This window comes from Schistocerca piceifrons, chromosome 9, assembly GCF_021461385.2.
Source record: "Schistocerca piceifrons isolate TAMUIC-IGC-003096 chromosome 9, iqSchPice1.1, whole genome shotgun sequence".
Lineage (NCBI taxonomy): Eukaryota > Metazoa > Arthropoda > Insecta > Orthoptera > Acrididae > Schistocerca > Schistocerca piceifrons.
This window is the reverse complement of record NC_060146.1, coordinates 105962459-106106637: the sequence shown is the minus strand read 5'-3', so window position 1 is coordinate 106106637 and position 144179 is coordinate 105962459. Positions and strand designations below refer to the sequence as shown.

Here is a 144179-nt window from a genome sequence, read left to right as displayed (position 1 = left end):
ACATTTCAACGCTGGGTGCCACGGTTCTGACCTCCATTGCAGAGGCGTCAAAATTGGGGGTGAAATACTGGTGAAAGGGAAGTAACGATTTTCCCATGTGACGTGTCCACTCTGGTGTTGGCCAGAATCGTGATGAAATTTGGTGCCAATCTAACGTCGTTAACACGCGCTACACCTCATATGGACTTCTAAATTGTGGCCTTTATTTCGTGTCTGCTGGCATCTCGCTGTCTCGAGTCGTAGGACGATACGCTTTTTCTTTCTTTTTTTCTTTTTTTTAACAAAAAGAAATAAAGCACCGTTACTGAGGGAGGTTATAGGTAACTTTGTAACTTTCAGCCAAATTTCATACTTACTCCTTTAATTGTGTTGCACAGTATGTATACTTCCTTCCTTGACATTCCGAATATCCCTAGAAAACGATTTCAGTGACATAACGTTCTTGCCACAACCATCTATTATGAACGTATGTAAAGCACGTAGTGAGAAACAGGGAATTCAGCGGCCCTTGTTTGAAAAAGCGTCGATCTGGGACACCATGGCGAAAACAGCCACACTTGGTGTAACCGGCAGAGTTTCTAAAACGAGGCAGGTGAGGCAGGACACCACAAACATTGAGAGAGACTCGGTTTCCGCTACATCTACATTTACATTTGTACTCTGCAAGCCACTGAACGGTGTGTGGCGGAGGGCACTTTACGTGCCACTGTCATTACCTCCCTTTCCTGTTCCAATCGCTTATGGTTCGCGGGAAGAACGACTGCCGGAAAACCTCCGTGCGCAGTCGAATCTCTCTAATTTTACATTCGTGATCTCCTCGGGAGGCATAAGTAGGGGCAAGCAATATATTTTATACCTCATCCAGAAACGCAGCCTCTCGAAACCTGGACAGCAAGCTACACCGCGATGCAGAGCGCCTGTCTTGCAGAGTCTGCCACTTGAGTTTGCTAAACATCTCCGTAACGCTATCACGCGACGAAACACGCCACTCTTCTTTGGATCTTCTCTATCTCCTCCGTCAACCCGACCTTGTACCGATCCCACACTGATGACCAATACTCAAGCATAGGTCGAACGAGTGTTTTGTAAGCCACCTCATTTTGTTGATGGACTACATTTTCTAAGGACTCTCCCAATGAATCTCAACCTGGTACCCGCCTTACCAACAATTAATTTTATATGTTCACTCCACTTCAGATAGTTCCGCACGCATACTCACAGATATTTTACAGAAGTAACTGCTACCAGTGTTTGTTCCGCTATCATATAATCATACAATAAAGGATCCTTCTTTCTATGTATTCGCAATATATTACACTTGTCTATGTTAAGGGTTAGTTGCCACTCCCTGCACCAAGTGCCTATCCGCTGCAGATCTTCCTGCCTTTCGCTACAATTTTCTAATGCTGCAACTTCTCTGTATAGTACAGCATCATCCGCGAAAAGCCGCATGGAACTTCCGACACTATGTACTACGTCATTTATATATATTGGGAAAAGCACTGGTCCCAGAACACTACCCTGTGGCACGCCAGAGGTTACTTTAACGTCTGTAGACGTCTCTCCATTGAGAACAACATGTTGTGATCCGTTTGCTAAAAAATCTTCAATCCAGCCACACAGCTGGTCTGATGATACTTTGTATATCAGGCGACAGTGCCGAACTGTACCGAACGCCTTCCGGAAGTCAAGGAAAATGACATCTACCTGGGAGCCTGTATCTAATAGTTTCTGGGTCTCATGAACAAATAAAGAGAGTTGGATCTCACACGATCGCTGTTTCCGGAATCCATGTTGATTCCTACAGAGTAGATTCTGGGTTTCCGGAAATGACATGATACGCGATCAAAAAACATGTTCTAAAATTCTACAACAGATCGACGTCAGAGATATAGGTCTATAGTTTTGCGCATCTGCTCGACCACCCTTCTTGAAGACTGGGATTACCTGTGCTGTTTTCCAATCATTTGGAACCTTCCGTTCCTCTAGAGACTTGCGGTACACGGCTGTTAGAAGGGGGGCAAGTTCATTCGCGTACTCTGTGTAGAATTGAATTGGTATCCCGTCAGGTCCAGTGGATTTTCCTCTGTTGAGTGATTCCAGTTCCTTTTCTATTCCTTTTCGCTACATTATGGCGGGCCAGTGCGCGAATTTGCTGGCTTATTTTTAACGTTTATAGCTGCAGAACTAAAGCATTGTAGCCACTTTTTCATATATTAGGCTACGAAATATTTCCCGTGGAATTGTAAAGAGCTCTCGGAGAGAACTTCAATACCAGAACACAATAGCGAACTTGATCAAACAGTAGCAAGATACGAACACCGCATATCCTCGTCCCGCCGCCGGGAGAAGAGGTGAGGTCTCAGAAAACGTTTGCTCCACGGTGCACCAAACGTAAGGTCAGACACGTGCCTCAAGTAAGGACAGTGCGTTTAGCAGCGCGCTTGTAGTCCATCAGCCTGTTGCTGTAGCGATCAGATAGCTTGCCTGTGAAGCTACCCAGACTTTCACAACGTACACAATAGAAAAAGTGACATGCTCTCCATTTATGGCGAATGTCGCGACACACTTAGAATTACAGTGTTGTTGTACATACAAAGATACCTCACTTTTGAACCTTTCATTTAATTAGGGTGTGTACATTGAGCAGTATGGGCGACAGACCGGATCCCTGTCTTCAACCGGCTTTATTCCGGCACTCTCTGTTTGATCTTCCTCTGAAATAACTCCTTTGGTTCAAATGGCTCTGAGCACTATGGGACTTAACTTCTGAGGTCACCAGTCCCCTAGCACATAGAACTACTTATACCTAACTGACCTGACATCACACACACCCATGCCCGAGGCAGGATTCGAACCTGCGACCGTAGCGGTCGCGCGGGTCCAGACTGTAGCGCCTAGAACCGCTCGGCCACCCCGGCCGGCAATAATTCCTTCTCGGTTTGTGTATGTATTATATATTAGGCCTAACCATCCTACCCTATAGCTTAGGCTTATTGTTCCCAGGATTTCGATCTTGCTCCGTTTTGCGTTGTTGATCGCTTTTTTTTTGGTTGACGAATCATACGATCCTCAGTTTTATTCCATTTTTGTTATGAATCATTAATATACCATTATCATTGAGGAAAGCAATTGTAGTCCCCTAAGCAAGGAAGAATAAACATCGTGTCGCACATAGAGGGCAATGGAGATGGAGCTAAACCTAGGACTATGGAAGGATGAAAAGTATACTGGTCGTTCCCTTTAAAATGAACCTTACCGACAAAGTTGTTCTTCAAATCTCTGCTTCTCCTCTTTTCTTTCCTTCTTTTTCTTCTCTCTCTCTCTCTCACTCTCTCTCTCTCTCTCTCTCTCTCTCTCTCTCTCTATATATATATATATATATATAATGTGTGTGTGTGACGGGGGGGTGGGGAGGGGGGTTAGGCTTTATGGGACCAAACTGCTGAGGTCATCGTTTCCCGAGCCTACACACTACTTAAACTATCTAAACTAGCTTACGCTATGGACAACACACACACCATGCCCGAGAGAGGACTCGAACCTCCGACGAGGGAAGCCGCATGGACCATGACAACGTGCCCCTGACCGCGCGGCTTGTGTTTGTGTGTGTGTGTGTGTGTATGTGTGTGTGTGTGTGTGTGTGTGTATGTGTGTCTGTGTGTGTGTGTGTTTGTGTTTTCTCTGCATCTTTCCCACAAACACATTATATACTTTACGACCTGATGTTTTCCGCATGGTTATAACTTCGTCACTAAATGGGCTACTCCTGTCAGTATAGACTAGCCATTTTGCCTCTACATGTTCACACTTCAACGACTTGCTGCCTGAGGAAAAGTAAGCATTAATATATGAAGACAGTATCTGTTCTTTCGGACATGTTCGAAAGCACGGATACCATCTTCTTATAGTTAAGGCTAGCCGGCCATTGACCTTCTTCTTCTCTGCTGGATGCACACGCATTGTCCGAACTCTTACGGGACTCGGTAAGATTGTCTGCCGCGAGTAATGAGTGTAATGAACAGGGGCACTTCGAATGTACTGTGTGGACATTAAGTTGGGAATGTGGGTCTCACGGGAACTGTGCAAGGGATAAATCCCTGCAGTCGCATTAGCCTCTGTGTCCTCGGTGACTCAGATGGATAGAGCATCTATCATATAAGCAGAAGGTTCCGGGTTCGAGTCCCGGTCGGTGCACACATTTTCTTCTGTTCAAATGGCTCTGAGCACTATGGGGCTTAACATCTATGGTCATCAGTCCCCTAGAACTTAGAACTACTTAAACCTAACTAACCTAAGGACAGCACACAACACCCAGCCATCACGAGGCAGAGAAAATCCCTGACCCGCTGGGAATCGAACCCGGGAACCCGGGCGTGGGAAGCGAGAACGCTACCACACGACCACGAGATGCGGGCTTTTCTTCTGTCCCCGTTGATATATATCAACGCCTGTCGACAGCTTAGGTCCTCAGCGTCTTGATTTAATCTCCATAAGCATTAATGGCTTGTTGTTGACACATGTACTTGGAAGTTCTAACAAAACTAAAAACATACTCTTTTTAGTCAAATAGCTCAGCAGTTAGCTGAGTGCAGCCCGCTTGCCAACAGCGCTTGGCAGCCCCAGACGGTGACCCATCCAAGTGCTAGCCAAGCCCGACTGTGGTTAACTTTGGCGATCTGATGGGAACCGGTGTCACTGCTGCGGGAAGACCAATGGCATGCTACTTTCTGTGTATACGGTGCAATCTCAGGAGCTACTGTGATGGTTTTGATTCAGATTTGACTGTGAGTTTGAATGATTAATGAGAAACGTTCGTGTACAAAATTTCTAAATATGTTGTGGCGAATGAGTGACCTCGGAGGCCCGTCACCTTTGATGCACGTCTCGCATATTTAGCGGGTGGCGGTCGAGCTGTCCGCTCATGCCTTTAGCGCTGCAGTACGCCGACAAGCGACGTTTAATTTATAGGGAAGTGATAATATTTACTTACCTAGCGCCCTTATCTGATTTTAATCATGTTTTTGTGCAGTTCACCGTTAACAAAATTAGCGCTACGCCAGACAAGTAGAACGGCCGTAGATACTTCGCGTTAGCCGCGCAAAGCCGTATAAATCTGCCAATATTCGCCCGCGCTGTCCACCTAGCGGCGGCCAGTGGAACTGATAGAGCTGCTGGTTCAGACTTGAGCCGACAGGTGGCAGAGGTGTAAGCCCCGAGCGCTGTGTCTTAAATCTGCTGGCGAAGTGTCGATACCAATACACCGCTGCGAAGTTTGCTTCGAGCAAGGTGCGTGTCTACAAACGTCGTGTAAGGAAGTGACCTTACATTTTTCACATAAAAAAAGATACTGTCATATAACAGTGACATACACACCACACAGGAGTTCTTTATCACACCATAAATTAAAAGGAAGAGCTGAAACAGAAATTTGTCTAAAGTTGTCCGTCAGTGCAAAAGAAGTAAAAGATTTCTCCGAGCGAATTCTAAAAATCTCTCATTCTTCGATAAGATATTTGGTAATGGACAACATTTTGTTGCGACTGAGAACCTCAAACTGATATTTAACTTGATCTTTAGTGTCAACCAGTGTAATGTAGAGTGCTGGTGTGATTTCAGATCTCTAGCTGAGATGACGACTAAGTATTTAAGCAAAATTTTTTGACTAGTGATACGGTCTTATTGAGGTCGCCCGAACGCTGTGCCAACTTCCTACACCACGGACAGTCTTCCAAGGGCGCTAGTGTAATACAGAACTAAATCTGTTATTGAATTCGTAAATTGTACTTAAGTAATTTGCGACACTTAAAACAGCTCTTTTGTGCGAAACATAGGGTACCTACCAGCAAGAGTGAGATCTAGTAGAGAATAGGATGAATTATGACAACATCTTAGTTATATAATTTGTGCAGCTGTTCTATTAAGTGCTCGAAATGTTGACCTGGAGCACTGACATCTGTATTAGCAAGCTTCACCGGCACCAAATCCCACTTACACGTGGCCTACATAGGGTGTTAATGGTATATGTACAGATTCTGGGATAACTGGTACCTCAATACGTAGCCACTTTAGTGTGTTAGTTGTTTTCCTCTGCATATAACTGTCTTCCCGCAAATGCGTCACATAATTTACTACCTAATGTTTCTTGCATAGTCGTAGCTGCACCACGACGTGGACTGTGACTGTCAGTATAGACTACTGTTTTGCGTCCATACGTCCACACTTGAATGCCTGGCCCATTGCTCAGGGAAAAATAAACATTAACGTCTTACTCGTGTACTTGAAGGTTGTACTGTGCCTGTGTGGGTGACACGAACTTAGCGAGAGACCCACGGTTCCGCAAACAACCAATCCACTGTTTAAGTCATGACTATTATATCATGCATGTACTGGGATCGGTAAAAGCACCACTGATTTAAGGGTTAACGTAATCGTTATTATTTAAGAATCCAAACCAGATTAGGTATCTTAAGCAGTACGACTTGCGCATATTAATATCACTTAATGGTATCAGCTACCGCTCATCAAGTCTTCGTTCTGGGTTTTCCAAAACGTCAGTTTGGACTGGGTAGTTAGACATTACTACTTCCTCTTCACTATACCAATGGTAGGACGATGTTGCTGATAGCCCATAGGTTACATTGATGTATGAGCTAGTAATACTGACTGTCAGTCGTCGACTAAATTAGATACTGAACAGGCAACACGGGAACAAATATCAAATAAACTTTTGAACCCTGTAGTAAAGAGCACTTTGGTCACCCTACACAACACACTACACACATACAGAACGGAGCTACATCACTATCATTAAACATAACCTGTCCACGAAGAGCTAATTCCTTCCACAAAGACAAGGGTCGGATAATGTACTGAAGTTACCCATTATCTACTCGTTAGGGGTAAAACACTTTATTACTATTACTTGGCATTATTTTTTATGGGATTACTATATACTTATAAGGCTCCATTGAGTGACCAAAACTAGCAAGACGTAAAGTTCAATATGTCACCCCACACAATGGCTTCCTTAACAGCTGTTCTCCTAAGTTCGCCGCACGTGATCGTATAACTAATAAGTTAGAATAATCTTCATCAATCAAGCTAAACTATTATTATTTCACTGGACAAAGTAATATTTCTTAGCACTCGACAGTGATTTCGTTCATCGCTCACAGTCAAGTTCAAACAAACAAATCTTTCTTTACCTTACTCGAAATCCATAGTAACAAGCAAGATATAATCTACATGTCATCAGTTAGTTATCAGTAGACCTGAAAAATCAGTTTATGATTGTTTGCTTTCGAGTTCTTTAAAAATTTTACGCCGCGAAATGGTTGTAGAAACTTTATTCTTGTGTCTCGTTTACAAAGTTACATATAATCAAAGACCATTACCAGCAACCGTCAGCGATACTACACTGGTAGTCAAAATAATGTCAATATCCATATGTCAATGTTTACAAGCGTACGACACTTACTAAAGTAATGTTTATCTAACGACTTTTTATATTGCAAAACCTGTCTCTATAACTAATGGTCCTTTATAAGACTACCATTCACCAATAATTGTTATCTTTTACTTTATCTCAAAGTCAGGAACTTTAACTGTAGTGATTCGCCGGTCTTACTTTCTACTTTTTTTTATTTTTATCTCGTTGCTGAGACTTGCCTCTATATCCAAGTCTGAGCACGTTCATGAACACTAATTAGTGATTACTGTCTTTAATATCCTTACTTTTCAATCTGCCTACAGCTTCTTTATTTATCTGTATAAATCTTCCGTGTTCTCTTTCCTTGTACCTTCTCTGTTAGTAGCACTTTCGACGGTGTTTCCTTCTTTCACTTACTACGCAACTACCCAATGAACCATATTACAGGAATTAAGTTTTAACATATCCGCCTTCCCAACAATTTATTAATTCTTTAAGGTTACACTCAACGGTATGCAGCTAGCAACGAGTGGCTCGTAAACTCCCCCCCCCCCCCCCCACCCCACCCTCCACCCAAAAAATAAAATAAAATAAAATAAAAAACTACACAGAAATCAGACCAAATTCAATCAAAGAAAGGAAATCACTGTCACCCCGCCATTTTATGCCTTAACCTAAATTAGTGATGGCACAAAGCAGGACCTCTTCAGACATTGACTTCTATGTACGATGACTCTTTCCCTCAAATTAATGCCAATGGTCACTTATTGAACATTTACTGTAAGTAGTCACTAGCTTTGTTCACGTGTAGTCGCAATGGTTCCAAATTATCAGTTCCTGCGTAGGAAATGACCTCATTACAAAATGGATCTGTGTTACAATTCCGATAATTATGAACAAAATTAGAAGTCCGGTGTCAATCACTCCGACTCCATTATATCAAATAATGAACCCTGTGTGTAACCTAGTACCCCAGACAATGAACTCTGTGTGTGACCTAGTACCCCAGACAATCTCTCACCACATCTCTAATACCAAACGACGCCGCTATCCTCACGAGTGTGTCAAACATTAATCAGTTGCAATCCGGGCCCAATCTGACTATTCTCGACAATACTTCAATGAACCTCAACAATATGCTTCACTCGAGGGCGTTCATAATTACCCATTTTCTTAAACAAATACTTTTCTACTTCTACCGACAGAGTACCAGTTTCTTCTTCTCTAAGCTGAATGAAATCAGCTACTCAGTAGCTTCCAACCAACGCTTAGACAACATTTGCAACAGTCAATCAGGGATTCTATACCCCAACAGTAGCCCTATTCACGGTAACAGTCGTTCTATTCGTACCTTAGTTAAAATCTTAATACTATGTTAATACCATTTGGAACCATTTGAACTAGCAAACGAACAGCGTTAACCACACTTTTAAGAATTAGTGCATCTTCGCTCGTGGCTGGGTAGCCAGCTTGCTGACTATCAGTCACCATCTTTCCCGTAAGGGAGGGCGGAGTGTGATCGTCTTCCGTCCAGCCCACAGTCGCGACGTAATCACTCACAACATTCTACAACGTCATAAATACAACAGAGCTATAACACCTTCACGCTAAGAATAACCAATCCACATAGTAATAAAACATTATAAACGCTGCTTTGTCACACTAGAATGGGTTGGAGGGAAATAACCCCGTAATAGGCCGTACATTAAAAACTGCACGTTACAAGGTACTAACCTACGTAAAGACATGTTGCTCGCAATAACTATAATTATTAGTATGTTGTAGAACAGATTTGATGATGGTCATTACTGACTGAAACCGGTCATCGTCAAAGAAAGTGACATTGTGATCAAAGCCTGGAATAAGAAACATTTGAAATATTAATTAAATGTTGTCCATTACATTGTCTTCAGTCATCGACAGAAGTAACTGCACTTATATCCGAAATAACCTGTATAACAACAAGGGCAGCAAAAATTTTATTTTCGATGTCTCAAAAAATTATTGACCAAATTTAAAAACCTTAAATGCTGCCGTAATCTAGTTATTAAGAGATATAATCTTATGTTAAAGGTTTAACTGTGTATATTTCTTGAGGAGCGTAACTCACAACACACAGTTAACGCAAGCTATATTCATCCTTTATTTGAGAAAAAGAGAACTTATCAACTTCCAAACAAACTTTCCACGCAATTTCAAAGGTTAGTGAAACTGTTTTCCGCGTACATGCCCACAAAGTAACGAAAGGAAACAGTTTTTCAGTACTATATTTTCACTTAAGACTTCAGCGTAAGATATAACGTTCTTGTATATTACTTCTGTACTGCTGTATCTAGGCGTAAAACATTTTGCAGACCGAATACCCATATACCACTAAAAGTTCCTGCGAAACTGTAACACAGTGCAACATATAGTTCAGGAAGTATGGCACGGTCAAAAAACTTGCATTTCTTAAAACGGGGCGGTTTCATATAAGGGTATTCTGTGGTTTAAATAATCGGGTGTGGTGGGCCTCCAGATCGCTATATAGGATAAATCAGGGAGAGGAGTCAAATGCGGTGTAGATTGCGCACCCCTCGTAATTTCTGCGAACACAGATTGAGTGTGCGTGTCTCGAAACTACAGTCGCTGAATGGACGCCAAGCAATAACGAAAGTGTTAAAGTTTCGGTGGAATACGTATTACGTAATCTGCGGGAGAATAACTGAGGCAAGTCTATACATATTCCCTCAAAATCTTTTCAGGTCACAATTACTTCTCAGCCTATGCTAAATAGTCAAATATTTGCAAATGTTTGAGTATTTGCAATAACAGTAAGTTCTATTGGGCGGTTTTTTATTTTAGTACGGACATCTTGACTATTAAGAGCATGCATTTATAAGCTGGGCCAGCGATCTTAATTTGTAATGTAAACGTCCTTTGTCTAGACTGCGAGTTTATAAAATGACATTACCGGTCTCATTTCATAGCACAATCATTTTATGAATTCTCAGTCTAGAGAAATTAAGTTTACATTTATTTTGAAAGAAATTACGACGAAACTGCAGCGAAATGTGAAAGTGATGCAATGCTTATGTGGTACTCGCACATCACTTCCTTGGCTTGCGCTAATCGCAAATTAAAGCTGCTTGTTTATCTTTTACTCCCACTAAAATGTTGCTTGCGTTTCTGTCATCAGGAGCTTTTCTTTTAAGATAGAGTGTTTTATTCTGCACTCTTCCAATATCTTAAATATTTTTTTATAATGTTTGCAAAGACAGATCGTGAAAACTTGGCAAGGTCTGGTTGCGTTTCACCACACAACAGCACCGGTGAGCTAACAGTTTAGTGACGTTCTGCAGAAAAGAGAGCCATTCCCACCTTTTGCACTGCTGTACTTCGTGTAAGTGTCAACAGCGTCAAACTCTTGTTGCCTGACCGCTAAAACAGCAGATGACACCGATCGGCTTCATCTTCTTAATTTTTTCATTTATTTCTTTTGGTTTTAGGCAAGATAGACCTTACAGCCGGGAAAGACTGTACAGAAATGACATAAGACATTGAGTTAAGTAAACATGACAGAATGAGCTCCGACTTGTGAAAAGTGCTCTGTCTCACGTAGTGAGATGTGTAAGAGGCAACACGTTCCAGATCAACAAGGAAATGGTTTATTAACCAAAACAACAGGATACTGACAAAACAAAGACTTCTTCTCGCAAAAATTAATACAAAACTCTCTCTGGCTTCTCTCAGACATGTTCTTGGAAAACTACGAAGTGAATTAAGAGGCCTGGATGTAGAGACTAATGTAACGAAGTTGGCCACTGGAAGAAATTAGAGTACACTCGGCGGGAAACTGCACGACTATATTTCTCGCGAGCGACGTTCTAGAGGTCCTAAATCCCAATGCGGTGGCTCCTACCGGGATTTGACTTCGATTAGCCGGTACTGGCATATGCCTTGGCCCACAGCGTCAACGGAGAACTGCCGATTCCCGCATCTCGTGGTTGTGCGGTAGCGTTCTCGCTTCCCACGCCAGGGTTCCCGGGTTCGATTCCCGGCGGGGTCAGGGATTTTCTCTGCCTCGTGATGGCTGGGTGTTGTGTGATGTCCTTAGGTTAGTTAGGTTTAAGTAGTTCTAAGTTCTAGGGGACTGATGACCTAAGATGTTAAGTCCCATAGTGCTCAGAGCCATTTTTAGAACTGCCGATAAGTTTTTGTTTTCTTCTTTTTTTCATTTCTTTTCAGTTCGAATTACAGCGTCACCGGTGGACCGCGGTCTTATTATCTTTATGGATGGTAGAAGTGTTCTATTCTACAATGATGTCATTCCAAAGACATCGCTGGAGAGCATGTTGAAGTTGTGGCGGTGGGAGTTGAAGTCTAGGCCAGAGGAGGGAGTGTTATGGCGTGGGAAATGTTTTTGTGAAATTTCCTTTGTGATCTATTCGTTCTGGGGGCACTTTGTATCAACGCAAGTACGCGTCTACCCTTTAGGACCATTTCCACCCGTAGATGCAATTTGTTGTTCCTCGGCATGACAGCATGTACCAGGAGGACAACTCAATGTGTCGGACAGTTCGCAGTGCACGTGCGTGGTTCTAAGAGCAACAGAAGAAGTTTACTGCACTTCCCTGGCCACCAAACTCCATGGCTCTAAAACCAGTCTAGGAATCTATGGAACCACCTCGAGCAAGCTGTTCGCGCTGTTGAACCTCAGCTGGGGAACCTAGCGCAGCCCTGGAATCGCACTGCAGTCGGCACGTCACCACATTCCTGTCGGTACCTTCCAGAACATCACTGACTTTCTCACTGGACGTCTCTTACTGGTCCGCGATACGAAGAGTGGTCACATTATGGTAACTGGACTGTCATGTCGGAGGCTCTCGCGTAGTAGATCGGGAACCCTTCGCGCAACTGCATATTGCGAGCAGCCAGCACTGCCCCTGAGTGCCCCAGAACCGCAAGTGCGACACGACGCCGTCAAAGGCAGCCTCGAAGAGGAGCAGTCGGCGCCTGGAGAGGGCGCCGCCAACACGGAGCCTACTTCCGCCCAGCGTCACATGACACGGGAATAGCTCCTACATTATCCCGACTCATGCATCTGGATAAGCTGATGACAGGACAGCGCCAGTCAGTCAGGCTTCGAGAGGCCTCCTCGCTTTTGGTGACGAGTTGATGAGTACTACTGACCCCATCAAACACGATTTCTCTCGAAGTGCACAGTTAGGGACAACACATACTGCCAGAACTCATAGTACTTTTTTTCCAGCTATTCACGCCAGCTGATATCCAGAAGCGTTGGCTTCTGCAGCAGCATACTGTGTTCATTATTTATAACGCTATTCTGAACAGGACGTTACGACTAAGTGCTATGGCATTGTACTTGAATCCGGACAGTCGTCACCATCGGACTCGGACTTACCAACCACAAACTTTGCATCCAGGCAGTGATTTTGGTGTCACATATCCATAACGCCTCTCAGGCACCGCCAAGTTGGCAACGCAATTGAAGTTTCCGTGGACCCAATGGTGCAGGCCAGCTGAGGCATGCCTGTGCCTCTGGAATACGAGCGTCCTCAGCCGCCGCGTTGCTTCAGAGCCACTATACTGTAACTAGACTTAAAACCAAAGAAGGGGATGCTGTCCAAAATCTTCTTTGAGATTTCTTCCACTTTTCCTCGACACTCAGCTACAGAGTTAACGCAGCTGTTCTATGCGCTTCCATTTTCGTAAAGAAACTGTGTTATTTATGTGCCAAACGCAACCAACTGAAGCTGAAGAGCGCTAATATCGATGAGGAGTATGTTATGTTCATCTACATCTACATCACACTCCACAAGCCACCTAATGCTGTGTGCTGGAGGGTACTTTCGGTACCACTATCTGGTGCCTCCAACCCTGTTCCGCTGCGTGGGAAGAACGAATGTCGGTAATCCTCTGTATTGGCTCTAATTTTTCGACTTTTCTCCTCGTGGTCAATACGTAGAGGTATGTAATGGAGAAGTAATATGTTCTCCGACTCCTCCTGAAAAGTGCTGTCCCGAAATTTCAATAGTAAATCTCTCCATGATGCACAATGCCTCTCTTGTAACGTCTGTCAATGGAGTTTATTTAGCATCTCCGTAACGTCCTCCCGCCGACTAAACGAACCCGTGACGAAAAGTGCAGCTCTTCGTTGGATCTTTACTATTTCCTCTACCAATTCTACCTGATAGGGATCCCAGATAGATGGACAATACTCAAGAATCGGATGAACAAGCGCCTTATAAGCCACTTCTTTCGTGGATGAGTTACATATCCTTAATATTCTTCCAGTGAATCTGAGTCTGGTATCTGGTTTTCGCACTATCCATTCGATGTGGCCATTCCACTTAAGCTCGCTCTGGATAGTTACGCCTGGATATTTTACGGCAGAGGTTGTCTCCAGCTGTTTGTCATCGATAGTGTAGCGGTACAGTAGTTGATTTCCTTTCCCATGTATGCGCAATATGTTGCATTTATTTACGTTCAGGGTCAACTGCCAGAGCCGGCACCGTTCTTCAATTCTCTGGAGGTCGTTCTGCAAATTCTTACTATGTTCCGTGAGCTGTAGCGTGCAGCAACCACGATGGATGCCACGTCTGGTAGGCTTTGCGGTGGGTAACGTGTCCCGTATGAGGACGGATTAAGCCTCTGTATTGGCTCTAGTTTCTCGAATTTTCTAGTTGTTTTCATTTCGCGAGACGTATATGGGAGGAAGAAGTAATTTGTTCCTCTCTTCCGAGGAAGTACTCTGTCGAAATTACAATAGTTAATCTCTGTGTGGTGCACAACGCCTCTCCTTCAGCGTCTGCCACTGGATTTTGTTGAGCGTCTCCATAACACTCTTGCACCTACTAAACGCTTCCGTGACGAACCTTGCCGCTCTTCATTGATTATTCACCTCACCGAACACTCGTAGTGCGTAATGATCGCAGATTAATGAACAGTACTTTAGAATCGGTCGAACAAGTGTCTTCTAAGACACTTCTTTATTGGTTGAATTATATTACCTTGAGAATCTTCCTTTGAATCTTAGTCTCGCATCTGCTTCCCCTACTATTTGTATTATACGGCCACTCTACTTACGGTGGATCGGGATAGATACTCCTAGATGTTAAACGATGCTTGCTGTTTCTGGTAGTTTCTCATCAACCACGTGATCTATGCGAATGTTTTGCACTGTTTCTTTGCTTTTAAAAATGACAGTCTTTGAAACAGTGAACTCGATGATATAGGGTAGTTGTGTGAATGAAGGTAAAACGTCATTAAAATTGAATCGAAGGACGTGAAATATTATTTTTGAATTTACGACACATCTTCATACATAAATTTCCATGCATTAATGCTTGTTACTTATGCTATTTAAGTAGTGTTATCGATGGATATCAGTTTCGAACGGACGGCAGGTTAATCATTTAATGCTCATTATGTGGTGAACTTCGCCAAAAAATTCCGTAAATATCGCCTTTCAATTCCGTCAACGTATAATCTTGCAAAAAAAAGTGTAGATGGAGACATTCCATCAACCAAAAGTGCATGAATACTCTCAGTATTATGAGATTCTGTTTGTCAGACACAGTGGAAATTGTTTCGAATAACTTCGTATAGTGCACCTAGTCACACATTCGCAAGCGTCCAGGTTTATTTGTTTACATGTTGCAAATCACGAGTGGAGAATAAATAGCTCGTTTGTTGTCCTGCCAGTGCTGGAACGCTAGGTTGGTGTCCGGATTGAGTTCCAAAATTACCAGACCCCAGCTACCAGCACAGCAGTGAAAGCACAGCGGAACAAATATAGCACTAAACACTGTAGTTGTTATTACAGCTTATCTCACATGAACAGTTAAGCCACACGACAGACAAGGAATGTTTACAGGTCTAATGTTTGCATAACCTGTTACAATCTGTTCGCGTAAATGTGGGAACAGTGTGTCTCTGTTTTCTGTTTTCCTGTAAGTTTCTGCCACAGAGCAGGTCGCACATAGGCAACCTGATATTATTTCAAACCCACTTGCAAGACCTGTAAACTTCCCGTCCGGTATTCTTAAGAGGGACATCAATTAACAGTATTGTAGCACATTGTATTTACTGAAGTGCATACACTCTGTACGGCATTGGGATTAGAGCAGATAGTCGTCATCATGTTATTGAGTCTTTTGACGTTGGACTCAGAAATATTGTAGCCCAGCAACATAATTGCCTGTACATCCGATGTACACAATGTTTTCTCTAGCTCTGTGTACGGTTTGTTGTATTTTATAACAAAGAATCTGGTTTGTATAAACAAACTAATTGAATACACAACACTGGCTGGTTATTTATTTATTCTAGTCTTTGATTAGTCCATATCCTAAGGGACCCTCTCTGTGTATCTTCTGCTGCAACTTCCAATTGTCCATGTCCTCCTCTCCCTTCCAGAGTGCATCTCCTCCTCCCCCTCTGTCCATTTTGTACAACCACATCTACCTTCTCATCTCTACCCTAGCTCTGCACATTTTGTCTCCCTCCACTTTCACCATGCATTTCTTCCTCAACATCTCTGTCCTTCTCCCTCCTCTCGGTCCTCTTCTCCAGTATGTGCACGTTATCCTAACGTCCTAGCCATTCCTCTTTCCCACTCTCTATCCGTTCCTACTGCCCCTGTCTCTGTCCATGCCTTCCTCCTTCTCCTCTTTCTGTCTTCCCCTCCCCTCTCTCTGTAAATCTCCTCCTCTATCTGTTTAGTCGTTCAAACCGACACATATACCCCTAGAACGCATACTGATACTGCCCACACAACATGCCTGTCATACAGGGCAGTCTAGATGTCAGGCATTACCAACTCTTTCACCCTCACACCCACACCTAGTGTGAGCTAGTTCTTTTTGGGCCCTGCAGTACTTCTTTACAGCTGACAAGTAGCAGGTGTATCAAATTTGGTAGAAATTGACCAAGTGGCTTAGGTAGAGAAGTGTGGAACACACACACACACACACACACACACACACACACACACACACACATGTATGTATTTTGTATCAGGTGGACAATGTCAGAAAGCAACATGTATTGCAGATTTTTTGTGTGGAGAGTTTGACATGTGCTAGGGGGTGATGTGATAACTAATACTCCAAGGAACCGATATTTTGTGTACTTGATCACATTGCGCCATATTTTATGGCTCATACATCAGGTGGGTTTTTAGTTTCACTTGTGTAAATGGCTCCAAATCCGAAATTTTAGTAGTGGCCATAATTGTCATGGCTACATTACAATAACGAAAAAGTAATTTATAAGCTGCGTGAGGCTGTTGGCAGATGATTCATTTGTCTGTAGGGAGGTATGAATGGCAGGAGACATAACGAAACTGGCTCTGACGAAATTAAACTCCTGGCCTTGTTACTGGACGGCCTCATGGAACGAAAAGGTATTATCTTTTCAATGTATATGATAAACAATATCCCTAGTAGGATTAAGAGCTAGAAAAAAGCCTTTTGGATGCCAAAATTACTATAAAAGACGTTCGCAAGTGATAAAGAAAAGCATTAAAACTGTAATTTACAAAAATTCATAGACAAACTTTATACTCGTAAAATATGCCAAACAATGCTTGATACTGGCCACAGGTAATTTAAAAGGCAAATAAGCTCACTCATAGCTTCGGAAATGATGAAATATTATTAATTTCACATTGCAAACCCCATCCAATTGACATCCAATGGCCGACCGTTGTTGTCTACAAAAAGAATGTGGCTCAACGATTTCAATGAACTTTTTAACATCACACCATACTACCATTGTAGGATTAACATGGACCTTTTCATGAATGAGTTACACGTTTGTGTTCGAGTAATGTCGGTATTTGTCTGCAGCTATGTGGTGACGTCGAAGTTCTAATAGGTCCGTTAACAATGAAGTATAGCTGATACGTCGTCTTGAAGTTTGCGTAGTCTATTTAGTTGGCTCTGTCGATTCCTGCAAGATATCGCACTGCGATAACATACTGTTAATGGTGTCCACAGTTCTTACAGTTTGCGAAATCACGTCAACTTACGGAATACGAAATAGCAGTTATTTGTTGCCATACGCGTCAATCATCGACCTCGCTATCTGGCGATTAATATTTACGCATGGAAAACTGTTCCACTGCATTTATAACCATATCACCCGTCTTAACGAGTGCTAAGCCATATTAACTTGAAAATATAAGTGGTAAACTTGATCAGTCTTTGCCAGCCCCACAACGCCAGCGAATTCAGTCCAGCCAACTTAGAATGGAGTCTTTCCTGTGTGTTCGTTGACAGCATTTCACGTTGCTAACTCTATTTAAATAAGTGTCATACTTTCTTCCCACATTGTTCATGGCAATACTGAGCTCGTAAAGTACTCGAGATCTAAATATTTGGTAGTTCAGCTCACGACCCGGACCCGCTACTATCTCTCCGTACACGCGAACTTACCCGCAAACAAACTCTGTCTGACTCTTTGGCTGCCAGTCCATCACTCTGCTTCAGACATTACATTTAGTAAAGTTACCAAAAATTGTACATGACATTAGAATATCGTGCACCCAAAAATTAATATGTTAAAAATTACAAATAACCTGAACTGGAACGATCACATAGATAATGTTGTGGATAGAGCAAAGCAAAAAGTGCGATTCGTTGGCAGAACAGAAGTTGCAACAGGTCTACTAAAGAGACTGCTTAGACCACGCTTGTCTGACCTATTCTGGAGTATTTCTGTGCGATGTGGAATCCGAATCAGGTGGAACTGAAGGATGACATCGGAAAAGTTCAAACGAGGTCGGCTCGTTCTGTACTATCGCGATATAAGGGAGGTAGTGCAACAGGCATGATACGTGAATTGGATTGGCAATCATTACAACAAAGGTGTTTTTCGTTGACGTGGGATCTTCTCATGAAATTTCAGTCACCAGTTTTCTCCTCCGATTGCGAAAACCTTCTGTTGGCACCCACCTACATAGGGAGAAATGATCGTCACTATAAAATAAGAGGAAACCGTAGAGAGACAGCTTGAAGATGGTTCATTGAACCCTCTGCCATGCACTTTATTGTGAATAGCAGAGTAATCACGTAGATGTAGATGAATAAATACGTAGATTAACATACAAAAATCAAGATACTGAAATTAAGCTATGCACAATGTTCCGGCTTTTTATGAACATCGATGCGTAAAAAGGAGATTTACTCTGATGGTGTCTACTTGCACTCACGCGTCACGCACAACATCATCCGATCTTCGCCATCTATTTATTGATATCTGAGAGACAGTAGCTTAGTATAAAGTTGATCTCCAGTAGGTGTTGTCCGTTAGGAGATACTGACTAAATGCAATTTTATACTTAAATAGATAGTCTGTTATTCGCCTAAAGAACATTAGTATAGGAGTTAGTGTATTAGGTAAAAAAGTCATTAAAGATTTCACATCCAGTTCTTGCAATTGCATAATAGAAAATATATGTGAATCGATGAGATGGGAGCGGGGTCATGTCTAACTTTTTTTTTTTCTTTCAAATTTCGTTTACCGGAGACAGCTGATCTTTTCATGTGTATGCATCGTTTGGTGTAACGCGGATCACAGCCCATCAACAGAAAAGATGGTTAAAAGTGTTGTGCAGAACTTTTTACACAGCGGTAAGGAGAGGTGGGCTATGGATTGTTGTGGCAAATCTCGTCGTAGGAAAGCAGGACAGCAAACGTAAGATTTACTTAACTTGTATTTCTCCAAACGTATAAAGTCTCCTTACAAGTGAGGCAACGAGAAATAAACTATCATTGTCCACAAGGAATATTCTCTCTGACTACAGCAAGGATGAGGAGGAGAGAGGACAACTAGGTGTTGATTGCATGGTATAGTACTGCGAAATAGATATGGATGCGAATGGCTGAGTCACTGTCACTGGCCGTCCTGTAGTGTGAAAACAGAGGGCGCCCATGGTATGGCTCAGCGGGCGTGCTCCATTGGCTCCACCAGATCCCGCACAACTGCTATCGGCGATTCTAGGAAATTTGCAGTTCCATTGCTATGATGCCTCTGATATGGTATCGATATGTGACACCATAGAAAGAGTATTGAGTTAGAGAAGGGCCTTGTGAATGTAGACAGGCGTATAGTGTACCTGTTTTAGTAAAATAAGAAAAAACTAGACAATGAAAAGAAACTGCTGCATCACATAACTGACTAGTTCAAACAGTTTTATAATAGCGTCTGCCAGTGCCCAGCTAAGAATAGACAAGATAGCGATGAAGCATGCCCTCCATTGTCTGCTTTGCTGTATTTTTCTTGTGGCTGTATCTTGAGTGTATTATGGCTAACTCACCCTTTCATTCCTGTAACGAATATGAATAATACAGACATATTTAACACAACCCTTCCACTGCAAACAGAGAGCTACTTGCCCCATAAACGGTATCAGGTTATAAAAGGGGTCATCTCCAGCACTTTCAAACTCAATTACTGGCCACACTCATCGGTAAGAGTGCACTGTAATAGTGTATCTTGTTTCATCCTGGGGACAACGCGTACATGGCATCTCCACGAAACCACGCTTTAGTCCGCTGTGTTGTAAAACAGTTTTTTATTTCTGGAGCATGGCCCTCTTTGCAGCTCACCAATTCATGTGACGATAACATTTCCAGTAAATATCTCAGTTTCGAACGAAAAAAAAAAAAAACTTAATGTTACAATGTTCCTCCCATTTCTCTATTTCGTAATTTCGCAATAGAATTAATAACAAAATTAAAAGATTGTTTTGAATCGTGTGTTAGTTAATCTCTTGAGTGCTGCCTCACAGGTTTCAGATACTTCTTCCTGTAAAAGTTACACTACAACAAATTTTGTTAGCACATTTTGTGCTAATTTTTCTCCTGCTCATTATTAGAATACCTACAACAATTATACACACATAGCAGATGGAAACAGAATTTGGACGATATTATTACACCGAGGTCACAAAAGTCATGGGATAGCTCCTAAAATCGCATAGGACCTCCTTTATCTCGACATAGTGCAGCATATCGACATGATAATGACTCGAGAAGGCGTTGGAAGACCAGTGGAGAGGTATTGAGCCAGACTGCCCCTACCGCCCATATCTGCGAGAATGTCGCGAGTGCAGGATTTTGTGCACGAACTGACCTCTCGATTACGTCCCACAAACGTTCCATAGGATCGACGTCCGGCGATCTGATTGGAAAAATAATACGCTCGAATTGTCCAGAATGTTCTCCTAGCCAATAGCGAACAACTGTGGAACAGTGACGTTGCTCATTGTCATCTCTAAAAATTAAGTTGCTGTTTGAGAACATGAAGTCTACGAATGGCTGCAAATGGTCTCCAGGTAGCTGAAAGCAACCATTTCCGGTCAATGTTCATTTCCATTGGACCAGAGGGCTCAGTCCATTCAGTATAAACACGGCCTACACCTTTATGGAGCCACAATGAGTTTGAACAGTGCCTTGTTGACAACTTGTGTCCATGCCTTTGTCGGGTCTGCGCCACACTCGATTCTTACCATCAGCTGTTACCAACTGAAATCGGGGATCTTCTGACTAGGTTACGGTTCTGCAGTCGTCAAGGGTCCAACCGATATGTTCACGAGCCAAAGAGAGACGCTGCCTGTTAGCAAAGGCATTTGCGTTGGTCGTCTGCCGCCAATGGCCATTAACGCCAAATTTTGCCTCTCTGTCCTAACGGATACTTTAGTCCCACATTGATTTCTTCGGTTATTTCCGCCAGTTTTGCTTGTCTGCTAGAACTTACAACTCTACGGAAACTTTTGTATGTCCATACTTTTAGTAGGAAGTCTCTGGGACGATGGCCATTTACTATCATGACAAAAAATAAAAACACCTACAACCGTTCTTATGATTTTAGTTTATTTTGTCACTTCCAGTTTCAACGCTTCATTGGGTCATCTTCAGGCTGTTTTTGATGCGGTACATGCTGATATGATTCCCATGCGTAACCCATTAGTTGCCAGAATTACTGGATACACAGATAATGTGTCAGCACTCCAACCTTCTCACACAAATCATCTGAATACAAGTGAGTCAGAGTGCTGACACATTATCTACGTATCCAGTAATGCTGGCAACTAATGGGTTATGCATGGCCGCATCAGAAACGGCCTGAAGATAACTCATTGAAGCGTTGAAACTGGCAGCGGCAAAATAAAATCATAAGGACGGCTGTAGGTGTTTTAATTTTTTTTCACTCTACGCAAGCGCCGCTGCTCACCGTCGTTAAGTGAAAGCCGTTGGCCATTACGTTGTCCGTGGTGAGAAGTAATGCCTCATAAAATTGTGGTAGTCTCGGCACACTCTTGACTCTGTGAATTCGCAAAATATTTCCGGGATGAAATGTACCATGGGTCTAGCTCTAACTATCATTAAACGTTCAAAGTCTATTAATTCCTGTCGTGCGGTCGTAATCACGTCGAAAACATTCTCACACGAATCATCGGAGTACAAGTGATAGCTCAGCTAATACACTGACCTATACCTTGTGTACGCGATACTACTGCCATCTGTACGAGTGCATATCGCTATCCTATGATTTTTGTCAAACCAATGTATATTTTTATTATTATTTAGCTGTACAAGTTCTCGCAAATATCGAAAGTTTCTTGCAACATGGTAGGAAAAGTAGAAATTTGAGAGTATGTAAGACTTAAAGTTCTACTTACTTACTTGCATTTCTGTAGCATGTACAAAATACAATCTCGATCGGTTGGTTAATATTGTTAACTAGGGATGACGCTGTTTAGAAACTGCCAATTACAAGAGGAGCATGTCGTTTCTTGAGCTAAGCTCTTTTAATCTGATATACATGTCTGTAGGTTAGTCAGTGAAGTTCACTGTTTTGAGTGTTGATTCAGCCTCGAGTTTCTAGGAAGAAGTCTGAAGAGGAATATGGCGTAGTTTAATCTGCCTGAAAATGTAAATATTATTTTAATCTTACTTGCTGTTGTTTCAATGGTATACACTAGTGGCCATTAAAATTGCTACACCTAGAATAAATGCAGATGATAAACCGGTATTCTATAACAAATATATTATACTACAACTGACATGTGATTACATTTTCACGCATTCTGGGTGCATAGATCCTGAGAAATCAGTACCCAGAACAACCACCTCTGCCCGTAGTAATGGCCTTGATACTCCTGGGCATTGAGTGAAACAGAGCTTGGATGGCGTGTACAGGTAAGGCTGCCCATGCAGCATCAATACGATACCACAGTTCATCAAGAGTAGTGACTGGCGTATTGTGACAAGACACTTTCTCGGTCACCACTGACCAGACGTTTTCAGTTGGTGAGAGATCTGGAGAATGTGCTGGTCGGGGCAGCAGTCCAACATTTTCCATTTTCTGTATCCAGAAAGGCCCGTACAGCACTTTCAACATGCGGTCGTGCATTATCCTGCTGAAATGTAGGGTTTCGCAGAGGTCGAAAGAAGGGTAGAGCCACGGTGTAACGCCCACTGTTCAAAGTGCCGCCAATGCGAACAAGAGGTGACCAAGACGTGTAACCAACGGCACACCATACCATCACGCCGGGTGATACGCCATTATGGTGACGACGAATACACGCTTCTGGAGCATGGCCCTCTTTGCAGCTCACCGATTCATGTGACGATAACCTTCCCAGTAAATATCTCAGTTTCGAACGAAAAAAACTTAATGTTACAATGTTCCATTTGTGTATTTCGTAATGTCCCACCGCGATGTCGCCAAACATGGATGCGGCCATCATGATGCTGTAAACAGAAAAGATCCATCCGAAAATATGACGTTTTGCCATTCGTGCACCCAGGTTCGTCGTTGAGCACACCATCGCAGGCGCTCCTGTCTGTGATGCAGCGTCAAGGGTAACCTCACCCATGGTCGCCGAGCTGATAGTCCATGCTGCTGCAAACGTAGTCGAACTGTTCGTGCAGATGGTTGTTGTCTTCAAAACGTCCCCACCTGTTAACTCATGCATCGAGACGTGGTTGCATGATCCGTTACAGCCATGCGGATTAAGATGCCTGTCATCTCGACTGCTAGTGATACGAGGCCGTTGGGATCCAGCACGGCGTTCCGTATTACCCTCCTGAACCCGCCGATTCCATATTCTGCTAACAGTCATTGGATCTCGACCAACGCGAGCAGCAATGTCGCGATACGATAAACCGCAATCGCGATAGGCTACAATCCGACCTTTATCAAAGTCGGAAAAGTGATGGTACGCATTTCTCCTCCTTACATCAGGCATCACAACAACGTTTCACCAGGCAACGCCGATCAACTGCTGTTTGTGTATGAGAAATCGGTTGGAAACTTTCCTCATGTCAGCACGTTGTAGATGTCGCCACCGGCGCCAGCCTTGTGTGAATGCTCTGAAAAGCTAATCACTTGTATATCGCAGCATCTTCTTCCTGTCGGTTAAATTTCGCGTCTGTGGCACATCATCTTCGTGGTGTAGCAATTTTAATGGCCAGTAGAGTATTACTAATATTTGCACTTCATAAAATGCCAGTAGCAGTAGTTAGAATTAAGAGGTTTCGTAATTGCTTGAGTTATTAATCTTTGCTACGTGTGCGTGCAAAGTGTTTCTTCAACAGGTACCCTAGTGACATGGCGGAGCTCAACAGTGGGATCTGGCAACTATGGCGGCGCGCAGGATGTCAGCCGCCGCTCTGACGGACTTTCTGTGACGGTTGTGTTGCAGTGTAAGCAGGAGACGCGTCACTGCTTTCTGTTTCAGCCGCAGGGGCCTAGCTTCCACCTCTTCCACAACTACTCCCCCCGCGTACACCCCCCGCGCCCCGCCTGACATCTAGCGGAGAATTCGAGAATGAGCAATGGCGCTCCCATCTCCCCGCCTTCGTCACTACAGGTGTACCAACAGACACACTCGTTCACACCGAGTGGATAGAGATGTTACTTACTTTTTCCATTTTTAAAATTTTGTGACAAGCCTAGTCTCACATTTTCACGTATTTTGGAAATACATAGGCCACTGAACGACTGTTTTGGAGTCGATGATTTTTCACTGACGAAACTGTGAGTACCGTGCAAATGGGTCATTAAATACACAAGTAAGTGTTTTGATGTCTCTTGTGATCCAAAATTAAATGAATTTCTATTCTAAGTGAATTTCGTTACCTAAAACTCTTTACAGTCACGATACTAATGTTCAAAGCACTAGTACTATCGGTATTGAAAGCAAAACTGATAACATACTATCAAATGGTATGGGAAAGTAACCAATATTTCAATCTAATTGTTAAAAACAGGTGAGCGAAAGCCTTCTATTTATTCAATTTCTATAAAGTTGTAAAGTCTCATGCTGAGGGAAACCACGTTTTCTCAAATGTCATACATTTGACATTTCATTTCCACTACCACAAAAAAAAGTTTCTTTCTGCTCCAGCAGTGTCTCATAATTTCGCATTCACATCATCCAAATATGTTGCGTCAGTGGCCATTTTGTTTGTGGCAATTTCTTGATCACCAGCAAAGTAGGATATTGCGTATTCTAGCTTCTTTATATATACATCAAATTTTATTTAAACTCTTTCATATCGAAAGTCAAACTTTTTCAAAATTATTGGCTGCAAATAATTATTGTAATTTGTCAGTGGTGGAGCACATAAATTATTTCATCAGCCTGCTTTTCAAACCACAGAAATATTTTTATCGAAATTGTTTTTGATTTGATACCTATGGCACAAAATAGCTTTTGGAATGCGCATCTAAGCAACAAATACATTTTTATTGTTTCAATAAACACACTGTTCACTTAAAGGACAGGTGCATGGCATTTTTGGAACGCATTACTCACAGATAGATGATCTATTTTTCTACGTTACGCTACACGCATCGCACCTGCTTGCTAAGATTAGCAACGCATGTCACAGTTGCTAGACACTTGTGCTCTATTTCAAAAATGTTATGTTCCTCTTAGGATTACATCTAGTAGAAACATGTGTGATGAATTGATACCAATTACCTTGACACCAGTACACATTTAGACTTTACATATCCTTATGATACCCTTTTTGTAGCATGAGTGTGTTCTTTCTGAAATGAGTTTCTTTATGTTTCGTTCTTATGTATAGAAATGCAGTTTTACTTTTAACTTATGGATTTCAGTATTTTAACTACAATTTCATAAGTGTCAAAATTTTTAACAAATATAAAAAAGTAAATATGATGGTGTAAAGAATTATGTCATTTGACTGCTCATTAAAGAAAATTTAAATTTTGATCATAAATTAATTGAAAGTTAAATTACTACTATAAAACTATTGTAATACTCCCATTTATAAAGATAAATTCATTGGGACCTGTCTAAATAAATCATGCAATCAAGTAATACTTCTGTTACAACTTTTGTATTGTTTGTTCAGTACTGAGTTTTTATGTTGAATCCTAATACCTGCTTTTCCTTTTGTTTTGATATTACTCATACATTCGGTATCTTAAAGGATTTAACATTTTTGAAATAGACGTTGCTTAAAAGTTATAGTGAGGACACCAAATCTTAATTAAAATGAAGTTGCCGCAAATATAAAAGAAATTTTTGATTTTTCACTAGCCCACATTCCACATATTGATTAATGAACTGAAGTTGGTTTCTAAATACATGCCAGTGCTGACTTTCTCTGCTCTATTTCTCTTTCAGCAGCGCATTTGAGGCTGTAGCTTTAGGAGCCATCTGCATCTCCATGAGAGCGCAGAATGTATAACGCTGTTTTCAGATACTAACGCTAAGGCATCGTCAACTAACTGCTACTTGCTAAATTAAAATTTCAAAGTTATTGGCTTCTCGATTTCTTTTCCAATGCACTGGTTGGGAATGTCTAAAGCGAACTTTATTCAATAGTACCTAGTATTTTAAATTTACATTACTTCTTTATTTTAATTTTAGTGAAGTTTCAGGTAAGTTTAATCTGCTTATGCACTCCATCTCTTGGTTCTAAGATGATAATTTTCCTTTATTTCTTAAAATAACTGTAAATAATTATTTCATAGTGAAGCTCTACAAAGCCTAATATTGTCCTGTCCTAGCTGAAAATATGCGGTAGTGTTTTTCTCATTCATCAATATCATAAATGGCTTACTCGACAGCAATAATTGCTGTTCTCTGTGAAACAAACACATTTGATTACACTAATGTAGTAAACAGCAGTCAAAATGTGCTCACCACAACTTCTAAAATTCTGATATCAGAGTAACATGTTCTTAATTTCGTGGTAGGGACCGTCTGAAGGTAAATAACCTGTCCATCACACATGCATTTATGGGACATATCCGTACATTTTATAGGAGATGGATTTTTCCTTGCTTCTCTTGAGATCTGTAATTCTAATCATGATGGAAATATTCGGCACTCTCTTTCTACTTTGATTAACTCCTTAACTTAGAATTGAGTATTAGGAGTAATAGAGTCAAATATTATTCAGTTACTGGCCATTTCACAAACTATACATACATTTTGCAACATGATTGTCTGACACTCCAAACTATTAGTCACAATCCAAGCACACCGGACATAAATATGATCACTCTCAAGAGGCATCACGTTAAACTCTGTAGCCTTGATTTTGCCTCAGTTTGGTGAGGAAGAAAGTCTTTCTCAGGCATGGCTAATCCAGCTGAAGACACTCGATGGAATTAAGCTCAGGTGATATAGATTGGCCACTCAAAGGCAGATAGCATGACCGAATACATATAAACCTAGAAATGTACACGTGCAGCCCTAAGAACACGGCTTTTTCAATCTCGTAAAGCGAGAGTTTCTGCAGTATAGTCATCAAGAAGCTGTAGAAGGATGTGCAACAGTTGGTCAAGAGAAATTTGAAATAAAAAATCCGTGTCGTTCACGGTAACCGGAATTCTCAGCCCACGTCGTGCATCGAAAAATATCTCCAAAATATCACAGAATCATCTCTGGCTTCAACAACACGCTCGACGCCCTGTGGGTCCAACGCCTCATTCTGCCTCGGTGCACTCATTGACTTCTCTCATTTAAAAACTGCCTTCACACCACACTTTCAGTCATCTACTGTCCAGTATGTTTTGTTTGGCCCACTGAAGACATGCAACTTTCTGTGACGGTGTGAGACATGGACTTCTGCAAGGTATTCAACCCCAAATTATTCATTCCATGTACTACATTCAAGTTTTCGTTCGCAAACTGGTTGATATGAACATTCAGTCACTGACTGTAGCAATTTACTACCATGAACGGCTGTTGTCGGTTTCCAGCCTGTAAGTGCTACATAATTCCTTGATGAGACAACGGACAGTCCGTGTGGATACACCAAGAAGTCTGGTAATTTCACTTACCGCGTAATTTAGGAGAAGTCCAAACGTTATTGCTCCTTTCTTCCATTGCGTCACGTCTGCACGTCGACCAACTGACTCTGTGGTTGTTACATAAAACAAACAGTTAGACACATATTACCGCCGTCAGTGGTGGAGAGTTAGATGACCGTCTGAAACTTCTACAGCACATGCAGCACTCGAACACAAACAGTGTGTTTTATTAAGGGGGTGAATAACGTTTTCTCTGGTAAGCCCGTTTTCTTACCGCTTCTCACTCTGTCAGTCCTGTAGCCAAGGCCTTCATATAGTTAATCAGCAAAGCACCTTCCACCATGAACTGGTCGGGTGACATCGTGGCTTTGGGGTGCCCACAGGACGATGACAGCCATCTGCTTCGTCTGCAACCTGCCCATCCTGAGCCACCAGGTGGGGCTCGTCTGGCAGGGTGGCAATGGCTGGGACGACCTCGTCCGGGAGCAGGTATGTGTTTTGTCGAGCTTAGCATACTCCCCCATGCCCAATATGTAAATACTGCCCTTCCCTAACATAACCTATCCTAATTCAACGAAATATAATCTAATCTAACGTAACAGAACCTAACATAATCTAATGTAACCTAACTTAAACCACCCTAATCCAACATAATCTAACATAACCTAACAGATCCAAATCTAACATAAACTATCCCAACCTAACTTAAACTATTTAATATACTGGGTGATCAAAAAGTCAGTATAAATTTGAAAAATTAATAAACCACGGAATAATGTAGATAGAGAGATAAAAATTGACGGAATGACATGGGGTTTTATTAGAACCAAAATGCAGGATGGCGCACCACCCCATATTGCTAGAGGCGTGAAAGATCTCTTGCGCGTGTCGTTTGGTGATGATCGTGTGCTCAGCAGCCACATTCGTCATGCTTGGCTTCCCAGGTCCCCAGACCTCAGTCTGTGCGATTATTGTCTTTGGGGTTACCTGAAGTCGCAAATGTATCGTGATCGACCGACATCTCTAGGGATGCTGAAAGACAACATCCGACGCCAATGCCTCACCATCGCTCCTGACTCGCTTTACAGTGCTGTTCACAACATTATTCCTCGACTACAGCTATTGCTTAGGAATGATGGTGGACATATTGAGCATTTCCTATAAAGAACGTCATCTTTGCTTTGTCTTACTTTGTTATGCTAATTATTGCTATTCTGATCAGATGAAGCACCATCTGTCGGACATTTTTTGAACTTTTGTATTTTTTAGGTTCTAATAAAACCCCATGTCATTCCAAGCATGTGTGTCAATTTGTACCTCTGTCTACATTATTCCGTGATTTATTCAGTTTTCAAATTTATACTGACTTTTGGTCACCAGGTATTTTGAAGCATACTCAACGTGAATATCGCTTCTAAGAGCAAATGGTTAACTGTGATCAGCAGCTGTTGAGAACTAGATGTTGCATCAATATGGCTAACAATTTAACTTTGGATAGTGATTCCTAAGTGACAGGAAATTTCCAAATTTCAGATTATATTAATGATTTTCAAACACAATTTTCATTAATAGCGTCTGCTGTCAGCAAAATATATTTGTAAATGAGCTTAAACTCATGTGGAACGACCATTTAACTGGTTGAATTATTTAATTAATAAACATGTTCAATGACTCTCCAATATTTTGGAGTCAGTGCCATGTAGCATATAGTAAATGGTAACATTTTGCCCTTTAAATGTCCGTTTATTATCTTTGTGAAATTGTTGTACGAAATGCCAAAAGTGTTATTATTTAGTAAAAATATTGAGATTTATATTAATTATTTTTGGTATATTGGAATGGTAGAGGTTTGTGACTAACTTAAAAACTTATAAAGTAATACCTGTGTTCCGTTTCAATCACTTTCACTCCTGAGTAACTATTTACCTAGAATTGATAAGTTATCTGAATCTTATTTTGCACACGAAATTAATCAAATGTTTATTCCCACCTATTTAAAAATATAAGAACATCATACATATATCGAAGCAAAGTCTTTTACAAATTCACTATTATTAATTTAAGAATAAATTATTTTCAGTTTTATGAACAAAAGCAAGAATAAATAAATTATTAAGGAGGAAAGTGGTGCATTTGTGTGTGTGTGTGTGTGTGTGTGTGTGTTTGTGTGTGATCCTACATTACTCTGAAGTTTCTGTATCATTGTGGACATAAAGATGAATCGTTTGACATAACATAAATGTATAGAGGATTCTTTGTGAGACATTCCATATGGTTGTGGAGATATCTGTTTGACTGGCGTGAAAATAAATGACACTTGCTCCCTCCCCAATGAGGACATCTGGGAGGGTCTTACCCCAACAGTAGATTTCTGCATTTAGTTAGTCGTGTGTCTAATTTCTATAGACGATACGCAACAGGTCTTGAACAGAGACTCAAATACCGGCATTCATCTACGTGCAGATGCTCGTGAAAAAATTAGAGCAGTATTCATAACAAATGTACAGGTTTTGAAGCAGGTTATTACATGCGTACAGTGATGAGCCAAAACGTAGTGACCACTGTTCACCGCGAGATCTATGCCTCCTGCTGGCGTTGCAGCCACATTACACAGTAACAAAAGTGAACAAGGTGGAGAAGGGACGAATGTGGAATGATTGTAGATACCAAAACATACGAAAAGAGGGAAATCCAATGACATTACCGACTTGACTTCATCTTAGGAATCAAGTCGAAGTCACAACTGCTTAACCATCCGATGACTTAAGCCGAGGAATCTGCACCCTACAGGGTAACATAACTGTCGGAGCCTCTGATCCAGACCCTCCACTCTACTTTGTGCCAAAGGACCACCGCCTAGTCTAACAATGATGCTACAGATGGTTAGTCCCACCTTCATCTCGTAAGCAAGGCGGCAGTCTCTACCACTTGAGTAGCTGCTTGAAACCAGAAAGAATCTCTTCTAATTCAAAGTGACACATATCGTTAGTACTGACATAAGCTACCACCTGAAATTGGCTGCATCCTATGCTCTTCATGGCATCTGGAACAACCTTTACACATCTGGAATGACTCCTCTCAGTATGCACCCAGACTACACATGGATTCCTGCATCTGGCACAACGATATTGTCAGAGACAGATAGTGTCAGAAACCTATACGTGGACGTCCTCCAACCAATTGCCCCCCCCCCCCTCCAACACTGTCCCCAGAAAATCTTTCGCTGCCAGCCACACCTTAGCGTAATCTCCCGCTCCCCAACATGTTAGTTGTTAATCACACTGCAACCAGTATCTGGGGTGGCGGCTGTAGTCGACCGACCTGAGGTCACGTGGGAAGTGTTGGACATCCATTGGATCCCAATGTCCGGCTTCCCAGACTGATCCCCATTAGCAGCAGCCTCAAGCCGTGTGAGTGACACCACCTGGAGCTGCGACCACAGCATTACCAACCCACAGTTTCAATCCATACTAGGTACAACGGAACTATACTCTAGACACTACCTGTTTGAAAGTTAAAATATATGAACGAACTGTGTACTCGCATTATCTGCTGCAGGACGCAAGGTGCTGAGTCACCGACGGTCTAACCAACACTCAGTTGCTCTAACCAAAACAAACAAACGCCTGTACGATACAAGGGTGGACAATACAAGCGGAGCTACTTCACACTACACTGCTTCTGAAATGCAAGACTGTCTCTAGCAAGCGCTCAAACGTGGAAGAAATTTGAAAAGTGAACTAGTAACCACACAGATAACAGGAAATTAGCCGCTCGTATCTGAAGCTCGTGAAAATGTAATAAACGCTTTATCTACAAGACACTACATCACTGGCGAGATAACCAACACAAGCTCGGAATAGGAAAGGATGGGGAAAGAAATAGATTGTAATATTCAAAGGGACCGTCCCAGCATTTGCCTGGAGCGATACAGAAAAGTGACGGAAAACCTAATTCCGGCCGACCGGATGGGGATTTGAACTGATGTCCTCGAATGTGCTAACCACTGTGTCAGCTGACTGGGTATAAGGAGGCCCAGATATTACACTGATAGAAGTGGCCAATGTCGCACTGTGAACACCTTGGCAACCAGCTAACAAATCCATCTCCAGTATTTCCATGCATGTGGGATATGTTGAATAAAATTTCATCATTACCTGAGCTTATTCTAAGTATTTTCATTGGAGAGAAAAGTCATTTCTACAGGTGAAGAAAGACGTAAGTTCATGATGGCTGTTGGCTGTGTTTAACATTAATGTAGCCCTTCAGATCACAACGTAGCATAGCTAAATTACGCTATGTGATCAAAAGTATCCGGACACCTGGCTGAAAATGACTTACAAGTTCGTAGCGTCCTCCATCGGTAATGCCGGAACTCAGTATGGTGTTGGTCCACCTTTAGCCTTGATGACAGCTTCCACTCTCGCAGGCATACCTACGAATAGGTGCTGGAAGGTTTCTTGGGGAATAGCAGCCCATTCCTCACGGAGTGCTGCACTGAGGAGAGGTATTGATGTCGATCGGGGAGGCCAAGGTGTTCTATAGGTTTCAGGTCAGGACTCCGTGCAGGCCAGTTCATTACAGGGATGTTATTGTCGTGTAACCACTCCGTCACAGGCCGTGCATTATGAAAAGCTGCTCGGTCGTGTCGAAAGATGCAGTCGCCATCCCCGAATTGCCCTTTAACAGTGGGAAGCAAAAAGGTGCTTAAAACATCAATGGAGGCCGGTGCTGTAATAGTGAAACGCAAAACAACAGGGGGTGCAAGCCCTTTGCATGAAAAACACGACCACACCATAACACAACAGTCTCCGAAATTTAATGTTGACACTACACACGTTCACTGGGCATTCGCCATACCCACACCCTGTCATCGGATCGCCATATTGCGTACCGTGATTCGTCACTCCACGCGACGTTTTTCCACTGTTCAATCGCCCAGTGTTAATCTCCTTACACCAAGTGAGGCGTTATTTGACATTTACTGGCGTGATGTGTGGCTTATGAGCAGCTGCTCGACCATGAAATCCAAGTTCTCTCATCTCCAGTCTGTCATAGTACTTGCAATTCATACTGATGCAGTTTCGAGTTCCTGTGTGATGGTCTGGATAAATATATGCCTATTACACTTTACGACCCTCTTCAACTGTCGGCGCTCTCTGTCAGTCAACAGACGAGGTCGGCCTGTACGCTTTTGTGCTGTACGTGTCCCTTCACGTTTCCATTTCACAATCACATCGGAAACACTGTACCTAGGGATGTTTAGGAGTGTGTAAATCTGGCGTACGATGTGTGACACAATGACACCCAGTCATCTGACCAAGTTCGAAGTACCTCAAATCTGCGGAGCGCCCCATTCTGTTCTCTCACGATGTGTAATGCCTGCTGAGGTCACTGATATGGAGTACCTGGTTGTAGGAGGCAGCAAAAGGCACCTAATATGAAAAACGTATGTTTTTGGGATGTCCGGATACTTTGGATCACACAGTGTACATTCACATGCAGTCTGCCTCCATCTCTCTGTCTTTGGAAAGGTCGAATCATTGGCATGAGGAACATATCGACAGGTCACACAGACGAATGGTGACGAAATGGAATCAGGACTACAGTGTGACAAGAAGGGTAGGCACAGGCCTTCCAGAAGGACTACATGATGATCGGCTTGCTGGGAGGAATACTCGGATGACAACGTTTAATCCGGGCAGAGGTTACAGGCTGGATGCCACCGCGAACTTTTGCACATTCAGTTACGGTCTAGGGCAGTCTTGCTACCTTTATCGCTGACATCACTACACAAGACTAATGTAAAATATGGGGCCAGAGAGAGCTGGCCCGTTGATGGGTATTCTTTGGTTCACAGTGATGAGTATCTTTTCTGATTATGGATGCCTGATCGACGTCAGCGTGGTTACAGATGACCTGATGAAAGATCAAAGCCAGCAGCGATTATCGAGACCCATAACTCTCCATCCTCGAACACTGATTTGGTATATCTTTAAGGAGAGCCGAATACTCGCTAGTACAACAAACTTGCAGTCTTCATGAATTGACACGAGCTTATCAAAATATTGCTCAACGTGTCATTCGGAAGTCGTTTGCTTCTGTGCTACCATGGCTATACCATTGTATTGCTTCCAATAGGGGTCACACTTCATACTGATGTTGGTTAAAGACAACAGTTCCGAACGTTTAACAATTTAACACCTCTTACGTGAAGAATATTTCGACAATGTTTGATAAATACAGGACTTACGGGTCATGGTGTGACACTTTCCATTTCTCTCAGTGCACAGCTTCATCAAAACAATTTTTTTGGGAACGATCAGTTTGTCTGACTGCTTTGATGTCGTCTGCCATGAATCTCTCTCCTGTGCTAACCTCTTCATCTAGTAGTAGCACTTACACCCTACATCTTCAATTATTTGTAGTGTGTATTCCAGTCTTGTACTACACTTTTTGACCTCTACAGCTACCGAAAGCACCACGAAATTTATTTACTGCTTCGTGTATCAAAACATGTTCTGTCATCCTTCTTGCTTTCAGTGGTTTTCGTATGTTACTTTCTAGGCGATTTCGCAAAGAACCTACTTATCTCTTAATTTACATGTCCATCTACTTTTCAACGTTCTTCTGCAGCACCATATCTAAAATGCTTCAATTTTTTCCGTAGTGGTTTTCCCACTTCCCATGATTCGCTACTATACACTGCTGTGCGTACATTCTCACTTATTTTTTTCCCAAATTAAGGCCTATGTTTGAAACTAGTAGACTTCTCTTTGCCAGGAATGTCCTCTTTGCACAAACTAGTCTGCTTTCTTTGTCGTCCTATCTTCGTCCCTCAAGATTTATTTTGCCTCCAATACAGAAGAATTCCTTAACTTCGACTACTTCGTGATTACCAATTTTGATGTTAAGTTTCTCTCTATTCTCATTTGTGCTACTTCTCATTTCGTTGGTGTTTTTCCGGTTTACTCTCAGCCTCTGTTCTGTACTCATTAGACTGTTCATTACATTCAACTCGTCCGGTAATACTTCTCTACTTTCACTGAAGAGAGCCATGTTATCAGCGTATCATACCATTTATATCCTTTCATTCTGAATTTTAATCTCACTCTTGAACCTTTATTTAATTTACATTATTGCTTTATCAATGTGTAGATATGACAGTAGGGGTGAAAAATTACGTCCCTCTCTTATACCCTTTTTATGCGAGCACTTCGTATTTGGTCTTCAACTCCTATTGTTCGTTCTAGGTTCGTGTATACTTGTATATTATTCGTTATTCCCTACAGTTTACCGCCATTTGTCTTAGAAATTTGAACATATTTCACCCTTTTACATTGGAAAAATTTTTTTTTTTAAATCGACAAATCGTATGAACGCCTCTTGGGTTTTGGTAAGACTTACGTGCACACAAAAGGTGTGTACGACTTTGCACTAGGAGTTTGATTCCGTCAGTTGATTATCCGACGTGCTGGAGGTCGTGGTGTTTTGTTGTTCACTAATGAGACCCCTTTCAACTCTGACGGTAATTTCATGAGCTGAAATAGCAGTATATGGAGTGCTCTAATTCATAAGACGAGATTGTGTCAGATAACCGGCCACGATTACCTCACAAGTTGTGGACTGGAATAATTGTACAGTCCTAGAAAATTGGAGCTTATTTGCTTCCATCCTGTTTGAATGATGGACCTCATGTGGTATTTATTCGGGATATTCTGGCATGTTATTGGTGACGGTATCATGGTGCCGTATACCATTTGGATGTTAATGCCTGTGAGCATCAGAACGACTCATACGTATGACGTTGGAATGAAAAAAGGTGGAGGAGAGGAAGCCCTGTTCCATATCGCTACGGAAAACCCCTGAAAAATAGCCGGTATACAGATACGAAGTTTGACACATTGGATGGAAATAGAGCTTATATCACTTTCCTTGAATACGAAAAATAAGCTAGAAATCTCACTGGTGTGTACCGCAAGTTAAGATACAAATAGCTCTTGCTACTGTAGTGTATACGCACAATAAGTGAAATGTGGTTCTTGCTATCCGTGTTACAAATTTTAACCCTTAGATTTGGTAAACGCAGAGTGCCTGTTGGGTAAAATACCGTATTATTCACACGTGATTTTGGAGTTGTAGCGATTGTTATGCAGAACAAAGATGAAAAAGTGATTCTAAAGAAAGTTATGTTCCAGTTTCTTTCCCATGTAAGCCCTGTATAAGGTTGTGTACAATTTCTTATGACCTCATCAAAGACTGGGTTTTGAAACATTAGTATCCCCTGGAGTGAAGCTCTTGTGGTGTCCTGCGTGTAGGGTATGTGTAGGCCCCGTTTCCTTCCCTATCTCGAACCAACCACGGCATGTGCTAAGTCTTGTATGTAGTTGGAGAAGAAACCTCAGCTTTTCTCGCTGCTTGTAGTACGTTGTACGCGTGTTTCTGGTGGCGGCAGGTGGAGGAGTCGACGCTGCGTCAGCGGCTTGGCGCGGGGCGGCGCGACTCGGCGGCGCAGATCACGTCGGTGTCGCCGCCCACCGAGACGCAGGAGACGTCGCCGCCCACGACGGCGGGCCGGCGCCGGCGCTCCTCACTGGCCCAGCTGACCGACATCTTGCGCGAGTGGGGCGGCGGCAGCTCGCACGGATCCCGCTCGCTGAGAGGCTCCAGCCACAAGGACCCACTCACCAGGTGGCCGGCCCCCACTCTGACTGTCCAACTGCTCAACTTGCCACCACCCTCCACATTCCTCTTGTCTTATTCCCTGAATGAGAAGGATGGTTCCAACTAGCGCAGCATCACGACTCCATCCACCACGACCCGCTCACCAGGTTCCCACCCAGTTTGCCTGCCCAATCCCTCAACTCAATGCTGATCCTACCACATTCGTCTTGTGTTACACTCACCCTGGGTAAGTGGGATGGTTACAGTCAGCTCAGCTACGTGGCTCCAGTCACAAGGACCTACTCACCATGACGCCCCCCCCCCCCCCCACTCTGAGTGCACAACTCCTCAACTCACCACCAGTCTTATCACATTCCTCCTGTCTTACTCCCATCCTGAATGACGGGGGTGGTTACAGCGGGTGCAGCTGTATGACTATATCCACAACAACACACCCACCTGGTTCCCACGCAGTCTGCCTGCCCAACACCTCCACTCACCACTAGTCTTATCACATTCCTCTCGTCTTACACCCATCCTGAGAGACTGGGGTGGTTACAGCTAGTAAAGCTGTATGACTCCATCCACAACAACCCACCCACCAGGTTCCCACCCACTCTGCCTACTCAAAACATCACCGATCCTATCACATTCCTCTTGGATAAGTGGGGTGGCTACACCCAGCTCAGCTACATGGCTCCTGTCACAAGGTGCTGTTCACCAGGTGGCCCCTACTCTGACTGCAAAAAAATGTTCAAATATGTGTGAAATCTTGTGGGACTTAACTGCTAATGTCATCAGTCCCTACGCTTACACACTACTTAACCTAAATTATCCTAAGGACAAACACACACACTCATGCCTGAGGGAGGACTCGAACCTCCGCTGGGACCAGCTGCACAGTCCATGACCGCACCGCCTTAGACTGCTCGGCTAATCCTGCGCGGCCTCTGGCTGCAGTACTCCTCAACTCACCACCAGCCCTATAACATTCGCCTTACACTCATCCTGAATGAGAGGGGTGGCTGCAGTTAGCACACCTGCACAGCACCAGCCAATAGGACCCTCGCTCTGACTGCCAAACTCCTCTACTCTCCTTCACTCTCACCACATTCCCCTCCTCTTACACTAATTATTTGTGTGTAGGACGGTGGTATCCCACACAGCGAGGAATTCATCTCTCTATTATATTAACTCAGCTCCCATTTATGTCTTCTTCAGGAGTATCGGGTGCACATTCAGTTGCTCACTCTCTGGGCTCCAACCAAACCCTTTGAGTTCACAGGCTGCAACTTCTCCACTGTCGTCTCTTGTGCCCAGCTGGCGGGTCGAAAATTAATTTTCCACTTGTATCGAACACCATTTAATGGTGTAAATGTTTGATCTTAGAAGAGCTTGCTGATTTGTGATAATTTGTTTGAGTCTCAGTACAGAGTCAGGCATGCATCTGTCCTATGGTTGGAACTATTTCAAGAAGCGACGTTCCTGAATCCATGTAAAAATGTTTTTCTTTTTATAACTTCAGGAATGTTACGGATTTGCATCGGAATGTATGTAATTGTGCTACACTAGCAATGTGACAAAAATTTGCTTTGAATTAATTCCATTGACTTTACATTCCTGTATATGTTAATACCGGAATTCACGTAATTCTATAGCGCTTTTGTTCACATCTAATATAAAACCGATATTCAGGCTCAATGTGTGCTGTGTGATCTGAAGAATGAATATAGTCAAAAGTTTTAATTTTTGTATAAAATAGCTTTATCTTCTTAGCATATACATATGTTGTATCAGATCTGTTCCTTTGCAGCCTTTGAAATCAATGTGTTTCAATTTTTATAGCCCATTTCCTAACTTTTATCATCACTTTTGGGGAGTAAGCTATTGTCAGTATGTTTGTCTAACTCTTTTCTTCTGTTTGCATTTACCAAAGCATATTTTGCCGCGTCAACCCAGCAAAATCTGTCCCAAAATGTCGAACATGAAAAGTTTACTAAACTTCATTCTTGTCCCCGCAAACTCTGTTGACTATTGCTTCCAGGTGATCTGTCAATGTCATTGACGCCCATGTCAATACGAAATATTATGTCATAAGTCCTCAGCTAATGCACCATATTTTCTTGCGGTGTATACTTCCATGATATTGTCCAGATTCTGCTCAAATGCTCTGTTGTCACAAGTTCGGCTGTTCACACATAACATGGCCTTGATTCTTATGTGGACACTTCTCCTGTGGTTCACTGGTCCTGGGAATTTGAAACCTAGGAGTAGTTTTCTCTCACTGTATCCTTCTGCCTCCACTTATTCTTCTGTATCAACGTAATCTTGTACCTCGCCATGTCCTTCTGGCATGGCATATCCTTCTGTATCCTTTTTGCTTAACATATTCTTTCAGTTCCAGCTACACTTACACCCATCTCCACATCCCTGCAGCTAAAACGTAACCTTTCTGCTCGGTGTACGGTTCTCCAAAGGCATATCCTGCTGTATCCTTCTGCCTTAATATATCCTTCCAGCATGATGTATACATCAAGCTCTTCATTACCTCTCCAGTCCGATATTGCTCAAAGTATCCTTCCAGTTTGAAGTAGCTTTGTGGCTTTCAGGTCCTTCCAGCTAACAGAATCCTTTGGACACAAAGTATCTTTCTGGCTACAAGTGACTTCCTACCTCGAAATACCCTACAGCTCACATATCTTACTGTGTCAACGAAATTTTCCTGTGTAGTAGTAAGCTTCACGTACTGCATGTGGTTCATTAGCTCCTTGTGACTATGTGGTTCGACTCAAATGCACAACTCATTCAGTGGGGCTTGCAGTAGCTCTTAGCCTCGAAGGAAATGTTTATGTTATTTAAGATTAATTCCATACTGTGTACGTAACGCGATGTGACGTGGTGTTGGCACAGTCGGCGGGAGACGCTGGCGGACCTGGCCAAGTCGCTGCCCTGGGGGCGCTCCTCCACGACGACGTCGGCGCCGCCCCCGGAGACGCACACATCGTCAGGCTTCGGCTTCCGCAAGAGGCGAGAGTCCTCGGCGGACGCCACGCTCACTGGCCGCAAGCGCAGGGATTCCTCCGCCATCTCTGACCTCAGGTGAGACACACCGACTCATTCACCACTAAACCTCTCGTCAGAGTTCTTTTCTTTTAATCCATAATTTAGCTTCATACTTTCCCAAACACTCCTCCATCTGTTAACTATCCCGTTTCTTTCTCCTGCTATCCATTTTCTTCCCTACTTTTTGGAACTTTATGTTTTCGAAACCTTCCCATTCTTAATCTTGTTTTGTCTTCAATTCCTTGCTTATCTATACCACTTTCTTATAAGCATTCATGCAATTCCCTAAGCCAGTTGAGCTTTCCTTTTAATTTTACAAAATACTGTACAATTTTTCCTGTCAGTCTGCTATGGCATATTCTTCGGATGTGCCTACGGAACATTACAGGTCTTTCCCTAATCACACATGTAACTTTTTACACGACTGTACACCTCTGTGTTACTTCCCTATTTCAAGATTCTGTCCAGTTTACTAATATCCTCCTCAGAACCTACATTTAGTTTTTCCTCAGTCCTTCATTTTCTTTTCTTCGTATGAAAATTAAGGGTTCTGAGGCAGACAGAGCAATCTGGCGAATTTCTCTCTTATAACGATCAATACTTTTCCATTTCTTGACAATGAGTTTTATTGTAATATTTCGTTACGTGAAATGCTACGTCCATCTTTCGTAAACTTGCTGCGACAGCTTCTTTATTGCCTCAAATACATACCTGAATTTCTCTGCCCTTACATTTACATAGTTTTCGCTTAAGTACTATGATGCAGTAGTTTTCTAGTTACCTCCGTTTCCTTCGATGCAAGAAGCTGCCAAATAGCAGCAGACTTGCAAATCCAGTCTGGCAGGCCATTATCAAGAAAAGTGAATTCTTTTAATTGAGGATGCTGCTACATTTTCCTCTTTATGTTCCTTCCTCTCTGCTGCAATATTCTTCAGCGATCTTTTACCTCCCAATAATGGACATTCTACACAATATCCTTCATTTTTACGAGTAAAATCGTATAAATTCATAGTACAAATGGTTCTTCACTTTTTTTACCAAGTTGGATTCTGTTTCATCTACATCTGTCTTTTGTTTACACTTGACTAGGACATCCACCAATATCCATAACATGTAATTCATGTCATATTTTGGGTCTTCTAAGATTACGATATCCATAGTAAATTTAATACAATGTAACTTTTTGTCATTCATTTACATTTGTTTAGTGTCGTCTGTATTATGCTTTCTTACCAACAAATTAAATATGTATGGAAAAAGGAACAATCATTGAATGCAAAAGTCACATTTTCCATTAGAAAATTATTGAACTTGTAATCTCTGCTCTTTTTTGAGCCATATTGCTGTGATGTCCTTTTAGTTTAGATAATCACATAGTATAGTTTCCCAGAAATGAATATTGTTCGTTTCAATCAGCATGTCACTCATAGATGGGGATTAAAGTATGAATAAACCTTAAAAGAAAAACAGAAAATAACTTGATGATGAATTACCATAAATGTCTACATCTACATCTTAATCTCTCTCTTCATTAAATGATGGCTCATCTGACTGGATATACTTAACTGAAGGTGTCAGAATATTTCTTACAACGAATCAAATTCACGATTTTTAAAATTCGTTTACAAAATTTTCTGTTCAAAGGTTGTTAGAGAATATTAACAGTATTTTATTCTTCAGACTTACTTTTTTTAAATTTCCAAAATATATCTATTCTGTTCAGCAAATTCAGCAACGTGTTTTTCTTTGTTTTCAACAGCTGTTGATATTGCTTCAGCGCCACCCACTATAAATAGTTGTGCTCCTAAAATGTGGGAAACAGTAAAGAACATAACTCTTCAGTTTTATTTAACCCAGAACCTTCTTTTTTTTATATTTCTTTTATTCAGTTACCTTTTTCTAAATAATATTATGTAAGGTTACGATCAATGACATATAATTCCTTAAATGATTTTATTTTATATCAGCTTCCATATCGTTTTACCTATAGGAGTAATATTATGTTTAAACTAAGTGTGCTCCTTAATGTGGTACTATTCCTCACTTTATCTCCCAGGTCTAATTTCCAATTTCCTTACATAATTTCTCTGCCAGCTGTTGCAGCTATGTTCTCACCAACTGAAACTGTTAACTGTACATTCATCCTTTTCAGTTAAATCTGAAATTTTACTTTCTTCAAACCCATATTCCAAATATTTATGACCTCTTTAAGCAGTATATGCTGTTTTTATTCACCATAGAATGACTTAATGCCTTTAGCCTCTTACCTAAACTCTCCCTAATTTAGTACCTGGAAAACAATAAATGTTGCAAAGATGATGAATGTAAAAAGAAAATTTTTGTTCATCCAGTCACCTATTTCTTTACCATGTTTCTCTGATTCCCATAAAGTATATGGAAGTTTAATGTGCAAGTTTAATCAAAAACCATATTAAAAATGAAATACCTTTCAGATTGATGATGATGAAAGAGCTGAATTCATTTGTCAATATTTTCGTGCATCCCACATTTTCATTCTGACTATTGTTATGACCAGTCAGTTAGTCAACATCAGTACTCATCCATCTATAAAAATATCAAATTCAGTTCAACTTTTTTTAATACAACTTTTTGTTTTATTTTCATTTCTTCCCAGGTAATATTAATATATTTATCTAGTTTAAAGCATTACAGCACCTGAATATATTACTATTTGCATCATCATCATGATATATTTAACATATATTCAATGCAGTTCCTTTATGACATTTCTGTTCTTCTGCATCGGAATTTAAACATTAACTCGCATTTGCTCTGAGACTTTACTGAACCATTTGTAACTAAACAACCTTTATCTTCAACAAAAAGTATTTCATTTTAATTTAAATTGTGCATGAACAATATAAGGTTTTCATACATTCCTTTCTTAATGCAAATGTGTAATCTTCAAATGATTCAAGTATTCTGATACCTAGGACTTACACATGCAGTTTTTTCTCCCAAGTCAAAAGTTGACTTTGTAGTTTCTACTAGTTATGAGCCGAAGCCTCCTCAATCAGTACCAACACATGACTAAGTTCAAGATTTTATAGTGCTTGTGATTGCTGGGAATGATAAAACTACCAATTGTAATAGAACTAAAGAAACTGCAATGTAAGAGGTCAGGCAAAGTGATTTTATATCTGTATCAATGTTTAAAATCGAAACCTACTGATTTAAGTCACATGCAATACGGCTGATACAAATGAAGATGGGGAAATTATTTTCTCTGTAAAATAGAACATCTTTTTATTTAATTGCCTGTTTTAATACAGTTAGCCTTGCCATGTCATTAACAGAATACAGCATAAATAATGATAAGATACATAAAAAGAATCAAGTTAGAATTGCCTAGAGGATCCTTGAAAGATTGTAGGGAAATGATGTGGGAAATTGTTTTAGTTGTACCTTAGGTATGCAGCTGGCTACTTTCTTCAGCGATGGTCAGATGTTAATGATATTTGAGTTGGAATAAAATACAGTCTTTGAGAACAAGGAAAAATGTTGCAGGTGTTCCAATTGTGAGATATGAAAATGAATACGAAATTAAATTGGAGAAAGAAACACTTAATAATTCGACGATGGCAATCATCACACAAGTGTTGGAATGAGTGGTAAACAAAAGAATTTCAAAATTAATATTATGAATCACTAATTTCAATGCAATCAATTTGGTGCAGCTTACTTTACATTTGAAATGTCCCAAACAAACTGGAAGCATCATCAAATTGCTGACTGAACACTATCTCACCATGTTAAACTTCATAATATACTGTGCACATTGTGCACTTAAGGGTATAAATGGGAAGCAGGGTCTTTTTGACATATAACCTTAATTGAAAATGACTGATATCAGTGTCTTACAGACAGATTTTTGGTCTCTATGGTCATTACTGACACATGTGATAACATATAATTTCAAATCTATCACAACAGAGAACAATGTTTGCAATTATCTCATTGCCAATTGGACATTAAATCCATGTACCACATTGTGAAAATTATTGTAATTTAATGGCGTTCTTTGTATTTCTATTTCCATCTATGTTGCATGTCATATTTACATACTTTCAGTATATAACATGTTTTCGCATCTGATACACTGCTCAGTATGTTGTTTCAAGTCAAATTACATGTTTGCAACAAAGGTACTGCAGTTCATACTTGAGACTATGTACTTATTTACTGAATTAAAATGGATGTATTCGATGTAGATGCAATCAGTTAAGATGTAACGGCATGAAATATCAGTGAAAGCCATTCAGAAACGCTGAAATTGCAATGTTATGAGTGCATTGTGACAAATGAAAATCAATGTGAGACAAGGACTCGAGCCACCTTTTCCTGCTCTTCTTCAGCAGTCGCCTTAAGCATTAGGCTGCCCAAGCACTCCTCCAGGCCTGATTAAACCGTCTTTATCACTGATAATCCCATCTACACTTTCAAACACAACAGCCATAGGTACTATCACATGGTGGTGGGAGTAGTTCCACTGTGGAAATCTAAAATATGGGAATATCAATAGAAAGGAAAGTGTTTAGTGGAATGTATTAACTTGTCATTTCACACAGAGATCACTGAAATGGTGGAGGTGACAAATAATGTAAGGGAGGCTATCAGGGTTTAAATTATGGTCTTGCTCAAATCTTGATTTAGAACAACATAATCATTACAATGAATATTGTCTTCTATTTATCTCTGGTGACCACTGGATGACAAAACATCTCATGTAATTGTGATTAAAAGGATTATTCAGCGTCCTAAATGGAATACGAAATAAAGAGATCTAATACAAACAGGAAATACAGGGGAACTAGAGAGAATTTTTAAATGAGCTCATGTGATCCCTGCGTGATTGTCTTGTTATATCTATTATCAATCTAATGACATTATTTGAAGATGACGAAAAAAACTAGGTATTCTTGAGACTATGTCATTAAATTTTTTGTGTATTATACATAGACATATGTATGTGTAAGTAACCCTTACTCAGCATCATCTCACTCACTAATAGGTGAAAAAAGCCTTCATGGCTGTCACTAATCAATCAACAGACCCAGAATGTTTTTAGATATGAGATTAAAACAAATCATTTTCAGCTACTTTTGATGTCACACCCTTTCCATCACCACAATTACGAGTGCTAGGCATATGTGGCCCCCAGTGGTTTTTCAGGCACTAAGTGATACATGTGCCATATTTGGTTGAAACTGCTCTGCACACTAAAGACTTACATGTTCTGTGTCACCCATCTTGACATCTGCACTTCTGTATCTAACACTATGGGTGAATTGTCATCTTTCAACAATGGGTAGCAATATTTCTTGAAACTGATCCATGTGTTCCACAATTGAGTGTACATATCGCTTCTTTATAATCCCCACCCCAAAAAATTGTGATGCCAAGAGTGACATACTCATACAACACATTTTCCTAAGCAGTAAACCATATGTGTGCTGAGTTTGGTGGAATTTTCTCTATGGATTCCTCAGTTATATCACATATCACCCCCTTTCTTCTCCTACCCCGACCTTACTTCCTAGAAATACTAGTGGTGTGCTAGTCCCATAGTACTTCTTTACCATATAATAACTTCTATATGTAAAGAGTTTGGTTGAAATCACTCCCAGCATTCTGTAATTACCTACACTCCTATGGGTAAAAGCCACCAGAACTGTCATGATTCAGCCCAGCACTAAAAAAACTATGTAAATACACTAGTATATTTTTGATTTACTTTTAAACTCCGCTTTATCCATACATGCATATCTCTAGGAGTAAGCCAGTCAATAATAGAAAATTAGGGAGGAAAATTGAAGAGTTGCAAACTTTTGTATAGTGGCAGGAGATACTGATGTGAACACCATAATTAAAGTCCCCTCCCCTGTGGTATGAGTATGTATCTAGCGGGGGAGTGGGGCAAGGCGTTTAAAAGTCACTTTTTTATGTTTTTCTTGAATAACTCGTAAGCTGTTGCTTCACGCAAAAATGTTTCCCAGTACAAAATTAAACTACTGTACATCAAATTTCCTTCAAAGAAGTTTCTATTAATTTTTTCTGAAGGACTAACAGCATCCACACTACAGGGGATGGAAAAAACTGCACATTATTAATAAACAGTATTTTACTGGTGTAAAATTAATGTTTGTTTATTTACAAATCTGATAATTGTGTACCACGTCTAAGTGTAATAGGGCCTATTAAGGGTTAAATTTTTTTCTGGAGGTGTGAGTGAGTGGAGGGGGGCTGGTCGAGTGTAGAGGTGTGACTGTCCGTAGGTCGCTGGATTTTGTTTGTGCAATTCCCTGCTTTATAGGTCTACAAATTGAAATACAAGTGGGTGATTTCCCACTTTATTTGTTCAATTTGTCACAAAAAGCAAGTGGAGAATGTTTCACAAAGTTATGCCGACCTTCTGTAGCACCCCTTATCAATCACTGGCGTCGCAGTGCGCTGACGTACGTGTTAACATTACATGGAATATAGATACGAGTTATTAATAATAGTAGCGCCAAAACCCATGTGGGCAGGATCTTCGTCAATCTCTACACGCTGTTGTACACTGTTAGGGGGGAACCTGGTTCTTGGCCATCCTGTGCGGCAACTGTAGCGTGAAAGACAACATTCTTCGCCGCGAGCGCAGTCCACTTCTCATTTTGCAGACAGGCTGAACCTACCCAACGTTTTTTAAACAACTCTGTTAAATGAGTAGACAAGATAACTTGACTGAGTTAATCTTTACATAGTTGAATTATGTTCATTTTATTAAATGAGCACTTATATGCAGTTGTTAAGTGAGCTTTTGTGTAAAATATGTTCCTATAAACAAAAGCTGAGAAGCGTGTAATATGTAAATGTAATGATGTCAGCGAGCTTTCTAGTGTTGGTGGATGAGGTACTGGACTGGTAAACGTGGCACCTTGCTGCTGTCTGTCTTTGACAGTGCACTGTAAAGCTTTGTAATTGTAAAAAAGTGGCTTTTAAATGTCAAACATCTCACACTACGCTGACACGCCACTGGCGGAGGTTTTTAACATATTGTCCATGACACTCCACCCTACCATTCTACAATAATCAGCGATTTTTCGTCTGTTCGACTTTTTTGTTCTTCGTTGACTGGGCTAGAGTGCTACAGTTATTTTACCCCATAATAAAAGTATCAAGCGTGACTGAAATTGCTCCAGGAATTCCACAGTTATGCTTACAGGTCATAACTCTCCCCCTCATACCCCCAGACAGGGTTGTTAGGGGTGTCTTACCCCATTGGTAACCGCTTGCTGGCACTCGGCCATATGTGCACCAAGATTTGTTGGAATTATACCAGGCATTACAGAGCTAAGCTTGCATGTCACTATTTTCCCATTACCATGCGTGCCCCACAGGTAGGGGCGCTAGGGGTTATTACACCTACAGTAACCGTCTGCTGGTACCACGTCATATGGGAATAAGTTTAGTTGTAATTTCTGAAGGTGCTATGTGAAACATACATCTGTGTTAGTAAGATAATTCGAAAATGGATCGTAACAGAGCTGTTGGATGCCTGAGTAATAACTTACTTTCATCACTTGTCAGTGGGATGCTGTGGTAATGTTATCCTGGCCCACTCACGCACTACTCGACTTACTGCAGGTCTGACCTGGCGCGGCTGTGGTCCTCGCGGCGGGACTCGAGCGCGACATCCGGAGCAACCATCATCACTGCCAGGGACCCAGCTCAGCGGCGCGGCTCTGGGGAGTCGTCCAGGAGCGGTGGGCGCCGGGACTCTACCACTGTGATCGCCTCCTCTGGCTCGAGGAGGGGCTCTGGGGAGTCTGCGCGCTCAGGCATGTGGCTGTCCGTGTCCAGGAGAGGCTGCTGCATGAACCGTTGTCCGTCTCCTCTTTAATCTACTTTCACTATTGCGTGTTAAATTTCAACACAAAGCTCTGCCGAAGCTCCTATCCAGGCAAGTGACTCCCTCTCCATCCTCAGGCGAGCAGCTCTGCACCTCCCTTGGGGCGTTTTCACAGGAGTATTCTGAAGAAAATAGTTCCCTCCTCCTTTTCTGATCCTCATTCTCAATTTAACATATTCCCGTTCTATTTATCGTATTTTTCTATCAATTGTTTGCATCCCTATCTTTCTACTTGTCTTTCTCTTTCAACACCTTTGTCGTCCTTCCTATCCACATCGTTCTTCTTTTGCTACAGATGTTTCACAGTTTCACTGTATTGTTTTTCTTTCATTCATTTACTTTTCATTATTTGTGACTAGTTCGAGAGTCTCAGCTCAACCTCAGTTGTTCCTAATACTAAAAGCTTTTCATGATCTGCCCCATTTTCATTCAAGCAGGAGTTCACTTGTGGGTCCAAAGCTAATACAGATATTTTTTTTTAATTTAATGCAGTATCTGCTACAGGTCCACCGATAATATTGTGCTCGGAAAATAATGGAGACCTAGACACATCCTTCATCCACTCCATCCCTATGTAGTTCTGTTTCCTCTTTCATCTATCTCCTCCTACTCTTCCTGTCTCTTTTCAACTTTTTGTACTTTTCTTCTGCCTTCTGCTTCTGATTTTCCTACTTCATGGTCTTCTTCTTTGTAGTTGTCCGTCTTTTGACTGGTCTGATGCTTTCCTCTCTCTTTCCCTGTCCTCTGCTCATGTCGATGCAACCACGTCACCTGACACTTTGTCTACTGTCTTTGGAAAATTTCAGTCTTTGTCTGCTCCTGCATTTCTCCCAGTTACTACACCTTCTAGTGCCAAGCAAACAATTCCTGGACTCTGTATAAAATGTCCCACAAACGTATCCTTTTATCTCACATGGATTCTTCTCTAGACTTCTCTCTTCATCTATTCTTGTTAGCACTTGTGATTATGTACCTTACCTGTCAACTTATTTTTCAGCATTGAGTGATACCATCATTTTCTTCAAACACTTTTACTTCCCCAGTTAATCCTCACACCTCCTCTACTCCATATTCATCTATTGTGCTTCCCACTATTCAAGTGATTCTTCTTATGTTTTGTTAACTTTTGCGAGAACATAACTGCCTGCCCATGATTCACGCATTTCTGTTTATTGACTTGAAACTCCAATTGTTGCAATCAAAACACTGAATGATATTCTTACTGAGCGTTTTGACCATTATATGTGCATTAGTTGGAGTTATTTAAGCTGAGTCGAAGTGAATGATTTGCACTTATGACTTTTGTGTGTCACCAGTGACACTGTCTTTCACTTGTCACAGGCTGATTTTCGATTACATTTTAATAAAACTGTGTACACTTTGTAAATCAATCCACTTATAGTATTCTAATATATTAAGTATAAAGGTCAATAACTCTGGTTTCATTTGTTGTGTATTTCAACTGATGTTCGTAATAGCTATCGTAAATCTTAACTGAAAATATTCATACTGTATTCATTGAATTTATTTTTATTTGTGTCTTCTAGTCCGTTTTTGCTAAATCTAATGTTTTCAATAACCTGTTTTAAATATTGTAAAGGTTTGTCTGGTCTAAAAATTTTACAGTGGCATGTTATCTATTTCTGCAGACCTTTGTAAAATTCTATTAACCTATAATTCATTCTTGTATGCCTTTTCGAGATCTTCATCACCTAGTCTTCTCAACTTTACTACAAATTTTACTTTATCTACTAAAGAAGTTTTTAACACTTCTTCCTAGCACCACATTTTCTATATTTTCAGATTCTCTGGCCTATATTTTCCAATGTACTACTGTCCTTTAGACGCGCGAATTGTGAAGACAGCTCCTCATATATACAAAAAAGTGTCGTGTTAAGCCTTTGTGGTAATGAAATTGCATTAATCTTCTCGAAAGTTCTCTGAAGTCTCTGCTACTTTGAACATCTAGTGTAACTCGTGTAATGTTGCTGAAAATACGATTCATTTATATACGAGGCCAAGTAATGGATGAGTAAGAAAGTAACTGCAATTAACAAGATTTTTTAATGTCACGTTTTCTAATTTATTTATTTCTAGAATGACATTCCTTCATTGTGGCTTCTTTCAGCTGGATCTGTACCTTTGTTTTAGTGACAGGGAAGATACTCACCTTTTATAATGGCAGCGAACAGCAAATTCTTTCACCCGTTATACATGTTACATCCGTATACATGTGTACACATCATACCCATTAGATAAATGTATACACATTGCACTCATCATTATTTACAGTTTCTTTTCTCACAAATATTTATATGTCATAAACAAGTAATGGGCAGCATTAATAATTTAGTATCTTATAAATTATTTTAGAGAAAAATAGTTTTTAGAAGTAATTTGAATGTGTCAAGTAAGAGCTCCCTTTTCTTTTGAAAACTGTAAGCGAAACAGAGTGTTATACTTAACTGTATTGTGAGGACAGCAATTTTCCAATCTGGAGCATTATTTGTTTAACCTACTTGGCACAACTTGTGAATATGGTATCACCTGGCAGTTCTTTTGTATAGTTTTTGAGCCAGTTGGTGGGGGAGGGGGGATGGGTTGAAGAGAATGAATTAGAGAATATTATCTGCAAAGTAGGACTGAAAATTCCTTTCCTCTTAATGGAAAGAAAATTGTTTATACCATGCTGCTTTGATTGAGTTTGGTGTCTTGCAGACAATAGCCACTTGTTTGCAGTTTCAAGTTAGTTATATCTGACATTATAAAACAGTACATTTTGCACATATTTTCTGTGTTTAAAAATATGTTCTTAGCTCACAGTATTGAGTATACCATCATTTAACCTTTTCTTTTTCAGCGAATGATACCACACAATGATCAGCACCAGCTTATCACTTCTAGTATTGCTGTCAACTATGGAAAACTTTCTTCCGTTTTTAAACAGCTATTAAAAATAAGATTTATACAAGAGCAGGATACACAGATTTCTTGACTTTCACGTGCACTAATAATATAACCGCCTTTACTTTTACAGTTACACTATTATTTACGATATAAAATTATTATCTAATACAATCGTTATTTCTACAAGATGACAATTTGCTGTATGAACTCCTCATTTTCATCCAGTCAGCTGTGACAAATTGTTTTGGTTAATATAATGAAAGCATTTTTGTCTTTTGCAAATGACTCGAGTAGTTCACTAAACATCTACCTTTCGTAAATAATTTTAGGTAAATGACACATATTAGTGCTATTTCTTTACTTGCAGTGGTCTTTTACTCTCTGAAGTTGATTAGTATCTCTATGAAATCATCAGGTCATTCCCGACTCTCATTACTATTTTTTAATAAAACCAAAAGCTAGGAGAAGCAATTACAATAATGTGGGACTGAAATTCATTTCAGGCTGCTGTTTTTGGGTTCCCCAATACTGTTCAGAACCTATCCATTACTCTTCAAACAAAACTGAAATCCCCAGTACTTACTACAGCTTGGTGATACCTTCTTTTCAGAAAATTGTTCTATTTAATTCCTCCACGCACTAAATATATCTTGTTCATGCTATCCTTTACTGAGTGACGTAATGTAGCAGTTAAAACGCTGAGAACATACACTGATGGAAAAAAATTCACAGCACCAAAAGTAACTAATGTACAGTAGTAAAATTTTGGGTAAACATTTTTCTAAATAACATATTCAAGTGATTAATATTTCAAGTTCGTAGGTTAACGTAAGTGTGAAATAAGCCATTGCAAACGTGAAATGCTGGTACATTAGTAAGCGGTGTAACAGCCAGAATTCAAGCAATCAAACGTGCATGCATTGTCCCACAGATCCCAGATGTAACTTTGTGTGATGGAGTTCCATGCATGTTGCACCAGGCTGGTGAATACAGGTGTGGTTAGTGGTGATGACGCTGAAGTGGTCTTCCGATGGCGACGCATATGTGCTCGATTGGAGACAGATCTGGTAGTTGAGCAGGGCAAAGCAACATATCGACAAACTGTAGAGTATTCTGGGCTATAACCGCGATATGTGTGTGATCGTTATCCTGTTGGAAAACACGCCCTTAAATGCTGTTCAAGAATGGCAGCACAACAGGTCAGTCACGAGATTGACGTCAGGAAGTGTGGGATAGACACGAGAGCGCTTCATACGAAATTGCATCACAGAGCATAACACCAGGCGTAGGTGCAGTGTGTCTAGCATGCAGACAGGCTGGTTGCAGACCCTTATCTCGCCTCGTTCTTACTAACTCACTCCCGTCATTAGCTCTGAGGAGGAACCAGCTTTCATCAGAAAACACAACAGACGTCCACCTTGCCTTCCAATGAGCGCTTACTTGACACAGCTGAAGCCGCAAATGGCGGTAGTTTTGGGTTAGTATATTGCACCATACAGGGCGTCTGGTTCGGAGGTGTTGTTCAAGTAACCGATTTCTGACGGTTCCTTGTCTCACTGTGGTGCCAAACGCTGCTCAAATTGCTGCTGCAGATGGAGTACAATGCGCCAGAACCACATGTCAAACACGATGGTTTTCCCTCTCCGACCACTACGGTCGCAGGTTCGAATCCTGTCTCGGGCATGGATGTGTGTGATGTCCTTAGGTTAGTTAGGTTTAAGTAGTTCTAAGTTCTAGGGGACTGATGACCTCAGAAGTTTTGTCCCATAGTGCTCAGAGCCATTTTCCCTTTCGATATTGCCACGTGGCCCTTCGGAGCCCCGTCTTCTTGCGACCATAAATTCGAGCGGCCACAGCTAGCAGCAGTCATATACTGTGGCTACATTCCTCTCAAGTTTTTCTGCAGTATCGGAGAAGAAACCTTTAGCTGCTCGTAGCCCTATAAGCCGATCTCGTTCAAACTCAGTGACGCGCTGATAACGGCGTGATTGTAACCTTAAAGACATTCTCGACTGATCACCTCCATTCTTAAAGCTAACTAACGCTCATGGCCGTTACAGCATGTATTTAAAGCAAATCTGATGGGGCGTTACTAACGTCAGTCTTGAGTGACTGACGCGAAATGTGAATGGACATCATCCACAAGATGAAGAAAGACGCCTGTCAACTTTCGTTTATGTCACACAATTTCTTCTTCGTGATGCGGTTTTTTTTTCTATCACTATATTTGGGAATGTAAGTATCCACATGACAATTCTGATTTCCGGTAACTCTCTCAAATAACTTTTGGTGAATACTGGGAAAGCTACTTCACCAAAATTAATGACAATCCTTTTGTACTAAAGTTTTGTGATCTGAAGTAATACTAGTCACAAACCACCAGAATGTCAGTGGTTAATTAAAAAGTAACTTTCCTCTTTTCCCCTTTCGTTATCATTTTCGTCTTCAGTGATTCACGCTTTTAGTGTATGTCCATGCAGCTGGTAAGAGGGTAGAGACATTTTGATGTTTTGTCAGGCGGCATCTGCTTCGGGCTCTTTGGTGTATAACTGTTTCATTCGTAATCTCGATTGGCCATGGACGGATACGAGCGTGAATGGTCACCAGCTCTCCCCCAGAGAAGAGTTTACTAGAAGCGTTTACATTTTTGCACATATCAGTTTCCACAATCTTAAGCTAACTTTCGCGAGATGAAGTATTATGAAAGCCAAGAATCTGGAAAATCTTGGGCAGCTCTAGGGAATTAGAAACTCTGTTGAACACAGAGCCTTAGTCCTTCCCTGATAGCCATCCCACACGGATAGGAGTGCGCTTTGTCCACCTGCAGAAAACGTACAGGACAAGTAGAGACACCCATTCACATGTTGACCATATCTGATGTCAACAACAAATCAGACAAGTAGAAACTGTGAAAATTGAGTAAGACTAGATGGAAAGCGAGAAACCCTCTACCAATAAAGAAATAATAGAAACATTTCGCCAAATGAAGGTGGAACTGACAGAAAGAACATCATTCCCTCCAGATACACGCTCTCACAGACTTACTCTGCAGACCTGTACTCATAGTGGTAGACCTAATGAAGTACTGATGCTGTAGAATTCCCCAGACTTTGGATCTATGTCGTGAATGATATGATGTGAAGGCGGCACTAGGTCGCTACCCTTTTTTTTTCTTAAGTCATCAGTTTTCTGCCAGGTTTGATGCAACCGAGCACCAATTCCTGTCCTGTACCAAGCTTTTCATCTCAGAGCAGCACTTACAACCTCCGTCCTCAATTTCTGGGTGTATTCTTATCCCAGTTTTTCTCTACAGTTTTTGCTCTATTCAGCTCCCTCTGGTACCATGGAAGTCATCTTAACAGATGTCCCATCATCATGTCTGCTTTTTATGTCCTCCCTCAATGATTACTTTGCTGCCATGGCAGTAGAATTCCTTAACAAATCTATTTTGTTCACCAATCCAAATATTAACTTTTCGGTGTTCTGATTTATGTTGCTTCTCATTACTTTCATCTTCGTTCGATTTACTCTCAGTCCACATTCTGTACTCATTAGACTGTTCTTTCCATTCGACACATCCTGTAACTCTTTTTCACTTTCACTCAGGATAGCAACATCATCAGCGAATCTTATCATTGCTGTCCTTTCACCTTGAATTTTAATCCCACCATTTAGTCTTTTCTTATTTCAGTCGTTGCCTCTTCGTAAATAGTTGAACATTAGTACCGGAAGACTATATCTCAGTCTTACACCCGTTTTAAATCGAGCAAATCGTTCTTTTTCTTCCAGCCTTATTCCTTCCCCGTGGTTTTTGTAGATATTTCATTTTATCCCGTTTTTCCCTATAGCTCACTGCAACATTTGTCAGAATTTCGAACGCCTTGTACCACATCAACCGTCGAACGTGTTTTCCTCGTCGACAGACCGTGGGAACGATTCTTGATTGTCCTTTAGTGTTGGTTCCATTATCAATCGCAACGTCAGAAGTATCTCGCTGATGCCTTTGTTTTCCTAAACTCAGAATGTTTTAAGAACGTAGAATTCCGCGGCAGGTGTCATAGCCATTAAAATTCTTCTTGACATTATGCCGAGTCATTGCTAATAACCAACAACAATAATAAACTAAAACCGACGCTTCTGACGAATTGCAACGGCCTTCCTCAGGGCATAATGATTGTCACCTAACATGTCCTCAATCAACCACGACTGTTGTAGTTCTTAAATCAGTTGCTTGCCGTTCGTTTTTGAAACAGAACTCCTGCAACCTCACTTTCTCTAATTCTTTTTTGTGTATTTCATTTTTTTGGAGTGCTCGTTTCAGGGCAGCTCTGCCACTCTCAAATGCTGTGCCTATTGAAATTCCGTTCCCAAGACAAACACTTTATCGCCCACGGGTCAGCAAATACAGTTCTCGTTCGAAAGTAATGGAGATCATCATGAATTTTCTAACACATGTATGTCCTGGTCGACGTCTGATGGGACCATAGATCTGTTTTGTTTAACAGAGTTAACATATTACTTTTGGAATCAAATGGAACACCTACAGCCGTCCTTATGACGTCATTTATTGTATGGCTACCAATTTCGGTGCTTCACTGCACCATCTTCAGGCTTTAACTGACGCTGAGGCTTCACGTTAGTGCACTGAAGCACCAAAACTGATAACCATACAATGTAGTAGATCATATGGACAGTTGTAAGTGTTGCATTTTATTACATAAGTGAATGGCCTAAGTCTCCCAGACCTCCCATCACAAGGATGTACATACAAAAGCGTCATATCATTTTTGGGATATGACGTAGCCAAAGTCTGTGCTGAAACTTATCGCATCCCACGATTTGATGTCTTCTTCTTTAGCCCTCTGTGAAAACCAAATTGAAATTATAAATAAAATTTTCTTTTTAGCATCTAATGAACTACTTATCTCATTCAATAAAGCGTTTAAGATACGTAAATCATCTTCAAAAGCAAGGACTATGATTCAAAAATCCGTCTAAAATTAGACACTTGTTACGAAATACTTAAAAACCAAATTGGTGCACAATCTTCGCCCATATATAAATTGATTTTACCGTTCTGTTTATCTCTGTTTTGTAACCAACAAAAAAGTCCAAGTAAATGTTCTAAATGCCGCATGAAAGCGCTGCAAGAGAGACTGAGATTGTTAAGTCAATATCCAACACATTTGTCAACATCAATGGGGAGGCCGCGCGGGATTAACCGAGCGGTCTTAGGCGCTGCAGTCAGGGACTGTGCGGCTGGTCGCGGCGGAGGTTTGAGTCCTCCCTCGGGCATGGGTGTGTGTGTTTGTCCTTAGGATAATTTAGGTTAAGTAGTGTGTAAGCTTAAGGAGTGATGACCTTAGCAGTTAAGTCCCATAAGATTTCACACACATTTGAACATTTGAACATCAATGGGGTGTTCTTAGACTTAAACATTTAAAATCTTGCCTTATGGGTTTTCTACTCCCTCATTTACACAATAATCACACAGCTATCAGCCTTTTAATGGGACCAAAGCAGTCTCTGAGAAGATAATGTAAACAACTACCAGTAGATTGAAGTACTAAGTGTAAACGTTCACTTGAATCACCATCTTATTTCCTCTGTGCCAAGAAGTAGCTGCGAAAGGTTCAACGATTACAAATAATGATGCACCTCTGATGTTCATGTGGGCTATATGAGGACGATAATCAGGAAAAGCCACAGCCTGTTACTCGGGGGACTTCCCTCACAGAATACTGCTTTGGTCCGCAGGCGCTGCCCGACGAGACTCGACGGCGTCGGGTGCGGCTCCGTCGCCGCCCAAGATCCACCACCAGCACTCGCACCACCACCACCATCACCACCACCACCGCAGCTCGCACCACCACCACCGGCAGAGGAGGGACTCCAGGACGGCGCTGCCCGTCACCGAGGCGGGCCAGCAGCCCAAGTACTACCGGCAGGTCCGTCTCTCCCCTCGTCTGGTGCCACTCTCTCATTCGTTTAGTTTCGACCGCATCTGTATTGTTCTTCATGGACGAGGTATCGATCGAATTTATATCAATATTTGGAGGTTCATATTAGTTTATTGTGTATACAATGATGTGTCCCACCATTTTACCATAGGTAGTACTGCAGCATCAGTCAAAGCTAGAAAAAACTAGATGCACAACCTTTTTGAGTCATTAGAAAAGGTACAGTTTCAATGGTGCGCCCCTTCTCCGGTAGGGTCTATGAAGGTTTAGCCTCTAGTGACGTTCAGAGATTGTGTTCAAACAGCTGTGTGATGGAAATGGTTTTAAAGATGTTATTGAAAATTTTACCTTTTCGATACAACTGGCTTCTGCGTACTTTAAACAGCCACAATGGCCATGTCGAGGAGTCGGAAACTCTGGAGACATCTCTTGTCTTACGATAAAGGTAAGGCTTCATTGTTCACACGTGTCTCATTGGGCTGTGTCTGCCTCCAACATGCTCGGTGGAGGACAACCGTATCTTTCTCCGTGGGGTATTGTGGAAAACGTAGGAGATGTACCGCTAGAAGTTAGGCAATGTATTATAATTGCAGCATGACAGGGCCCACCAACTTTGCCGTAGATGTCAGAGAACCTCTCGATAACGTTTTCCCAATCGTTAGATTGCGAGGGTGTGGGCCAAGGCAGCGGCCACCATTTTCTCCTGACCTCTCCTATGGATTCGTTTCTGTGGGGTAGATTGAAGCGTCGGGTGTACAAGACACCAGCAGATATTCCAGAAGAGTTGGGTGCCCGTTTGGTTGAAGCTGCAGTCGTTACTCGCAAAATGATGGTAAATCCAGCATTAAATCCGCCAAGGATCTCTTAGGGGGCCAACGGTGCACATACGACGTTTGTGTCACAAAACAGAAGTTTCAGTTGATCTTTTCTAATAACCTGTATGCACCCCGTCCTAAAATTAAAATTGAATTATATGCAAAAGTACATTCTAAAAGTCCACTGAACTAATATTCTCTCTTGTATATAAATTTAGACCCTTAACTTTGTATAATACCACGATCTGGCTGCATCAGTAACCTATATGTGAAACTCTTATTCAAACACCTTCCCAATTTACTGCTTCTTGAAACTCTGTTTTGCAGTAGTCTTCTCCATTCTGTAACAAATGTGTAAAAGACTGAGGATAATGATTAGTTTACATAAAAATGTTACACTAAACCACACAAATCCAATAATCGCGTTCAAACAGTTGACAAAAAGAAAAATAATCTTCCACTGTGCCATCAAAATTCTGAAAAGAGACACAGGACAAACAACGTAAGTCATTAACGTTCGGTGTTTTTCCCTCGACAACCACCAGCCTATTAAAGAATCAAAAGTGAATGCAGACCGACATCCAACAAAACAAATGTCCAGATTTCTCCTGAAGCACAAGTAAAGAATAAATAGTCAATCAACAAAGACGTGATATTATTCTGGTAGCATGGAACAGTTCAAATTTCAGTAGTCAGTTTCGCCAATACTCTGTAGCTGCACTCGTCACAGAATTTATGTGAAAGATAACCTCCAAATCCACAGAAATGTTTTATGACATATACAAAACTCAATCAATAGTGAATTTTTTCATGCTAACTACCAGACAGCTTATGGCGTTTTATTCACAGTGATGTGTCACCCCCAAATGGAGTAAAGAAAACTTGCATTTAGGATTCCCACATTGATCACCACAGTACATTTTCCAAATTCACTCATCATAAAAATTTTTAAAAAAATGCAATTCTGTTACACATAAAGCTAGTATTAATGCCACCCAGAGAGGAAAATCGCCTCAGTTAGCACCAGCATTTCACAGGAAGAAAAGACCACTGACAAAAAATCGTCGTTATTTGAAATACCTATCCACATATCAATATCATGGTAAATACTGACAAAGCCGTCGAATTGATCCCTGTCCCAAAATATTACTCCCTTATCAAACATTCAGCAGTACCCCTCAGCCTCATCAAACAAGTTAATGAAAGAGCTGAGCATGAATTACAGAATCTCAAATTCATATTTTGCGACTGTGAGATCCCTTAATAGTAAAACACAACGAATTATCACTCAATTAAACACAAGAAGAAAGCAAAAGAAAAGTTTCAGTATACTCTAATCACTACAGTAATCTAGTCACAAACCTGTTTTGCTGAAATTATTCTTATGTACTACCATGAATGCACCCACAAGCAGTAAAACCTAAAATATGGTGTGTATCAAGAAGAGTGTTTATAAGACCGAAGATACTTGTTAGGATCTACAACTGTAGAAGACAGAACTAAGATTAATGAATGTAATCTCTGTTCACTGTACTATGTTTCCATACTATCAAAAGTGTCTTGGACCAGTGCGAATACACTCCCAGAATAAAATTCTAGTAACAAAAACAGCAATTAAGACGTACAAGATAGTAAATTGTTTCAAATATGTTGAGAAGTTCCTCAATGTACAACACTTTAATTTAGAAAGGAAAATTAATTTATTCAACCCGAACATTTTGTTCAACATTCTATTATTAAAGCAGGTCGTTTTTTTGTTAATTATGGAAACATGAAATGATTTCACAACCTGATTGACACTGTATAGTTCCCAAATTTCATCAACGAATGCAAAAGAGTCTGAATATTCTGCTGAGTAACACATATAGTAAATATTCCTGCAATTAGGCAAATGCCACAAGGAAATAGAATAAGTTTCGAGACACAGTTGGTAAGATCAATTCAAACAGACAACAACATAATGTATTAAATAATTAATGATTCTGAGAAAATTGAAAGTGAGCACACATACTTAAAAATATCTGTTACAATGATCTCAAAATATTAACTAATAGAAACGATAGTTCAATTTGAATACTGTGTTCCTCAGTAAATTCGTAAGTAAGAAAACAAATGTAATAGTCCATCGGACAAGAGAATATGAAACCTTTACATTAGCAAAGAAGTAACCAGAAAAAATAAAATTTCATAGCGTGACAGGATATTTGACATATGTAAAAGGATGACAGACTGTATAAAACAAGTAATATCCTCATAATTTTAATTAAACTGAATCATCCCACATATACACAGAACAACTACATTCCGAATCCCAGAAGCGTAATGACATATGTAGGTTCCCCATGGTCTAGGCGTAGTGTCTCTGATTAGTAATCAAAACATCCCTGGTCCTGGGTTCGAATTCCGCCATTGCTTAAACTTTGATTAACAATCAGCATTAACGGCCGAAGACTTCTGCTAACGGCCTTGTCAAGAGGACGGAAGAGCAGACAGAGTTTCATGATACTCTCTTGCCCTTGGGGTGGGAAACTGCCCTAAAGGCGGAAGAACCAGCAATGATTAATGGGATGAGGACGTAGAAGGCGATAGAAACCACTGCATTAGAATCACGCAACGTGTATCCACAGGAGAAGTGGCTGAATAACCAACGAAAGAATACGAGTCTGGGCGTGGAATGTCAGAAGCTTGAACGTGGTAGGGAAACGAGAAAATTGGGAAAGGGATATGAAAAGGCTCAATCTAGATATAGTGGGGGTCAGTGAAGTAAAATGGAAAGAAGACAAGGATTTCTGGTCAAATGAGTAAAGGTTAATATCAACAGCAGCAGAAAATTGTATAACGCGAGTAGGATTCGTTATGAACAAGAAGGTAGGGTAGAGAGTGTGTTACTGTGAACAGTTCAGTAGTAGTGTTGTTCTCATCAGAATCGACAGCAAATGAACACCGACAACGATAGTTCAGGTGTACATGCAGATGTCGCAAGCTGATGATGAAGAGATAAAGGAAGTATATGAGATGTCGTTGTTGTTGTTCTTGTGGTCTTCAGTCCTGAGACTGGTTTGATGCAGCTCTCCATGCTACTCTATTCAGTGCAAGCTTCTTCATCTCCCAATACTTACTGCAACCTACATCCTTTTGAATCTGCTGAGTGTATTCATCTCTTGGTCTCCTTCTACAATTTTTACCCTTCACGCTGCCTTGCAATGCTAAATTTGTGATTCCTTGAAGCCTCAGAACATGTCCTACCAACCGGTCCCTTCTTCTTGTCAAGTTGTGCCACAAACTCCTCCCTAATTCTATTTAATACCTCCTAATTAATTATTTGAGCTACCCATGTAATCTTCAGCATTCTTTTGTAGCACCACATTTCGAAAGCTTCTATTCTCTTCTTGTCCAAACTATTTATCGTCCACGTTTCACTTTCATACATGGCTACACTCCATACAAATACTTTCAGAAACGACTTCCTGACACTTAAATCTATACTCGATATTAACAAATTTCTCTTGTTCAGAAACGCTTTCCTTGCCATTGCCAGTCTACATTTTATATCCTCTCTACTTCGACCATTATCCGTTATTTTGCTCCCAAAATAGCGAAACTGCTTTACTATCTCATTTTCTAATATAATTCCCTCAGCATCACCCGATTTAATTCGACTACATCCCATTATCCTCGTTTTGCTTTTTTTGAAGTCCATCTTATATCCTCCTTTCAAGACACTGTCCATTCCGTTCAACTGTTCTTCCAAGTTCTTTGCTGAAATCTGACAGAATTACAATGTCATCGGCGAAGCTCAAAGTTTTTAATTCTTTTCCATGGATTTTAATAACTACTCCGAATTTTTATTTTTTTTTCTTTACTGCTTGCTCAATATATAGATTGAATAACACTGGGGACAGGCTACAACCCTGTCTCAATCCATTCCCAACGACTGCTTCCCTTTCATGCCGCTCGACTCTTACAACCGCTGTCTGGTTCCTGTACAAATTGTAAATAGGCTTTCGCACCCTGTATTATACCCCTGCCACCTTTAGAATTTGAAAGAGAGTATTCCAGTCAACATTGTCAAAAGCTTTCTCTAAATCTACAAATGCTAGAAACTTTCTTTTAACTGGTAATTGTATTACTGTCCATGTTTAACACCTCTTGCAGTTGTCTCATCAAATACTGTTCATATTTAACTTTGCTCATTTATTTAATGAAAACTGTTAGACAGCCACTGCTTTGATTATAATGCTAATGTTAAAATGCAGTACCACCACACTCTCAAACTGTAGGTTACCTCAAACACCACAATTTTCGCGCATTTATTTATATCTGTTTATCTTATTGATATTGCTTAAGATCCTTTTGTATTCTGTATTTACATTGATAACTGTCTCTTCTTTTAATTTCTTGTGTGTCACTCTCCATGTTTCATACCTCCTGATGCATCCTGGTCTAGTACTAATGTTATTTTATTTTATTAATTTTGTTTATTAATAGAAACTGTTATGTAGGCATGCTATTCCTATTTTGTGCTAAAGGTTTTCCTGTCTACTCCAGTGTTACTTATGTACAGTTCAGTTTTTACTTTTTCATTGCAAAGATGTTACTTACTGTATGTTTCTACTTCAGTCTAGATGTGTTACTTCTCTTCCAATGTTGTCTGCTAACATTTAACTTCTTTGGCGATAATACTCGGTAAATGTCTGAAGACGGCCCTGTAAGCCGTAAACCGGTTAACTTTAAAAGTAATATTGTAGAACAAAAGCAAACTGGTGCTTTTCATTTATTATATTGTTGCTCCACCAAGAACCGACGGAAGATTCTGTTAATATAAAACCTGGTTCATAAATCTCTGTCTTACCATTATATAATGTATCTGATACCTTCTAGTATCTCCAGGATTCTTCTATGCATACAACATGAGATAATATGAGAAAGGTTATATGACAATATGCGATTGGGACCAGGAATGAGAGAGGAGAATGTTCACGAATCGCAAGAGGGGGACATATGCTTGAAAAAGGTCGGGTGTACGAGAAGATTTCACTTACGATGGTCACTCCAAAGGAAATGCACACTATTTTTTAAAAAAATTCCATCTTTTATTCTAAATGTTTAAAAGTTTTACAGTGTGTAGATACATCCTTTAGGAACAATATTTTTATTTCTCCACATAATTTTCATCCGTCTCAATTACGCCATCTTGCAACCAGCGCCTGTATACCCGCACTATAAAATCTGGACCAAGCTGTTGGGGCCACTGTTTGGCAGCGTGCACAAGGGAGTCATCATCTTCAAACCTTGTTCCACGAAGAGTGTGTTTCAGTTTCCCAAAGAGATGATAGTCACATGGAGCCAGGTCAGGACTGTAAGGCGGATGTTTCAGTGTTGTACATCCGAGTTTTGTGATCGCTTCCATGGTTTTTTGACTGTCATGTGGCCGTCCATTGTCGTGCGACAGCAAAACAGCCTCCTTTTGCCGATGTGGTTGAACACGACTCAGTCGCGCTTGAAGTTTCTTCAGTGTCGTCACATTTGCATCAGAATTTATAGTGGTTCCACTTGGCATGATGTCCACAAGCAAGAGTCCTTCGGAATCGATAAACACCATAGCCATAAGTTTTCCAGCAGAAGGTGTGGTTTCGAATTTTTTTCTTGGGTGAATTGGCACGATGCCACCACCTTGATTGCCTCTTCGTCCCTGGTGAAAAATGATGGAGCCATGTGTCATCACCTGTCACAATTCTTCCGAGAAATTCATCTCCACCATTATTGTACTGCTCCAAAAGTTCGCAGCATACCGTTTTTCTTGTTTCTTTGTGAGCCACTGTCAACATCCTGGGAACCCAACTGGCACAAACCGTTTTTAACGCCAACACTCAGTATTCTGCAAACACTTCCTTCCCCATATCCCAACGTAGGGTGACAATTCGTTCACTGTGATGCGTCTGTCAGCAGTCACTAATTCGTTAACTCTCTGCACATTGTGTGGAGTGTGTGCAGTACGAGGCCTGCCACTGTGAGGACAATCCTCGATGTTGCCGTTCCCGCTTTCATCACGTAACCTGCTTGCCCACTGACTAACTGTACTGCTATCGAGAGCAGCATCTCCATACACCTTTTTCAATCTCTTGTGGATGTTTCCCACTGTCTCGTTTGCACAGCACAGGAATTCTATGGCAGTACGTTTCTTCGGACGAACGTCAAGTGCAGCAGCCATCTTGAAGACATTTTGTGACGGCGCCATTCACGGGAACAGGTTGAACTAAGTTTGAAAACAAGTGGGAAGGATGTATGTACACACTGTAAAACTTCCACACATGCAGAATGAAAACTGTATTTTTACAAAAATAGTGTGCATTTCTTTTGGAGTGACCCTCGCAGGTTACAAATGGTTCAAATGGCTCTGAGCACTATGCGACTCAACTTCTGTGGTTATCAGTCGCCTAGAACTTAGAACTAATTAAACCTAACTAACCTAAGGACATCACACACATCCATGCCCGAGGCAGGATTCTAACCTGCGGTCGTAGCAGTCGCTCGGCTCCGGACAGTAGCACCTAGAACTGCTCGGCCACCCCGGCCGGTCGTAGATTACATCATGGTCAGATAGAGGTTCCGAAATCAGATACTTGATAGTCAGGCGTTCCCAGGAGCAGATTTAGATTACAATATAGTAGTGATTAAGAGTAGGTTGAAGTTTGAAACATTATTCAGGAAGAATCAATACGCAAAGAAGTGGAATACGGAAGTAGTAAGGAATGTCAAGATACGCTTGAAGTTCTCTTAGGTTATAGATACAGTAAGAAGAAGTAGCTCAGTAGGCAGCACGGTTGAAGTGGGCTGGACATCTGTAAAAAAAGGCCATCACAGAAGCTGGAAAGAAAAACATTGGTGCAAAGAAGGTAACTGCGAAGAAACCATAAGTAACAAAAGAAATACTTCGGTTGGTCGATGAAAGGATTAAGTACGAAAATGATACAGGTAATATAGAATATGTACAAGAGCAAAAAGTGAATAATAAGAGTGGTCGATCAAGTACGAAGTGCTTGGATTAAAGGGCATAAGACAAGGATGTAGCCTTTCGCCCCCACTGTTCAAACTGTACATTGAAGAACCATTGATGGAAATATAAGAAAGGTTTAGGAGTAAGATGAAAATTCAAGGTGAAAGGTTATCAAGGATACGATTCGCTGATGATATTGCTATCCTGAGGGAAAGGTAAGAAGAATTACATGATCTGCTGAATGAAACGAACAATCATGAATACAGAATATGGATTGAGAGTAAATTGAAGAAAGACGAAAGAAATGAGAAATAGCAGAAATGAGAACAACGAGAAACTTAACATCACGTTTGATGGTCACGAAGTAGATGAAGTTAAGGAACTCTGCTACCTAGCCAGTAAAATAACCAATGAGGGACTGAGTAAGCAGGACATCAAAAGCAGGCCACCAATGGATAAAAGGGCATTCCTGACCAAGAGAGGTCTACTAATATCAAGCATCGGCCTTAAATCTGAGGAAGAAATTTCTGAGAATGTACGTCTGATAGTGAAACATGGACTGTGGGAGAACCTGAACAGAAGAGAATCGAAGCATTTGTGTTGTGGTGCTACAGGCGAATGTTGAAAATCAGGTGACTTGATAATGTAAGGAATGAGGAGGTTCATCACAGAATCGGAGAGGAAAGGAGTATGTCAGAAACACTGATAAGGAGAAGGGACAAGATGATAGGAGACTTGTAAACGCCTCAGGAATGACTTCCGTGGAACTAAAGGGAGATTGGAATACATCCAGCAAAAAATTGAGTATGTACTTTGTAAGGGCTACTGTGAGATGAAGAGGTTGGCGCAGGAGCACAATTCGTGGAGAGCCGCATCAAACCACTCAGAAGACTGATCATCCAAAAAGAAAAAAAAACAGTCTTCCTATCACAGTACTCAAACCGTATTACATGCAAAAGTATCTCCCAAGTGAGCCCTCAAATGAAATAATGTTTTGTTAGCAAAGTTTAGACCCATGAATTTATATAATAATGCAGTCTGTCTGCACCATTCATTAAATGCGACCTAAAACCGACCAGACTTACTTCATATAGTGTGTTTATAATGATAATAGTAATTAATTAATTGACTTGCCTGAACCTGGCATATTGCTGTAACCGTCTGAATTTACATGGGTTACTTGTAAGTAAATGTGCTTATAGCTCAGTTGTGTGCAAAGGGCGTGCTGGTCCCAGTTTGTTACCGTAACTCACAAATGCAAGACATTAAGTAGTCGCGCTCCATATACAGTGATGGAGTCCAGCTGTGGCAACAACGACAGCAACTGACTTCAGTTCTGAAATAGCACACACATAAAGTCAGAGAGATTTGCCCAACATATTTACTGAATAAGATAATGTTGATCATAGAAACAACTCAAGAAAAATGCTATTGTTGCTGATGGGGAAATTGCATTTATGTGGATTGGTCTGCTTCCTTTTGCAAAGAGGAATTCGGAGTATTATCGTCGGACTTGGAAAAATGTTGTTAGGGAGATTAGGATGACTATGAAAACGTTTCATTAGTAAAGCATATAACTGCTCCCAATATGTAGCTAAGCCAAGATGACATACATAACATTGGAAACAATAGTCTATATGTATCTCAAAAAATACTGAAGGAACACAATGCATGGGGGTGTTAGTAATTTCAAAGCCCTGAAGCCATGTTATAGTAAAGGAGTCATTAATGACATTACAATTATAGAGTCCATTACAATATGTGAGAATAATAAGGAACACTTGGCTGTAACAATAGCTAGGCTAGAAAATTTCACATCACCAAAACCATTTTCAGCAGTTCTCGAAAAAGTTTTTAGACTCTTAAGCTGGGTAAAAGAAGAGTATATACACTGATGAAACACCTTCAATTTTACAAACTCTAATCTGAGGGTTTCTCTCTTTTTCCATCCTTTCTATTTTTTCCACTCAGTCTCGTGTAAGATGTTCATTTTCCAATATCGTCTCTGGCATATACTTACGTTGTTGAAGACTTGATACACCTTGCACCAAAAGCATTGTCGAATACTTTTTATAGATCGAAGAACCCTATGGAAGAGCCTCAGTTTTTCTTCAGTCACATTTTTATTATCAAGCATAACGTCAGAAATGCCACTGTCCAACAATATAATTAATTGCATTTGAGTAGGAAATAACTTACTCTGTGATGTAGTTTTCTCGGAGCTGAATAAATTTCCTGTAATGTGTTTTAAATAAATAGATTTCATCTCTGAACCGCAAACTTTTCTTCTGCTGCTGGCCACAAACGTGACAAGCTATCATGTAGCTTACCCAGAATCCAGTAGATGATGAATTCAAGAGAATGGTAAAGGACAGCATTTACCCTAATAATAATCTCGATCTCTGTGCCAATAGTGAAGAAATGATTTTTTTTATCCTTCTGGTATTTCACCTGCCCTTTAATTTCCCTTTTAGAATCATCGCATCTTACATTTTCTCGTCACATCATAGCTTGTATTCTATCCTTTTTCTGTTTGATCTATCTTCCCTTGTTTTCAAAATCCATAGTGTCAATCTGTCAAACTGTACAAAAAATAGTTATTCTCATTGATAGAAGAAGCATACAATTCATTGTTTTCTACACTAAACAAGAAATATGTACTCAAGGAGATGAAACTCATACTTAATCCTCTATGTATACTTTTCACATATAAAAAGTTTATGTGAATGTTGTGCATTGTAATGTCAACAAGCTTATTGCTGTTATCCGAAGTACCACTGCTGACTTCTGTTTTTTTACTTCTGTGTTAATAAAAATCGCATTGTCTTCCTCTCAAAACTGTACAGTGTTAGCTGAAATATGTACTACACTATAAATCATTTTACTGTCTTCATTATCAGAGAACATACCACAGACCTCTACTCTAGATTTCATCGTATGTTTGATGTGTACTTGGAACAGGACCCATAGGATACGTAACTGGAACGGAATTTTAACTGCTCTCGATACTTTATGTGCACTCATCTATCCTACACATGCAAGAAAATATGTTTCAGGACATTTTATTGTGTCTAAAGGATAATGCTACAGCTCAAACAAATTTTCTATTCCTAGTCCAGGATAATTCTAAATCCAAAAATCTGGTTAGTCATATCATTAAATAGACTTATTGCTGTTATTACATTGTCTCCTGTTTCCCTCATATACATATACATCCTTATCTATTCTCTGCAAAACGTTATGAAGTGTATAGCAGGGGTTACCATACATTGTACCACTCATTACAGCTACTCCCTTTTCTGTACCTGAACAAGTGCAAGCATTTTTAATGTCAATTTTTTTCTGCCATAGGATGAAAATTTTAAAGTTATTTTTAAATTTTTCCCTCAGTGTCTTTGTTATCTGATAATGGATGAACGTTTATTCAACTGCATGCTGACAGTTACTTGTAAAAGCTTAACAGTGTATCAACACTTTTGTGCTTGTGTTACTAGGTATGTTTCGAATGTCTTGTTTGCTACCAAGGATGTCTCACTTACAGTTTAATTATAGGCTCATCTTAAGTAAAGTGTAATCATAGGGTGAAGCTATATTTAACATTCACAAAGCTAACAATATTTTGTTGAAACTATTTTTTAGATTGTGTTACTCAGACTTTAAACCATGATTCGTTATTTCACTGATACAGTGTTGTGATACATACCCTAATGTGCTTCTTTAAATCTGTTTTTCACATTGTTACCTTGTCGTGATGTATACCTGGTAACTCCAAAAGCGTTTGCTCTCTTTGATATCTGGATAATCCAACTCCATTTCAGTTCACTTATCATTGGAAAGTGATGTGAACCTGCTCTCAGTCTGTTTGTTAGATGATTATATTATAAATGCTTTTTGTTCCATAGAGCTGTAGTAAGCAGACCCTCAAGGATGTGGAATATCTCATAAAGCAAGAATACCTTATACACGTGCATATTTAGAAAAAGGAGGCAGTCTGATAGCCCTTTCACAGCTCATTAGTGAAATGGTACTCATGAATGTGGAACTATTAAAAAATTTAAACTTGTTTTCAGTTCAGTGGTAGTGAGTAACGTGTCACTAATATACGATATAAGCTTTCACCGCTGGTGATGAGATCTCTTACACCTTCTGGGCCATTAGGCCATGGCCAATGTATAAAGCTTACTCCTGACGTTTCCTCTCCAACTGCAGGAGATCTCCTAGTCTACAGAAGAACAAGTCGGTAGCTTCAATTGAGGATAATTCTTGAACTGTTATTGACCTATCTGATGAAGATTTAACTGAAGATGAAATTCCTGTTCTAGCCAAAGAAGGCAAATTTCCTGTGATGCCTTTATAACTACCTGTTTAAGATGTAAGAAATATTGAGGCAGGGATCAGTCAACATCTCCAAAACTGGTCTTCTTCAGTTTTTTCAAACAGTGATAGAACTAAGAGTAATCTTAACAAAGATTTAAAGGCACTAACTTTGGTCTATTATTTACGAACACACATTCAACTGAGTTAATTATGTAGTCGTAATTACAAGAATATAACACTGTTGATTTCTCCTATATGCTTTTCTTTACATTTTATATACTGGGGGAAACGTGGTGCAAGTTCTGAGCTGATTGCGGTGTGGTTTTTTTTTTAAGTTTAGTGACAAAGAATTAGCTAGAATCCATTTATTAATGTCAATGAAATTTTAGTGGGCTGATCTTTTAAAGACTACACATGATTTACAAATTTGGATTTTGGTTATATATTGAAGATACACATGAAAGGTAAGGGCTTTATGACTGAACAGAGTGAAATACATATGTAATTAACTCTCATTTCAATTAAGCCTGATAGCTTAATACAGAACTCTTTCCTATTGACTCCCTTCGTTTTGTGTCTAAAAGGTAAGATGGGATTCATTTTCTGGCATTTTCTTTTACACAACGATATTCTAATTTGCTTCGGAGGCTTAATGTAATTTACACAAAAAGATTTCTTTGATAGATAACAGAGCCTACAATACATTATCTAATTAATTATTTACAGTCTCACTTTATGTGTAACCAACCTCCTGAATATGTGTAAACAGCGTTCTGAATATTGGAATTCGATAGGAAACCCAGCTATGATCTGCACATTAGTCAGATGCTTAGGAAGCAGACTGTATTTGAAATTTTCTCAAGTTTTCTAAAATACTGGCCACAGTAAAACTGGACAGAAGTATCATGGTTTTCCTTAATTTCATTTCCTACACACAGACGCTTGGCTTTAGCATATTCCAGACAGTTGGAAAATATTCCAGTCCTAAATGATTTGTTACACAAACATCTGAAAATGTTACTAAACTTAGAAGAACACTATTCATTTAACTTTAATAATATTTTAACATAATCACTAGAATTTTTCATTCTAAATATTTTATGGTTGACCAAAGCTTTTTTTTATAATGACTGGTATGAGATATTCTGTGGCAGGATCTATTGAACATAACAATCCTATACTTTCAATAACTGTTTAGTGCTTGTTAAAAAAGTTTCATGTCCATTACCAGTATACCTCTTATTCTTCAGGCTGTCAGGTCCTCCCAATCTTTATTTCAAACATTGTCTTTCTTCATTGCACTACATATTATCTATATTTTTGTTAGTATATTTTTCTTGATAGGTGTCCACCTCCATAGTATAGTGATAGCATTTCCACCTACCACACAAGGGACCCAGGTTTGATTCCTGGCAGGGAGTGGATGTTGTGTGTCCTTCATCATCATTGACCCGCAAGTCACCGAGGTGGCGTCAACTAAAAAGGTATTGAAAAACAGCGGTTAAACTCCCCCGTATGGGGACTCCTGGCTAACAGTGCCATTCGATCATTTCATTTCATTTCTTGTAAGGAATTTGCTTGGTGTCTATATTACTAGCATTAATATCTTATATTACACCCTGTAATGAACTATAGTCTCAACATCACAGATGTTTCTCATTGACCAGTATTGCTTTCCTTTTGCTCTTCAAGATACCTTTAGTCCTCGAGTAATCCATTGCTGTTTCTTTAATCTTTGATCTAATCCGTGTTATTTTTGTGTGAAATAGTGGTAAAGACATTTATTAATAAATTTCTTGTATTTTCTGTTCATTTAGTGAGCACTACATAGATCAGTCCAATCCATGTCTTTGAGCAGTTTGCCTAAATGATTAATTTTTGCCTCAGTGGCTCCTCTTCGAAACATGGGCCATGTAGATTATTATCTTCGTTATTAACAACATTTATTTGTGTATCACATTCTGAGAGGCCACTACCAATTGATGACCATTACATTTCGTGCATTCTCACTTCATTTGCAATTACCATGCTCACTATTATATTAACTTCTATTAACAGATCTCATTTTACACATAAACACCTATGCATTGATGAGAAATTTAGATAGCATGTACATTTGCGGCATAATGCATACCTCATTACCATACTTGGACAGTATGGGACATTGTTTTGAGATACCATAAGTGATTTATTTCTTATTAGGGCTACATTGTTGTATTAATCTTCGTACATGGAAAGTTTGGCGAGGCACGTCATCATGTCTGTGTCTATTACTACTGTCTCATTGGGGAAAAATTATTACAAAATTATATAGCCAATAGTAAAGATGTATATTGAAGAAGTGTTATTATTCATAAATTCTCAAATCAACCATTTAAAAGGGCCAAAATGTCTATAATGACAGGTTTCAAATTTTAAAAATCGTGTTTCGAATTTCAAGTCATAACTTCTCACGCAGATGAGAGCAGAAATATGAGTTTATAAACATGCAAGAGACTAATGAAAACCAAACTACCATGTGAAACAATGATCTTCAAAACTTACACTACATACAGCAAATATTTTTGAAAACCAACGTTCTATAATCAAAAACTAAAACATTGTTATGGTTACCCATCGTAAATAATGAAATCATTTGTTTATTATATTCAGAGAAATGTTCGACTATCTGATTCCTCTTACACTGTACATCCAAACTATAAAAGTCAAACAATGCAAATATTGTTACAAACTATAAACATCATAATTCAATTACTTCTCATTTCTTTCCATTTTTACCTATATTCTATATGGACGCTTTATGTTCCACTCTTCATTTAGTATTACTCAATTTTTTTCTGTGTTCTGTATACTTCGTTGCATCTTCAACATTTTAGTTTAACTGTGCATGAAGTACTTTGCATCTATGACATATAGTTTTCCACAATGTCTCATTCATTGTGACTCTACTTACTTAGTGTTCATATTGAATTTTTGTAGTATACAAATGGGCGATTTGTTCTGCAACATCATTTCTATTCACTGTACTAATTTCAATGATTGTAGTAATTGCAGTGTCATTAATTAATGTCCTATACACCAGATAGTAGTTTCTTCTGTAGAATACGATAAGTGATTTAAAGGATATCTAATGATGTGTCACCTACATGGTAGAGTTTGGCTAATGATAAGTTCAGCAGTTTCAGAGATAGTTTTGTAACACTCTCTGCTTGTGACTGGTGAGACCTGTTAATGCTGTGTTAGAATCTTCAAACATGATATAAAATGTACACTTCATATTGGTCTTATCGTCCTTTACTTCAGTCCTACATTTCTTCATCCTCAATACAGAAGTATGCAATTTATTCATTACCTTTCTCTACTTTTTCATAAATATTGAACTGGGTTCTCAGTGACTCTCATTTATGATATTGAAGCCAACTATTTTCTTCAGAAATCTGAAATAAACATCTGATCTTAAGTTTCCTGTATCAAACTGCTTTACATGTCATCTTCTCACTAAAAGCAACCTATCACCCAAGAGTCTATATACTTATCATCAACATGTATATTTCATTTTATTGTTACTTTACAGGAATAATGGTAATTTTATCTTCTACAATAATATTTCATTTACCACGATTTTTCTGTTGTCATTTTCATTCTTGTGTTTTATTAGTTGTTCATTTCATTTTAAATTTTTTTGTCGTATTCCTCTTTGCATTTTGAGGTTATTATGTACCCGATTGTTGACCTGTGCTGCATTCAACCATGAGATCAAAAATTCGGTCAGCTTTAGCATACAAGATTATCCATCATTTAATTACAGTTTGTACATTTTCTTAAATAATTACTTTGTTTTTTCCTTCTTTTTTCTGGGTTAAAAGCTAGTGAAAGATTTTAAGTGAATGTTTAAATATCTCTATTAACCCATTTTACATACATTATGTGACAAATTTTGAGGCTACTCTGATCATGTAGGAATGATATTCTTCTCTCAGAAAATGACTGAGTACTGTGCTGTTGGTAACGAACTTGTACAGGCTGTTTTCAGACCCCCACAGAACTTTAATTCTTATATCATTGTAGACATATTATATAGCAGGATTCATAGTCGGTGATGTGGACTAATTTTAAAGGAACTGCAGTATTCACTCACTGAGCACTAAACAGAGACATGGTTTTCTGGTGACTGACTCTCTCTTAACAACTGCACATACAGTGTATCACATGCACATGCACATTATGTTGTTATTATGTTTCTGGCTGAAGAACATAACACGAACGAGAACCTCAGATTTTTGAATGAGACTTTGAAAGTATCATTGAAGCATTCTCCCTTTACTCTGTACAGGAATACCCCATAATAGCTTGTAAGTGAATAGCTTTTTCCTTTGTGTGCATTATCATGAACGTAAACCTGGGATTGTTAACTGGCTACCTAAATGTGCTACTGAGCTCAAAGCCACATCACTTGCATGAAATCGAAAAGAATCATGTGTTTGTTAAAACCGTTCTTATTCATAAGCAAGTAAATAAGCAAACCAATAATTTCCCTCTCAGTAGACTTGGTCAGTGCTAACTATATGAAGCAATGTAACTGTTTTAAAAAACTGCAATGTCGACCTGTATGAGAATGTAACCTGATACACACGAAAATTTCTGCACTGACATTTGGCCCTGGAAAAATAAAGAAACTGACAGAACCTACTTTGCGCAATGGAAACGAAACAATCACATATTATGAATCTCACATGCGAAATGAAGAACTGGCAGAAACTACAACATAGCAAGTCTGTATAACGGTTAAGGAAATGCTTCTAAACTAATTACTGTAGGTCTAAGTCGGGTTCATAATGCCAATGAAACACATGAATCAACCTTTAAGTAGTGAAAATTCAGTAAGTAGGGAACTGATCATAGAAAACAATTATGGAAGCTTATATGAAAATTCTTTAATCTAATGATTTACATGTTACTGTAAATTAATTCAAAAGATCAATCAGCAGAATAATGATCAAAACTCGACTGTGACGAGGGTGAAGTGGATCAACAATGCAAGTCTAAAAAAATAAAAATAAACATTTCACATGAAATAATACCTTGTTCTTCATTTCAAAACTTTTTTAAGTCCATATATCAACATATATTCTTCCTCATAATAAATAGGCAACTCACATAGTTCCAAAAATACGTCCATGAATTACACAGTACACTCAACTAATCCCTGCCTGCGGCACACTGCAGCTATCCACTACTGACAGTCAAAGATTCTACGAATCTACACTGCTGCCATCGCAGACACAGAAGATACTGTTGTCTAAAAACATTTTTCTGGCCACAATTTTTCAAATATATCATTTTCCTTTACAAATATTAACACACCCAATAACATCATCAAAAAATAGCCATGTTACAAGCTTACAGGCTATAATTTCAATTTTTCATTTTCTGGGAATATAATTGCTATAGTCTTATTTTCATTTTCATTTTTATTTTGGTTTAGCTAATTTTGTCTTCTGTTGTCACTATTCAGTGAATTACTTAATGAGTTATTCAGTGAGAAAGAGTCATATGGTCTTACTTGGCCTGACGAAATATTTACATTTATTTATTAGCTGAGTACCATGCATTGTCTGGGTACATATTCATATCAATCTTCTATCCATCTCCTGCTTCCCTATCTCCACATCCATCTGCTCCTTCACCACGTCTCTGTTCCTCTCCTCTGCCCCTATTTCTGTCCGCCCCTTCACCTATCTCCTCCTGCTCCCCCCCCCCCTATCCAATTCCATGTCTCCCTATCTTTGCCCATCTCCTCCTACCCCTCTGTATCCATGTCCTCCTGACCCTCTCTCTTGCCATCTCCTCCTCCCCCATTTGTGACCATCTCCTTCCCCTTCGCTGTCTGTCCATCTTCTTCCCCTCCCCTCTCTTTCCAGGTTTATCACACTCAGTCCAAAAGGTGGTTCTTAAGCCCCACAATATTTCTTTATAGGTAGTAACTAATATTCGTATCAAATTTGTTTGAAATCATACAAGGGTTTTAGGATAAGCCTTTTATCCGTGGCTTTGCCCACGATGTACATAACATATACTTAACGTATTTCATACCAATTTGTACACACATTTCACATGTATCTCTAGCAAATTTCGCCCTGTGGTTACATTTTCACATAGCTCAAAGTTTATAACGTCCTATCTCTTGAACTATGTTGTATTGTGATATATTTCTGTATGTACATTCCATGGCATATGTGGATACTGTCTGTGAAAGGTGTTCCGGATAAAACTGTAGCAACAGAGTAATAAATTTGAATGTCTTGCATGATGTGGCAGTTTCCTGTTGTCGTATCTCCTGAACTATACATCGTACAGTGATATAATTTTGCTGGTACTTTCAATGGTACACTTGAATACTATTTGCAAAATGCGTCACTAATACAGTAAGTATCAAAGAAGCAGTAAATTGAAACATCATGCTTCATAGTGAGCGATTAAATTATTTCCCTTTGTCGTTTCTTAGGGTTTGCAGCGAGAAATTGCTTCGTAAAGGTTTGGAATTAATGGTGAAGCTTGTTGCATGTCATTAAATGCTCTCATTCTTAGATACTGAATAACTATAGTATTCGCACGTCATGGACTTCACTGCTTCTCCACCACCACCTCCACCCCTTTGACGGGTATGTGGTTTATAGCCCCACAGAGATTCTTTACAGACAGTAAGAGATATGTGTATCCTGTTGGTTGAAATTCGTTCAGTGACTGAGGAGGAGATGTGTGACATGCATGTACATTACACACACACACACACACACACACACACACACACACACACGGTATAGGTATGCGTATTTAAATGCAGAGATATGTAAACAGGCCGAATACAGCGCTGCGGCCGGCAACGCCTATATGAGACAACAACTGCTGCTACAATGACAGGTTATCAAGAGTGAGTGTCAATGTGGTGATGTAGTCGGCGCAGGAGCGATGTTTCAAAATGGTTGGAATGGCTCCGAACACTATGGGACTTAACATCTGAGGTCATCAGTCCCCTAAACTTAGAACTACGTAGACCTAAAGGACATCACACATATACATGCTCAAGGCAGGATTCTAACCTGTGACCGCAGGACTGAAGCGCCTAGTCCCGCTCGGCGGCAGCGGCTGGCAGGATCGATGGGACACAGCATATCCGAGGCAGCGATGACGTGTGGATTTTCCCACATGACCATTTCACGACCGTACCATGAATATCAGGAAACCAGTTAGTCATCAAATCTCCGACATCTCTGCGGACGGAAAAATATTCGGCAATAACAGGACCAGCAACGACTGGAGAGAATCGTTCGACAGAAGTGCGAACCTTCCGCAAATTACTTCACTTTTCAATACGAGGGCATCAACAAGTGTCAGCGGGCAAACCATTCAACGAAACATCATCGATATGGAATTTGGGAGCCGAAGGCCCACTCGTGTGCTTATGAAAATGCACGACACGAAGCTTTACGCCTCGACTGGGCCTGTCAACGTCGGCATTGGGCTGTGGTTGATTGGGAACATGTTGCCTGGTGGGACGAGTCTCGTTTCAAATTGTATCGAGCGGATGTACATGTACGGGTGTGGAGGCAACCTCATGAATACTTGGGCCCTGCATGTTAGCTGGGGTCTGTTCAAGCTGGTGGAGGCTCTGTAATCGTGTAGGGTGTCTGCAGTTGGAGTGATATAAGACCCCTGATACGTCTAGATGGGACTCCGATAGATGACACGGGCGTAAGCAGCCTGTCTGATCACCAGCATCCACTGATGTCCATTGTGCATTGCGACCAGTAGGACAGGGTACACAATTGTTACGTACTGGCACCAAACTTCCCAGACATGAACATTATTGGGTATATGTGGGATGCCTTGCACTGTGCTGTTCTGAAGAAATCTCCACCCCCTCGTACTATCACGGATTTATGTATAGATAAAACTCTATGACAGACAAAAGCAGACAATTAGAACGTTCTAATTTTCATATTCCTGTTAACTTTGACTAATTTCCTACATTGTTGTTAATTTTATACTAAATTACTACATTTTTGTTAATTTTTACTAATTTACTACATTTTTGGTCTCTCAGTTCTGTCAATTATGCATATAATGAGTGATGACCGCCCTTTGGCAGTTACTGTCCCTCTCGCTCTGACAAAGATAGATGCCACATTCTATGACAAATGTAGCTTCACTAAAGTGACTCCGCACGTTGGTCTGCAGGAGCAGCGGCCGTCGACGTCGTCCACGGCGTCGGACTCGGGGCCGTCCATGGCTGTGCCCGCGCCTCCTCCGTCCTCCTCAGCCGCCGGCGCTGCAGGCACCACCTCCACCACAGCGGACGTCACCAGCTCCAGCATTGGCACCAGCACCTGTGGCCAGGGCCTGCCGCCGCCCACCATCATCACCAGCTCCACCACGCCGCCCGCCACCTCACCCAGTGCCGGGGTAGGTCCTCAGGGTGTTTGGCATGATCTGGTTTAGTGCTGACTGCCTTTTTTTTCCAACATTTAGTGCTACAGCAGGAGTGGAGCCCAGTATCTTACAGTTTGAAAGCAATCCTGTTATAGATTCATTTCTTCCTTGTCAAAATTTCACATAAGGTCTCGTTCATACCATATGTAGCACAAAGTATCCCATTACTTGTGTTAGTGTGAGGTATTGGTGTCATTTGAATTGGCTGCATCCGAGAACTGGCATGTTTTACGCTTATAATAACACTGCTGATTTTCGATGTGGTTCTGTCTTGGATCACTTTATATGTTATCTCTCTCTTTCTTTCTCTCCCCCCCCCCTCTCCATACACACATCATATTCTTATTACACATTTATAAATTCTCTTATGGACTAGAAAGAGATGTGAAGCAAATGATATCAGTTTGGGGTTAATTTCATCACCTATTAGATTTCTTAAATCATTTAGTATGTCGTTCATATCTCACTCCTTTCTGTGCCACAATAAACCCAATGACTTATAAGTAATTATGCTTCTAATATTATATTCATGGATATTACTGTTATTTTGTAACTTTCATTGGCTTTTGGCAACGAACTTCGTAAGTTAATTACTTTTGAATACATTGTGGGAGTGAACAGTGATCAATGTTGTTGTAAATATTTACTATCAAAAACAGTCTTGATCACAAATTATTTATTCCAGTGACCAGTTTCGACCACAACTTCAGACCTACAAGTCATATACAAAGCTTTGATTAGAGAGCTACATACGTTAACGAAAATACATAAGGCTACAAAGCTATAAAACGATGAATAACAACGAGTAAGAACCTCCTTCTGATGGTAAATCACTACTGGAAAAACCAGTGCACGTCTTACTATATATATACCGGAGGCTCCACCCACCTCTGACAGAGTGATGTCATTGCTAACCAATGAGTTTTAGGTCGAATAGCAACGTAAAATTTCTTAGTTAAAAAGAACATTGGCCAGAAAGGAAAATAAACACACATAAAACTTAGCTTGTTCAACAGCTATTGTCAGTTAACAAGCGTTAAAAATATTTACAAATGTAGGATAATTGAATATCGTTCAGACATTACGTGGGTTGCACAGTACATGGTTGTGATCAAGACTGTTTTTGATAGTAAATACTTGGAACTTCGTAAGGCAGTAAATGCTTAACTGTTCAAAGAAGGTGCCTATGAGACTCATGTAAAAAATAAACTGCATTTTCAAATGGGATATGACTGTGCTAGCGAAGTAATACATTCAAAATCTGCAAGCTGTAAGCACCACGACAGTCACGGCTTCTTTAGGTGTCAGTTTATCTGGAGAACACTAAAAAAAGTGTTAATGAACACTTGCGTTCGTAACAAGAACTGTGTGTTAGAAACAGGTACATATTGTTTAGTATAGGCTTGGTGGTAGCATGTGAGACTTTTCGATATGAAAATACAACAGACGTATTTTTCGAACAGCTTATGCAGTTTAGTTATTCGCATGTTCCAGGGATAATATCTTCGACCTTGAGCTGCGATGTACAATGAGTCAGTTTTACTATATGGTACAATTACTCAGTGAAAAGTATGGCCACATGCGAACCATTTACATGATTTATTAAGTTACGTTTTTTATTACATATCGTGATATACTCAACTATGTTAACTCTGTCCCTCCCTGTCTTTCACAAAGCACAGTGACCAGCAGGGTAGGACTCACGGCACCAACATTAAGCACTGTCTTCTGTAAAGTGGAAACGAATTGTTTGTGAGTGAAGTACCTCAAACGTGCTGTAGTGTTCATGCGCTCATTTTAACAACGGATTAGATCGGAGCCGAGAAAGAATCATCGAAAACTGAGAGAAATTAAAAACATCAGATGATTCAACGTAACCCAACAATGAAGAAGAAATTTAAGAATTGAGTAAAGAATACCCTCCTACGACGGCCTGGAAGTGATGAAACATGATTGGCTTTGTATGAAAAAATTATTGTCTGTACCACAGGGTGACTGGATAATTTTCGTGACCTTTAACAATTTTTCAGACTGTTTCGTTGATAGGGCATAGTGCATCCTTCACAATGATGTAGCATCATGAAACTCATGACCCAGATCATGTCGTTCGAATATGGCTCCATCGACGAAATTATATAGTACGAACACATAAAGAGACATTACATAACTAGCCAATTGTAAAGGATGTTGCTCTTCAAAAAATTCTGAGGGCCGACGAACAAGCAACTTCATAGAAAGAGCCAATTGTTCGTTTGAAAATGTGTGATGGTGACTTAAGGATAAAGGTGTACTAGAAGAGAGAAAAATTATTTCAAATTTCACAGTTTGTAACTATATTAAATGTGAGAGCTAAAACACTACTTTTGGTAAGATATCAAAAATCGGCTTCTTTCGTGTTTGAAACAATTACGGTAATGATTAATTTCCTTTCAAAATAATGTTCCCTCAGTGAATACAGGCATATGACAGTTCCCCGTTATTTATGTGTCGTTTACAACTTCTTTCATCCTGCTGGCTTGGTGGTAGGATGTTTTTTAGCAAGTTTTTGCTTCAGATTTATTTGTTGCATGTAAGTGTAATCACTTCTGTTGTAAGAGCTACTTTTGCGCTGTGATCAACATTTATAATCTAATTTGGCAATGTGAAATAGGAAATGTTTTCCTGAAGTTCACCAGAAGACTAGAAGACATTGTGGCCTTCAGCTTGTTCGGCCATCGTGAGCTACCACCAGATGAGAGTTTAAGATGTCAAACTCCACTTTGTGATGAAGTAATTGATGTTTTGTGAACCATCATGAAACTGTTTCCCACTTCATTTTGTTACCATGATACATCAAGCACCGGTACAATACAATGTTGACGTTATTATAAATACAGAATTAAGTTCATGCTTAATAATTAAAAATTCTGAAAGAATACAAGACGTATTATTACAGCAGTAACCTGACGTTTGATAGAAGACATTTTCTTTCAAAAGATAGAAAGAAATTACTTTTTATTCGTATTTATAAAACAGTCAAACATTCCGGACTCTCTGAATGGAAGCAAAAGTCTCACCAATTATCAGTCATAATGCATTAAGCTATCAGCATGTCACTGTATAGCCCCCATTCCAAATTTAATACAGAGCTTAAACTTGTATAACTCTATGAAGACTTATAAATATGAACCCAGTTACATTTGTGCACTAGAGTTGTGGGTTATACCCTACGACAGTGAACATAGTAAAAGCAACATTTTATCAGCGCTCACTATACTGTTGCTTCATACAACTCACCCCCGCTCACCCTTTTATTCCTCCATCTCACTGAACGACTTACTTTTTACATTCTTGTTCGTGTTATGTTCATGTACCAATTTTCACGAACAAGGTATTTCACAGTACAGATGTATAAGTGTTTGATATGGTCCACCTCCTTTGATATACTTGTACCAGCTTAAACTTGCTGTAACCTAAAGATATCTCTTTCATTACAGGCAAATTTCGAGTATGACCAGCAGTTCTCCTCTTGCAATGTAAAAATTCGCTTCTTGTGTCAGAATAATGCAGTATTTACACGCTGTCACCTTGCTAACATCCTAATGAAGTTATAAATGTGACATAATTCTGGGACATGGTTTATTAAACGAGGAACTGAGGATAGATCAGGTCAAAAGCTTACCAAAAAGCATATTTTCCGTATAAATATAAATGTGTAGTTTCTCTGTCTTGTTACAAAGGCATACTACTTCTAATTTCGCCTGCTGCTTATGAGTCTTAAAAATTACTTCTTTTCATTACAAATGTCTGGAGTTACTTTCTATTGTGGTAGACAAGAAAATGTTGCTTGTTTACCACATGGCAAAATGCGATCATTGCCGAAATCTCGTTTCGTTATCTCGAACCGTTTCTGAGATATGACTGGTTTTATTTCATTCTAGCTTCATTGCCAGTGAGCATGATAGCAAATGAGTATGACACATAATATAAATTTTCTCATGGTCGGTGATAGAGGCCTCCTCTCAAATTTAAAGAGAAATTCAGTACGTTAGCTATATTTCATAAGCAGCAATATGTAATCTAATACACACCAATCGGGCGCTAATGACCGTAGCAGTTTTGCGCCCTAAAACCATAACAAAAAAAAAAGAACCACACGCCAAACGCAAATATATACCGATCACTATTTTTATTGCAAACTTCTCGAATTTTACGTAGTGTGTAATTTACATGCAAAGTACCACACCATGGAGCGGCGGGTAGAATAAAATGGCCGTTACTTCGTTATGTCGTTAGGAAAAGACTGTGAAATTGTATGTGCATCCTTTGCCAGTGTCTGTGAACTAATTTGTAGCCATCCAAAGAACAATGGAGAAAATACTGGCCATAATTCTCAGTCTGCAAGTTCACGTTGCTCTGTGTGCTCACTGAAAGAAAATGTTCCTCTTTGTACTTGTTATTCAGTGGGATCAGGAACTATGACTATGAATAAAAGATTTGAACTTTAGATGATTGGTATGTTCTGTACAAGCTCATCTGCACAAAATATGTCGCAGTACCGTAACTAGTATCTGTAATGGAGACAGCACTAGTAGCAGATTCGAGACGTCTTCAACAAGAAGCTACAAGTAAAATAGCCTATCGCCCTTACGTCTAATCATCAAAAGTTAATTGCTCGTCTTAGAAGAGAAAATAACCTCGCTACTAGCCACGTGATTTTGTCAGAATGATGTGCGGCACACAAATAACTACTTCCGTGAAATCTAAGCGATCCAGACGGTTTACAGTCTTCACAAGTTCAATTCCTACATTTACTAAGACACATTCAAGTCTGCCCAGCTCTGACGCATCCAAGCCACAACGCACTCAGGTCTTTGAGTGAAGCTGACAGTTTGACATCTCGATCTGAAGTGTGTCCCACCAGTGCCTCCCTGACCGTGTTTATATAGGGCACAGGGGACCGCCAAACGGAATACCTGATATCAATCGCCCTAGGCACAGGTAGCAGTATATAAATGTCGCCTTTCAAAGGTTCTAATGGCTCTGAGCACTATGGGACATCTGTGGCCAGCAGTCCCCTAGAACTTATAACTACTTAAACCTAACTAAGGACAGCACACACATCGATGCCTGGGGCAGGATTCAAACCTGCGACCGTAGCGGTCACGCGGTTCCAGACTGAAGTGCCTAGAACCGCACGGCAACATCGGCCGGCTGTCGCCTTTCTCGGACATGCATAGTATAAATTCACCGTCGTTTGACAATTTACATTCTTGAATTTTGCATAAATTCAGTCAAGTTTTCTTTAGTTAGTGAAAAGGTTTTAGCTTGAAACTTGGTACAGCTTTGTTATATTGTAAATGTAATTCAGTGCCGTAATTATAACTTCCTATTAGAAATACAAATCATACTTAATCTATCACGAGTAAGGACCTTTCGGCTTGAAATTCGATTTTTAGTAAATAACAAGAAAAACTAATAGCGGCGCACATTGGTGTCACATATTTAATCTTTTTGCGTGAAACTGAGGCTACAAACGAATTTTCAGCTTTCTGTTTCTAATATTTAGTGGCTCCATTTTTTCGTTAAAACCCCGGTTTTAACAAAAATATTGCTGTTGTGAAGTTGGCACTTGTAACTTTTAACTGTGACTTAAATTTACATACTCCGACCAACTATTAGATTTCTAATTTTATTGTTCAGTGCCACTTATTTTTATATTAAGACCGTATACTTTGCCTAACATATTCATTTGATCATTCTGAGACATTAAAATGTTAACACAAATTTACTTAAGCATACACTGACGAAGTTTGGAAAAGTTATTTTAATTATTAATTTCACTCTTAAATCATGGTACAGTCTTTTGCATGTTGAGCACAGGCGCGCTATTATGATGCACTGGTCGTAGTGAAGTAGAGTAAACTCCTGCACAGTCGCTCGTCTCTGAACCTCTTACAATGATACAACACTTGTGTCGCTTCGACACTACTTCTAAACATTAGCGAAATGTTAGCCCTCATCATGAAGCCGATATATAAACCTATAACCAGCATAAAAACCAATTTTTTACCGAAAAGATTCTTTAAAATCATTTTAGAAAGACTTCAGGGTAGCCGACGTAAGCGCTCCGTTTTGACGGAGTAGCGCGGCCGCTATCAGCTCGCCGAAAACTGCTAGACTTTGCCGAACGAAGTCTGTCACAGAAATTCACTCGTGTACGTACCTACTGAGAGGCCGCATTGAATCCATCACAATTAAATGGCGGGCTCAATGAAAATCAGTAAACAGTCTAGTGTTCCCCGGATTCACAATGAACATTTAAGCTTCACAAGCTGCGACATCGTCGGGAAAAAACACAGTGACCCATATATGTCATGTTTCTTTAATTTACGTCTATGGTCACAATCATTTTTGGTTTAACAGGTTACCGGTTTCGGTCTTCAATGAACATCATCAGATCTGTTAGGATTTTGATTTTATGAAACAGATCTGATGATGGTCATTAAAGACCGAAACCGGTAATCTGTTAAACAAAAAACGATTGTGACCATAGACGTAAATTAAAGAAGCTTAGAATATTTAAGCAGTTGTTTCCACGTACGAGTGGGACAGTGAGCTGCCTGGCATGTCGACACGAGCAGTGATGTGATTCGCAAGTCTAGACTACTTCCCATATAGTGAAATATTGGGTTTTAATCGTTTGTGTGGGCGGGAGGTATCCTTAAGTTGCCCTGTAGCCCTTTTGTTACAACTGTACGCAAATCGAGAGTAACACCTTGAACCACACTTGTTGCACAGACGCCCGCTGCTAGCATAGCCGTCCCGCAGCCGCCCCCGCCAGTGGTGGTGGCAGAGGTGACCATCATCAACCAGCCTGTGCAGCAGCAGCAGCAGCAGCAGCAGCAGCAACAACAACAACAGCAGCAGCAGCAGCAACAGCAACAACAGCAACAACAGCAGACGAGCAGCAGCAGTACCCAGTCTGGACAGGCGTCACCGGCCAGTTCGTCCTCACCAGCTCACCCCATGCTCACCTCCAGGAGGGACTCGACCACTCAGGTACACCACAAACCACCACACAGGCTGGCCAGAGCTAGCTCATCTTCCGCATTGTCAACTACTTGAATTCCGCTGCTTCGTCACTGATCTAACACAACATGTTCGTGAAGCCAATCGCTTCCAAAACTCCAAAAGCCACAAAGTACATATATAATGCACATCTAGCTTAAGGTTTACTTGTTTCATTGCGTATTGTTATAACCTCAGGCCTGGCTGCCATATACAAATTGCGCTGCATATGCCCATTAGCAAAACACCGATTAACAAGATAGATACACAAATGATACTGAAAACATTAAATGCCAACTACGGTCATAAGGAGCCTCACATCAATGTACTAGAAATGGAACTTTTTTCCCCCTACCAACTGATCGTAAGCTAAAGAATAGCACATACCTTGTAAAAACCCTGACATTAAGGCATGAATTGTGATTGTAATTAGCATCTAATGTTTTAGTACCATTTTCATATTTATTTTATTAATTGGTGTTTTACTAAAGGGCGCATATAGTGACATTTGTATGTAGTACCCAGACCTTCGCTTATAACAATATATAATTTTTAGCCATTCACTACTTTTATATGAGGCATGAACTCTAAAGGGCATTACACATTATGTTGTATATGAAACACTTAGACTTTAAGTTAGATGAGCATTATATATGCATTTTATGGCTTCTGGATTTTAGTCTTCAAACTCGATCGACTTCACATATATGTTAGAGAATAAACTGGAACATTTTACATTAGGCACTGGCTTATTGTATTTTGGCATATGTTTACATTTCAGCAGTTGATGATGTACTCTTTAATAAATAGGTAGGTATGGAGTCACTTTCCTAAAATTATCGTCTTTGGACATCATATTCTACCTTCCATAGCACTTAATGACTCAGTTCGTCTGCCGTCGGTTAGCCACGAATATAATGATTTGTTATCATAGACAATGATCAAGCTGGTTTCATCTAGCATATAGACCTCGGGTTACTGTATTATATCGTCCTAATATTAAGTATTACAAATTTATGTTTTTTGGTTACTAATCTTGTTACATTTTATGTTTTTGAAATAATGTTCTATTTCCAGTCGTAAAATCCTGACATTCAGTACTTAATGTTTTAATTACTTTTATTATTTAACGAATACATAATACTCACTGTTTATCTACTACAAATGTACTGAAATGATATAATTTCTCACATTTATTTAATGCAAATTTATAAAACAAGTTTCATTACAGTAACATTTGTCTTATTAGAGCATCATCTTATTAAATTAGTTTGGTGGTAGCACCATCTGGCAGGCAGAGATTTCGTGTAGCCATGAGGCTATACCTCTGAGTGGTGCTAAAGAACAATCACTTCAAGGTAAATATCTAAACCTAAGAAGAAGAGGTAGCCAGATAATGTCAAAGTCCTCCTGGTTAAAGTAAATTTGTTACAAGACATGGAATAGACTAGTTTTATTTTCTTAGAGATCTTGAGCCTAGGTACAGTAGTGTTGGGTAGCGCGCCTATGTACGTAAATTCTAATCCAAAACACTGTTGATGTGCAACGAAACTGTGTTCCTTTTGTATCGCGTGCTTGTAAAATCCAAAGCGTAATGTTTCATTCGCTATTCCTTCTCACAGACCTCCTACAGGTTGTGCAGACTACACTACTGCCCGATCTCCAGGCATTATTAGGTCGCACAGTGAGTTCCTGTTTCAACTCCAATTAGCAGTTCGTGAGCTCAGTCCCTCCTTCCTACAGGTGTCATACAAGAACAAGCACTTAGTAAATCTACTATAAATAGTAAGACCTGTGTGAAAATCTTGTGGGCTTGGTGTTCTGCATATTGTAACCATTTGTTACAAGACATCTTGTTGTACACTATGAGCTGCATGTAAATATGTTTAATTGTCACATCTGTGGCGTCGTATTCAGATGATCAACAAATAAACGTATACATATCAATGTGTACAAGATAAGACAATTCTCTACACATTGCTGTAGAAAGATAAGGTTACTTACATATCGTGTATGTATATATCAAATGACATGTGTAGCCTGTATAAAATTTACATGATGTTAAAACTGATGTCGATCTAGAGAACACAGAACCGCGTGGTCATCAAAATTCTAATTATACGCATGTGTATGTGTTCACGACCTCTGTGGTACATAGGTTGTCGTGTCTGTTTTTATAATTGGCAAACGCTGAACACCCCATGATAAACACTACCAAGAAATGTGTCCATTTAACGTTTGACAGTATACACGACAACCTGTGCACCACAGAGGTTAGGCAGGCAATCGACTTTAATGTGCTCACGTAGACATGCTTATAATTAAGTTTCAAAAGTCCACGGGTTCTACACTGCCCAGTCACATTAATGTGACCACCTGTCAAGAGCCTGAATAACAGCGTTTTGCAGCGCTGAAGGCTGCGAAATGTGCAGTAAGAGAGTCGGTGATGTTCTGGAAGGTACCGACAGGATTTAGAGCCATACAATGGACACCTACAGCGGGTTTCTTGGTTGAAAGTCCATGCCACGAACAGCCCGATCGAGGTGGTCGCACAGATTCTAGATTGGATTTACAACTGGGAAGTTTGGTAACCTGGGCAGTACGTCAAATTCTCATCGAGGTGTTCTTCTAACTACGCACTTACACTGCCAGCTATGTGGCAGTTTACTGCTTGTAGATGCCATCGTGCCGAGGAGAAACAAACTGCATGTAGGGATAGCCATGGTTCCCAAGGTTGGACGCATACTTGTGCTGATCCACTGTGCCCTCCAGAATACCGACGTCACCTGGGGAGTGTCACGAAAACATTCCGAAGATCATAACGCTCCCTCATCTGACCTGGACCCCCTTGCTTGCAGACGTTTCACGTCGTCCCAACCAGCAGCTATGTATGCGATGGAGCACAAAACGTGATTCATCTGAAAAGACCTCCTGTTGCCTCAGTGGACAGCCGTTTGCGATATTGGCGTGATAATTTGAGCCTTCAGCGCCGACGAACAGCAATTTGCTGAACAATCGTTGAGAAGACACTGTTGGTAGCCCTTTGGTTCATGTGGACTTAATCACTTGTCACTAAACCCGATGGCCATGCACTTCTGGACAGCATTTAATTTGCTCTGTTTCGGCAATACTTCACTGCTCATACCACCCCATCACCACCACCCCCCCACCTCCCCCGGCCACAACACCGACCGTATCACCCGTTATACAACATTCACTACTGTTGCTGCCACCTGCCGTCTATGATTGGTTATTGCACACTGACGCCGAACATAGGCGGTGATCGCATTAATGTGACTGGCGTGTATGGACATCAATTTTAACACCATAAAATATCTGTCGTATCGTGCAGAGATCGCGGTGCAACAGAAAAGTGAATCGATACCGTGGACGTTAGCTACAATCGCCGTCGACGTATGAGAAACGATCCTGAAAGACCACTCCTGAAAGACCACTCTTCTTCCCCTGATGAATTCTTCTCGGGTTATCAGCCGACTGGTGGCGTCGTCTGTTAGCAACGTTTCGATGAGTTTCGTACCCATCATCTTCTGGCGAAGATGATGGGTGAGAAACTCATCGAAACTTTGCAACATGACGACACCACCACTCGGCTGATAACCCGAGATGAATTCATCAGTGGAATACGACGAGAAAGACTCCAATCGCCTACATTCCTCCCCTGTCAACTCTGCAGCGCCCTCAACATTGCGGTGTTGAGCGTATGAGAACTTGCCCAATTCGAGACCTTAACCACAGAAGTCGTCATGGTAGTTAGGACCACTGATGGACCTGTTCATTTAAATATGGAACACTGTACTCCAAGAATACAGTTTCTTAACCTGTGCATCAAGTGATGCTTCAAAAGTAAATGGTAACTGTAACTTATCAGCCAATCCTGTAACAAAAGTCTGTGTTAAAGTGGAGCACATCTTTTATCCATTTCTGTAATAAAGTGAACCAATGTAGCATATGATACATTGAGGTGAGCGTCCTACCAGAATCATTAGAGAACACAGTTGTGGCCGAATGAAACTAGTTTCGACTAGTCACAACTGTTTCGTACTTGGCACACTCGTGATTTGATAGAGACGTATACAATGTGTGAGTAACCTTATCTTCGTACAGTAATGTGTATAGAATGTTCTTATGTTACACGTATTATTATGTTTACACTTATCTGTTTGTTCCGTATATGAGATGCCACTGATGATGGGCTGTACGCCCGAGTACTGGTCTGGTAAATATACTCATATGAAGCAGATAGTGTGCAGCAAGATGCAGGTGAGAGTAGTGCGGTGTTGTAGCGAGCCCCTGTTGGCGGCAGGTGTACTACAAGAGCCGGCGCGACTCGCGGTCGCACGCGTCGCCGGAGCGGCGCTCGTCGGGCAAGGAGTCTTCGGGCAAGTTCCCGCGGCTGCCGCGCCAGTCGACGGCCATCGACGAGAGCTCGCTGCCGCCGGGGGTGTGGGGCGGCGCCGGGTCGTCGGGCAGCGGCGGCAGCTCCAGCGGCGGCGGCGGCGGGCGGCGCGGCTCGCAGCCCACGCTGTCGCCAGACCTGCAGCCCGCGTCCGACGACGGCGGCGGGGGGCCTCCGGGCCCGGGGGCGGGGCGCAAGGCGCGCCGCGATTCGCTCAGCCCCGACTCCGCCTCCTACAGCCGCGGCCGCCGAGACTCGCGCACACACCTCTCTCCGGACAGGGACCGCGAGGTGAGCGCGCGCGCTGGTCACTGTGCAGTGTCCAGTTCCTCTCCATCTCCTCTGCCTAGATAGTGGTGCATTCAGCTGTCCACAAATAAACTTCCTAGCAGATTAAAACTGCGTGCCACACCAGGACTACTATTCGGGACCTTCGCCCTTCGTGGGCAACTTCTCAACCGAATGTGTTACATGATCACAACTCACAGCACGTTCTCACTACTTTGTATTCTATGTTAACTGGAGGCCTAGTAACGATGGAGAGGCTCCGTCCTCGCCGCATTGCCGGCCGGAGTGGCCGAGCGGTTCTAGGCGCTACCGTCTGGAACCGCGCGACCGCTACGGTCGCAGGTTCGAATCCTGCCTCGGGCATGGATATGTGTGATGGCCTTAGGTTAGTAAGGTTTAAGTAGATCTAAGTTCTAGGGGACTGATGACCTCAGCAGTTAAGTCCCATAGTGCTCAGAGCCATTTGAACCATTTTGAACCCGCGGTAGCCGCAATAGTCCACAACCCCACGACGACTACCACAGTCCACTTCACTCCTTCGCCGCCCCACACTGAACCCAGGGTTATCATGTGGTTCGGCCTCTGGTGGACCCCCTCCCCCCAGGGAACATCTCACACCAGTCGAGTGTACCCCCTACGTTTGCGTGGTAATAGTGGTGTACTCGTACGTGGAGAACTTGTTTTGCACAGCAATTGCCGGCATAGTGTAACTGAGGCGGAATAAGGGAAACCAGCCCGAATTTGCCGAGGCAGATGGAAAACCGCCTAAAAACCCTCCACAGACGGGCCTGTTCGCCGGACCTCGACACAAATCCGCTGGGCGGATTGGTGCCAGGATCCAGGCGCTCCTTCCCTCCCGGAAAGCCATGTGTCAGACTGCACGGCCAACCGGGCAGGCCTCTCACTACTTTGTTTCCATCACTGCCTCATCCTCTATCTTACAAACTTCATTTGAATGCATGCTGTCTGTTCCTTCGAAATAACAAACACCACATAGGTCCCACAGTTGTGAAACGCTATATGTAAGTTGAAGGGGTATCACTGCTTTCACCTGCAGTGGGATCGGCTGTGAGATGTACGAAGATAGTCCGTGCAGTTGCAGTAACGCTGTGTCCCCAATGGCACAGTGGCTGCCACTCCTGCCTAGTAAGCAGAAGATCCTGGGTTCGAATCCGAGTCCGGTACACATTTTCGCTCGTCGCCGCTCATTCCACTTAATGTCCCGCAGCATCTGATCCCCCTTCAATCTACATATAGTGTTTCACAGCTGCAGGATTTGCGAGGCATGTGTTTTCTCAAAGGAACGGACGCCATGGATCCAAATAAGTGATAAGCCTGGATACACTTTCTTCAGTGCGAATGCACAAATACATCCGACCTCATGTGAGAATCTGTAAGTAGTGAACAGGAGAATAGTGGACAGGTAATGCGGATAGGTGGCGCTCGTTGGAAGTGTGCATCGGCTGTGGGCATACCGAGATAGTGCACTGTGTCTCGGATGGCGCAGTGGCTACAGCACCTGCCTAGTAAGCTGGAGATACTAGGTTCGAGTCCCTGTCACATACACAGTTTCACTCGTCGCCACTGATTCCACTTTACGTCCTGCTGCAGCTGGTAACAGTGTTCCCCCTTCAATTTGCAAACTTTATTTTGAAAGAATGGCCCAGGACACGGTTAAGCCATGTCTTCGCAATACCATTTCTTTCAGGAGTGCTATTCTTGCAATTAGGCACGAGGACTTCTGGGAAGTTTGGAAGATAGGAGATGAGGCACTGCCAGAAGTAAAGCTGGGAGAACATGTCATAAGAAGTACTTCGGAAGTACAGACACCGCGTGAAAAGTAAAGGTCCCAGGTTCGAGTCCCAATGTGACACACAATTTTAATCTGCCAGTAAGTTCATGTAAGCCTACACTCCGCTGCAGAGCGGAAATGTCATTCTTAAACCTATTACTATTTCTCACTCTCTTGATATGCTACACATGTTGTAATGTTTATCTTTTTATAACCACCAAATAAGTTGATGTGACTTAATAATGCTTCAGTACCCACAACATGGGATCATTTTATTAGTGCTGTTTGGCATTAATCACAGTTATCTGAGCATGTGGGAAGTTATTACAGACAGTGAGACTAAAAAACAATATTTAATTTTATTACTTACCTTCAGTCATGATGGCCCAAACTTTGTTTCCAGATTTTATCATGTTCTCTATTTACAGGGCTTCCACAGTTATTAAACATGTTAATTGAAGTACTTACATCAAATGAATCCATTTGTTACCTTACTTCTACACACATTTTCTAAAAAAATATTCCACACATAATAAACATCAAACAACTAACACAGGACATATTCCTCACTAAACAAATGGAACAAGTGACTTAGTTTCTGTAAATGTTGACCTTATGTAACAGAACACATCAAAAATTTTGCACATTTGAACAATACGTAACAAGAAAAACTTGTAACTGGCTCTCCTTCAGCCTTTATATGAATTCTGTTTTGGTATGTGAGCTTTCGAGGAATTAACTGATAAACTGTAACGAAAGCGATAGACAATGATTATATGTACACAGTGAAATTACAGTTTAAATGTAATAAAAACAGTGTATTCTTTAATTTAAGCCATCGTTTGTAACAGAATATTCTAAAAATAGTTAATTTTGTTTACATTTAGTAGAGAGCATAAAAAATACCTATGCTAATTAACATAGTCACTTTTTATCCCTTTTATTGTCTATTTAGTACAACTGACATAATGCCATAACTATAAGTGAAAATATTGCTCACATTAATTTCTGACAGCTTAGGAAAACGGTGTTTATGAATTAGCTCAAATGTCGTAATGCATCTGTAAAGATGTATTGCAATTTACTAACTCAAAACATTATCATAGGGCACAATTTCAGATATTTATCGGTCTCTTCTTCCATTTTCATTTACAGGTTCATACGCAGCTGTGCTCTTCCTACATTTTGTTCCACATTCTACAATGTCTTTTTCTTCTTGTTCTTTATTGTTTACTGGTAGTCGTGTTGTTCATGTACCTCTGTTTCTCCATTAGGCTCTATTCAAGGATAAAAATCCCATACAGATAGTATCAGTGCTGCGATACGAATTTTAATGAGGCTGGTGTAACCCATAGGTAGAACGGTTCTAGTTCAGAATTATTAAAGACATGGTGAAGGCTCACAATACTTCATACTGAGGCATAATTGTAGTAGTTGATATTTTTCTCCTTTACATTCATTTTTTCTGTCCTTTTTCAAAATGGAGATTACATTGTGGGACACAGACACATCTAACTCTGGGATACTTGCAGCTTGTATAGGAGTAATCCTGGTGACCCACTTGATTTTTTAGTTCTTTACTCGAGATGTGGGCTATTCTTAACGGTACTATATATTGTAATTCAAAGTCTTGCAGTCTGGAGTTCTAGATAGGTTGCTCTCTCGGTTATGTTGTATTCTTCCCAGGACACTAATTATTACAGGGATGACATCAGGTTTAACGTTCGACATTGTACTGGCCTCGACGCTCAGATCATTAAATTTCAATTTCTTCACAGACGTTTGTCGTTAATATTCCCATCAAACGGCCCAGAGACATCCATTGATGGGCATGATCATCTTTATGATTGACATACAACAACACAGTGTGCTCCACACATTCGACATGTCTCGTCTTGGGTGATCTTCACTGCAATGTTTCTTCGTCGTCAACGCTAGAGGTTGTGGACCAACTATTATAGCTTCTTCATATTTTAAGTTACCGATGAATCTGATCACCCAATATGCTTTGCAAAGATTATTTTATCTTATTCTGAGATTCCGCTTTGACGTTACTTTGATACTTTCTTACCCTGGCAATAATTTTGCTGTTTTCATCTCCAAACATAAATTGTATTATTTGGTGCATTGTAAGCTTTCTATTAAAATTTCATCTGAATGTGAGCAAATTCAATACATTTCCGAAAACGTTCTCCTCATGTAACATGTACTCATAGATATCGTATTCAGTTCCTAAGGGAAACTGATTGTTGGTTGCCATTTTGTTGCGCCTGTGAACAGTATTCTGAAATGCAGAATTTGAAATAAAGAAAATTAACATAATTAAATGCTACAAGAAACTAATTCTGCACTCGCCGAAAACATTGTAAATATAACTCAATTTCGAAGCACGTTATGAACGACGCGTGGTATGAAGTGCAATATTAGACGAATCACAGCCACAAAAAATAAATTGCTGCTCTCTTTGGAAGAAAATAACTGTTAAAAATTCCTATGCCGTTCAGTCAAAATTAATGTACTTGCTAGCATGACACCTGACAATCCTGACTATCCACTGTTTTCACAAGAATACGAGGTGAGGTCTGCCCTGACAGTATGATGCAGACTGTGTTTTTTCCAACTAGGGTGCAGGGGAACAGTAGCACATCTGTAGACAATATTTTTATTCACTCTTCATTACTAGATGGGCATTCTGTTAGTAAAAGGGTGAATGGCCTTTCAGAACATGGTGCACACATTTTAACACTGAAAGGTTTTTGTTTTCAAACAAATTTCAGATATCATTACAAATTATGTACGAAAGTTAATCCAACAGCAATAGTGAGCTTTCTAAAAATAGTCAAGGAACAAAAGTCGCAGGATGTTTATAGTGTCAGTGACATAGATGGCAAATATAGTGCTTTCCCTAACACATGTCTCATGCTTTTGAGCGTTGCTATCCGTTAGAACGTTCTAAACGGAGTACTAGCAGTAAAAGGCAGCCTGGGTGGCTGACTAGTGGTATAAGAACTGTACTACAAAGAAGGAATTATATCAAGATGTTAGAAGTAGTTACAATCAAGCTATAGTTGCCCATTACAAAGAGTACTGTAAGTTGCTTAAAAATGTTATCAGGAAGGCAAAGAGCATGTGGTGCGTAACAGAATAGCTAATTGAAAGGATAAAATTAAAATCACATGGTCAGTTTTGAAGAAATTGTCTGGTCAGCAGCACAAGGTCGACGATATAAAGTTAATTGTTAGTAAAAATATTTCTGTTACTGATAAATCAGTTATGTGTACAGTATTTAACACTCATTTTCTGTGCATTGCTGGTGAACTAAATAAAAATCTAGTTTCTACAGGGATTTATATAACTCTCTTGGATAACGCCGTTCTGACTGATGTCCTAAATTCTCCACTATGATACTGACAAGAGGGATACTGGGTCAATAGTAAAATCACTGAAGACAAGTCCGCCCCCGGTAGCTGAGTGGTCAACGTGACAGACTGTCAATCCTAAGGGCCCGGGTTCGATTCCCGGCTGGGTCGAAGACTTTCTCCGTTCAGGGACCGGGTGTTGTGTGGTCCTAATCATCATCATTTCATCCCCATCGACGCGCAGGTCGCCGAAGTGGCGTCAACTCAAAAGACCTGCACCAGGCGGACGGTCTACCCGACGGGAGGCCCTAGCCACACGACATTTCATTTCACTGAACACAAAAGACTCTCATGGATATGATGCAGTGCCTAGCAGAATATTTAAGTACCGTGCTGCACATGTTAGCCCTCTACTTAGCCATATTTGTAATTTTTCCTTTAGGAACAGTCAGTTTCCTGAATGATTAAAGTACTCACTAGTAAAGCCGCATTATAAAAAGGAAGAAGGGGATAATGTATACAATTTTAGACCTATTTCTATGCCATTAGTGTTTGCTAAAGTTATTGAAAAGGCTCTGTATGTAAGGATAATTGATCATTTTATATCACATAATTTGCTATTAAATGTGCAGATAGGCTTTAGAAGTCGTTTAACAACTGAAAAAGCTATATTCTCTTTTCTCTGTGAGGTACTGGATAGGTTAAACAAACGGTTCCGAACGCTAGGCATATTTTTTGATTTACCTAAGACGTTTGATCGTGTTGACCACAAAATATTGCTCCGGAAGTTGGAACATTGTGGACTACGGGAAGTAGCTCAAAATTGGTTCATCACTAACAATAACAAGATACAGCTAATGGTCATTATTCACAGTGTTGAGAACGATTGTGAAGTGGTATCTGAGTGGGGTACAGTCAAATGGGAGGTGCCCCAACGATCAGTATTGAGGCCACTCCTGTTCCTTGTTTATATAAATAATATGCCCTCTAATATTATTCGTAGCTCTAAAATATTGTGTTGTGTGCAACATTGACTCGGTTTCAAATAGTGCAGTTCATGCCCTAAGTTCATGGCTTGTAGAAAATAAACTAACGCTAAATCACAGTAAGACTCAGTTTTTAAATTCCTAACACACAATTCAACAAAACCTGACGTTTTAATTTCACAGAATGAGCATATGATTAGTGAAACTGAACAGTTCACATTTATAAGTGTTCAGATAGACAGTAAACTCTCATGGAAAGCCAACATTCAGGATCTATTTCAGAGATTTAATGCTGCCATTTTAACTATGTTTACGGTATCTGAAGTAAGTGCTTGTTTGCTTATTTGCATTCTCTTATGTTGTATGGTAATTTGGGGTAACTATTTCCATTCTAAAAGTATATTTTTGGCTCAGAAACGAGCAGTTGGCCCAATAAGTGTTTCAGGTTTGCGAAACTCTTGTCGACCCCTGTTCACTAGTTTGGTTATTTTGACATTAGCCTCTTAAGATATATATATATATATATATATATATATATATATATATATATATATATATATATATATATATATATATATATATATTCTTTACTGTCGTTTCTTGGTAACAATATCAGCTTACTGCCAAGAATAAGCAGCTTTCACTCAGTTAATATGCTCCAGAACTCCAACCTGCATTTGGATTGGACTTCCTTTTGTGCAGAAAGGTATGCAGTATATTCCTGCATCCATTTTCAATAAGCTACTACAAATTTCAAAAGTCTTAGCAGTAATCCACGCGCTCTCAAATCGAAACTGAAGAGTTTCCTCATGGGTTACTCCTTCTGTTCTATTGAGGAGTTCCATGAAGAATTAAGCTGACTTCTTTTGTGTGCATAAACATTTTATATTTATCTGTTATTACTTTTATGTTGTAATTTCATGTACTGACCTATTCCGTAATCTCAGAGATCTGCTCCTCAATTTGGTTCTGCGGACCTTGACATGTAAATAAAATAAATAAATAAAGCAGCAGCTGCAGCAGCTAAAATTAAATAACCTACTCAAAACATTTTTAATTGACAGAAACAGTTTGCTGCTTCGTGTGGCGTAAGGGACAACGCACATACGATAAAAATTCAAACTTTTGCTATGAATCATGGAGCTGGGTTTTACTTGAAAAAAACATAGTTTTTGAGAAATAAAATCTTGTTATTGACAAATAGACTGCACAACATAGGAAAGCTTTTGATAATCACAAAATTCTCTCATTACAAAGAAACTGCAAACACAGCCTCTAACATTCATTGAAAATCCTATAAACGTGTTGTCATTCGATGATAAATTGTACCTGACAATGTCTCGCAGATTCACAAATAACGGAACTATTTCTCTGAAAAACTCAACTTCACGCTATTGTCCTCAAATAAGAATGTCTCAGGACTGCACAACTGACTGACTAATGGATCACCCACAAGTAGCAGTAAACACAGAGTCAAGGATCTTATTCACTAATCATTCAGTGCACTCGATCATATTAGGCCCACTACAGTAGACTTTATTTGCCGTAGCTGAAAAAAAGGTGAGAAACTTATAGCATTCGTAGACCATTCAAGTGCTGGGTTACATACAGACTACCGAACTCTTATGTGCTGCCTCTACTTGTATTTAAGCCCCCAGCCCCCTCTCACACCCCAACCCCTGCAAACCCCTACGCCTTTCCTATGTATCAGGGATTGTCTGTTGTCTTGAGTGAACTTCACCAAAAGTAACAAGCAACATCTTGTCATATGATCTGCAGATAAAACGTATTGTTTGATCGAGCCTACCTGAGTAGAGCTGTGTTCAATTACACGAACAAAAAGTAATCCTTTATCCATAACTGTGTTCTTGGAGTTCAGTTCAGTTCTTGGCATAAGATTAACCTTCATAATGTATTCCTGAAGTATTCTTATCTTGCTCTTTCTTTGCAGTTTCGGGATGTTTCTCTACATGTGTCTCCATATTCCATACTGATGAGCCAAATTAAAAAGAAACTTGATGGATAGAAAGCAACTAAACTGTTAATTATTTTGAAAGTAATGGCCATCAACGTTAAAAGATGCATCCCACATGATACAATAGGGTCAATGTCTTCATGGAAATATGTGGAAATCACATGAGGAGAAATCAGGATTGTGGCTGTGTCCTTATGTTGTAAAAGTTGTTTCACTATACTGCAGCAGTTTCATCAGGAAGCCCGCCATCCTCCGCCCTCCCCACTTCCTCCCAGTGCGATATTTTTTGAGCTCTGAAGAATGACGTTCGTTGGCATCTATATTCTTTGGACGAAGAGATCTTGGTTCTGTAAGCAGCTGCAAACATTTTTCTATGACATCATTGACCTTCTTATCTCACTATGGGACAGTTGTATTAACAATTATGGTGCTTATTTTTGAAATAATAAACATATTCTTACTACTTCGTCTGTGTAATACTTATTTGCTTGCCCCTTACAAATTTCTAACTCTGGTATCTCCAACCTTCACAATCTCTCTCCAGCAACACTTAATCTCGCATACTTGCTAGTTTCGAGCTACATGAAACTGTCGTCACTAAATGTTTTAACTATTATTAGCATTTCAGTTAGGCTCTTGTCACTTATTGCTCTAAGTTTCAGGTCATCATTGTAAAAGGGGTGAATAGTTAATTTTAGGATGCCATGAAGCTTAAAGTCGAAAGAGTGTCTATTTAGGCCTATTCATTTTTCCACAGAGCTTCACTTTTAAAATGCTGCTATAACAATATCAGAAGTGATAGAAAGTGATGGATACATAGTTATTCTTATATTGATACTTACTAGTACCTTCTGAACTAAATATATAAATATATGTAGGATATATTGTCGAAATGACTGGTGCATTTGTTTCAGTTACTACTACTACTACTACGTGATCAAGCCCAGTGGACCGCACACATCTACAAGTTTCCTCCTCCACTGTATTCTGTTCATTGCTGCTATCCCCCACCCATTCACTTGACACTTGGTTTAAATCTTCATGAAGTCCATCCCTCCAACGCTTCTTGGGTCTCCCTGGCACTCACTTTCCTTTAGGTGTGAGATCCAGGAGCTTTCGAGGCCATCTGTGATCCTCCATCCGGGCCACATGGTCGGCCCACTGCATTCGTTTGGCTTTGACAGTTCCTGCTATGTTGGGCTGCTGGTATAGTTCATAAAGCTCTTGGTTGTATCTGATCCACCACTCCCCTATATCTGCATCCAGAACTTCCGAAGCACTTTTGTCTCAAAAACAAGGAGCTTATGGAAGTCCTGTTTCCGGATACTCCATGTCTCACAGCCATATAGAACAACAGGCTGGATGAGGGATTTGTAGAGTCGAATCTTGAACTGTCTGGAGAGATGTCTGGACCGAAGCAGTTGTGCTAGGCTGTGGTAAGATCGGTTTCCTGCTTGTATTCTGGCATTGATCTTTGCTTCACATGACGAGTTCTCAGTGAAACATGCCCCTATGGATTTGAATTCTTGCACTCTCTTGTAGGACTGGTCCCCAATCTGCAATGATTTTAGATGATCAGCAGTCTGAGAATGACCATGCATCATAACGAGGTACTCTGTCTTGGCTTGGTTTATGTTTAGTTCAAATTTGCTGGCAACCTCCTTTAGTGCTTTGGTCATTTGTTTCAGTTACTAGAACAAAAGTTATTTCAAAATCTTCTATACCAAAATGTAATGCCTAAACTGCAACTAGCAGTGCCTACATTGCACTGCATTATAAACAGTGTTTTCAAAACTGCAATATTCTACATAATTTTAATTGAGTGCGTAATGAATGATAGAAAAACAACAAAAAATATAAAGTGTTGTTAGTCCTTTATGTAGAAAGTTGAACCAAAACATTCAGTGTACTTCACTCAGTTGGTTTCATCTAAGCTTGTCAGTAATTATGGAGGCTGTTGTTTACTATTTGCTGGTGACTGAAAATTTTGCAAAATTTTGCCAATATTTCAGTCTTATCAGTGTTTACTGACATTATGGTTACCTCGTCTACCCCTAACACCAATTTTAAGAAACATATTGTTCACAGTGTCATGCACTATAGCTGAACATTGCACAAATGTAAATTCTTATAATACTGGGGGCCTCCAAACCTCTGATAAAGCTCTTATGTAAATGATAATTAAGTAAGAAACAGAATTATTTAATTAGATTAGTCACATTGACAAAGTCCACCTTTTGATACTTTGATACCAAATGAACAATGCTTATGATTATAATAATGTATCATTAGCATTTTATGGGTGCTACACCTCTCAAGACAGTTGGCACTACAAACACTTTATACAGCTTGGTAAGGCTTAAATCATTTTTAATTCTGTAGAGCACAATGGAATACATAAGCTGTCTCAATACAACTGTGGTTTTTGTCTCTTAGTTTTATGTGAACAGAGAAATTTTACAAGATTTGACCATTTTTCAGATATAGCTATCCCTTTTCTCCATTTACTTAACAGAAATAATAAGATGTTGGTAATGCAGATTTCTTCTCATAAACATTTTGTTTCGTTTTGAATTTTGTGGAACTTACTTTTATTTTTATTCTAGAACTACTGTATCAATTTTTACACATATGTCAAATTCTGTTTGCTTGATTTAACTATCTAATTCACATGTCTTCAGTTGTCAGTCATAGCTTCCATACAGATTAAATGATATTTATTTAATTTACTCGAACTTTATATGGTCACATCTCTGGTACCTTTCCAAATGAAAGAAAAAATCTCAGTTAACTCACTATAGAATTAGGATACCAGTTTATAAATTCACAAATATGAATGCAAGAAAAATCCACTTGTAGTCTGTGATATGCCAATAACATCCACTAAACACTGATATTTGCATTCAGTTGTATTATCAGCAGCAATGAAGTAATTATTACCACAAATTTATTAATTTTACAGTTTTGTCTGCGACTTATTTGGAAGCTAGGAACATAAATATGTATCACATACTACCTTTATAATTTTTCAAGTCTTCATATAAGATAATAAAATAACATTTGTAATCAACAATTAGTTTTTAAAACCCTTTATTCTATGCTCTTAATGCTAATGACAAGGTATAACTGCTGTTTATGTCAGTAAGAAGCTTTCACATTAGCGCCCACTACTGCAGCTTGATGCATTAACATGCTACATGATAACTACACCTCTTATCATTGCTGAATTACTTTTGTTAAGTTCCATCATCACTGAGAAATTTATTTACCACATTTACATTAAAATGACACAAATCCATTTCTGTACAATGCTGTTCCTGAATAATTATCATTTGTATATCATACAGATCATTTGACATATGTCGATTTTTCTTATATTGAGACAGATAAACTCTGAACATTTGGCTGTAAGCTTTTGATCTAGTCTGGTGTAGTTTAACTGTATAGATTCTGTCCAAGTTCGCATATTAAATTACTGTATTATATGAATTTCTTGAAGATTTTTTCGGTGTGAAATATACAATATTGGTTTTGTGGTTGTCATTTGTGTTGTTGTTCATGGTTTAATGGATTTTTTTGCTCAGCACCTTTTGTCAGTATAATAAATTTGATAATTGTACTGGCAACAGACTAAACATAAGGCCTTACGAAAATGCTCCCTAAAATATACATTCAAACTCAGTGCAGCAAACAGAAACATAAAGTTAACAAACACTGTACATTGTTCTTAAAATTCTAAATGTATAGCTTTTATATAAATTTTCTTCTAGATACTTCTTAATTTAATATGTTTTTACGTTATTACTCTTGTTGGTTGCTTCTCACTTCTTTCTCTATAATACACATTGTCGTAAACAGATAGATAATTAATTCGCTAACATCATCATCAACTACATAGAAGTAAGTCTGAATTTTAATAATGGTGAGCAATTAGGAGGCTCCACAAGATAATGTAATGTGATGAATTAGTTTCAGACCAAGAACCATATTATGGGATAGAACAATGACTGAGGCAGACGACTTTGTAGGGGATTCATTGGTTGTAACAGAGCATTCTACACAATTTCTCTTTAAATCTGAGCTATGAGCCATTGAGAAATAAGTGATAAAGTCTACCAGTGTTCATCCACTGAAGAATTTGTGTTTTAATACTGGAGTTTTCATAATACCCCATGTCAACAGTGATAGCTGAAAGAGAAGTCACGTAAGGAGATTCAATTTCACAAGAACTTATTTATCTACACATAGAGAAAGAATTCATTTCCTTAAAATGGTAAATCGAGAGGTGAATACAAATGATACTACTTGTCCATAATGTAGACAATCCTCAGGAATTGATAGTGCAAGTTTAAAAATAGACTTGAAAATCCTATGTGTTGAGATTAAAATACTGTTAGGCTAAGACATCAAAATTGAAGAAACAAAAGTTGACAAGTAAGCTACAGAACTGGTTAACCACATTTTTATTTTTTTATAACACCTGTTCAATAACTCAGGTCATGGTCAGAACAACAAACAAATATAAGAGTAAAAATGACCTGGATTGCTTATGGTAAGCCAAGGACTGCTATTTCAGTTTTCAAAACATGAATTTGACACTTGTTGTCACTTACTGCAGTGGACCATTGAATTGTTAATGTGGAAAGCTTGGGATGCTCAGCAAACTGTGGAGAGGTGCACACTGGATTTTACTAATAAAGGCAGGAAACAATTATATTGTGAAACTGAGACTAGTGGAATAAGTAATTGTCATCATGTAACTTACTTCATCTAGTTATTCTCCTTCTCTTATATCATAATCTCTAGTCTTGAATGTGTGTCTTGCTATTGATGGGTTGGACTGACATTCGTTAAATGTCATACACTATCACATCTTTTTCAATTTCTTCATATTTGTTGCTTTTATGATGATCAGGTTTTTAATAGTCAAGAGTCACAATATTTAAACTAGATCGATAAGCTACACTCATTAATGAAGTCTCAAATTTCATTGGTAGCAGATTAGGTAGAAGAAATGTGAATATGGTATATACTGAAATTTCTCCCATACTCACTGCTCTTTCATTACATGCTGTTAATGTAGTGTTTGATACATGCAGACTGACTGTAGTATGTCATCTTCCTTGTTACTGACAATTTTTTTCTTGTTATGTATGTTATTCTGAAATTTATTTCTTCATACATTATATTTAATGACTAACCTAGAACTTTCCACAACATAATCGCCTATTTTGGCTGAAAGTGGCCTAGAGATGTAAAGTTGGTTGCTTCTTGTGGAGTGCCTGAAGTATTGTCCTGCACACTTCCTTATAGATTTGCATGTGAATAAAATCGTAAATATGTTATGATATTTTCAGTTTCAACAGAAATAAGGGAAAAATAAGAGAATGAAAAATAGTAAATAAGTCAGAAAAGCCTGCTTTAATATTACCAGCATGATTAACTCATCATGTGCAATATTTATATTTCTGTTGGGATTCACAGAGGCTCCAAAATGGACTAAGAATTTAATTTTTCGAGTCAAACGTTGTCAAAGTAGCAAGTTCTCCTAGTGAATATGGGCACATTTAGAAGAACAAAAATCAGGGCTACGAAAATATTCCATTGAAATTTGGATATAAATAATACTTCATATTCCAATGTTCTGGAACACAAAAGCTGTAAGTGCAAATAATTCATGAAGTGCCACATTTTTGGAAAAAGCAAAATGCTTATGGAGTAAATGAGAAAGTGGGCTTTCAGATTAACTATACCACTTTAACAAGAAACACATGTTTGCACACAAAGAATTTCAACTTACTTGTCCCTTTCATATCTTTAATTATGGGTAACACTTTGTAAATATTATTTCCACTCAAAGTGAATAGAGAACAGTCATGTGTAATTGGGAAATTGCACTGTAAGTAATAAAATGTTGTGAATAAGAAAGTAGCAGGTTTATGTAACAGTCATATATGTGTCACTCACGAGATGAGACCAAATAAAAATAAAAACTATATGTGACAGGAGTGATGCAAGAAAATGTGGAATGTTCACTTTGCTCTCTTCCAACTGTGATGAGAATCACATATAGACTGGTGGGCTTGTATCCAGACAAATACATGACTGAAATGGGGAAGTTTATATTGAATTCTAAGTGGTGACTTTCCTACTGGAAAGTGAATTGCTGATGTTGAAACATGTAGGAGCATAGTATACTCATATTGATAAGGACTGTAACATACAGAAAAGCTTAGTGGTGTCCATCATCCTGCTAGTGATCTCAATGATGACTTGTAATTTAAGATTGGCTACATTTTATATGTATCTATGTATAACTTTACAACACAATTAGCAATTTGTTATTCTTTTTTTTTCATTCTATGCTGAGGCGTTATTCTAATACTGTTGGAGAGCCTATGCAATACTGTCTTAATTTAGAGCAAATACTAGGTAGGCTGAGGTGTGTATTAAAATTTGGATTGAGGAGTGGGGCCATGCTAGAATAGTCCATGCAACTGTGCCCAGCTGGCATAGCAGTTAGCGCATCTGCCAACTGAGCAGCAGCTCAGGCCTCGAATCCTGGCATTAGTACAAATTCTCATTTGTCAATTTAGTCTGCATATATACATCACAGATTTTAACAATTGAAAAGGCCTCTGGAACCACATAGTTTCATTTAATTGATACTGTAATATTGTGTCTTTCAGAGATTTTTTAGTTTTCCTAGTTAGCAAAGTGGCTTTGCTATTACAGCAAAATTGCATTAAAATTCCACTAACACACATTTTATTGAAACATAGAGTTCTATTGTAGTACAACATGTTAGGTGATGAGGTGTTCACATACATGCATACTGTGATTATTGTCCTACTTGAGTTGTAAAATTAGTATTGCATCTTCTCAACATTTCATAAATTCCAATTATATTGAATTAATAGTTGTTCACTATATCTTAATAGGCAATAAGTTACCAGAATCTTGTTTATTATCTGCTATTTAAGTGATTATGTGATTTTATATGTAATCTGGGGTGTTGTTTCTTTGAATATAGTTTACTTTCACATTATTTTTATGTGCTTCACTTTCATTTCAGAGATAGTATTGGTAGCATCTCATGTGATTAATTTTATACATCAATGCCCCAACAAGAAAAGGGAAACAATGAAGGATATTGGCACATCTATGAGATTTATGGCAATGTCCCTTTTTGGATTTTAGTTTTTCATATTTTCATATTATTTTTTCCCATTTCTGATTTACTGCACTGAAATCTGCCCTTTCATTTCAATAAAATTATTCAGTATGTGTGATTGCATCGTGATGTGATAAAACTATGAACAACCACTACTGCAGCCAGACATTCATTACCTTTTTGAAGTGTGTCTGTAGAAGTAGCAAGAACTTTAATAGTTTCTTATATCGTTATGTGGTTCCACATATTTTATTGAAATACACTCCAGGTGACATATATATGTGTGTGTAATAGCACAGCAGCATTCACCTTACTTTCCTTGGTGCAATCTGTACACTGTCAGATTATTTCTTAGATGTTGTCAATTAGGACTAGATAAGCTTCACTGCAGATGTGGAATGTTATATCTGAGTATCGTAAATAATTTGGAAATTCGTTTACCAAACTAGGACTAATGCTTTCTCTTCACCAAACATATGCATCTTCTAATACGTGTGAACTGTAAGTGCAGCATAGGGTATGTGTCGGGAGTCACTCCACAGACTACAGAAAACATGAGTACAATATCTCATTTGTAAAAGATGATTTCCTTTGCCTTCAGTAATGGTTCATGAGACAAGAAATTCTTTATAACCAAATGATATTACAGACATATTAGCGATATCAACAATACACAGACACTGTCAGCTTGTGGCATGTGCTTTGGTACAAGTATTGTCTTATGGAATACATTCTGAACATGCTGCCAAAAAATTTTCTGTACATGCAAACGCGACCTGAAATAAATTATAATGTCGAAAAGATTTTCCAACAAAAATACTACCACAAAGAGATTCATTACAAAAATAATTCAATATATTACGAAGCTCTACTACTTATTTTAACAAGATTGTAATCCATCACATTTTTTATTTAATCTGTAAATTAACTAAGTGATCCCAGAAATAAGGGAGAAGTTTGGAAAGAGGATTAAAGATTATGGAAACAAACCAAAACTTCACTTTTGTTGATGATATTGTAATTTTGTCAGAGAGAGGTAAAGACTCAGAAGATCAATTGAGTGGAGTGGTTATTGTACTGCAGAAAAAATTATTTAATGAATATAAAAAAATATAGAATAAGATTAATGGAATGTAGTTTAATTAAATCTGGAAATTCTAAGGGAATTACATTAAGGAATGAGAAAGTAAAATTGTTGACACGTTTTGTTATTTGAAAAGCAACATAATTGACAATGACAAGAGAAAATATTACATAAAACACAAAGTTTCAATGACAAGAAAGCCTTTAGTGAAGAAGATAAATATGTTAACTTTTTAAACAAATTTGGATTTTAAGACTATTATTCTGGGAGTATTTATCTGGGATGTAGCTTTATAAGGAAGCATAAAATGGATGGTAAACAACACAATCCAGAAGATAATAGAAGCGCTAGAAATGCAGTGTTGCAGAAAAATGCTGAAGATTAAATGGATGAATTGTCTGACTAATGGAGATGTACTGAACTGAGGATAAAGGAATTTTATGACATACCTAGACCAAAACAATTGACTGATTGATAGGTCACATCCTGACACAAATAATTAATCTGTTAATGCGAGGTAATATGTGTATGTGGGGAAGAGGGGAATTTCCTGAGGGAGAGACTAAGGATAACCTCTTGAACAAGTCATTCTATGGATGTGAGACGTAATAAATATTATGAAACTTGTTTTGTAATCCTTAAATTAAGTGTTGCAAAGTCAGAGTTCAAACATATATTAACTCCTATAACGGAAAGGCTACTTTCGTTCGTTCTGCAGAAAGCGTCCACTCATCTTGTGTTGAATTTCTTCTTCTGCAGTCCGGTCCATATGCCCTCCCTGTTAAAAACTAATGATGTTTGCTACTTGAAACTAATAGCATTTTACGAATCCACCAGACGCAACAAATGTTTCTCAATATCAGGATAACTAAGGGACTAATTAAAGGTAGTTTGGGAGTGAAAACCTCGGTATATTGGCCCTTCTGTGATACAAAAACACTGCCAAGTCTGTGCTAATCTTAAGTTCTAGTTTCAACACCCACATGTAATTATAGTCACTCGTAATAGCCAAGGTGGAACTGAACCGAACTCATACCCATTATCTGTGAAACAATGCTGGCTCAAATACAGCACATTTTGATCACTATTAGTGTTCATATTGTGGTCATGGCTTGTGTAACATGCCACGCGGATTTTAGTTTCAAAAGTCGCAGTTTATATATTAATTCCGGAATTTCACCTGTTCGTTCTTCTCACACATTCGCATACACTTAGCGGCACTCCGCGTTCAAGTTCTCATTATTCTGCAAGATTAGCATATCTCTTCACAACTCCTAATATCCGCATCTGAACAGGACGATGGCTGAGCCTCGAAATGAACTCTTTAGTCATCATAAAGCAACTACACAAATTACGCACTAACGCACCGTACTCTGACTGGCTGATACACATAATAGCCAATCTGGCCTTATCATTAAATCGCACAATGTCCTACATTTGGCTTTTAATAGCTTTTATGAACAATTTACTGGATGAACAAATTTAGAAAATCAAGAAATATCAGAGCAAATCCCTCTTTTTTAAATAACAAAATTATCGCAAAATATTTCTTGTTTCCCTAGTTTCTTAAACTGGCTAGTTGTACTGTACAAATTCCTCATACAAGGGAAAGTCCCTATCGCATCCTCCTCAGATTTAGTGGTAAGAAGACCCAGTGGATATCCCATCAAAAACTGAACACAGATGAAGCATGAAAACAGAAAGAAGGTGTAGAGAATGGTAAAAAAACAAAAAGAAACAGTGGACGATCCAAGAACAAAAAATGCGATAAAAAAGCAGCCTGAGACAGCATCGGCATCGTGGGTATGTGGTCATGGCGTTGAACTACAAAGTGGGTGACTCGTGTTGAAACCTACCTCTTGCCATGAATTTTTTTTCACAACATTATGAACAGTCCGTCCAGTCACTGAAATGTTTGTTATCTTTCTCTAATATTGGTAGTTGTCAAATTATACATTGGTTGTGAGTCATGTGGTAAAAATACGTTACCGTCGCAAGTAAATGTGATGAATAGTGGGAGCAGGCTAGATACCACATGCATGTCTCACAGAAATGAACACAACAAATAAACTTATGTGAACTATTTTACAACACAGGAATTCAATATTCAAGACTTCCAAAACTGAATGTAACTTCAAAAACGTTAAAAACTTGTGTTTTGACAGAGCACTGAGAAACTGTGTGGCTGTGAAACTGTTGCGTTCATTTGTTGCAGCTTATGTGGCAAACTATTATGTTTTCATCATTTCCTCGGTAGTGATCACGTTCATACGAACACCTCTATTGGGGGAGGAGGCATATCTCACTTATCAGCTGTACAAATTAGGTGGGTCAGTAAGAGATTCCTATCATATTAACCACATGCTGTGTGTGGCCCAACACTGTCGTAATAGGTCCCTACTTTACACCTCGCCATTGCAAACAGACGTTACACCATGACACAGACACAAATTTGAATAAAGCGAACAGCGAAAAAAAGGAAATTGCCACCAGGATCGTTTGAACACATCTCGCCCACCTGATAGTCCAACACAGTAATCACTTAATTGCGCCGCCATTTCTGTTCCTGCCTGTTCCATATTACACTTCTTGTTCTTGGACCATACTCTGTTTATACTTTGCCTTTTTTCTCATTTCAGTACACCTCTTCCTGTTTTCATGCTTGATCTGAGTTCAGTTTATACGGGCTGTCCACTGGGCCCTCTTATCACTAAATCTGAGCGGGATGCAGTATTGAGTTTCCCTTGATAGTATGATTCAATCTGTCTGTTTAGACTTCTCACAACAACCTACACTCACTTAACATAAAAACGATATTCATTTATTATCATATCTTCCATTCACACTAATAAGTAAATTAACAATAATTAATGAAAATCGTAATAGACCAGTTTCGTTTCAAAAAAAATATGTTTTAATTACGTATTGTTTCACAGTCCATAAAATGCTCACTTCTTTTGGCCACAATCGTAGCTAGTTGCAGCTAGCTACTGGACCAGAGCGCATTTGTCATGTGATAACAATGACTGTTGGATCTTTGTGCTCGCTTTTGTCTCTTTTATACATAGATGCCTTCAGAAACCCTCTGATTATGAAAAAAATTGCTAATAAATTTTTAATAATTATACTGAACCAAAACAATTTTTCTACTATTAATAGTTTTACAACAGAAAACATATTAAACAAAAATACATAATTTTTACTCCAGACTTGGCAGTTCTAAAACTGACTTAGCCCATTGTTTTTCAAAATCTTGTTTTTCTCTATGACTTAAGAAAATCATGAGTTATACAAATTGTTTTTAAAAAATTAGCTTCTCTTTTGAGAGTTCACATTATTTACAGCATTTTAGTGAACCAATCAATTTCTCTTTCTTTTAATTTTAAAATCTTTGTTTGTTTATAATTTCTGCGATATATTTTTCACCTCACCTCGAAATTCTACTCATTTCTCTCGGTAATGTGTCTATGTATAATTACATTTCCATTTCTACCTTCACTAGTGTCCACCATTTGGAACTGTTTTTCTTACATTGCCACAGCACTTACTTTGTGTGGCATCCTTAAAACTTCACCTCTGCTTAAAACACAGACCTAACTGCAGTTACATGGCTATTTATGTGAAACCATACTTTCGTGTTAAACTAATATTTTACACAGTGTGTACTAGAAAGACAAATATTATACTATACATTTTCTTAAAATTATTCTTTTTCAATTTTTTAAATATAATTTAAATTATTTAATTGATTCTCCCCATTGAAAGTAAATTAACAAAGAATTTTACTTTAATTGGTCCTTTAAAACGGCACAAACATGAAGCTACTTGAAAAATACTTCTTATTACGACATCTGACACAATTTGCATTAGGAGTTACAGTAACCACCAGTATCATTATTGATAACATTTTTACATCTGCCTTGAGGCTGATGTCATCTTTTAGATAAGAGATGTTGATGACTTATAGCTCAATAACTTGTGTCTTGTGGTACAATTATATCATGACACACATTGCACAGGAAGAAAAGAGTGATAACACAAAAGCAAGCAGTGATAATGATTTATGGTGTTCAGAAACAGTCCTCTTGTTGTCATGTATTTGAGGAGTTAAAATATTTAATTTATTCTCCTCACTGGAAGTAAATTAACAAAGAATTTTTCTTTGATTGATGCTTTCAAAGGTCACAAACATGAAGCTACTTGAAAAACGTTACTTCCTGAAATAAGAAACATCAATAACTTTAGTACAAAAGGTTACTACTGAATGCAATTTTTAGATTTACTTAACTCAGTACCTAAGTTTATTAAAATCTTTGGAAAAGCTTAAAACTACAGTAAATCATGCTTTTAATAGTTTTACAACATAAGTTATGTATCTCTGTTTGTACCAGTTTCTCTTCACAGTTTATATATACTCATATATATTATAGGTTGGCCAATATATTTCTCAAAACCACCACAATAAAATATTTGACCTAACACAGAAATATATTACATCCAAAATCATGAAATTATTCGAAAACTCTTAATATCACTTTCTTTCAGTTTTTCTCTTTGACACTTGAGTTTAGTCATACTAGGATAAATATTCAATAATCCCAGTAAAATTCTGCTTTATCATACCAGTCAGTTCATTTAAATTACTCACATCTAATACATTTTAGTCACTATTCCAAAACCTATTCATCACTTTTCATCATTTCAACATGTTCTTCTGCAATGAGCACCTTATTCCATAATTGGTTAGGTTCTTGATAAAGCACAACAGGTATCATTTACTTCACTGTTCTGTGACGTCCTGTCTATTTTCCAATCCAATAACACCCTTTTCTACCACAAGTCACATCATTCCACAATTAATTTCCTTGTACTGATCCTTCATTCAGATGTCCTCTCTACTAATCTTTGCAACACTATTTCAATATCCATTGTCTGTTTTTCAACAAAACAACACACCCTTTGTAGAAACAGATTACTTCATTTCCGTTTTACCAGTTTCTCTTCACAGTTATATACACTCATATGTATTATAGGTCGGCCAGGACATCTCTCAAAATTACCACAATAAAATATTTGACCTAATACAGAAAGAGATTACATCAAAAATCATGAAATTAATTACAAAACTCTTAATATCACTTTCTTTCAGTCTTTCTCTTTGACACTTGGGTTCACTCATACTATGATAAATATTCAATAATCCCAGTAGAACTCTGCTTTATCATACCACTCAGTTCATTTACATTAGTCACATCTAATACATTTTAGTCACTATTCCAAAACGTATTGATTACTTTTCATCATTTCAGCATGTTCTTCTGCAATCAGCACCTAATTCCATAACTAGTTAGGTACTTGATAAAGCACAACAGGTATTATTTACTTCACTGTTCTGTGACGTCCTGTCTATTTTCCAATTCAATAACACCCTCTTCTACCACAAGTCACATCATTCCACAATTAATTTTCTCGTACTGATCCTTCATTCAGATGTCATCTCTATTAATCTTTGCAACACTATTTCAGTATCTACTGTCGGTTATTCAACAAAACAACTCTCCCTTCTCAGAAACAGCTTACTTCATTTCCTCATTAATTGTTTTCATAGCTAATCATAGACCTCATGATTAAAAGTAAACTCTGGGATGACCATAACGGTACTGACCGACGGCCATGTAGTCCTCAACCTATAGGGGTTACTAGATGCTGATATGGAGAGGTATCTGGTCAGCATACCGCTCTATAAGAAGTTGTCAGTTTTCGTGACTGGAGCCACTACTTCTCAGTCAAATAGATCCTCAAGACCTCATTATTACTCTTCCGATTTTCTTAATACATTTCTTGACTCTGAATTTCCTTAGATTTCCAATAATTAACTTCTTCACAACACCCTGCAATACTCTACTTTTTCCTCGATAGTTAATAAGATTACAGACGAAGTTCAAAATGACAGAAGAGGATGATTGACAATATGAAAGGAAAAAGAGATTATATTTTCAAAAATTCGAGTGCTTTATCAAAGTCAAACATCTGGAATTGGAAAGAGTGAAATGCCCTCTGAGGTCATTACCCCCAGCACTGTCCTCTGTTTATTACACCATTCCAAATCTTTCTTTTACCTACAGTACATGCCAGGAATTTGTCACTTTCCTCATTTGTAACAATACGAGGGGGTGGAGATCTCTTCTGAACAACACGTTGCGAGGCATCCCAAATATGCTCAATAATGTTCATGTGTGGGAAGTTTGGTGGCCATTGGAACTGATTAAACTCAGAAGAATGTTCCTGAAGCCACTCTGAGGCAATTCTGGACGTGTGGAGTGTCGCATTGTCCTGCTGGAATTGTCCTTGTCAGTCGGAATGCACAATGGGCATGAGTGGATGCAGGCGATCAGACAGGATGCTTATGTACGTGTCACCTGTCAGAATCGTAACTAGACGTGTCAGAGGTCCCACATCACTCCAGCTGCTCACACCCCACACCATTACAGAGCCTCCACCAGCTTGAACAGTGTCCTGTTGACATGAAGGGTCCACAATTCATGAGATTGTCTCCATATCCATACACGTCCATCCACTCTATACATTTTTAAACGAGACTCGTTCGACCAGGCCACATGTTTCCAGTCATCAACAGTCCAATGTCGGTGTTGACAGACCCAGGCGAGGCGTGAAGTTTTGTGTCGTGTAGTCATGAAGAGTATATGAGTGGACCTTCGGCTCCGAAAGCCCATATCGATGATATTTTGTTGAATGGTTCGTATGCTGACACTTGTTGATGGCCCAGCATTGAAATCCTCAGTAATTTTCAGTTTGGTTGCCGTTCTGTCTTGCTGAATGATTCTCTTCAGTCGTTGTTGGTCCCTTTCTTGAAGGATCTTTTTCCGGCCGCAGCGATATCAGAGGTTTGATGTTTTACCGGATTCTTGATACTGACGGTATGCTCATGGTATGGTCGTACTGGAAAATCCCTACTTCATCGCTACCTCTGAGATGGCATGCCCATCGCTCCTGCAACCGACTAGAGCACCATGTTCAAACCTACTTAAATCTTGATAACTTGCCATTGTAGCTGCAGTAACTGATCTACCAACTGCACCAGTCTCGTTGTCTTATATGAGCATTGCCGACCTTAGCGCCATATTCTGCCTGTTCACATATATCTGTAAATGAATACGCATGGCTATACCAGTTTCTTTGGAGCTTCAGTGTATATGTAATTTCCGATGAAACAAACTACAACCCCCACCTGTTTGTATATAATCCACCGTTACGTTCTACGTTAGACAATCTGTTGTCCTGCTCATGCGGTTTAGTTTGGACTGTTTCAACTTCATTAGTCAACTGGTCTGTGTTAGATTCTACCACTTCCACACGATTAGACACGTTGTTCGCAGATTTTAAACAATTTGCACAACATAAATTTTAATTTCCAAAGTTTTGTGGTCATTTGCGCAAACATGTTTTTGCTAAATATTATGTGCATCCTCCTTAATTTGATTTCCCTGTTGGTTGCTTCCAATAGCTACCTTTTTAATAACCTCTGTTAATTGACTTTTACCATTTTATGAGGATTTCTTACAACCTTTCTCAGCTTGTTTCGTCAACCTTAGTACCAGAAAATGGAAATCATTTTCCCACATTTTCTTTGACTCTGCAGCATAGTTTTCCAATTTCACGTTAATTTCAGATTTAAACGGCTTAAGCTCACCACCCCAACTATTAATACTACTAGACTGGTGTTTCAACTCGCTATCAAACGTTTGTGTACTTCTGTTTGATGTTCTGTTTTCTTATCCATGTTACTCATCTGTTGTTCTATATTTTTATTTATATACGTAAAATTTTTGTTTATCACCATAAAATTGTTTTTCACAGTTTCCATTTATGCAGCAAACATTTCCTGTTTATTTACATTGCATGGACTAACATAAAATAGAACTAGTTTCACCCAAATTACTCAACCGATTACCGTTACAGTTTAGACTCCCATAGCTTCATTTGTGGAAACATTTTTGTCCAGTTCTAGCCCAACAAATGGAGATACTGAGTTATATCGTCAACTGAAACAGCATTGTTTACTAGATCACCTGTTTTTTTCTTTTTCAGGATTGCTTGTTTGAATCGCACTGGTACTACATTGTACTTCATCCCCTTCTTTCACATTTACAGACTTCTCACTTTCTTTCCCCCTTGTAAGTTTTTTAATACAAAGCTGTAACAAATGAATTACATTTCACATATTTCCATTGTCTCCAATGGTCGCTGCGTGTTGTTTCTGTGTGTCCAATCTCCGTCCTCAGTTATACCAGTTACTGGGTCCACAATTGCTGCACTGCCCTCTTCTGCTAGCCCTTAGTTGCAACATATGCCGCTGCCTTGTCCAAAGCTACGGTGCGAGCTATGTTGTCTCGCTGATATTTGCCGTCGTAAAGTTCCCGTCCTCTTGGCATCGACCATCTTTTTAATATTTGCGTGCACAGTTCCATGTTACAGTTCGCTCACTGTGATACACTGTCCTCTTTCTAAATTGTTCCCGACCGCTGTTTCGACCTCCTACAGTTTTTATTTTCGGGCGCTGTGCTCCACTTGTGACGGCGCGGCTGCTTTTTCTCGTCCTACAGAAAGTGTCCGCTCTCATTACGGTGGGCTTGTTCTTCTGCTGTCCGGTCGACAGGCGTTCCCTGTTAAAAACGAATGCTGCATGTGACTGGAAAAACTGTAGTAAAATCAGAAGCATTAGACAAATCCCACAGGTGCAACAAATGTTTCTCAGTATCAGCTTAAATGAGAGATTAATTGAAAGGTAGCTTATGAGTGAAAACTTCGATATATTGGCGCTTATTTGATGCCAAAACCTTGCCAAACCTAAATTAATCTTAAGTTCTAGTTTCAGCACACAAAGTCACTCGTAATAGCCTGGTTACGGTATCGAACCAAACCTAATACCGGAAAGGATTACAAAACGTATTATCTGTGACACAACGCTCGCTCAACTATTACACAGTTTGACCATTATTAGTGTTCAGATTACGGTCACGGCTTGTATATCACGCCACGCGAATTTTGGTTATACAAAAGTCACAGTTTACAAATTAATATCGGAATTTGACGTGCACGTTTTTCTCAAACATTCTCATCCACTTTGCTGCACTCCACTGTCAAGTTTTAATCATTATTCTACAAAATTATCCCGTCCCTTCGGAGCTCCTTATATCCGCATCTGAACATCATCCTGGCTGAGCTTCGAAATGAATTCTTTGCATTTCACAAACCAGTTCTTTAGCCCACAAGTGACGCATGATCGTACCGACCTCTGATTAGCTGATACACATAATAGCCAATCCGACATTACCATGAAAACCGTGCACTGCACATCTTTTACATTTGACCAAACACAAGTTAATAGCTCTTATGAACAATTTAGTAAATGCACAAATTTAGAGTCTCCACGAATACCAAACTAACTCCTTCTTTAATCAACAAAAGTGTTTTACAATGTTGCTTGTTTGCACAGTCTCCTAAACAGGCTAGTTACACTTTACAGTTTCTCCTGAGTATGATTCACTCTTTTTACACAGTTCTCACAAGAACGTATACTTAGTTAATAAACATAACAATATTCAAAAATTACCTTTCTTTACATTCACACCATCATTCAGACCAATAAACAAAATATATTTTAACTGCGTATTACACTGAAGCGCCAAAGAAATTGGTACAGAAATGCTATTCAAATACAGAGACATGTAAACAAGCAGAACACGGCGCTGCGGTCGGCCACGCCTATGTAAGATAACAAGTCTCTGCTGCAGTTGTTATATCTGTTACTGCTGCTACAATAGCAGGTTATCAATATTTACGTGAGTTTCTGTGTGACTTTATAGTCGGCGCACGAGCGTTGGGTCACAGTACCACCGAGGTAGCGATAATGTGTGGATTACGATTATTTCACTAGGGTACCGTGAACGTCAGGAATCCGGTGAAACATCAAATCATCGACATCGCTGCGGTCGAGAGATCCTTCAAGGACGGGATCAACGACGACAGAAGAGAATCGTTGAACGTGACAGCAGCGCAACCCTTCCGCAAATAGCTGTAGTTTACAATGCTGGTGCATCAACAAGTGTCAGTGTGAGAACCATTCAACGAAACATCATCGATATGGGCTTTCGGAGCCGAAGGCCCATTCGTGTACCCTTGATAAATCCATGACAGAAAGCTTTACATATCGCCTGCGCCCATCAACACCGCCATTGGACTGTTGATGACTGGAAACATGTTCCTTGGTCGGACGAGTCTCATTTCTAATTGTAACTAGCAGGTGCACATGTACAGGTATGGAGACAATCTCGTGAATCCATGAACCGTGCATGACAGCAGGAGACTGTTGAATCTGGTGAAGGCTCCGTAATTGTGTGAGGCGTGTGCAGTTGGAGTGATGTGGGACCCCTGGTACTTCTAGATATGACTCCGACAGGTGAGACGCATGTAGGCATCCTGTCGGATCATCTGCATCCATTCATGTCCATTGTGCAATATAAAACTTGGGCAATTGCAGCAGGACAATGTGACACTCCACACGTCCAGAATTACTACAGATTGGATGCAGGTACACTCTTCTGAGTTTAAACACTTCCGCTGGCCACCAAACTCCCCAGACATGAACATTATTGAGCTTATCTGGGATTACTTTCAATGTACTGTTCAGAAGAGATCTCCAACCCCTCATACTCTTACGGATTTGTGGACAATTCATGGTGTCAGCTCCCTGCAGCACTACTTCAGACATTAGTCGAGTCCATCCCACGTCGTGTTGCCGCACTTATGCTAGCTCGCAGAGTCACACACGTTATTGAGCAAGTTTCTTTGGCTCTTCAGTGTATTTTATAATCCATACGATGCTCATAGCCTTCTGCCCCAGTTGTACCTACTTGCAGCTACCTACTGGATCAGAATGTATCTGTCTGCTTGCTTCTGTCTCTTACATAGAGAGGTACAAGACAGGGCGCTACGTCTCACTTTCATTGTCAGAAAAAATTACCGATAATTTTAAAACACTGGTCATATCATATAGTTTAAGAAAATCTCACTTCCATTATTAATTTTTCGAGTCCCACTTTTCGTGGTGTTCCTCATAGATCTAGTTGTTCTATCAGATGAACTTATTTATCCTAAACATCTAAATGTATCTATTTAATTATGTGATCTACATGTCATCTGCACACTTTTGATAAAAATTATAGGGAATGATCTAGGTGGTACGGTTACATGCTGGTAAACAACATATTACAAACATGTAAGTAGTTCACTGGCATAATTGTCATAAGAACTTTCACACAAATTTATAATATTATGGATAATAAGCAGTAATGCACTTAATTTTAATTTTTAATGTACACATGTTACCAGATTTTAATTAAAATTTTGTATGTGGAGTAGACTTTGTGCAGAATAAATGTTTTTAGGCTGTATTAAAAGGTGTTTTGCTACTTGTCAGACATTTTGTATTTTATGGCAAAATATGCCAGAAATCTTTAGAAATTCATTGAACTCTTTTCTGAGACTATGACAGCTATCATGATGTCTGATGAAAGTTTATCTCCTTCAGGTATTGTAGATATTGACATTACAAACCTTCTCGAATTGCATGGACTATTTATGACAAAATTCATTATGGAATAGACATGCTGTGAAGGAGCTTCTAATATTCTTAACTCCTTGAATACATGCCTACAAGATGTTTGTGAACACTATATATCATTCTCACAACTTGCTTTTGTGTTATCTTTATTTTCTTCCTAAGTGATGTGTGACATCATGTAATTGTACCATAAGACACTAGTGAGTGAGCTAGTTTCCATTAACTTTTCGTATGTAAAAGATGACAGCAGCCTCAAGCATACATAAAAATGTTATCAATGACGATGCTGCTGGTTATCATAACTCCTCATGCAAATTGTGTCAGATGTCATTATGAAGGTGAAGGGACTCCTGCATAGATTGTGTATGCTCCAAAAAATTTAATTGCAATCAGCACTAAGTATTACCACATTATCAGTTGGAGAACTGTATATTATGGCTGTTACCATTAACTTTCCATAAATTTCTAATCTTGTATCTCAGGCTTCAAAATGGTGATCATTATCAAACCTGAGAATATTGCTTCTTTCATATTTCTATCCCTTTTTAGTGTAAGTGGCAAGTTATCCTCCCTTCATATCCAGTCTGTACTTACTGGAGGGTACGATGTATCCATCAGTATTCTACATTACTGATTCAGTAGTCTAATGATTTTCATACATGCATATTACATTTACTTTATTTGTAAGTTGTAACTTCTTTAAATAATCCGAAACTGACTTATTTAACTCATTTTCTCTAATAAATCTTTTAATATTTGTGACCATAGCTTAGCCCTTCTCAGTGTCAGAATTTCCTTTCATCTCACAAAGTATATAGAGCAAGGAACGGCTCTGAGGTGACCTCACGATTATATACGAAATTCATGCTAGAGAGCAGCAGATAATGAGTTCTCTCACTGTAGCATATTTAAATTCTGCGTTCATATACTCCATCAGTAGGAGATAAACAACTCAGACTTTGTGTGGTGCATAATGCTTGGGTGTAGCTGGCTGAGCGTAATCGGTGCAGCTGACTGCAGTCTTAATCAAGGTCGATTTCTGGGAATAAATAAACAACGCAATCTCTTGCTGTCATACCACGAGGTATATGAAGCATGGCAGTGACAATCAGTGGAGGGTTAAGTAAATGGACTGTTCTCTCATGACTATTTGATTATACATTGTCTTCGTACAACAGAGCAGCGTTGATGTAGTCTGAGAAGCTTGACCCACACCAGATGCACTGTTTTCTGGAGTTCCTAATGGAGCACATGCAGCATGGCACTTTGCAGTAACATTACACATAAATTAATATTTCTTAACCTAATAATTCTCTCTTGACAATGTAGTTGTATGCAAACTATATAGATCGGAGCAATGTGTTATGAAGATGGCATAGCTTGCTAATTTTTGCATGAATGTAGTTGTATGCAGACTATCTAAATCGGAACAATGGGTTATGAAGATGGCATAGCTTGCTATTTGTTGCATGCTTATATGACAGAACCATCTGCAATGGCAATCAACATACACTACCGTCAGGGTAAATGAAGCATACTTTTACCATCATAAGACGGTATGGTATCTTATACAGCTGAGCAGCAGCTGATGTAGTCATTTGACCTGCAGTGGAGATCCACATCCAATGCAGGGGGCATAAATAGTGTTCTCTTGTAGTCATATCATTGTATGTTGCCTTCATAGAGCTGATAAGAGGAGCTGTAGTCTGAGACGTTTCAGCCCACACATCAAATCATCGTCAGGTGTTCCTGGTGAAGCAATCTATTTTCAACACAGGGGGTTTAAATGAGAAAAATCTTTCTCATAATATCGTTGTATGCTGCCCCCATGTGGGTGATCAACATTTGAGCCTGGGTGTTGTGTCCTGTCTTAGTTTGTCATTCGCAGGTGTGCACATGTGGTAGATACAGAAATTTTGGTTGCAACAATAGGTTTTGTCGTCCTGGTGAAGAAATAATAAAAGTGTTCTCTCATGCCTGTGTCCCTACTTACTGCCTTTACGCAGCTGAAGATCAAATGGTGTAATTTGAGAGGTTTTAGTCTGTATATGTCATCCACACTCACTGGTGGAGGCCCACAGTCAATGACATTAGTAACGAGACCTAGTCGTGACCAAATGGTTTTATGCCGCTTTCCCACTGATAATCAGCACCTGAGATTGTTTCAGACGTTTCAGCCTGTATTTGGTGAGTTATCCTCAGTTCGCACTGATGGGGCCCATGTACTACAGCTGGATGTGGCAACAGCTGATGTCCAACAAGTAAACATACGGTTCTCTCTTAGCCATGTCATTTCATGCTGCCTACATTAGGCAGAGCTGCCATTGACATAGCCTGAGACGTTTCGGTCCACATGTGGCTTGTCATACATCTACATTTATATTCCGCAAGCCACCCAACGGTGTGTGGCGGAGGGCACTTTACGTGCCACTGTCATTACCTTCCTTTTCTGTTCCAGCAGCGTATGGTTCGCGGGAAGAACGACTGTCAGAAAGCCTCCGTGCGTGCTCGAATCTCTCTAATTTTACATTCGTGATCTCCTCGGGAGGTATAAGTAGGGGGAAGCAATATATTCGATACCTCATCCAGAAACGCACGCTCTCGAAACCTGGCGAGCAAGCTACACCACGATGCAGAGCGCCTCTCTTGCAGAGTCTGCCACTTGAGTTTGCCAAACATCTCCGTAACGCTATCACGGTCACCAAATAACCCTGTGACGAAACGCGCCGCTCTTCTTTGCATCTTCTCTATCTCCTCCGTCAACCCGATCTGGTACAGATCCCACACTGATGAGCAATACTCAAGTATAGGCCGAACGAGTGTTATGTAAGCCACCTCCTTTGTTGATGGACTACATTTTCTGAGGACTCTCCCAATGAATCTCAACCTGGCACCCGCCATACCAACAATTAATTTTATATGATCATTCCACTTCAAATCGTTCCGCACGCATACTCCAAGATATTTAAGGGGAGCGGGGGTGGTCAAATCCAAAAAATTACGATTTTTTTTGCTACTGAAAATTAATTGGAACATTCCTCTTTAATGTAAACTTTGAATTATTGTTCTAGTCGCCGTAGAAGTGGAGTTATTACCATTTTACCCCACGCCTGCAGAAGAAATGGGCGGTCGCTGAATGCATCTAACACCCTCTCGTGACTTCCTGGCTAACTGCTTGGTATTTTCTCGGCCTGTTACGCATACAGCGCCTTATGTTACGCATACAGCGAGTGTGCAAGGGTTGGCTACATTGTTTTCTGTGACAAATATTATCCGTATTTCCTTACAGCTTACTCCTATTTTCCTCAGAATTTCGAACATCTTGCTCCATTTAATATTGTCGTTCACTTTTGTTCTGGTTACGATGCCATGTTTTAGTAACCGTGTATATAAGAAGAGGAAGAACGTAGGGAAAAGAAAATTCACACTAATACCAAGTTGCGATACTACAATGAATAAGAGCGCGGAACATCTCTTTGCTGTTTACCGTTTCGAATTAGTTCAGTGTTGCGCCTATTGTTGGTAGTATTATACTTCTTGTGTAAAGCGGGTAATATGCAGTATGTACAAGAATCAGGAGGGAACAATAAAACCAATTTTTCATCACTTAGCACAGCCAGAATTGTTACACAAATGTTTACACGGAAAGACGCAGAATCCTAATGAGAGCGTAAACAATTTCATTTGGATAGTGATTCCTAAAAGAGTGTTTGTAAGCATAAAAACACTGCACTTTGGCATTAATGATGCAATAGCAACCTACAACCAAGGAAACAGTGTGAAGTTCTGAAGGCATTAGGATTTAAAGCTGGGGTGAACACTGTACGAGCACTAAGAAATATTGACAGAGAAAGGATAAGAGGAGCAGAAAGAAGAGAAAGGCATATGAAGTATGATGGAACAACAGGCCAGAAAAGAAGACAGAAGAGGAAGCTTTTGGAGGATGAAGAAGAAGACCCTGATAATCCATCCTATAGTGCAGGAATGTATTGAGAATCTTTGATAGCCATTTCCCGTAAATTGGAATTTTTCGAATATAAGGAACATTTTCTCAAAATCCACTCAAGCTAGAGAGATAAAATTTTTATACAGCGCTCCTAGTGGTCAAAATTACATTGTAACACAGCCATTTTGCAATATGTTCAGTAGTTTCATTTCAGTTTAATTATAAAGCAATTATTTGTAAAAAAATTTGGGTCATTAATAAAAAAATAATAAGTAGGAAACTAGAAAAGATACTCCAAAAATCCTCTGTCATAACTGCAATACTAAACCACTTTATATGTAAAAAAATTCAAATTTTTCCATTTAGTAGTTTATTCATAAATGTTCCTCAAACTTAGTGATCTTAACATGGGCAGCATAGGCACCTCCGGCTCCCCTTAACAGAAGTAACTGCTAGCAGTGTTTGTTCCGCTATCATATAATCATACAATAAAGGATCCTTCTTTCTATGTATTCGCAAAACATTACATTTGTCTATGTTAAGGGTCAGTTGCCACTCCCTGCAGCAAGTGTCTATCCGCTGCAGATCTTCCTGCATTTCGCTACAATTTTCTAATGCTGCAACTTCCCTGTATACTACAGCATCATCTGGGAAAAGCCGCATGGAACTTCCGACACTATCTACTAGGTCATTTATATATATTGTGAAAAGCAATGGTCCCATAACACTCCCCTGTGGCACGCCAGAGGTTACTTTAACGTCTGTAGACGTCTCTCCATTGATAACAACATGGTGTGTTCTGTCTGCTAAAAACTCTTCAATCCAGCCACACAGCTGGTCTGATATTCCATAGACTCTTACTTTGTTTATCAGGCGACACTGCGGAACCGTATCGAACGTCCTCCGAAAGTCAAGGAAAATGACACCTACCTGGGAGCCTGTATCTACTATTTTCTGGGTCTCATGATCAAATAAAGCGAGTTGGGTCTCACACGATCGCTGGAAAAGCAATGGTCCCATAACACTCCCCTGTGGCACGCCAGAGGTTACTTCAACGTCTGTAGACGTCTCTCCATTGATAACAACATGCTGTGTTCTGTTTGCTAAAAACTCTTCAATCCAGCCACACAGCTGGTCTGATATTCCGTAGGCTCTTACTTTGTTTATCAGGCGACAGTGCGGGATTCCTCTAGGTCCGCATGCAGTGCAGCTTGAGGTGACTCGAGGCAATGTCAAACAGAAGGGGAAAGGCATTCTCTCACGACCGCGTCATTTCATGCTGTCCTGTTGTAGCCTGAGACGTTTCAGCCTGTACGTGTGTCGTCGTCGTCAGGTGTCGCCGGTGGGTCGCACGCGGCGCGGCCGGCTGCGGCGGCAGTCGACGTCGATCACGGGCGGCCCGCTGTCTCGCGCGGGCTCGGTGTGCCCGCCGCCGCCGCGCTCTCCCGACTCCTGCTCGTCCACCTGCTCCTCCAGGGACCCCTCGCCCTGCGCCCGCGAGCGCGCCGGCAGCTCGGCCGGGCCCATCGCGCACGCGCCCGCCATCCGCCGGCAGTCCACCACCGAGGAGATCCTCATCGCCAGGGGGTGAGTCCGGCTCTCTACACGGCACCTCCATTCAGTTCTGGCTGCCACTGATCAGACGCTGCACAGCCGTTTCAGCTGCATCTTAACTAGAATTTCACTCTGCAGCGGAGTGTGCGCTGATATGAAACTTCCTGGCAGATTAAAACTGTGTGCCCGACCGAGACTCGGGACCGAGTTCGAGTCTCGGTCGGGCACACAGTTTTAATCTGCCAGGAAGTTGCATCTTAACTAGTTTACCTCCTTGTGCAACCAGCGGCTTCTCAAAACCAACCCTTCCAAAACATAAATAGTATTTGTATCACAAATCACCTGCAGCCTTCACCAACACTATTTCTACCTTATCATTCGCAGGTACTCTATCCAATCAGCTAACCCAATAAATTGCTTCATAAAAATGGTTCAAATGTCTCTAAGCTCTATGGGACTTAACCTCTGAGGTCATCAGTCCCCTAGAACTTAGAACTACAGGGTTATTACAAATGACTGAAGCGATTTCACAGCTCCACAATAACTTTATTATTTGAGATACTTTCACAGTGCTTTGCACACACATACAAAAACTCAAAATGTTTTTTTTGGCATTGACAAATGTTCGACATGTGCCCCTTTAGTGATTCAGCAGACATCAAGCCGATAATCAAGTTCCTCCAAGACTCGGCGCAGCATGTCCCCATCAATGAGTTCGAAAGCATCGTTGATGCGAGCTCGCAGTTCTGGCACGTTTCTTGGTAGAGTAGGTTTAAACACTGAATCTTTCACATAACCCCACAGAAAGAAACCGCATGGGGTTAAGTCGGGAGAGCGTGGAGGCCATGACATGAATTGCTGATCATGATCTCCACCACGACCGATCCATCGGTTTTCCAATCTCCTGTTTAAGAAATGCCGAACATCATGATGGATTCCGTAGAAACACTGGAACACGTGAGGCAATACTGACCTTACGACTTATCTTAGAAGAAAGATTAAGGAAAGGCAAACCTACGTTTCTAGCATTTGTAGACTTAGAGAAAGCTTTTGACAATGTTGACTGGAATACTCTCTTTCAAATTCTAAAGGTGGCAGGGGTAAAATACAGGGAGCGAAAGGCTATTTACAATTTGTACAGAAACCAGATGGCAGTTATAAGAGTCGAGGGACATGAAAGGGAAGCAGTGGTTGGGAAGGGAGTAAGACAGGGTTGTAGCCTCTCCCCGATGTTGTTCAATCTGTATATTGAGCAAGCAGTAAAGGAAACAAAAGAAAAATTCGGAGTAGGTATTAAAATTCATGGAGAAGAAATAAAAACTTTGAGGTTCGCCGATGACATTGTAATTCTGTCAGAGACAGCAAAGGACTTGGAAGAGCAGTTGAATGGAATGGACAGTGTCTTGAAAGGAGGATATAAGATGAACGTCAACAAAAGCAAAACAAGGATAATGGAATGTAGTCTAATTAAGTCAGGTGATGCTGAGGGAATTAGATTAGGAAATGAGGCACTTAAAGTAGTTAAGGAGTTTTGCTATTTGGGGAGCAAAATAACTGATGATGGTCGAAGTAGAGAGGATATAAAATGTAGGCTGGCAATGGCAAGGAAAGCGTTTCTGAAGAAGAGAAATTTGTTAACATCCAGTATTGATTTAAGTGTCAGGAAGTCATTTCTGAAAGTATTCGTATGGAGTGTAGCCATGTATGGAAGTGAAACATGGACGATAAATAGTTTGGACAAGAAGAGAATAGAAGCTTTCGAAATGTGGTGCTATAGAAGAATGCTGAAGATTAGATGGGTAGATCACATAACTAATGAGGAAGTATTGAATAGGATTGGGGAGAAGAGAAGTTTGTGGCACAACTTGACCAGAAGAAGGGATCGGTTGGTAGGACATGTTCTGAGGCATCAAGGGATCACCAATTTAGTATTGGAGGGCAGCGTGGAGGGTAAAAATCGTAGAGGGAGACCAAGAGATGAATACACCAAGCAGATTCAGAAGGATGTAGGTTGCAGTAGGTACTGGGAGATGAAAAAGCTTGCACAGGATAGAGTAGCATGGAGAGCTGCATCAAACCAGTCTCAGGACTGAAGACCACAACCAACCATGATGGAAGTGCGGTGGAGCACCATCCTGTTGAAAGATGAAGTCGGCGCTGTCGGTCTCCAGTTGTGGCATGAGCCAATTTTCCGGCATGTCCAGATACACGTGTCCTGTAACGTTTTTTTCGCAGAAGAAAAAGGGGCCGTAAACTTTAAACCTTGAGATTGCACAAAACACGTTAACTTTTGGTGAATTGCGAATTTGCTGCACGAATGCATAAGGATTCTCTACCGCCCAGATTTGAACATTGTGTCTGTTCACTTCACCATTAAGAAAAACTGTTGCTTCGTCACTGAAAACAAGTTTCGCACTGAACGCATGCTCTTCCATGAGCTGTTGTAACCGCGCCGAAAATTCAAAGCGTTTGGCTTTGTCATCGGGTGTCAGGGCTTGTAGTAATTGTAAACGGTAAGGCTTCTGCTTTAGTCTTTTCCGTAAGATTTTCCAAACCGTCGGCTGTGGTACGTTTAGCTCCCTGCTTGCTTTATTCGTCAAATTCCGCAGGCTACGCGTGGAACTTGCCCGCACGCGTTCAACCGTTTCTTCGCTCACTGCAGGCCGACCAGTTGATTTCCCCTTACAGAGGCTTCCAGAAGCTTTAAACTGCGCATACCATCACCGAATGGAGTTAGCAGTTGGTGGATCTTTGTTGAACTTCGTCCTGAAGTGTCATTGCACTGTTATGACTGACTGATGTGAGTGCTTTTTAAGCACGACATACGCTTTCTCGGCTCCTGTCGCCATTTTGTCTCACTGCGCTCTCGAGCGCTCTGGCGGCAGAAACCTGAAGTGCGGCTTCAGCCGAACAAAACTTTATGAGTTTTTCTACGTATCTGTAGTGTGTCGTGACCATATGTCAATGAATGGAGCTACAGTTAATTTATGAAATCGCTTCAATCATTTGTAATAGCCCTGTACGTAAACCTAATTAACCTAAGGACATCACACATATCCATGCCCGAGGCAGGATTCAAACTTGCGAACGTAGCGGTCACGCGGTTCCAGACTGTAGCGCCTAGAACCGCTCGGCCACACCGGCCAGCAAATTGCGTCATATGGAAATCCTACCTACTATCCAAAGTACAAGAATCCTGCAAAAGACTGAAACTACCAATACTGCCACCTGACTGACTGCATACTTCCACGACACTGCATACCTAAACGGCCTTATTCCAACATGTCCTCTCTTACGGCGATATCTGCTGCATTTCTAACAGAAGAAACACACATACGCGAACTGTTAGAGAACTGAATTTTATATTTTGAAAAATGGTACTGTACCTGTAAGAAGTAAACTTTCACATAAGACTAAATTCCAGGGTTTAAACTTACATATAATAATTGCTCTCAATAGGTACAAAAGGACAGTCTGCAAAATTGACATTCAGTTCAGAGATACATATTTTTCTTTGTCACCACTCAGATCACATTTGATTTTCACTAACTCTTAAGAATTTTATTGTTTAACATTCTGCGTGGTGTCTGTTGTTCAATATCGTGTCTCCCTACCACTTTCGCACAACGACATTCTGAACGTGTTTTTTAGGGAATTGATAGTTTGAACCTGGGACCTGTTGCTGGTAAGGAGACGTCAGTCCACACATGACATGTAGAGTTCAGAAGAGTTCAGTGAGACTAGCGATGATATCACCAAATACTTAATGATTTCAGCGTCAGCTCCACTGCACTCCCTGTAAAAGAATCTTAATACTAACTAAATTTAGTGGAAGGGGTTCAAGGCTTTCCTATTTTTAGTTAGCTGGTAAAATAACGTCGAAAAAGCAGTTAAGTTTAGCATTGGAAATTTTATTCTACTCACAAAACACTGTTTATAAATTGCACTATTGATAAAAGGAAATGTTTTAATACAGGATGGTATAAACCAACTGCGTTCAACAAAAATGTGAACGAATATTCCCTGAATGGGTTTACAAGTTCTACAATGGATCAAAGGATGACCTATGCCATATCACATCTATAATCTAGGTTTAAATTAAGTTTCACAAAAGAGAAAACTATCAAAATGGTCTACAGTGACCCTCAATTATCTTTAATTACTTATCTAACTTGTCGTAAATTACAGTGGCTGATGTGGCTTCTCAATAACTATATAACAGAAAAATCATCGCGTTTCAGATTTTTACTTCAGGTGGCAAATGTGAACACCATGAGCTTTAATTGACGATCGACACTAGTATTACGCAAAAAGGGGATGTAACAGATGAGACTTCTGCAGTTCTGAGTAAAGCATTATGCGCTGTTATGTGGCATCGCGTGCATTCATTACCTTGTCGGTGTTCGTCAGGGGGCGGCGGGCAGCACAGCTCCGCTCACCTCGCCGTCTCGGAAGCAACTCTCTCCTAACTTCTCCTTACTACAATTTACCGAAGTTGGTTTAAAAAAACTATCTGGCTGTGTTTTCATCTGACCAATCAGGGTCTCAATGTTAACCTTAAGCTGCACCTACAAAAATTCTGTCTATCCAATGAGAAACGTTATACTTTTCGTGGAGGGGCAATGTTTTTAAAGTTTGCAACGTAATAGAGGGGCAAAAAAGTCTCACGCTAAAACTTGCAGCTGGTGTGGTCCTTTAAGTGTTATCGTAAGATCTATACTGTTCTTCTAGAGGGCTCTAGCTTTTAACATGGGCTGGGGGGTGGTCCTAGTGGCTAGCTGGCGACGTGGGTGTCAGTCCCTTATCTTAGGGCCTTCCAGCTTAACACGGTTCTGCTCTCGGCTTCTGTTCTCGTTTCTCCCCTCGGAACTGCGTCTGACTCACGGTGGGAAGGTATGACATGCATTTAGGCATTCTTGTGTTAGTCTGTGGTATTCCATTTGCTCACCCGTTACTCGTATTACTTTGGTTACTTTAATGTCACGATTTATTCGGAGCTATGTGACATACTACTGGATTTGCTTATCATGTCAGGGTTTTCATGGAAGGTGTTGGATTTGCCTGACACCTTACAATTGGAGTAACAGAAAGGTCCACATCACAGCTGTCCCGAAGTTCTTGATCTCAATGATCCTCCATTAGCAGAAGTGTGATCATTCTCTACTGTAAAATCGTCTTTTTCATCTATTTCTTTGGACTGTATCACTGACATCTTCTTCCATGCACCGACTAATTATTTGATGAAACTTAGGATCGTTAAAACTGACACGATCCTGTGTACAAATTTTGTACCCTGCTGAAGAAAACAGGCACATAGTTCGCGAGGCAAAGCCTAGGAGACCTCAGCACATATCAGTAACATGTGTTAGTAACGAGCAAAGAAGGCTGTAATGCAACCAACACCATAACATCGTAGACGGGCCAATTTAAGTATGATAGGGGGGAGTATAGTAGTATTCCGCCTGAACTGACCTTGGAGAACGAGTTCGAAATTTCTCGCACCGTCTTAGGGACCACGCCTCATGAGTTAAGGGTAAGCAAATCTCTTAACTCATTTGTGTGACTATGTTACTAACTTGTTGGAGTATTGTAGAACCGCCGTTCTCCTACACTGTTACCTGATGCCGAGGCATAGCTGTGTAATAGTGGAGGGAGAAATTGTCTTAGCGGTATACTGCACCAGACGCCGTTTCATCTACGTCTACATCTACATCCATACTCCGCAAGCCACCTGACGGTGTGTGGCGGAGGGTACCTTGAGTACCTCTATCAGTTCTCCCTTCTATTCCAGTCTCGTATTGTTCGTGGAAAGAAGGATTGTCGGTACGCTTCTTTGTGGGCTCTAATCTCTCTGATTTTATCCTTATGGTCTCTTCGCGAGATATACGTAGGAGGGAGCAATATAGTGCTTGACTCCTCGTTGGAGGTATGTTCTCGAAACGTTAAGAAAAGCCCGTACCGAGCTACTGAGCGTCTCTCCTGCAAAGTCTTCCACTGGAGTTTATCTATCATCTCCGTAACGCTTTCGCGATTACTAAATGATCCTGTAACGAAGTGCGCTGCTCTCCGTTGGATCTTCTGTCTCTCTTCTATCAACCCTATCTGGTACGGGTACCACACTGCCGAGCAGTATTCCAGCAGTGAGCGAACAAGCGTACTGTAACCTACTTCCTTTGCTTTCCGATTGCATTTCCTTAGAATTCTTCCAATGAATCTCAGTCTGGCATCTGCTTTACCGACGATCAACTTTATATGATCATTCCATTTTAAATCACTCCTAATGCGTACTCCCAAATAATTTATTGAATTAAAGGCTTCCAGTTGCTGACCTGCTATATTGTAGCTAAATGATAAGGGTTGTATCTTTCTATGTATTCGCAGCACATTACACTTGTCTACATTGAGATTCAATTGCCATTCCCTGCACCATGCGTCAATTCGCTGCAGATCCTCCTGCATTTCAGTACAATTTTCCATTGTTACAACCTCTCGATACACCACTCAATCATCTGCAAAAAGCCTCAGTGAACTTCCGATGTCATCCACACTATGACACTCCCCTGCGGCACACCTGAAATCACCCTTACTTCGGAAGACTTCCCTCCATTGAGAATGACATGCTGCGTTCTGTTATCTAGGAACTCTTCAATCCAATCACACAATCGGTCTGATATTCAGTATGCTCTTACTTTGTTCATTAAACGACTGTGGGGAAGTGTATCGAACGTCTTGCGGAAGTCAAGAAACACAGCATCTACCTGTGAACCCGTGTCTATGGCCCTCTGAGTCTCGTCGACGAATAGCGCGAGCCGTTTCGTGGCCTTCCGTAAACAACAGTGGCAACTCGGTCTCCACAGCGGTAACCTTGAGGCCTTTACGAAACTGGCGACGAGGGTTTACAAAATGATCTGTGTACAGTTTTCGGTGGGCCATCCACTGTGCCATTTTACCGCTTTATCATGAGGGGGCTGCGATGGGACTTTCCCTTACAAGAATAGTCCTACCGCATATGATACGCCCTCGCCTTCCTGCGCCCTCTGAGGTCACTTATCGAACTGTACTAATGGAGGCCTTCAGTCTAACGTGGACCCTGAACGACAGTGCCTCTTGGTACCTATGACTGACACCCCCCCGCCCCGCCCTTCGACGGAAGCCCCAGCTCAGATCAACACCTTGTATCATGTAAACTTCTCAAGACGACTTACTTATCGGCCGGGATAAGTACCGAGCGGGTAGCCGCGCCGCGCCTCAGCACTCTGGCGACGCAGCGGTGACTACAGGTCCCGGTCGTTTGCCCCGACAGGTTCCGGCGGCAGTCTACCACTGAGGAGATGATCCGGTGCCGCAACTTCCGGCGCCAGAGCTCGCAGTCTGCGGAGGAGTGCACGCGCTCCCGCGGCCGTCGCGACTCGTCGGCGCAGATCATCGACGGCACCTTCGCCACCATGACCGTCGAGACGAGCAGCACCTTCTTCGACTCGAGCACGCAGACAGGTGAGTAGTTCAAGGCAGCCGGAGCGGGCTCGGGGCGCTGGTGAGTACACTGATTCCAAATCTAACACCGAGAATGCTGCTTCCCCGTGGCTGTAACCGTGAACAGTATGTACCACATGGGAAGAAACCCGTTGGTCATACAACCAGACATCTCTTTTGGACTGTAGTTCAATTATCTCAAGCTGAGTAAACTCATGTGACGTCCATCATTCGCATGAGGCTGGGACACGGATGTTACACCACACATTCACTTCTAATAAAAATTCTAGTCTAAGCAACGTACGGCAACGTAGTCTGATGACGTCTTCGGAATCAGCAGGTGTTTCGATAAAGCGCATCCCCTCTCATTTTCAAGGTACCAATGCGCTGAACCCTGCACAAGATAATTAAAAACTCGATATGCGGGGGACAATTATGCGGAGAGACAACACACACACACACACACACACACACACACACACACACACACATACATACATACTATAAACACTAGTGTCGCTACAAAAGCAGATGACCTACATCAGAAATTATCGCTATTACAGAGGGGTCGAGATGATGACACCTCTGCACGATACCAGGAATTGTAGCGCTAAGGAAACATGACTATTCAGTTAATCGATTATTGTGACAAGTTTACAAAGGGTAGCGCACTAATCACCTAGAGGTTGAAGCTCTTTTGACTGTGTTTGTTCTAACAATACATATGTTTCTGGACGGTGCCCGCCTTTAGCAGAGAATAATTTTGTTTTTTGGCCCAAACATGTTTCACTGCAGTTGCAGCATTATTTTGTGGCTGTTCAACATAAGGAATGTTGTTTACTGTTTATATAAAAGTAAATATTAGTTTTTAAATCTTAATTACAGATTATTTAAGAGCACATAAAGCTATGTTTTCATACCTCCTTACCACATGGCGTGGTTTTCCGACTGTAAAAACGTAATACAGCCAGATAGTTTATTTTAACTCCATTTTTAATAATTACAACTATTTATGGCTGTATGGTCGATTTTTTCCGAAGACAAAATAAATTTTAAAAAGATACTTGGACGCCTGCTACAAGTGCGATCGACGCGTCGTGGACGGCACACAATATTCCACTCCTGGCCACTGCCGTGTTTCCCGATGGATTCTACTTAGGCAGCCGCTGTGTCATCTACGTGGCAAAGAACGCACAGGTTGCCACGAAAGTGAGTATTTTGCGATAAGGAACCAGAGGTCGCATGTAAATAATGTCTTCATTGAACAATGTATGTTAAGCATACCTTTCGAAACTACTTTTGTTTCATACAGGGAGTGACAGTCAGGTTGCGTACCCTGGTCCCCTTTCCGTGGAGACTAAATTTGATAACTTGCAATGAAAGTGCGGAAGAGTGTGAGGAAAGACAAAGGTGGAGGAAAGTACTCGAGACGAGAGAAGCGAAGAAAGAGCTCACAAATTTTAATGGTCTACATCATAATCTAATAATAACAACAGGATGGCCAAAATGCAACTGGCGTGGAAATTATTTCGTGCAGGTTAAGTGACATATCTATAATTCCACAAACGTAGAAGTGCTTCTTGTCTTTCATTGTCTGAGAAACCTATCAACCGTCCTTTGGTTTAATGCGGCTGTCCATGAGTTTCTCTCCTGCGCCAACCTTTTCATCTCAGAGTAGCTCTAGCAACCTACATTCTCAATTATCTGCTGGAGATATTCCAAACTCTGTCTTCCTCTACAGTTTTTATCCTCTGCAGCTCCCTCTACTACCATGTAAGTTATTCCCTTCCTTTCTTATTGTCAATGGTTTCGATGTATTTATTTTCTCATCGTATCAGCAGAGAATCTCCTCATTCCTTACGGCAGAAGTCCACCTAATTTCCAACATTCTGCTATTGCACCATATCGGAAATACTTCAGTTTACTTCTGCTCCCGTTTTCCCGCAGTCCATATTTTAGTATCATACAACACCGTGCTTCAAACGTAAATTCCCAGGAGTTTCTTCCTCAGCTTAAGCCCTATATTTGATAACAGTAGACTTCTCTTCGCCAGGAATGCACTCTTTTCCAGCGCTCTGTCCTTATTGCCCGTCGGTTATAGATTACTCTGATGCCTAGGTAGCAGAATTCCTTATCCTCTTCTTCGTCGTGATCAATAATTCCAATGATTAGTTTCTCGGTAGTCTCATTTTTGCTACTTCTCATTACTGCCGTCTTTCTTCGATTTTTTTTCTGGACTCATTATACTGTTCAGTCCAGTTAAACACATCCTGTAATTCCTCTTCACTTTCACTGAGGATAGCAATCCCATCAGAGAATTTTATCGTTATATCCCTTTACCTTCAATTTTAATTCCACATGTGAACCTTTCATTTATTTCCGTCATTGCTTCTTCGATGTATATACTGAACAGTAGGAGCAAAGGCTACACTCCTGTCTTACACCCTTTATAATTCCAGCACTTCGCTCCCTCTTGGATCCCTGTTGGATCTTATACATATTCTGTATTAACCGTCTTTCCCTACAGCGTGTCACTGTTTTTCTCAGAATTACGAACATCCTGCAACATTTTTATTGTGTATTAACCGTCTTTCCCTATAGCGTGCCACTGTTTTTCTCGGAATTACGAACATCCTGCAATATTTAGCCGGCCGGAGTGGCCGAGCGGTTAAAGGCGCTACAGTCTGGAACCACACGACCGCTACGGTCGCAGGTTCGAATCCTGCCTCGGGCATGGATGTGTGTGATGTCCTTAGGTTAGTTAGGTTTAAGTAGTTCTAAGTTCTAGGGGACTTATGACCACAGCAGTTGAGTCCCATAGTGCTCAGAGCCATTTGAACCATTTTTTTGCAATATTTTAAACTGTCGAACGCTTTTTCCGGGTTCACAACTCTTATGAGCGTGTTTTGATTTTTCTTCATACTTGCGTCATTTCTACCCGCAACCTGGGAACTGCCTCTCTGCTGTCTTTACCTTTCCTAAGGCTAAACATTTTCATTTTTCTGTATGTTATTCTTGTCGGCAACTTAGATGCAGGTTAAGGTAATTGTGCAACACTTCTCGCACTTGTCGCCTCTTGCTGTCTTTGAAATGGGTGGATGATTTACGAAAGTCTGACAGTATATCGCCAATCTCTTGCGTTATACACAACAACGAGAATAGTCGTTTTGTTGCCAATGATTATAGAAATTTCTTTGGAATGTTATCTGTCGCATCTGCCTTATTTCACCTTAAGTCTTCCAAAGATCTTTTAAATTATTACTTTAATAATAGAAGCCCTATCTCTTCCCTATCGACTTCTCTTTCTCCTTCTTCTTCTTCTTCTTCTTCTTCTTCTTCTTCTCCTCTCATGTCACGTCCCTCATAGAGGCCTTCATTGTACTCTTTTCCCCTATCCGTTCTGCCCTCTGCATTTTACAGTGGAATTCCCATTGCACTCTCAATGTTACCGCCTTTGCTTTTAATTTCACCGAAGGTTGTTTTGACTTTTCTGTATGCTGAATCAGACCTTCCGACAATCATTTTCTTTCCAATTTCTTCACTTTTTCATGCTACTGTTTCTCACTAGCTTCCCTGCACTTCCTATTTATTGCATTCCTCAGTGACCTGTATAACTGTATTCCAGAATTATTTGCCCATTATTGTATTTGTATCTTCCGTCTATCAGCTGAGGTATTTCTTCTATTAACCATGGCTTCCTTGCACTTACGTACCTTCTACCTATGTTTTTCTTTCCACCTTCTTTGACTGCTCGTTTAGAGATGTTAATTTCTGTTCATCTGAGCTGTATACTAAGCTATTCATTATCGCTGTGCTTCTAGCTTCACAGAATTTCAAACATATCAATCCTTAATATTTCCACATCCTATTGCTTTCCACATTGATTCTTCCTGACTACTCTCTTAAACTTCAGCCTACTCTTCATCATAACTTAATTGTTATCTGAGTTTATATTTGCTCCTGGGTACGCATTGCAATCAAATATCTGTGTTTGGAATTTCTACTATGATGTAACCTAACAGGGATCTTCCCGTATCTTCCGTATTTTCGAAGTATACCTCCTACTCTTCTGATTCTTTGATAGAATGGAAATCTATTGTCGGACTCAATTAGTCTGTGAAACAAGTAACTAAGTAACTAAATAATTTTTTTTCTTCAGTTTATTAGTTGACATCTTTTGTGAAAGACATCACATGTCTTAAGATCCATAATGTCAGCCAAGCAGATTACCGTCGAGTGAATTTCAGTACACAAATGGATATAAAAATACGAATATACTTTTATAAGAAAGACTTTTTTTGTCCTAGTTGTACTACTAACGACTCTAAACTTTGGTCAACGTCCCTTTGCAACATTATGGAATGAATTGACTTGGTGACTGTCCCCGTCATTGAATAAATTTAATATTTTCCAGTTTGATCTGTTATTATGGTTCGCTTGAACTACAGAATAATCGCCATCAACAACAAAGAGAAACTTAAAAGTGGTAATTCCAAACCTAAAATTCTTTTCGTTTTTTAACGGCATCAATTCGTTATATCATACACTGCTGGCCACCGTAAATGCAACACCAAGAAAGACAAAAGCTAGCACAACAAAATTTATTTTGTAGATAACATGTTGACCAAGTATCTAATGATTACGTTTTCAGACGTCTGTGACATGTGGTTCCTGCCAGAATCAGTAGCCAGAGTAGCCGCCATTGTTGGAGATCACCGCTGCCACACGTCTCGGCATTGAGTCAAAGAGACGTTGGATGTGTTCCTGGGGTACAGCAGCCCAAGCTGCTTCCACACGTTGCCAAAGATCATCTGGTGTGGCAGCAGGGGATGTAATCTGGGTCACTCATTGAGCAACCATGGACCACATGTTCCTATCGGCGAAAGATCCGGAGAGCGAGCCGGCCAGGGAAGCACTTCAATCTGATTATTGACGAAGAACCTTTGGACAATGCGTGCCACGTGTGGTCGCGCATTATCCTGTTGAAATATGGCTGTGGCCGAGCCCTGAAGGTAAGGAAGGACAACTGGCTCCAGCACCTCGGATATCTAGCGCCGGCTATTTAAAGTACCGGCAATGCGTACTAGAGGCGTGCGAGAGTAATATCCAATACCGCCCCATACCATAATACCCGGTGCAAGACCAGTGTGGCGGTGCATACTGCAGCTGTCCAGCATCCTCTCTCCACGGTGTCTCCACACTCGAATCCGACCATCGTGTTGCTGCAGACAGAAGCGTGCCTCGTCAGTAAAGACAACGTCATTCCATTCAGCCGTCCACATCCGTCTGTCATCACACCATTGGCGACGGAGACGTCTGTGGTTCTGCGTCAATGGTAGACGAAGCAATGGACGTCTTGCGGACAGACCACTCTGCTGTAAACGGCGTCGAATGGTACGCGCAGACACTGGATGATGCGTTACAGACGCAATGTGCTGTGCTATGGTTCGGGATGTCACTGAGCGATCCGTCACTGCCATGAGCACAATTTGCCTATCAGCACGTGCAGCGGTGCACCGAGGTGAATGCGATCGACCACGTCGGTCCGTCGTACCCTCCTGCATCCAACGGTCACATATCCGCATTACAGTTGTTTGGTTTCGTCCAACACGACTAGCGATTTCTCTGTATGATAATCCACAATCTCGGTAAGCCACTATCCTTCCTCTGTCGAACTCGGATACTTGATCAAACGATGTTCGCTGTTGTCTACGAGGCATAACTGATCGTCTTGTGAAACAACCACAAGGTAAACACACGTGCCGAACGTGCACTCGTCGAAATCGCCAAGCCTTAAATGGCGCTATAAGGTGGCGCCACAGGCGCGCGTGATGTGCGTCTGCGCTGAAATTCTAATCAGTTGCATATCTCATCGCTGCAAACCCATGGTGTAAATTTCACTTGATTCGGATGCTTCCTTCAGGGTGTTGCATTTACGGTGGCCAGCAGTGTAAATGTTATTGCTAAATTTTATACAGTTACATAATAAAACTTAATCCACGAGTTGTGGACTTTCAATTTCAAAATTGCTTCATAATGCTACTTTTGTGGATTAGACTTTCAAATATTTCCCCTGGTAGGGCCATACTACAGTTCAGCGACCGATGGCCGTAGCAGTCTGGTCCCTTCAATTCCACAAACCACAGTTCAGCATAGGGGTGTTATAAATCCTAATTACAGTTGTATATGTAGGAGAAACCAACATATTGATTAACTGTTCTAGGAACGTTCGTTCTCGCAATTTTAACTGTAACCACAGCGTAATTCACAAACTAGTGGTTACTGAGGAATCGTAGTGACTCTTCCGCACATAATGAACTAATGAAGTTTCTCTTTTCACGTTTGAGTTCAACCAGCATCGTCGATACTGTTATTCAGTTACAGGAAAATTTGTGGTCCACTGTACCGTGTATTTGGTTAGACCACCACTCTTGCAATACGCCCTCTGACAGAATTACGTTGCGACCTGAACTGGGTTTCCATGTCGCGGAATTCATGTAACACTGCTCGCTTTTGCGGTCGTGTATTTCCCCTGCGTGCGCCGCCGCAAAGTGAGCCAGCTGTTGCTCTCGGCGTTTTGTTGGCAGCACTGCGGGGCTTTCCCTCCCCCCCCCCCCCCCCCCAAAGCGTGCCCTCACCACTCTCCGTCGCACCCCCGCCATTACTCGCGAAGCGGCGGCCGCTAATTACTGGTAATTGGGGCTTTGGCACTCGTGGCGGCGGGCGCCCGTAAATAGAGAAGACCGGGGGCGGCGGCGATATCAGCCCGTGCCAGGCGGCGTCGACGGCCGCGTGGTCGACGACCGCTCTACGTCACGGTGGAGCGCGGCGCCGAGCCAAAATATCCCCCAAGTGTGACTGCGTTATGTAAGGCAACGACCCAGTACTTCGATGTGTGATGTGCCAGCCGAAGCACGTTTCAAAATGCATTAAACAGTATGCCATTTTAGGGGAGTAGAGGGTGATACCGTTTAGGCAGCAAAATAATTCCTGTTCTTGTTTCAACTAGCTAAACTTTGTCTCTCAAACCACAGCTTTTTCTCTTCACCAGTCCCCTTCATTTCGACGTATGAACAATATCACGTCTCACTGGTCATATTTTTCAGATAGAATGTTCTCGGCCTCCCATTCGCTTTCTCCTCTACAGTCTTGCCTTAGAAAATGTTTTTAAAATGAATATCGTGTCCAACTAAGTTCCCAGCGAGCTTTGCTTCACGTTAGCCTCTAACTTTCAGTAGTACTTCTCTACTGTTTTGTGCAGAATCTCCTCATACGTTTTTCTGTCAGTCCAGCTATTTCTTGAAATTCTCCTCCAGAACCACATTTCCGCAGTTTCGAGGCGAGCTTTGTCCTACTTTGCAAACGTCCATCTTTTACATCCCTATGTCTGGACACTCCACACAACGATCTTTACAATATTTCGTAGTACGGAAACTGATACTCTTGTTCTTCTCTTTCTGGAAAGGACTCTTGATCAATGCTAATCTTACCTTGATTTTCTTGAGACGTCTTTTTTTTTTTTGTTGCAAAGTGCTACCGAGATAGTGAAATTTGTTTTACTTCCTCGAGTTTGTCACATCCTATTCTTATGCCAGTCTTACCTCCTTTCCCGTCTATAAGCATGACTTTTGTCATATTGCTATTTAATTTTTGGTTGTAGTTTTGTTATCTCTTGATTTAGGACACTGAGCACTTACTTCAGTTTCTTATCTGAGTCGGCGCAGTATTGCAATGCCACCAACTAATCTGAATACCCGTAAAATTGAATTTAATTCCATTCATATATTCTTTCATTCTTGCTATTCACTCCTCGATTAACATATTAAATACGTAAGATGATAGCAGGCGCGTCTATATCAGCCCACTTCTGATTTTTACTTTTTTCTTGCTACCATTAATATCCAGTTCAGTACCTTGACTTCTGCATGCATTCAAAATGAGTCGCCTCTCCTTCCAGGGAAGTCCTACTTGGTTCATTCTTCGAATCAGCCACATAAAATGCCTCTTCTAAGTCAATAAATGTTCTGTATCTTTTCTGTTTACTCCTACTCTTCTTTCCAATATTGGGCACAGTGTCAGTATTGCTTCCATCGTTGCTTTCTTAATCTGAAGCCAAACTGATCATTGGCCAGGTACTAACATATTTTGTTTTTAATCCTCTCTTTAACTACTGACTAATATTTTTGATTCATGTTACGGAAGGGCCAGTGCTCTGTAGTAACTACAGTGCTTAGATAATGCAGTTGCTCTACTTTTTGTGAAGTCAGGTGATATTATATCCTCTTCAAAACATTTGGACACTACAGTAAATAATGTAAGGACCGTGCCATCTACTGGATATCACCAGTCTTAAAACACAGTTATGATCCAGTTCATGAATTTTCATGAATAATACTTTGTTGGCCTTTTAAAATTGTAACGCCATGAAGACAGCGCGCAACAAACGTCGGGTTGCTGCGAGATGTCCTCATCCCTGCGTATTGAAATGATAACTACTTCAACAAAATGGCACATAACAGATCAGAGTAACGTCATCTATACACTGTATACGAGAAAACGTGAAGTAGCAGGTTTCTCATTCAGAGTTGGCTTCCATAGTTGACAGGTGAGCTGAATGAATGCTATGTGGGAGACACGAGTTCTATTCCCGGTACTGCCAGAAATATTTCTCTTGGTGTAAGGGCTGCCCGATTGGACGCGGTTTTTGGGCCAAGAAACCCTACAGCGACCTGGAGGTCAGTGTGCTGACTACCTATCCCTCGATACCGTATCCGATGACGCCATTGGGAGAGGACAACACAGTGTTCGGTCGGGCCACGTTGGCCCCGTGACTGCCGGAACCCCGAACTTTACATAGCTTTTACCCTCTCATTCTCAAATCCCATTTGAATGTCGTAACTTTGTGATGGCATCGTGTTTTATCTCGCCTGCGAAAGGGAAACTTTACGACTGCGTGCCACATTAGTGGGCGGATGGTAGGCTACTGAGACAGCAGTTTACTGTTCTGCGATACTGCTGGTAGCGTTGGTTGCGATGCCACGCCGTGCTGGATCTCAAGGGCCACATGTGACTAGCGCCCTAGAGGGCAAGGGCAGACGTGTATTTCACTCGAGCATGTACAATCTTAGAGCAGATCATCGTACCATGACTTAGGATAAGGACTTGTTTGCCGCAGGACGAATACCTACATGGGCACTGAGACGACGTCTCGGGCACCACAGACTGTTTTCCTTGAAGTGGCAGCAGAGAGAGGCGTGCCGACCGTGGTCTGCCCAACCACAACATTGGACACCGGAGTGGCACCGCACTTATTTTGAGAAACTTCCCGGTTCTGCTAACTGTGTCAGTATGGACATGCCCGAGCGTGAGGGTTAAAAAAGATCCCAGACTGCATTCATCATCGCTAAATGGGTCCAGCACCAGGCGCGATTGCAAGGGATGTCAGCGGATGCGGAAGACCATCGCCTCAGGTTGACATAGCTGGTAATTTGTACAGTCTCGCTGCGCCCTTTCTTCGGTTACTCTTTGACGTTATCCTTCAACAAAAAAAAGAAAACTGTGAACAGGCCTTTGAACACTCAACGGTACCAACCCATTGCCGTGTCTTTCTCAACCGTTGGGTGTCACAGGATGGGGATACAGAGGGAGATGTGGCCAGGACACCGCTCCCCCGGCCGTTGTCAGTTCGTGACCAGAGTCGTTCCTTCCCCTCACAAGGGCGAGTGTAAATCACTTGCCAACAACGCTCGGCGCAGCCGGACGGTCACCCACCCAAGTGCTAGCCAAGCCCGGCGGTGCTTAACTTCAGTCATCTGAAGGAAACTGGTATTAACACTGCAACAAAGCTGTGATCTGTCCATCGAAAACATAATACAATCTCCGTTATTAATGAGCCCTCTCTCATTACTTCTAAAAACCAATTATTGTTTGTGTGCACCTTTTTCAGGGTGGTAATATTAAGACAGTTCAGCCATTTTAAGCGGGAAGAAAGCTCGAAATAATAATTAAAACAAAGCACTCATGCCATTTTCTGGCTTTTCGTCGCAAATATGGCTCGCGGAAAACAGTGATGCCTAGGCAGTACGGTTAGGTTCCTATAAGTTTGACAATTGGAAGACTGAATGATTAAATTTCTTTATTATTGCTTTTTAATTTCTTCATCTCATATTTCAAAATAATTACACGAACCAGTCTCCATTCTGGTACAGTCCATCTATTTGAACATAACAGCTTCTTATCAACTTCTCAACTACTTCTCCTACCAACTCCTTAACGACCACTAGTCAATCACAATTACTGAACAACTGCTGGTAACTCGACAAAATGTAGGCCTACAAAGATTATACCAGCGGTTTCAGCTCAGCGATTTTACAAAATATCGATCTTGCACGTAAACACAGTTTCATACATAATTGTTTCCCGTATGCCTACACCTCTTCTAAAGAGAAATTGCTCGATCGTTATCATTGCATCTCTCCTGCCATTGATCCGAGTTAGAATGCTAGCGGTCAAGAACTTGTTCGCGTCTGATGCCAAACTGAAGATCCTATACTGTTCGCGATGGTTGGCAGGTGCTTTCTTTGAGTGTGACACCGTAAAACATTTTTTTTAAATCTATTGGGAGTAACTCGGTTTCGTATATCACTTGTGTGAGGTGGAACAGTTCTTGATGTAGATGTTCTCCAACAGCCTTGATCAGTTCCACTAGTATATCATCGACTCCAGATTTCAGTTGCCTGACTATAAAGTAGAACTCATCGCACAAGATATAGTCTTCTAAGCCTCCAATCACAGATCTTCATTATTTCTTGCATACAGCTTTTCGATGTATTGTTTCCATCTTCCTACTGTGCATTTCTTCTCATATAATACTATTCCATCTTCATTTTGGCCTTTACTGCACTTTCTTCACTCACCTCTAAATAATTGTGATAGGACATACTATGGGAGCCTTATATGAAGTGTTAGGTACTATATTTTTACGTATTATGCGATACACGTTTAACATTATAGCAGATATTAAAATACAACTCTTGCTGGTCTGTATTGCATCAAGTAGCAGTGTAAACGAGATATATAAAATGTAACACACCCACTTAGTCAACAACTGCTCATTTAAGTACAATTAACAGGAATCTTTAATTAGTGGGAAAGTATCCTAGGGTAACCATCAATTTTACCAAACTAATTATTTAATTTGTTAATCTACCAGGCAATAACCACGCAGAAATATTACTGTTAAAATCAGTTCAATCATTAAAAGGGAAATTAACTGTCAAAATTCCATTATTTCGTAAAACGTGAAAATGAATATTTTGGGTAGATTCCTGGCTAACTGATGCACGGAAAGTTACATTCTCTCTCAAGAGATTATGTTTCTACAAAAACACAAATCAGGTTTATTATTGTCAACTCTGTAATTACAAGTTCTAAAACTTTCTGTCATAAAAAACTTTTATTGCGATCATTTGGGCAAAATGCGAGTATTATGTACAGTTTCAGCCTCAAAGTCTATTCTAGCATTATGTAACGTACTCTAAAATGATTTAGCACGAAAACTGGTATTGTAGTTGACGAGATATTAGTTATTTTGTACCAAGCATTGTTAGTCATATTTATCAAGCAGAATTTCGATACCTAATTTGAAAATATTTGAAAAGCAGTTTTAGAAATCACCTTTATTATAATAATCCATTTATTATCTTCAAAATTGTAACTCTAATTTGCTATGAAACAACCGATTTTAATTGTAGCTCAATTAATGCGATATTTTCAACAGTACTTTCAAAGAAATTTTATTCTTAAGAAACTGTATAAACAGTAATCCTATGAGCTCGGGCGTGGCAGTAGAGTGGCAATTTTTTTCAGTTAGTTCGGGTACATGATCTGTAAAGTCAGTGTCTTAGAGTTGTGCTATTTACGTATGTTCTGCAACAATATAAACACAAAATGCAAGCTATGTGTAGATGTAAATTATTTAATATCATCGGCTTTTCACATTGGCTCCTGGAATTCCTGCAATGAAGCAGTTAATGTTATGCATCCCCATTAACATTGAGTTGGTGGAGAAAAGCCTTCAAAGCCACTCCAAGCTGAAATTAACACAGACTCCTAATCAACTAGTGTGCTATTCGAACGTTTTCAACCATAACCTGGTAAAGTGAGCGTGTTATAAACTGTTTAACTGATTCCTATGCAAAATTCCAGCTTTGCTACGTTGATCATTTCAGTCACCTCTTTCTTTTGCTCCGCCAAGCATTGTTCTTCAGCCTTCTTGACTCTCGGTTGATTTCTTTCCTCAATGCTCTAAACTGTCCTTGTCCTTCCTCATTGTTGTCTTGTATGTTTTTTCCCTCTCTCTCTTCCTCTTTATCTCTCTCTCTCTCCCTCTCTTCCTCCCCTTCTCCCTCCCTCCTCCTCCCTTTCCTTTCTCTCTCTCTCCCCTTCTCCCTCCCTCTCCCTCTCCCTCTGTTTGCGTGTGTGTGTACTGTCGAAGCCACTGGCGAAAGCTCGAAAGCTAGTTTGCTTATAAAATGCTTACGGAGGAAGACCTAGGTGGAGCTGCGATTAAGCGGCCAGTGCTCTCAGTCAGGTAGGTGCGCAACCTGCGAACAGCAGGCGCCGGACCCCCCTTGAAGGTGGAGAGCCACAGAGGAGGAGCACCGTCCCGCTTCGCCGCCAGTAATCGCATTGCTGAGAGCCGGCGCGCGCCTCCGCCCTAAGTGTTAAGCCGGGATCTGGCTGCTGCAGTTTGCACACAGCATTAGCGTGCTTGCGCTCGCGGGCCCTAATCCCTCCCCCCTCTGTACCGTGCTGTGCTTTCTCTACTTCGTCTGGACAACTTTCCCAGCGTGACGACTGTTCAGTTCACACGTACAGAGCACGCACCTTTCCGTTACGCAATTCGTTGTGAATAACTACATCTAGTGGCGGTGGTGGTGCTGCAGGTGATTTTACTGATACTTTGGTGTTTTAGTTGTCGATGACGGGGCTAATGACAGTGTTGGTGCTGGCAATGGAGATGGTGGTAGTGATGATGATTGTGGTGTCGTCCGTAGAACGAGTTGTCATGGAAAAGTTGGTACCTCACGACGGTACCACAAGTAAAGGCATGTTACTGCCAGACGTATCAAGTAATCGGAGACGTCAGCATAGACACTCTCCATTGTGTTTCCTTATGGCATCGCAGCCGGAATTTTGTTTATGTCAGAGAACAGAGGCGCTCTGCCAAGTCTCTGCGTAGTAAACGAGTAACTGTAATCATCGCTTACGACGACATTATCATCTTAGCACATATCCGGCTGCGACCTAATACAACACTTATTCAGAACTGTACGTCCAGTTATAGAGCGTGTTTGGGGAGAAACAGTAAATACGAAGGTTGGAACTTTAATAGTGGCAACTGTTTATTTACAACTCGTACAAAATAGATACGTGTTTCAAAATTTTACTGACCTTCAAAATAGTCACCAGCTTTGTGTATAACCCGTTGCCAGCGATGTGGAGGTCATAGGATATTCTTATCAGTGCCAATTGCGTTGACAGTTCGAGCTGAGCGGTTTATTGCCCGACGAATTTGTAGCAGTTCCGAAACTAATGCCATGAAATGTTTCCTTCAGTTTAGAAGTCGAGTTGAACTCACGAGGGCTTAAGTCATGGGAGTGCAGTAGGTGGTATAGCACTTAGCAGCCCCATCAGTCAGACAAATCAGTAACAGCTTGCACTGTACGTGCTTGAGCATTGTCCTGCAAAATGATAGTCAGGTCCTGCAGAAAGCGTCATCACTTCTAAGCTGGTCGTAGGTTGTGTTCCAAAAATGAACAGCACAGAGACAGAAGTGATGACACTTTCTGCAGGACCTGACCATCATTTTACAGGACAGTGCTCAAGCACGTACAGTACAAGCTGTTACTGATTTGTTTAACTGATGGGGCTGCTAAGTGCTAACCCTGACTTAGCCCTCGTGAGTTCAACTCAAGTTCTAAACTGAAGGAAACACTTCACCGCATTCGCTTCAGAACTGCTACAACGCCGATCGGACTGTCAACACAGCTGGCACCGCTAAGAGTGTCCTAAGACTTCCACATCGCTGGCAACGGGTTGTACACAATACTGGTGACTACTTTGAAGGTCAATAAAACTTTGAAAGACCTATTTATTTTGTACGAGCTGTAAATAAGTAGTTGCTGCTATTAAAGTTCAAACCCTCGTATTTTAGGAGGTGGTAGTATAGACGAACTGCAATAAAGAATGCAATATAACATGTGTCCAATTTTTGCTGACTACAGACATACAGCTGTTAGTAGGTAACCCAAACAAACTTAAAGCAAAGGCGAATGAGGATGTTCGCAGTTCATTTTCAAAATTCCACCTCCAAATTTAATGTACTTTTGACTCCTCTTGTTAACAACACGTGTAGCTTTTCTGAAGTCGTCTTTGCGTTCCTTTATGAGGCCTGCATTACTCGTAATCCGAACGACCAAATCGGTTCTTGTGGTTACTTTCTCTTCGTAGAATTCGTCTTTAAGGCATCACCGCAGGCAAAAAACCAAAGGGGTGAGGTC

General features: G+C 40.3%; 1 protein-coding gene across 1 annotated transcript; it reads left to right on the top strand.

Annotated features, from left to right (window-relative positions):
• The first annotated feature begins 24285 nt into the window (after positions 1-24285).
• LOC124716740 (serine/arginine repetitive matrix protein 1-like) lies at positions 24286-129644 on the top strand. Its single transcript, XM_047243284.1, has 10 exons — positions 24286-24320; positions 28132-28237; positions 36204-36439; positions 39323-39511; positions 47123-47316; positions 76533-76718; positions 88228-88387; positions 88430-88631; positions 121922-122175; positions 129446-129644. The coding sequence occupies exons 1-10, from the start codon at positions 24286-24288 to the stop codon at positions 129642-129644; spliced, it is 1761 nt and encodes a 586-aa protein (XP_047099240.1).
• The last annotated feature ends 14535 nt before the right edge of the window (positions 129645-144179 follow it).

What these genes read in the sequence shown, in the direction of transcription:
- LOC124716740 (XM_047243284.1), top strand. Translation starts at nt 24,286, where the DNA reads ATGGCGCTCCCATCTCCCCGCCTTCGTCACTACAG. An exon ending in ACGACCTCGTCCGGGAGCAG is followed by an intron (nt 28,238 to 36,203) that starts GTATGTGTTTTG and finishes TGGTGGCGGCAG; the next exon opens with GTGGAGGAGTCGACGCTGCG. An exon ending in TGGGGAGTCTGCGCGCTCAG is followed by an intron (nt 47,317 to 76,532) that starts GCATGTGGCTGT and finishes GCCCTTTGGCAG; the next exon opens with TTACTGTCCCTCTCGCTCTG.